General features: G+C 39.8%; 1 protein-coding gene and 1 pseudogene across 10 annotated transcripts; one reads left to right on the top strand and one right to left on the bottom strand.

The window, feature by feature from the left end:
* The first annotated feature begins 35,350 nt into the window (after positions 1-35,350).
* On the top strand, positions 35,351-35,605 carry LOC135276464 (small nucleolar RNA U3; annotated as a pseudogene).
* A 3,967-nt stretch (positions 35,606-39,572) lies between these two features.
* On the bottom strand, positions 39,573-116,192 carry MAP3K7CL (MAP3K7 C-terminal like). 10 transcript variants are annotated; one of them, XM_064380086.1, is made up of 8 exons: positions 116,013-116,192; positions 114,890-115,029; positions 113,419-113,511; positions 78,945-79,073; positions 76,475-76,583; positions 60,321-60,382; positions 49,464-49,579; positions 39,573-40,736 (listed from the first exon to the last, which is right to left on the bottom strand). In XM_064380086.1, exons 1-8 carry the CDS (start codon positions 116,107-116,109, stop codon positions 40,556-40,558), a joined length of 927 nt encoding a protein of 308 aa, XP_064236156.1. In that variant the 5' UTR covers positions 116,110-116,192; the 3' UTR covers positions 39,573-40,555. The 10 variants fall into 10 exon arrangements, with proteins under 10 accessions (XP_064236156.1, XP_064236157.1, XP_012302134.1 ...); XM_064380087.1 differs by lacking the exon at positions 78,945-79,073; XM_012446711.2 differs by lacking the exons at positions 113,419-113,511; positions 114,890-115,029; positions 116,013-116,192 and adding an exon at positions 92,343-92,404.
* Positions 116,193-119,933: the final 3,741 nt, after the last annotated feature.

Below are 119,933 nucleotides of genomic sequence, written 5' to 3'. Positions count from 1 at the left end.
TAGGTTATCTAATCTTATGGTTAAAAATACAGTCTCCAGAGCCAGACTACCTGAGCTCAAATCCTAGCTCTGCCATTTTTTAGTTTGGTCAAGCAGTGACTCAATTCCCCCGTGTGTAAAAAGAATATTGATAGTACCTATGTCAAAAGGTCATTGTAAAAAGTAGATGTGTGAATTTAATGTGTCTGGCACATGGGGGGCACTAGATGTGATTACTGCTAGTTTCAGTAAACATCTTTCATTTCACTTCTTATCAGGATAAGATAATTTGCTTAAATCTGACTTTCTTAATTTCTTTATAGATGTGGCCTAGAAACACGGCATAAAGACACAGAGAGAGGAACTTCTCCCTCTCTCTTTTTTTTGAGTGTGGGGACTTACTCGGTTGTCAGGCTGGAGTGCAGTGGTATAATCATATCTTACTCTAGCCTGGCACTCCTGGGCTCACATGATCCTCCTGCCTCAGCCTCAGGACTACAGGTGCACACCACCATGCCTGACCCAGGGGAACTATAAAATTCTATTATTCCTACTATTCTGTTATTTCTTATTATCCACCCGTTTTATGTATTCACTCATTCATTCATTATTTGGCTTGTATTAAACACCTGTTAGGGACCCTGTAAAGTGCAGGACCCTATAATCCACCCTATACTTGTGGATTATAAAATATAATTGTCAAGAAGGAAAAAGGACTCATGAACACACTGTAAGCACACCAGTGTTACAGGTCCTGTGGTTTAAAACTGAGCAGTGTATGGTGGGAGTACCAGTGAGGGAGAGACTAATTCTAATCTGGAGAAAGGTTTTAAAAAGCTCAGTTGAGAAGGGGATGCTCAGCTGAGTATGGAAGATGAGCAAGGTTTGCCTGAAGTCTGGGTTGGTTTGATGACAGAGTGTTCCAGGTAACTCAGAGGCCCTCCAACAACCTCTTGGACTACACTGACACCAGTTCTCCACGTGCTAGATAAAACAGCGTAAGGAAAAATGGTCAAGCTTGAAAAAAGAAAAACGAAACAAACCCACAGATTGAAGCAGGGAAGACGTAAATTAAATACAGGCTAGTAAATGGAGCTGATGCCGCAGCCTCTCAGGGGATTGTCAGGCCTCCTTAGCAATACACCTGAGTCTTAATGTCCAGGCAGGAAGAGGATAAGGGCACTGACCCATATGAGATGTGAAGTGGAGCGCCAGAGCTGAGACCTCTACATTTAGCCAGGCCCATCTGTGAAAAGGGAACTAGAAACACTCCCCCCAAAGGCCTAGAGAAGTATCAAGGAAGCTTGCCATCTGCCTGCGACTCAGTGGGGAAAAAATGAGCCTAAAGCACACAGGCCTGAGGAACACAAGCATGTATGGGTCCAATTTATATTGTCCCCATGCTATCAAAATCCCAAGCTGGGACATTAACATAGAGCTGGTCTAGGACCCATAAAGCCACTAGGAAACTGGCAAAACTGGTACTTCTGCTACCCAGGAGTGGGAAGAGAATCAACCCCTGCTGAAACTGATCTCACAATAAAATAAGCTATAAAACAAAACTCACCCACACACAGGCACACTAGGAAAAAATCCACCAGCATCACCATGAGAGTCAGTAAATGAAACAAGTGGGGAATTCACCTGACTATAAAATATGGTTTAAATAATCAGGGGGATAAAAGAAGAAATAGAAACAACAATGAAAGAACAGGACGATGATGAAAAATGGCTACAGAAGTTCCTGCAGTGTGGTCCATTTAGATAATTACTCATCATTCAGCTTCTATAAAGTGGGCAGTGGGGTGGAAGGTGCAGGAGTGTGGGGTAGTTGTGTGTATTGATGGGGGACTGAGGGGAGAATGGAGAAGACGCATCAAAAGATAAGTCATGGAGGGTAGAGGATCGAGTTATGTAAGGTCTTGGATGCCATCCTAAAAAAAATGTATCCCTTAGCAAGGGGAAGACTTTCGAAAGTTTTAATTAAGAAAGTAATAAACAGATTTGTTTTGGAATATTCTCTTTGGCAGGAATCGGAGAATGATAGAAAGGAAATATGAACAGAGGAATAGAGACCATTAAGAACATTTTTATAGTAAACCAGATATCTTTAGTTCCAAGTCGCATTTAGAGGCCTGAGAAATATTCAAATACACTTATTAGAGTTCCAAACTTGGGTTTCACTGAGAACATCAGCAAAACCCCAAAGCGGAAGGACTCCTCTCAACTTTACAGTTAGGAAATATTGAATACACATGGAGCATTTATGCTGTCAGCTGGCGTACACATTGGGCATACAGATATGAATAAAACATGGGCTATGTGTTTTCTCTTCCCCGAGTGCTCACAAACTAGCAGGATAATCAGACATGTAAATAAGCAATCATTACACAATGTGATGTGGATAAGAGAATTATGGGCAGAACCCTGGGGAAACTGGAGGAAGTGGGATGTTGACAAAGGCATTTGAACTGAATCGTGAAGAAAGAATAACAACATTCAATGTAGAAGGAATTCTGTAATTGCAAAGACACATAACTGTGACATCAACATGATGTAATTTCAGGAAACTCTCATAAACCATATCTTGATGATATGCTGTCATCTGAGTCATTATGTGAGATGAGAGAAAGATAAAACTTGATCCTCACGGAGCTTTTAACAATTCTTTATTTTGGAATATCATAATTTTAGAAGCATTCCATGCATGCTCTTTTTTTTTTTTTTTTTTTTTTTTTTTGAGACAGAGTCTTACTCTGTCACCCAGACTGGAGTGCAGTGGCTCAATCTTGGCTTATTGTAGCCTCTAACTCCTAGGTAAGTGATTCCCCTGCCTTAGCCTCCCGAATAGCTGGGATTACTGGCGTGTACCACCACGCCCAGCTAATTTTTGTATTTTTAGTAGAGACGAGGTTTCACCATGTTGGCCAGGCTGGTCTCGAACACCTGACCTCGAGTGATCCGCCTGCTTCAGCCTCCCAAAGTTTTGGGATTACAGGCATGAGCCACTGCACCCAGCCCACACATCTTCTTTTATCCCCACAATAACTCTGTGAGGTTGATCTTATTCTATCCACCTTGAGAGGAATAAATTTATTCATAAAATAGTAACTAAAAACAAGCCTAACACATGAGAAATACAACCATTAGAGGCAAAGCAGTGTGTGCAACAGTGGTGGTAGGCACAGAGTTTTCCATCTCACAGGGAAATTCCCAGCTGTTTCGATCAGTTGCATCTAGGCCAGGACACCATGTTTTCCTTTCATGCTTTCTGCCCTGACAAGGTAACCAAGAAGTCCACCTTCTGTTCAGAAGACAAACAAGGGCCCAACACTTTTAGATGGTGTGTTGTCCGTGGGTATTGGGTCACTGAGGGCAAGTTGATCTCAAGCACAGTGTGGCACGGGGACTCCTTCCACTTCCTGGCCCTCCTTCTACTTGCTGGTCCTCCTTCTACTTCCTGGTTATACTTGGAAAAATCTGTTGCCTTCACACTTTTCCCTCATATCCCAATAACGCCTTTTCCATCTTCTCCTCATGGTCTCAGCCCCAGGTTCAGCTAGTCTTTCCAAGCAAGCATCTGAAATGCTTAGATCAATGTGTGATTAGAGTCTACGTGTGCCCCTGGGTTCACTGAAGGTAAGACACAGAAGGAAAGGGAATTACACAGAGATCAGATTGATAGCAAAGATAATCCTACCATATGCGCTGTAGCAACTTGAGGTCAGAGAAGAAACAGCTAATTTAAACTCAGAAAATGTTCCAAGCCAGAGGGGGCTTGCATGGAAAAGATGCATTTGAAAAGAGATAAAAGCTAATAAATTTGACGACTGCTGGGACCTTAGAGATCTTGGAATCTATGTTCTAACACCCCCACATCCTGATGGGAAGAGCCATAAACGCAAAGATCCAGCCCAGACCACATGGAGCCCTGTGAGAAGACAGACCTACGAGAGGAAGTAGTTAATGCCAAGAAATAGTGGGGAAACAGACATCAACTCAGGAGGACGCTGATAAGTATTTATCCGTGAATAATGAACACTTCCTTTGACAGGCAGAGCAAGTATTACCATTTTATTGAGTACATAATTCTTATCCATTAAAGAGTCCATTCTCTTGATGACCTAGGAGAGCACAGGGGAACAGACTGTCCTTAAGCATGTACTATTTTGTTGAACAGCTGATATTCATTGTATCTTCCCACTCACAAGTACATTAGAATTAGTGAGGCTTAACTTGCTTTCTCTTAGTCATAAGTTACACATCTTTGATTGAACATCAGATCTTTAGACCACTAGCAAACTACTGAGAAAATTACTATTCCACCACAATTTACTATCATTCAAATATGTAAATAGACTTTGAGTTCTGCCATACACAAATATACTCTAGATATGGAACTAAGTCAGTAAACCAGTCTTAGTTTAGTACGGGAGAAGCTGCAAACTAGAGCCCTAGAAGAAATCTGTGTGCCATCTGTTTGTGTAAATAAAGTTTCACTGGAACACAGCCACACCCAGTCATTTACAGATTGTCTGTGGTTGCTGTCCTGATACAACAGCAGAGTAAAGTACTTGTGAAAGAGATCAGATAGCCAACAAAGCATCAAATATTTACTCTATGGCCCTTTACTGAAACACTTCACCCATTCCTGGATAGTGTTCATTTTCTCACCTGTAAAATGTGATCAGAAATAGATCCTAATCTTACCTATTTCTCTCTATGCAATAAAACATTTATTGAGCACCTACTATGTGAGAGGCACTTTGGAAGGGGGTTATAAAGATGAATAAGACATGGCTCCTTCCAAGAACATTGTAAGGATTGAGAAAGAGGTAACACAGATAATGTCAAGGTGCATATGAAGTACTGAGATAAGGGTATGCATTGATACTATCAAGTCAAAATAGGAGAAGAACTTTCCAGAAACTGGCAAAGGCATTATGAAGAGATGAGACCAGAGCCAAGTGATAAAGAATGAGTAGTACATTTTATGTTGCATAACCTAACAATATTGTATTGTATACTTACACACCTGCTAGGTGTAGATTTCATATTAAGGATTCTTATCTCCAAAAATATAAGAATAATAAATGAAGAGAGTACATGGAAACTTTTGGAGGTGATGGATAGGTTTGTGCCATAGATTGTGGTGATGATTTCATGGGTGTATATTAATCTCCAAACTCATTAAGTTGTGCACATAAATTATGTATGGCTTTTTGTATAGCAATCTTACCTCAATTAAGTAATTTTTTTTTAATGAATAGAAGTTAACCGATGAAAGTGCTGAATGAAAATTGGGAGGATTCGAGGGCCTTTTTTTGCAGCCAAAAGCCAAAACTTGATTGACTCTTTCTTTTTGCATTTCTGCTGTAACAATCTTTACTTAAAGTTCATGGATGCCTCCAGCTGCAAAGGGGTGGGAGGAGTGTCTTATATATTACATGCTTTGCATAGTTTAGTTTATTATGAGAACTTGCTGCTTAAAGACTAATGAAGATAAAGGAAATAATGAAAAGCTTTCAAATTAAACTTTTGTGAAAGCTTTAGTCTCCATGAAACTCTAGTCATTTTTAAAAAGCAACTCAGGACTTACTGATAAATAGTTCTATTTGCAAAGAATAGAAACATCATATATTAAATCTGGACAATATCTACTAAGTAATAGGGTATGAAATAAAATTTTTCCATTATCTCGTTTTCGGCTGAGCCCCGAGAACAAATTCAATAGATGTCAAATAACCTCCTAGAAGGAATTCTTTGTAAGCTTGTAAGTTCATACATGGTATAAACTGAAGAGAGCAAAGAAGGTCCTGGTATTCCCTAAGTACCTCGTCTCTGGTCATCAGAGGCAATCTTGTGGATTCACACAGTAAATTTCCAAAGGCCATTTGCCTGTCAGGTGTATATTTGGTGCCTGAGAGATATCACATATGAAGGTCTTTTTTTTCTCCCACCAAGTACACTATTGGGAATTACTCTTTCTTGGCAGTGAGTAGAAAGTAAAGTTCAAAGGCTTGGGACAAAAGACACACAAATTTTGTCAGAATTTACAAGACAGGGAAGATCCAGAATATGATAAACTGTACTGGAAGATTGAAATGGAGTATACGGTATAGAAGAAGAGTCAGGGGACAAATAGGAAGAGGAAACAGAAAGTTGTTTTTTTTTTTTTTGGAGACAGTATCTCACTCTGTTGCCCAGGCCAGAGTGCAGCAGTGTAATCCTGTCTCACTGCAACCTCTGCCTCTGGAGTTCAAGCAATTCACCTGCTTCAGCCTCCTGAGTAGTTGGAACTACAGACATGCACCACCAAACCCAGCTAATTTTTATATTTTTAGTAGAGACACGGTTACACCATGTTGGCCAGGCTGGTCTTGAACTCCTGACCTCAGGTGATCCACCCACCTCGGCCTCCCAAAGTGCTGGGATTACAGGCATGAGCCACCGCACCAGGCCTATTACAGACAGTTGTTTTGGACAACACTGTTCTAGAGTTTCAGAGCCAATCACTTTGGAAAGTGAGAACAACAACTTGTATTTTCTGTGTGTGATTAGGTTCTTAATACCTTAATGCTCAGTGAATTTGAGCTTTTTTAAAGGAAGAAGATACATGATGTCACAGGCTTGTAAAGGCAGCATATTATTCCTCAATTTAGAGACAGGCCAAGTTTCCTTGATACTTTATTTTTAAATTGCTTTATTAAAGCCAAGAGACAGGCAAAAATTTAAAGTTGCAAAACTTCTTCCTCGAAGCCTGAGTGCCCTTCAGATTACTTGCAAACCATGAAAATTCAGCACTGAGGGATTTAAAATGTTGAGTTAGTGACCTCATACACTTAGATTTTTCACAGAACTTTTCATAGTTTCTCCACTAAACATATAATGCACTTCTTTGCATCACATTTTTTCCCATATTGGTCATTTTCACTTCCCTTTTACATGATTCATATTTTAATGTATTAAGGCTACATTTTACTGGCACGCATAGATATTTTGTGAGAGTATTGAAAAAGAGAAAACTTACGGGAACTTTTTTGAATTGTGTTATCTAGAAACGCATTATTTACTTGGAACAAGGAAAATTATGAGTTTTGAATTGTTGAAATTTTACCATTCAGCTCCCCTTCCCCACCAAAGAACAAGATAAATAAATCTTTGTCAGAATTTAAATTTGTCTTTAACCACTTCCTCCGGAAACTTGCAGAGTATTAGATCATCAAAAATCATATTCATTTGTCTAATGAAAACATGTTCAAATCTCAGAAGCTTTATCTAATGTCTAACCAGAATATGTGATTTCATCTGCCTACAGTGGAAGAATCTATATGTAACCTAAAAATTCTCATTACGATAGTCTTAAAACCTTATCACAGGGAGACTGGAAGGAGCAAGTCAAGTCTCCTTACAAGCAATGAGGCTACCAATTCCCAGCAGCACCTCAACCCCATTCTGGAGCAGTGGCACCGTTAAGGAAGCAGCCTTGCTAGAGAAATCTATACATGGACTTTTTGGTGCTTATTGTGGCTATCACTATATGGTTCTGACATATAGTCTGATTTCTGAAACTATTGTGTGTCTACAGCCACACCACTCTGCACATGCCTGATCTCATCTGAAATTAAACTGTTGTGAAAACGAATGTTAGTTTTTGTATAGGCAGGACTTACAAATTTTTAACTCTTAGCAACCTTTATTAAATGGAAAGGGATCATCAACACACCCAGCCCCATACTCTGTCTCTTCCTATAATGAAAGAAAGACTTAGAGAGACTGACTTTGAAAAACAAATTGACAGTTGCTATGTTTTGAATGTCCCCACAAAAACTCATGTTGAAATTTAATTGCCATTGTAAGAGTATTGGAAGGTGGAGCCTTTATTTAAGAAGTTAACACCATCCTGGTCAACAAGGTGAAACTCCGTCTCCACTAAAAATATAAAAAATTAGCTGGGCATGGTGGTGCGCACCTGTAGTCCCAGCTACTGGGGAGGCTGAGGCAGGAGAATTGCTTGAACCTGGGAGGCGGAGGTTGCGGTGAGCCAAGATCGTGCCATTGCACTCCAGCCTGGGTAACAACAGCGAAACTCCGTCTCAAAAAAAATAAAAATAATAAAAAAGAAGTTAACACCATAAAGAAAATATAAGGGCTCTGCCCTCATCAATGGATTAATGCCATTATATTGGAAGTGGGTTAGTTATCACAAGAGTAGGATTCGATAAAAGCATAAGTTCAGCCCCTATTTCTGTCTCTGTCTCATGGGCTCAATCCCACCTTCCACTTTTCCACCATGGAATGCCACTCGCCAGATGCCAGTGCCATGCTCTTGGACCGACTTCCTAACCTCCAGAACCATGATCTAAATACACTTTCCTTTAGAAATTGTCCAGTCTGTGATACTCTGTTATAGCAGCAGAAAATAACAGTGTTGAACAATTTACAGAATTTTTAAAATTTTCTAAAGTTTACTGTGGTCTTCTGAGAATTTTCCCAGGGCCAGGCATAATATTGCCATAAAATAAACCACATATTAGAATTCAGAGAAGGAAAAGAGGAACAACATTTCAATGGAAGTGAATGGTAAAGATTATGAATTTCCAGGAAGAGAAGTATTGCAAAGAACTTCAGATGGGGTACCAGCAAGAGAAATGAGGTAGAAGAAATGAAACTAAAATACGTCAGGAAGAGAAAGAATGCAAAAGGCTATAATCAATGCTTTTCAGACCTTATCATGCATTTTGGTATAATGCAGCTTTAGATAAAATAAGTCTCGATTAGAGCCTGAGACTCTGCTTTTCTAACAGGCTCCCAGGTAATCCCAGTGCTGTGCTTTCACGGGCCACATTTTGAGTAACAAAGCTGCAGTCAACTCAATTACCATCATCACTGAGTAACTCACATTTATGTTGATGTTTTGTTGCATAGGACTGTCCCTCACATAATTTAGCTGTGTTGATCACTAGATGAATAAAACAGGATTCTGTGAAATATCTAGTCTTATTTTATCTATGTTATGGAAATGCAGGGAGGCTTTGAGGACTCAGCATCACACCACACTCCTGGAATTTTAAGAAACGCTCCTTTTAACAAATTCTAAAGATCATTTCAAATCTTCTACACTTACCTTTCCCAAATTGGATGTGATTAGATATGCCAGTGATAAAAATGTTTCATGCTCAAATAAGTTTGAAAATGTGAGTTAAACACAGTTAGATGTTTCTCTACTATAAGACTCTCAGAGTTTTTGATACGAATGTACATTAGAAATCTTTGAGAGATTTGACCACAGACATAACGCTTTCTTTGTAGTAAACCTATTAACACCTGCTGGAGAAGCTTCCCTACATGGTGAACGGTGAGGTTTTGACCACTAGTGTTAAGGTCTGATTGTTCTTAATTTCATAGATACTACTTTGACCAATATAATCAGTGACCTATGCTTAAATGTAAGTCATTGCTAAGAGAGTTGTCAAAGCTGGCCAGGGCATCTAGTTAGAAACAATGATCACCTTTGCCCCAGCCAATTAGATGGCATTGGGCAGACAACTCAATGCCATCTAATGTAGAAAATGCTGGAGAGAGCATCATGCTGAGAATGTACAAAGGACATATAATACAATTAGGATATTGAAAACCATCATTTCAAATGGTGCACCACAGCTGTAAACTGCAAGGAAATGATAGTGGCAAACAGGACCAGTCTTCTGTGTACCAAACAAACAGAATAGCTCATCGTAAGTAAGCAGAGAAGTGCCCAACCCAAGGACTGAGGTTTATACAGAAGTTTTCCAAGCACAACTGATGGTGTCTTGTAATCACTGCCTTTGTGAGTGAAGAGAAAGAAAGACCACAAACTTTCCAGCACAAGACTTTGGAAGTCTGACCTCACTCTTGCCCACTATGATGACTAGGAGAGGAGTTTCTAACTGTATAAAATATATAAAACTCAAAGCTACAAAAATAAAAACCTCTCTGACCTTTCTTTGGACTGGTTATGTTAAAATAAATTGTGAATTGAGGTTTTGCCTACGACAAATGGACATAGAACAGTGGTAGGCTACTCTCTATAATGAATTCTGAGTAAGCAGAAAATGAACTCCATTTTTATATAAAAAGCAAAAAGAGCTTTAACCAAACTGCCTTTCTCCTTTACACACAGAAATAATTGATGCTTTCAAAGTTTAGAAGAAAATTCTAAATATGCTGTGACGATAGCTAATGAGTTTCCTTGATATCTGTATTTTTTCTCACGATGCTAATAAACAAGTGCATGACAGTGGGTAATTTATAAAGGAAAGAGGTTTAATTAACTCACAGTTCCACTTGGCTAGGTAGGCCTCACAATGATGGTGAGGAGCAGTCACATCTTACATGGCAGCAGGCAAGAGAGCTTGTCCAGGGGAACTCCCGTTTATAAAACCATCAGATTGAAGCCAGGCATGGTAGCTGACACCTGTAATCCCAGCACTTTGGGAGGCTGAGGCAGGTGGATCACGAGGTCAGGAGATGGAGACCATCCTGGCTAACACAGTGAAACCCCGTCTGTACTAAAAACACAAAAAATTAGCTGGGCGTGGTGGCACACACCTGTAGTCCCAGCTACGTGGGAGGCTGAGGCAGGAGAATCACTTGAACCTGAGAGGCAGAGATTGCAGTGAGCCAAGATCACACCACTGCACTCCAGCCTGGGTAACAGAGCAAGACTTTGTCGTGGAAAAAAAAAACAACCCCATCAGATCATGAGTACAGTTAGGGGGAAACCAGCCCTATTATTCAATTATTTCCACCTGGGCCCACCCTTGACACATAGGGATTATTACAATTCAAAGTGAGATTTGGGTGGGGACACAGCCGACTCTATCAATATCAAAGTTCAATCTCATCGAAAATTGACATGCAATGGTTCTCAAAATTTAACTGCGTCGAAATCACCTAGAGAGCTTCCTTGGCTCTACCCTGGAGTTTCTGATTCAGTAAAACTGGGATGGGGCCTAAGGCTCTCTAGTTCCAATAAGTTCTCAGGTGATACTGATGCTGCAGGTCTGGGGGCCACATTTGAATACAGCTGGAATGGAATGAGCCTTAGCCATCAGATGATCCATATTATTTACCTTACAGATGAGGAAGCCAGGGCACAGAGAAGAATTTATCACTGAAGGTGAGGCCAGCAACAGCTACCTCAGATACCCCTGCACTCTGCTCTGTCCTTTTCCACTGTTTCAGTCACATGTCCACTGTCTCAAAATGTTATACTGCTTCTCCCTACACTCTCCTCTCCATTCCCTTATCAGGAAAAGCTGTGAAAACTTTGCTGTGGGAAAAATGATTAGCAGGATCCTGTCTCTCTATCCTTCTAGTGTATCTTGGCCTTTTACTCACTTTCAGCTACTTCACAACTGTCTGCATTGTCAAAAACTGATAATAACACAAACGATGCTTGCCTGAAGAAATGAAAGATAATTGGGCCCTGTGAAATACAGTTGATTATTGAAATGTAGGTATTTACCCAATGTGCTTGTAAAATGATTTCAGAATTCTCAATTCCCTCTGTGTGTATGTGTATTTAATTATCTTTTAAATGTATAATATCTTAATATGCTCCACAATAAATAAAGATGTAACGTCTTTGGCATGTGTTCATTTAATATTTATATAATTTTTGTTTCATGATTTATGTTTTTTGAAAAAACTTATCTTTTAATATCCTAAAAAAGAGAGTACTTATTGAATGGTAGAATAAGGACCATCAAAAATGTGCTCATCCATAAAAGCAGTGAGAGCAGTGGCAAAAATAGTCAAAATCAACTTTTTCAGAATTCTGGAAATTAGCTAAAAGATTGCAAAATGTCAAGGAGTGTTTAGTCAGAAAAAAAAAAGCTGATTCTTGGTAAGACCAGTGGGCTATTTTGTGGCATTTTAACTTGACCTACTCCCACTCCCCTACCCCAGTGCCATGGTAACATTGAAAACCAACAGCCTTGCAACCACGGTAGCTATGAAAACCAGCAGCCTGGCAGTCACTGTAGAGGGTCGAATGGATATAAAACTTCCCCCAAATCTCATAATTGTTAAGACTTGGCCTGTGTGGCAGTTTACTGAAAATATCCATTCTAGGGGCTTTCCTTTCTTTGACCTATCCCACAATTTGCTCTGTGCCAACAGCCCTATCCCTAGGGCATTTGTTTTTTTGTTTTGTTTTTTCTTGTTGTTGTTTTTGTCAAGATGGCAATTATTTCACATTGCAGCTGTCTGAGACAATGTGACTGGTTGGAGCTAACAGGAGGCGGACCAAAACACAACCACCAAGGAATAAGATGTCCATAAGCAACCTTGGAAAGAAAACACACATTCCTGCAAATACAGAAGGCCACTCACGTGTGTAGGGCTTTGTACATGCACAGAAAAGACCTGAGAAGATCCTAATTCCTCACCTCTGGCTTACTTTAAGATTCCACACAAGCAAAAGGAAAGGTTAAGGCAAAGGCAAAGTTGTAAATTGCCTGTAGGAACATTAAAGATATACCCCAACCCAGCATCACCAAAAATGGGGAAACTTACTGGTTCAAGGAATTTAAGGAAATATCTGTCTAATCATTAGCTGACCAAGCAGAGACTTCAATGGCTGCATGTAAAAGAATTTACAGAATTAGTGCAGGAAAGTCACTAAGCAAATGAATAAACAATAATAGTAGTAAGAAAAAATAGCAAAAATAACAACAAACTTTGGGGAGAAGAGAGCATCTTCCAGAGTAGACGTGTTATTTAAAATGTCCAGTTTTCAACAAAAACAGAGAGATGCACACACAAAAAAAGAATGTCCCATGCAAAAGAAAACCAGGAGTAAATTCTCCTTGACAAAGTCCAGACTTTGGATTTACCAAACAAAGACTTTATTTTGCTTTTTGTTTAATAATTTGATGCTTTATTTTAGATTCAAGGGGTACATGTGCACGTTTGTTGCATGGGTATGATACTGAGGATTGGGGTATGAATGATCCTGTGACCCAGGTAGTGAGCATGGCACCCAATAGCTGTTTATTTAACCCTTGTTCCCCTCCCTCCCTTCCCTCTCTAATAGTCCCCAGTATTTATTATTGCCATATTTATGTCCATAAGTACTCAATAAACAAAGACTTTTAATCATCTAATGAACACATCTAAAAAAGGAAAGTGTGAGAATAATGTCTCATCAAACAAAAATATCTATTAAAAGTTAGAAGTTATTGTTTTAAAAGAATAGAAATTCTGAAGTTGAAAAGTATAACTGAAATTAAAATTCACTAGATGGGATTAACAACAAATTTGAACTCATAGAAGAAAGAATCAGTGAACTTGAAGATAGCCCAATTGTGATTATCCAGGACCAAAAAGAAAAAATATTAAAAGTAAATAAATAAATAACGAGCTTCAGAAACCTGTGGGACACTATCAAGCATACCGACATATCGGAGTCCAAGAGGAGAAAAGATTGATAAAAACACAGAAATAACATTTGAAAAACTAGTGGCCAAAAATTTTCCAGATTTGGTCAAACACATTATACAGTCAAGAATCTAAATAAATTCAAGTAGAATAAACTCAAAAAGGTCGACAGTGAGTTACACTGTAATCTGACTGTCAAAATACAAAGACAAAGACAAAATCTTAAAAGCGGCAAGAGAAAAATGGCTTACCATATACAAAGGATTCTTAGTAAGATTAACTGTTGGCTTTTCATCAGAAACCACTGAGATTAGAAGGAAACAGGAATTAATATATTCAAAGTGCTGAAAGAAAAAGATTGTTGCCAGGTATGGTGGCTCACACCTGTAATCCCAGCACTTTGGGAGGCTGAGGCAGTGGATCGCAAGGTCAGGAGTTCTAGACTAGCCTGGCCGATATGGTGAAACCCTGTCTCTACTAAAAACACACACAAAAAAAAAAGCTGGGCGTGGTGGCATGCGCCCTGTAATCCCAGCTACTCGGGAGGCTGAGGCTGAAGAATTGCTTGAAGCCAGGAGGTGGAGGTTGCAGTGAGCCAAGATTGCACCACAGCACTCCAGCCTGAGCGACAGAGTGAGACTTGCCAAAAAAAAAAAAAAAAAATTGTTAACCAAGAATATTAAGCAAAAGTTGTCTTTCAAAAATGAAGGAGAAAGTAGGATATTCCCAGATAAATAAAACCTAAAATAATTCCTCACTAACAGACATGCCATATAAGAAACACAAATCACTCCAATTACTAAAATCAGAAATGATAAAGGACATCATTAGGATGTTTAAAGAAATAAAAAGATTATAAGAAAATACTACAAACAATTATGTACTAACAAATTAAATATCCTAGGTGAGGTAGCCAAATTCCTAGAAAGATACAAACTACCAAAACTGACTCAAGAAGAAACTGAATATCCAAATAAAGCTGTAACAAGTAAAGAGATTGAATTAGTAATCCAAAAACTTCTCACAAAATGCTCAAGTGACTTCAATGATGAATTCTACTGAATATTTTAGAAAGACTTAAGATCACTCATAAACTTTTCTGAAAAAGTAGAAGAGAAAGGAACATTTCCCAACTAATTCTATGGAGGCCATATCACCATAATACCATAATCAGATATAGACATCAAAAGAGAAAAAATACACAGACTAATATATCTTATGAATATAGATACAAAAATTCTCAACAAAAGTATAGCAAGCCAAATTGAGCAACATATAAAATGGATTATACACCATGACTAAGTGAGATTATCCTAGGAATGCAAGGTTGGCTCAACATAAGAAATTTATCAATGTAATATACTATATTAGTAGAATTAAAGATAAACCCACATAATCATCTCAATAGATTTTCTTAAAGCAATTGATGAAATCACCTTCAGCCCCACAACAAACTAAGCATAGAAGAGAATTTTCTTGACCCAGTAAAGGTCATCTATAAAAAACCTCTAGCTAACATCATGCTTAATGGTGAAAGAAATTTCAGGAACAAGACAAGGATGTCTACTCTCACCACTTCTAATTAACATTGTATTGAAGGTTCTAGCCAGAGCAGCTAGGCAGAAAGAAAGAAATAAAAGGTACATATACATATATCCCATCAGCAAAGACTGGGAAGCTTAGTGGTTCAAAGCATTTAAGAAAATCTCTGTCTAATATTAAGTGACTGCTAATCAGACCAGGCAGAGACTTCAATGGCTGCACATAAAAAAGAATACAGATTTGACAGATTACAAAGGAAGAAGTAAAATTATTTCCATTTGCAGATGACATAATCTCACATATATATAATCCCAAGGAAAATCTATAAAAAACTATAAGAATCTAATAAACAAGCATAGTAAAGTTGCAGAATACAAGATCAATATATGAAAATTAATTTTATTTCTATAAAAAAGCAATTAATCAAAAATACAATCCAGAAAACAATTGTTTGCAAAAGCATAAAAGAAAACCTCAGAAATAAAATTTTTTAAAGTAGAAGACTTGTACACTGAAAATCTATAAAAGATCATTGAAAGAAATTAAGTAAGACCTAAATAAATGGGAAGACATCTCATGTTCATGAATCAGACGACTTACTTGTGTTAAGATGGCAATATTTCACAAATTAAAACACATGTTCAACTCAATCCTTCTCAGAATCTCAGCTACATTTTTCAGAAGTTGACAAGCGAATCCTAAAATTTATATGAGAACTCAAAGGAACCATAATAGCCAAAACAACCTTGAAAAAGATGAACAAAAGCGTAGGACTTAGGCTTATCAGTTTCAAAACTTGTTACAAAACTGCAATGATTAAGACTGTGTAGTACTGGCATAAGCATAGACATAGAGATCAACAAAACAGAACTGGATTCAGAAATAAACTCTTACATTTATAGGTCAAATGATTTTTCAGCAAAGATGTCAAGAAAATTTAATGAAGCAACAGTAGTTTTTTCAACAAACGGTGCTGGGACAACTAAATATCCATATGCAAAAGAATAAATTTGAGGCCCTACTTCACATCATATACAAAAATTCATAGACCTAAATATAAGGAGTAAAACAATAAAGGTCAACCATAGACCTAAATATAAGGGATAAAACTATAGAAGTCCTAGAAGAAAGCATAAGAGTAAATCTTCATGACATTGAGTTAGGTAATGGTTTCTTAGATTTGTGAACCCAAAAGTATCTGAGACAAGTCTTAATCAATTTAGAAAGTGTATTTTGCGAAGGTTAAGGATGTACCCATAACACAGCCTCAGGAGGTCCTGATGGCATGTGCTCAAGGTGGTCAGGTACAGGTTGCTTTTTACATTTTAGGGAGACATACTACATCAATCAATATATGTAAGATATACATTGTTTTGATCTAGAAAGGTGAGACAACTTGAAGCGTGGCTTCCAGGTCATAGGTAGATTTAAAGATTTTCTGATTGGCAATTGGTTGAAAGGGTTAAGTAATTATCTAAAGACCTGAAATCAATAGAATGGAATGTCTGGGTTAAGATAAGAGGTTGTGGAGACCAAAGTTTCATCATGTAGACAAAACCTCCAGGTAGAAGACTTCAGAGAGAATAGATTATAAATGTTTCTTATAAGACTTAAGATCTCTGTTGATGTTAATGCTGAAATGCTTTTTCTGAATTCCAAAAGGGAAGAGAATCTAATGAGGCATGTCTGACTCTCCCTTCCCATCATGGCCTGAACCAGTTTTTCAGGTTAACTTTGGAATGCCCTTGGTCAAGAGGAGGGGTTTGTTTGGATGGTTGAAGGGCTTAAAACTTTATTTTTGGTTTAGAGATTGATATGGTTTGGCTGTGTCCCCAGTCAAATCTCATCTTGAATTGTAGCTCCCATAATTCTGTTGTGTTGTGAGAAGGACAACATGGGAGATAATTCAAGTGGGAGATAATTGAATCATGGGGGTAATTTCCCTCATACTGTTCTCATGGTAGTGAGTAAGTCTCACAAGATCTGACGGTTCTATAAGGGAAAACCCCTTTCATTTGGTTCTCACTCCTCTTGTCTGCTGCCAGGTGAGATGTTACTTTCACCTTTTGCCATGATTGTAAGGCCTCTCTAGCCACATGGAACTGTGAGTCCCATAAACCTCTTCCTATTGTAAATTGTCCAGTCTCAGGTATCTCTCCCTCTCTCTTTATTTTTTTAATACAGAGTCTAGCTCTGTTACCCAGGCTGGAGTGCAGTGCCGTGATCTTGGCTCACTGCAACCTTTTCCTCCTGGGTTCAAGCTATTCTCCTGCCTTAGCCTCTCAAGTAATTGGGATTACAGGCATGTGCCACCATACTCAGTTAATTTGTGTGTGTGTGTGTGTGTGTGTGTGTGTGTGTGTGTATTTTTAGTAGAGACAGGGTTTCACCATGTAGGCCAGGCTGGTCTTGAAATCCTGACCTCAAGTAATTCACCCACCTTGGCCCCTCAAAGTGCTGGGATTACAGGTGCAAGCCACCATGCCAGGCTATGGGTATGTCTTTATCAGTGGCATGAAAAAGGACTAATACACATATATAACACCAAATGTACAAGCAACAAAAGAAAAAGTAGATAAATTGGATTTCACAGAAATTAAAAACCCCATTTCTAAGGACACAACCAATAAAACAAAAAGACAACCCATGGAATGGGGAAAATATATTCGCAAATCATATATGTGATAAAAGACTGAATATACAATGCAGAATATATAAAGAACTCTTAGAGATCAACAATAAAAAGACAACTCAATTAAGAAATAAACAATTGATAGATTTTTCTTCAAATATTTCCAAATGGCCAATGAGTACATTAAAAAATGCTCATCATTAGTCATTAGGGAAATACAAATAAAAATCACAATGTGATGCCACTTGACACCCACAAGGGAGAACAGCAAGCCAGTCCTCATTCTCCTAAAAGGTATGACTTTTCACTCAATTCCTCACCAAGGCCATCACTTCCCACTGCCCCTCATTTTCCCCTGCCTCTCTATTTTCCCATCCCTAATGATAGAAATGACCCAGGCAGTTGACCCAAATTGAAACGGGAGAGTTTCCTGATCCCCTCATAGGACATGCAACAGGGATGTGGCTCACCTGTTCAGTTCCCACCACTGCTCAAACCCCTGATGGGAAGGGGAACACACAGACCAGCAGGTGCAGGAGCCAGGGCAAGTGCTTTGGGCTCCAGCCCCATGGTAGTGTCTAAGGGTGGGTGACTGCAGCCCCAGTGTTACAATGCTCTTTTAGCCTTGTCATCCACAGATGGCATAAGTGTTAACCAGCTCAATGGACCCTTTGCCTTTTTGCAAGGGCAGAAGGCCAGTGTGACAGCTTTCTGTACCCCAAGCTATTGCCCAGCATCCCAGAAGAATCAGGTCACACATGGGCCTGAAGGATGAATGCAGGGTTTTATTGAGTGATGGAGGTGGCTCTCAGCAGGATGGATGGGGAGTTGGGAGGGGGATAGAGTGGGAAGATGATCTTCCCTTGGAGTTTGGTCATCCAGCAGCCAAACTACCTCCAGCCAAGCTCCTCTTGGCATTCAGATGTTCCCTTCTCTTCTCTCTTTCTCTGCTATGCTGTATATCTGCTTGTCTCCTATCTGCTCATCTGCTTCTGAAGGCTGGGGTTCAGGGTTTATATGGGTATAGGATGGGGAGACGCATGGTGAGCCAAAAGGCAACTTTTGGGGCATGAAAACAGAAATGCCTGTTCCCACTTAGGGCCATGAGTCTCCAGGCTTGAGGGTGGGAACTTTGCCGGGGAACCACCTCTTCTACCCACTATTTCCCTGTCTTCTGTCAATATCAAAATCTCTCTCTTCCACAACAGAAATCAGGGTTTTCTCCTCCTCCTTTCCAGACTGATCTCTGCAGCAAGTATTTTTGTCTCCAGAAGTCCTATTCTCATTGCCTGGCCAAATAGCTAAAGGAACATCACCCACCAGCTGTTAGAACCGTGGAGAAGGATGGGAAAACATGTCCCTGGTCACCAAACAGGAAAGCCAATGAACCTTCCCCCCGAAACAATATTATACACACCTCAGCCATTTAGGTGTAGGATATGCTTGAGTGGGTAGTCGAGCAGTCCTAACAACCGTCAAGGATATATACATAAAAAATGAAAACTACATTCCCACTTTCAAACAACCAGCTCATAAATGAATGTTTGGATCCGGCCCATTCTTCTGTTTTTCACTCAAAGTTTTTTATTTTTATTTTTTTGGTATCTAACCTTGTATTCTTGTTGTCAATCAAATCGTGCTGCATTCCTCCAGAAACCCATGAATATGTTTTGAAAACTTTGCTCCTGTGACCCGGGACTTTGGCTAGAAAGAGTCACTATAGCACAAGAGGAAGATGGAGCAGGGGTTTTCCTGAGGGTGTGGCAATAGCAATGACTCACGCTACTTCCTTGTTCTAACCATTTCCATTAGTGGGGCGGGGGAAAGTCACAGTCAGACCTGGGGAAAGCCGTCTTTATTTAGAGGGTGCTCCTAGCGTAGTGATGGCTTTTTGTTTTCTTTTTGCCACAATGCAAAGCAGGGAAATAAAAATACACAGCAAGATCGCAAGAGTTTAGAACTCTAACTATAGGACAGCCAAAAAAAAGTCATCTATAAAAGAATGCAACATACACTAAAATTAGTTCCCTAGAATATGCAAAAAGGAAAGTCAAACTCAGCACATTTCTTTTTGTGTAGTCAGGTACTAAACGACTCTTGCAGCATATGAAGTGGATAAAGAAAACAGAGACAAAGAAGAAGAAAGGAGAGAGAGGGGTGCAAAGAGGAAAATAAGTGTGAACATAAATTAGCATTTTGGTGTGGGCAGTCTAGATACTATCTCAGTTCCCCAAACAATGTTTGCTTTGTGATTTCATTGCATGACTCTTTCAGATGTTTTCTCTCTGAATGGCTAGAAGTCAAAAGTTCTAGACCCTAACTCTGTAAAAGCAAAGCACTCAAGTCCTCTTCAAGTCTTTCCACTTATAAAAAGGGGAATAAATGAGAGTTTTATACCTTGAGAGCCTTTTAAAGCATTTCACAGGAATTAAACATCAGTGATTATCTAAAGTTATATATAACTTTTCAAAGTGAGGGGAAAGAAGCCAAGTTATTGAGGAAATCGTAGCCAAAGAAGGACTGCTGTTTAGTTCCCTGAATCATGCTTTTGAAATACTATAATTGGAATCATTCAATGAAACTTGTTTGCTTAAATTTTTTTTCTTTATTGAAAAGAGGGGCTGAGAGTGAGGAAGGCATGAACTGCTATTTCGCAAACTAGCATAATTATATCCACTGTATATGGTATTATGAAAATTAAATTTAAGAAATTATAGAAAAAACACCTAGCACAGTGCCTGGCACCTGTTAAGGGATCGATGAGACTCAGGTGTCACAGTTTTTATTATTATTGCTGTTATTATTATTGTGATTATTATAGAGAGGATCTGTGAGTTATAAGGAGATTGCTGGTAGTTGGACAATTGATCCAAATCATTCCAAATGCTTATACTGTATTTCATGGAGTATGTACAGAAAATAGAATGACGGTTCCATTTTCATGTCAAATTAGTTGACACCATGCCCTCAAAAGAAGCTTCATTTTTATGTTATTATCCACAATGAATTTCATTCCCAAACTCCTGAATGTGAATGTCTGTGACCTGTAGGAGATGAAAATATGCCACCCCAAAATATGCCTGTTTGGCATAAGGATTATTTTGAGCTGATTGTTTTGAGAAACTGCAGACACAGGAGAAGCTCTGAAAACAGAGTAAAAGTTACCCTTTTGTAAGGAAAATTTATATCTGTAAAGGAAATCTCCATTTGTAAGTGTCCTCTCTGTACCAGGATGAGAAGGATGACTATCATCAGAGACTCAGTAGAGAAGGCACCAACTTAGATCTGCGTAACAAACTTTACCTTTGCTTACTGTGTTTTCCTGGGCATAACTGGCCTTCCCTCACCCTTCTTTCTTTGTTTCAGTGGAAGATAGGATTTAAGCCTGAATTCAAACCCATGTCTTTGAGATTAGTTTATTTCTCCAAGTTTCTTGCAGGTATATAGAAGAGATACATGTTATGAAACGTCTGTTTTTCCCTCGTTAATCTGTCTTTTGTTACAGGGGTCTGCCCCAGCTAAAAGATATGCAGAGTAAAGAGAAATATTTTCCCCCTACAGCCCCCAATACATAATTTTATTCACTAATTTCTGGATCTTGATTCATTTATTATTAAAAAGGTGTCAGATGAACCAAAATCACCCTATTAAAGAAAGAATACGTAGAGAAAAAAGGTGAAAGACCATCTACCTCGTCCATCTGGGTTATCTGTGCCTTTGTTTACCTCCGACTGGGCTATTTCACAACTCTTTAGACACAGAAGTTACCTTGGAGAAAATTGATTGGAATGCAAATAATCTTTGTCCATGAAAATGCAAATTGGGTTTACTTGGATATTGACCAGTTTTGTCAGTTTTGCATTATTTGTAAATTTCACATTCCTTATTCGACTATAAATGTGTGGTTCTCTTTTGAACTCCTTGCAACATCTAGTCATCACTTCACTTCATTAATTCTGAGTTAAATAAAATCTTTGACATGTTTACTTTATATTGTATAAAAGTTGTAATTTTATCCTCATTTAAAATGTATTCTTTAATGAATATAAACAGCAAACTTACGTGATTCATTGAGGAACACATCTGATAGTCATTGTCAAAAAATCAGTCAATCAAAGATGGCTGTGTAAGCTTGCTGAGTAAAGAACAGAGTCCTAGGCATATTTGAATCGCTTTTTCCAACTTGCAAGGATAGGCGCGATGGTTCACGTCTGTAATCTCAGAATTCGGGAGGCTGAGGTAGGCGGATTGCTTCAGCTCAGGAGTTCAAGACCAGCTGGGGAACACGGTGAAACCCCACCTCTACCAAAAATACAAAATAAAAATAAAAATTAGCTGGGTGTGGTTTTCACGCCTGTAGTCCCAGGTACTCAGGAGGCTGAGGTGGAAGGATCACTTGAACGCGGGAGGCAGAGGTTGCAGTGAGCTGAGAATGCACCACTGTACTCCAGCCTGGGCAACAAAATGAGACCTCGTCCCAAACAAACAAACAAAAAACAAAAACAACCTGCAAAGCTTCTAAAGCAACCTATCGTTCCCAGTAGCTACTCCAATTTACTGGTGGTGAATCCACAGGCGTCTTCAGCAACTCGATTCTTGCCTCCTCACAAGAAAGAATTCGACTGAGGGGCATAAAGCAGAAAGAAAGACCCAGGCAAGTTTCAGCACCAGAGTGGAAATTTATTTCAACTTTAAAACAGGAAAGAAAGTTCGCTTGGAAGAAAACCAAGAGGGTGCCTGAAGGTCAAAAAGAGAGTGTTTAACCTTGATCCTGGGACTTTGCAGGCTGGCCTCTTTCCCGTAATTCTTCTCTTAGGGTGGGCTTCCCGCATGCGCAGTGCCCTCCCTACGTCTGGGAATTGAGCTCACAGTGAGTTTAAGAAGTTATACAGATGCCCCTCTGATCCTTCCTTCCCTTTTTTTCTGGTGGATTGTCCCCTCAAGATCATACTCTGCCAACGTGTCTCTTAGTACGCATGGCTAGGAGCTGCTTCCCCTTGCCATCTGCATTCAATTAACACTTTAATGTTAACAGCTGTGCATCATCAAGCGATTGTCTCTCCCTGGCACTGGCTGCTAAATTATCATCGCTAGAGAGGCAGTGTGATAATTGTCAAACCATCACTGGACATTCCTAGTGGGTGGGGGGCAGAGCCTTCTCCTGCCCAGCTCATGCCTCTCTACCTGTAACAATAGAAATAAGTTGCTCACAGATCATAGGTAAGCATTAACCAAAAGGAAAGTAAGATTTGTCTAGAGGGCTTCTTGGAGAGATTTGTGAAGCAAGATTTCATTTAAAAGAGGATGGTAATATTAGTTCACGTCATCAGAGTGTATGCAAGACAAACTCTTCAATGTTTTTATTAAAATTTGGCTAAAGTCTTGGGAAAGCAAAATATTGAAAAATGTTTTATTTTTAGTTTTATAATTGTATTTTAAAAATCATAGGAACACAACCATTCAGCAACTTTTCTCTAGAGAGTATGTTGTTAAAATTTTAGGCCTTTCTTTTTACTGAATTTAATCTTATGTAATTACAGACTTGAGTATTTTATAGCTATAATACATTTCTAGTTATGTAACATTTTATGTAATTGAAATAATTATGTGGGAGGAATTTAGTCAACTCAACTGTATAACCATTCATGTAGTTTATAGAATTATAAAAAAGTTTTAAACGCCTTTCTATGTGAATGTGTAGTGTTTTTGCAAAAACAGCACCAAACTGTAATCATGTAAGTAGCTGAAGGTTTTAATTATTTAATGGAGACTTAATTATTTAATTTAACTTCATAAATAATGACCATCTAATGAATATGACTAATGATGTTAGTGGTACCAAGTTTAAGAATTTGTGTTCATTGGTCAGGTGTGGTAACTCACACCTGTAATTCCAGCACTTTAGGAGGCTGAGGTGGGCAGATCACCAAGTTTTGGGAGCTTGAAACCAGCCCGACAAACATGGAGAAACCCCGTCTCTACTAAAAATACAAAATTAGCGGGGCATGGTGGCTCAAACCTGTAATCCCAGCTACTCGGGAGGTTGAGGCAGGAGAATCACTTGAACATGGGAGGCAGAGGTTGCGGTGAGTCGAGATCACACCATTGCCCTCTAGTCTGGGCAACAAGAGTGAAACTCCATCTCAAAAAAAAAAAAAAGAATTTGTGTTTGTCATTAATGTGCTCAATGTGGAACATTTAATAAAAGATTACAGAAACCTAATGAGAGCTTATTAGGATGAAATACATGTGTTTTTAAAACTATTAATATTTCTTTTACTTGTGAATCTGTTTCATGCATTACCTGTTATGAACCTTATTAGAAAATGAGATCATTTTCATCAATCATCACTCAAGCGTCATCTCCTTCCAAAGCCACCCTTGATATCCACAAGACAGAATTAGTTGTTCCCTCCTGTCTGTTCCCACAGTGTACCTGCCATAAGTGCACCATAATTGTTGTTTATCTGTGAGTACCTATCTACAGGTGTGGTAAATGGAAACAATATAGATGTTGAAGTCAAACCAGATTTGAATTTCAAAATAACCAATTGCTAGTTGAGTGATCATAGATGAGCAAATAAACATTGTGAAATTCAGCAAGGTGCACATTAAAATCATCATAGTATATACCATAGTATTATAGTATTGTTATGAAGATTAAGAGAAATAACATGTTGCCACCTGGCACACAGTAGGTGCCCAACTTTATTATATAAATATGTCCCCCTCTTCTTAGATTACAAATAAGCTATTTGTATCTGTTTTATTCTATATTTACTATATAATGCTAAATGTATGTTATAACAGAAGAGAAAGACAAAAATCACAAATGCCATAGACGTTAATAATATTTCCCATACCATCACATCTTGTTTTGATTAGTCATCATTAGTTTTCACTTTTCCCTCAACTTTGCTAGACACGCTGTTTTGACACCAGTGTTTGAAAAAATGCAAACATTGAGCAATGTATGACCCTTGCAAAATGCTCCTGGTGTTTCTTCTTCACTATTTCCAGAGAGAGACTAATGTTCAAACCTAATTAACTAGGTAAGGATGAAACATTTGCTCAGACAGAAAGATCTAGTTCGGCTTGTTCACAAAGCGTGGCCAAGGTGAAGGGGGCAGCGTGCCCAGGAGACTGAGGCTTTGGAACATATGGAGTCACCAGGCCTTGCCCAACCCTCTAGTTGAGTTTCTCACCACCCTTTCACACTCTGGCCAAACCGGATGCCAGCCAGTCTCTGATCCTGTCACAATCTCACCTTTTCATTTGAGGTTTCTCCTACCAGAACTGCATCCCTTCACGTTTTGTCTGGGGATCTTTGCAAATCAACTCAGTTCCTGTCTTTTCCGGAAAATATTTCCCAAATCATTTACCTTTCTCCAATAGCTCCATTCCGTCCCTGAAAGAAAATAAATAAATAAATAAAAATAAACAGAAGCAATCTCTTACAGCCCCAGTTCTTCTCATTTAGGGTTAATATAATATAGGATGTATAATCAAATTTGAATTTTAATAAGCAATGTATAATTTTTACTATTAGTATCTCCCAAATATTCCATGAGATATATACGTACTATTTGTTGTTTATCTGAAATTCGAATTTCACTGGGCATCCTGTATTTTTATGTACTAAATCTGGCAATCCTATTCTCTTGTCTCGTGTGATAGTGCTGTATTATGTCACGCGTCTTGTATTACACCATTATTTACAAGTGTTACTAGACTACAGGTTCTCCGAGGCCAGGAACAGTGTTCAATTTTTTGGTTTCACCACACCTCTACCTCACCCTTCCTACTGCCCCCTTACCGAATACTCAGCACAGTGCCTTAAATGTTGAGAGTACAGGCATCAAGTCCTCATTCATTCTTTCATTCCTTCTTTCATGTAGCAAATATCTACCAAGTTTGTCGTTTCTGGGCTATGACTTCAAACAAGACACAGCTATTGTTATCAAGGAGCTCCCAGCTTATTCAGGAAAACAGTCATGTTGGAAAGCAATTTCAATCAGTGTCATGAGTTCTAGAGTAGGGCGACAGGAGAACACAGGGGGAAAGCACCAAGCCCAGTCTTTAGGGATTAAAGGAGACTTCTGGGGAGGAAGTAACAGCAAGCTGAGACCTAAGAGTTAACAGGAGTTATTAACAATAAGGCGATGGTAGAGAGTGAAGACATTTCACACAGAAGAATAGTTGGAAAAAAAACACTTGAAATAAGAGAAAATGTGGCATTAATATTTGATTCATTAATCAAATCTTCTTTTTAGTTCAAGCTTGTTCTGACTCATGTATGCAATGCCCTTGAGGCCTCAAGCCTCTTCACAATTTTTTCTCAAGGAATTCAGCAATGACAGTTCTTATTTCCCTTTTGCCACACCCACCTTCTCTGAGCTCTAGGCTGGTTTCCCCCCTCTTCCTTGGTGTAGTCTAAACTACTTCAAGAATTTAGAGCTGAATGTGACCAGCTGTCTTGGCGCACCTCACCCTTCTCCCTTTCAGTCTCACTCTGTCTATTTCATCCAGTATTCTTCTGATTTTTTTTCCCCTCAGTTTACTCCTTCCAACTCCTGTTGCCCCACTGAGGCTGATGTCTATGACCATAGCTGCTTTCTGATTACTTTTGGGTAATTCCACTCACTCAGCCTTCTGCATTTTCTACATAACCAAACCATATTCCACATTGTAGTGCTGATGGCATTCGTAGGGTTCCAACTTTAAAAGTGCAATCACATGAGAAAATAAATCACATCTCTGACAAGAGGGACTTAAAGTATAGGAAGAAATTATCAGGGAAAATCCACTTAATAAAGCTGCTTCTAAACCAATGTCCTGCCAGGTGAGGTGGCTCATTCCTGTAATCTCAGCACTTTGGGAGGCCGGGGTGGGTGGACCACCCGAGGTCAGGAGTTCGAGACCAGCCTGACCAAAATGGGGAAACCCCGTCTCTACCAAAAATACAAAATAATAGCTGGGCATGGTGGCAGGCGCCTGGAATCCCAGCTACTCGGGAAGCTGAGGCAGAAGAATCACTTAAACCTGGGAGGCGAAGGTTACAGTGAGCCAAGATCACACCATTGCACTCCAGCTGGGACAACAAGAGTGAAACTCCGTCTCAAAAAATAAAAAGTAAAACTAAAATTACTACAACATCCTTTGTAGTAATCAGCCATTTGTAGTCATCTTTGCAGTCCTAACCTATGCCTAGCACAAAGCACTCAGTGAACTGTTGATGCTAAGAATTTATATCTAATTAAATCTTTCTAATTAAATTTTGTTCTAATTAATCTTAAGTTATGGCCAGGTGTAGAATCAAACAAATGATGACCAGTAGCTGACTTTCTGTACCAAGTGTGAAACCAGAAATTGTAAGTGCTATACAGAGTTTGTGACAACAGGATATCTGTGATACCTAAATTTCATGTGTCAACTTGACAGGGCTATGGGGGTCCCCAGGTATTCGGTCAAACATTATTCTGGGTTTTTCTTTGGGGTGTTGTTGAGTGAGATCGGCATTTAAACGGATAGACTGAATAAAGCAGATTGTCCTTTCCAGTGCAGGCAGGCCTCATCCAATCATTTGAAGGCCTGAATAAAACAAAAAATGACTGTCCCCTAAGTATCCTTGCTCTCTGGCTACTTTCACACTGGGACATCAGCTCCTCCTAGGTCTTGAGCCTGCCAGTCTGGGTCTCTAGCCAAGCTTGCTGACTCACCTGCAGATCTTTGAACTTGCCTACTTTCATAATCATGGAAGGCAGTTTCACTCACTCATCCTTCTGCATTTCCTACATAACCAAACCATATTTCATATAGGAAATACACACATACACACATATATACTCTATTGATTTTGTTTCTCTGGAGAACCCTGACACTGATAATAGAGTATTTCAGGAAATAAAGCAATCAGAAAGTACTTTGATTGGAATGCATGCCTTTCATTTGCCTTATAAGTCTTTTATGATCCAGATACATGCCATCTCCCTTGGTAATTAGTTCATCTGTGCTACATGTGGATGACTTAATTCTTACAGATCATTTTTTCATATTCAATGTCAAGGACCTTTGAAGAATACTCTCAATTTATTGATATTAATCCATCGCCTGCAAATAGCCACACAAGTGTTCACCACATGCATATACAGGACTAGGAAGCTTTGTAAGATACAGAGTTGTATTAGGGTAAGTCAGAAAACAGGGAAAAGGGCTATGAGCACTGATATTCAGATATAAAAATGAAAAAAAACCCTAGGTTAAAGCCAATTAATACTTTCTCATCAGACCCTGTTATGTTTCATAGTATTGTACACAAGTGAAGTTGTGCAGAAAAAGAAAAAACAGAAGAGTTGGGAACCTGGGTGAGAGGAGAGGAGGTAAGAGTTTTGTACGGATTTCAAAGACATTAAAATACTAAATGTATAATGTTGAGCAGCGTCTGCATCCTAGCTATGCTATCTGTGCAGTTACACAGAGTCCTGCACTCAGGAGGACCCTGAATTGGCCTTAAAGGTCTGTCACTATTTTGAGAGTCTTAATATTTTTGAAACAAGGGACCCAAATTTTCCACATTGCACAGGGCCCTGTAAATTATGTAGTTGGTCTTGCTGCTGAGTAAAGCTCTCTTAAGTTTAGTAACCAATTAAAAGTCAAAAGTAAATGTTTATTCAACTTTCCTCCTAATGATTAGTTTGATGTCCCAACAATAGCAAACCAAACTGAGGTTCCAAACTCCCATGCTCTCACTGCACATGGAAAGAAGAGCAGGCAAGAAACAGCTGAGCGATAACCAGCAAGAGCTATGGACAAGTGGTTCTTGTGCAGAACTTGAGAAGAGATGCAAGTTCCTATCATCAGTTCTTATAAGAGCTTGGATAGCTGTTTCTGAATTCAAGGACTAGACGGCTGATATTATAGCAACATCTACTCCTAGTCAGTGAAAGGCTTGAAAATTCCAATCTAGGAACTGAGGAAGGTAATTGGGCACTATGGTCAAAACTTTTCTTTATTATCCTTCACCCTCGACTCTGTCTAGTGTAAGAAAAAGGAAATGCCAATAATTTGGGAGTTTATTACTTGCTGTATGAAAGTGATCACCATTACTTTCATCCCAGGGATTAAGGTAGACCAAATATCCTATTTCCATGTTTTGCACGCACACGCGCGCACACACACATGCACACACACAAAAATCATATAAACACAAACATATATTAATGGACAAGTGCTATTTATAGAGATACTGTATTTAAAATAATCTGGGTAAATAGTAAAAATGAAGGAATTTGGAAATGATTAGTATCTTTCATAAACTTTCATCTGGTCGGACAGAGGAAGACACTATATTCAATGTGATAAAGGAAGGACCCAAACTGCTAAAATGACAATACTCTTGATCAGCTCCTGAAATAAAATGCTGCATCAACATCATTGCCAACTCAAACTGCCCTCAATGACTTCAACTCCTCTCCTGCAGCAAAGTCTTTTAGCTGCACTCCTATACTTTTGACCCCATATACTTTCCCTCTTCCATACTAAGTTCCAGACAATAGTATTAGTCAGTATTTTCCAGAGAAACAAAACCCATAGATAAAGAAGTGATCAATGATTGATAGATAGATATTGATATATAATAAGAAATTGACTCATGAGATTATGAAGGCTGACAAGTACCAAAATCATCAGCCAGCAAGCAGGAGACCCAGAAGAGCCATGGTGTAGTTCCAATCCAAAGACTGGCAGGCTCAAGACCCAGGAAAAGACCAGTATTTTAGTTTGAGACTGAAGGCAAGAAAGAGCCCATGTCCCATGGTCAAGGCAGTCAGGCAGGAAGAGTTCTCTCTTACTCGTAGGATACTTTGAAGAATACATAGGAGGGTCAACCTTTTGTTCTCTTCAGGTGTTCAGTAGATTGGATGAGGCCCACCCACATTAGGACGGAAAATATGCTTTACTCAGTCTGCCAATTCAATGGTTAATCTCATCCAACAATACTCTCACAGACACATGCAGAATACTGTTTGACCAAATATCTGGGCATCCTGTGGCCCAGTCAAGTTGATACATAAAATTAATCATTTCAAGCATGTAACTGAAAGCATCTTATGTCAGTTTCCAGGACAGCCAGCCAACCAACTGTCTCAGCCCCTTCTTTGTTCCTTCCTCCTCTGGCTGCCTGGAACATGTAAGCTGCCATCTTGAACCATGAGATTGAGGAACATTGCTTGATAATGGCAGAGAAGTTTGAGGCCCTGGAGATTTTATGGAGAAGAGCCTTGAGAAAAGGAAACTTCCACCTTGTTTAAGCCACTGTTATTTGGCAGTTTTCTGTCCTTCACAAGTAATTCTAATCCTAACTGATGTACCTTCCTTTCCCTCCCACTGCGCACAACAGGATGGAATTACAGACTGGTCAATAAATTCGATAAAATATAACCGGAAAGGGAGAAAATTGTGGAAAGCCCACCAACTCTACAGAGAGGGTAATTTGTATCCTCACAGTAATTATAATCTTAAGAAGCAGAGAGGACTGATGTTTTCATTCTCATTTTTCTCTCTGAATAATCTATGATTGCCCCTGCTTAGATGGTGATTTGGTTTTAAATGATTCTTTATTTAAGCTAAGCAAAACTAGTATCAAGCAAATAATTTAATAGCTTATTAAATACAATGCTATCACTTTGCAGACATTTATAGAGAGCTTTAAAACATCTTTATAAATATAAATTTAGCTTTAAATCAAGATTATGAGATAATAGTAAAATTCTGATTTAACATGGTAGACACCAAAACGACTTTTTAATATTTAAACCACATTTCAATGGAAACCTATGGTCACAACAGAACAGAAGAATATTGGGCCTGTTCTTTGTTGTAATGGTTTTTAAATAAAGCATGGAAACACTATTACTGTTGTCATGATGCATGTTAGTATTAAGTCCCAGGAGAAATCCTAAAGCTGTGAGAACTGTTTAACTTTTTTTTAGTCCAGTGTTTTTCTAACTTCTTTGACTATGAAACAGTGTCCTTCACAAGTAATTCTAATCCTAACTGATGTAGTTAGTTAGTTACTTAGTTACTTAGTTAGTTTGGGAATACTTAACTTTTCAAACATTGGTGTTGAAAGAATAAGGTTTCAGAAATATTATACAATATTCAAATTCTAATTCTAGTATGTTTAGTGAGAAGGAAGTGCCCTTAGAAACACCTGAATTTATAAAAATACAGGATGCCCAGTTAAAATTGAATTTCAAATGAACAACAACTCTTTAAGTATATCCCCTGCAATATTTGGGATATACTTACACTAAAATAAAAAAGTATTGTTTATCTAATTTCTGAAATTCGATTTTAACTGGGTGCCTGTATTTTCCCTAGCAACCCTACTGTCTTAGTACATTTTGTCTTGCTATAACAGAATACATGAGACTGGGTAATTTACAAAGGAAAGAAGTGTATTTAGTCTATGGTTCTGCAGGCTGGGAAGTTCAAAACTATGGCCATGGCTTCTGGTGAGGACTCTCTTCTGTGTCATAATGCGGCAGGGCAGAGAAGGTCAAAGGGGAAGTAGACAAATGAGAAAAGAAAAGACCAAACAGGAACAGAAATCCTACTTTATAATAACTCACACTCAAGGGAACTAATGCATTCCAACAAGAACTAATGCAGTCTCACAAGAGCAAGAACTCACTACATAAAAAACTGCACTATTCATAAGGCCATGTCTCTGGCCCAGACACCGCCCACTAGGCCCCACCTCTTACCACCACCATATTAGTGATCAAATTTCAACATGAGTTTTGGTGGGGACAAACAAACCATATCCATCGGACCTACCTTTGATCCATTCCTAGGGAAGAACTGGTACTACTGCTGGTCCTTCTGATTCGGATTTCCAGACATTGAATGAGGCTTTACCACTAGGCAAGGTCCCATGATTAAAATCACAGGCCTGAGTGTCCTGCTTTCTTTTCTGAAGCATGTCCATCTCTTTAGTTTGTCAGCTGTCTGTGCCCGACACTGTCCATGTTCCCTTGCAGTTTCACTCGCTAGCCTTTCATCTTGCTCTGTATCCTGGGAGACTGGCTGTATGGACCTCAGCAACCAGGCTCCCTTTTCCTCTGGTTTCTAGTTGGGCTTGGCCAGTGGGAGCCAGCAGGAGAGGATGGAAGGACAGAAGGAGAAAGAGATTTTCTGTTAAGCCCTAGGTTGACTGTGGCCTGGCTCCTACACCAAAATGCAACTTTGTGAGGAATGTCAATGGTCCTTGGCTTGCTCTTGAAAGCCTAGGGAAGACTTCCCTGAAGTCACCACCCCAATAGCCTCATCGACCCTTCTTATTTCCCTTAACTCTTCCTCTAACTTTATAAATAATCCCTTCATTAAGTTTTCTTTTTTTCACCCTTTCTTTTTTTAATTTTTTTTTTAGTTCTTATTAAAATATTATTATTATTATACTTTAAGTTCTGGGGTACATGTGCAGATCTTGCAGGATTGTTACACAGGTATACACATGTCATGGTGGTTTGCTGCCTCCATCTCCTGTCACCTACATTAGGTATTTCTCCTAATATTATCCCTTCCCAATCTCCCCACCCCCTGCTACCCCTCCCCTAGCCTCCCACCCCTCAACAGACCCCAGTGTGTGACATTCCCCTCCCTGTGTCCATGTGTTCTCATTGTTCAACATCCACTTATGAGTGAGAACATGCTGTGTTTGATTTTCTGTTCTTGTGTCAGTTTGCTGAGAATGATGGTTTCCAGATTCATCTATGTTCCTGCAAAGACATGAACTCATCCTTTTTTATGGCTGCATAGTAGTCCATGGTGTATATGTGCCACATTTTCTTTATCCAGTCTATCCTTGATGGGCATTTAGGTTGGTTCCAAGTCTTTGCTATTGTAAACAGTGCTGCAATGAACATACATGTGCATGTGTTGTTATAACAGAATGATTTATAATCCTTTGGGTATATACCCAGTAATGGGATTGCTAGGCCAAATGGTATTTCTATTTCTAGATCTTTGAGGAATTGCCACACTGTCTTCCACAATGGTTGCATTAATTTACACTCCCACCAACAGTGTAAAAGTGTTCCTATTTCTCCACATCCTTTCCAGCATCTGTTGTCTCCAGATGTTTTAATGATCACCATTCTAACTGGCATGAGATGGTATCTCAATGTGGTTTTGATTTGCATTTCTCTAATGACCAGTGATGATGAGCATTTTTTCATGTTTCTTGGCCACACAGATGTCTTCTTTTGAAAAGTGCCTGTTCATATCCTTCACCCACTTTTTGATGAGGTTATTTTTTTCTTGTAAATTTGTTTTAGTTCTTTGTAGATTTTCATCCCTTCTTAAGTGTTCTCCTCTTTCCTCCCAAGCCCCTGACTGATACAGTGTAAGACTGAGATGCAGGGTAAATGGAGATTTCCTACTTGAACCTTAATCCTGAATCTCAAACTCACACCTAGTTTTGCTGAATACTACTACTAGGGGAGTTTTAGCAGTTGGCTGATTACAAAGAGGTCATTTGTTTCCCATTTCTAGTTAGGTTAAAGATCAACAAAAGCCATTCAGTAGGCTTAATAGAAATTACTGTTATTACCAACACTCGTGTTATTTGGAGGTGGGGGTCAGTGTATTTAAGTGCTGTCAACACTCATCTCTCTGAGCTTTATAGAAAAGGAGATCATATAACAAAATCCATATTTGCCTGCAAATCACAGTGACTCCATGGTGAGCCTTGTGTCTTGTTGGGTTTTTTTGTCGGGGAGAGGGGAGGGCCTGGAATCTAAGATCTGACCAGCATATTCATATTGTTAGTTTCCAGAACTCATAAATTCTTAAGATTTGTCTGGCAAACTGGAGGTTGTCAGAATACTTAGGGTGAGATACAATAACAATTTAAATGATAAACAAAAACAAAAAAGAATCCATCCTAACTTACCCAGGACCAATTTCTTGCTGTTTTATTCCCCAGCTATTTTTAAATAATCACATCACTGTAGTATCTACGGCATTTTAGAGATTGCAAGGTCTGTGAGTCATATCCTTATTTACAGGAATGATGGGAAAAAGTCAGCTTGTTCAGCATTTACTCCATTTAGGAGAAGTATGGAGACAATGAAGAAGCTGGGGGGAATGCTGTTTTGTGTATCATTTTACCTTGTCCTAAATCTCTTTCTCTTTCCCTTTTCAGGACTCAGACTTGACAGAACAGCCACTGCCCAGACATGTTCAGTGACAGATAAAACAAGAGTGTAACATTTTGCAAATGCAAATTCCTCCTCTTTTGCTGTAGAAAAACTTTGTTTCTCCTTCATACACCCTGAATCCTCCTGCCCATAATGCTGGTCCTAAATGACTTATTCCAAAAACAGCCAATACAAAGTTTTCAAAAGTCCAACTCCTTAGGGAAAAACTTTGTTTTCCAGCTTGTGTGACTCAGGCCATCAGCTCATGGTCATTGTCACAGCCCCAATCACCTACATTTGTGAGCACCGCCTCTTTTATCTCTCTCCCTTCAGCACTGCTAGAGAAGTACACACAAACAACTGAATAGGGACATTTTCAAAGAGTTTCAGAGAAAAATGAACGGATATGATTTTAACACTGTAACTGAATACTCTCTTAAGCATAAATTTTTCTTTCAGGGAGCATTTGTTTGTAATTATGAGAAATTAAAGAATATATTCCTAGGGAATTAAAACATAGGCTATTAGAACTGGAAGGGTATTCAGGGAATCTAGAAGTTCATGCTATCAGCCTTGTGAGTGATTTCATCTCTTACTTTGTGCATTTCTCTTTTTATGTTTATGTTTGATGTGAGCTGCATTCCCAGCTCACATTATTCTCATTCTTTAAAAATAACAGGCCAGGTGTGGTGGTTCATGCCTATAATTCCAGCACTTTGGAAGGCTAAGGCGGGAGGATTTCTTGAGCCAAGGAGTTTGAGACCATCCCAGCCCAACAAAGTGAGACCTTCATCTCTACAAAATATTTTTTAAAATAGCTGGGCCTGGTGAGACACGCCTGTAATCTGAGCTACGTGGGAGGATAGCTAGAGCCCAGGAGGTCAAGGCTGCAGAGAACCATGATCACACCACTGCACTCCAGCCTGGGTGACAGAGCAAGACCCTGTCTCAGTCAACCAATTAATCAATCAATCAATAGATAAATAAATAAATAGAAGAGGTGAAAAATACGGTTTTAAGAGTTCTGTTTCAGAATACTCTGTTCCTGGCCAGGCGCGGTGGCTAATGCCTGTAATAACAACACTTTGGGGGGCTGAGGCGGGCGGATCATGAGGTCAGGAGATCAAGACCATCCTGGCCAACATGGTGAAACCCCGTCTCTACTAAAAATACAAAAATTAGCTGGGCATAGTGGCACGCACCTGTAGTCCTGGCTGCTCAAGAGGCTGAGGCAGGAGAATCACTTGAACCAGGAGGCAGAGGTTGCAGTGAGCCGAGATCGTGCTACTGTACTCCAGCCTGGGGACAGAGCAAGATTCCATCTCAAAAAAAAAAAAAAGAAGAATACTCTGTTCCCATGTGGAGTTTGTCAACTCTAAAGTGGTAAAAAACAAGATGGATTGTAGACATTTTCATAAAAGGCAGGATTGTTTGGTGTCACCAAATTAAATATGTTAATGGTCACAGCAAAGGCTGACTCAATCTGCCTTTTATTCTGCCAGGCTATTTGATACTGCTGAGGGCTTACCTATTTCCTGAGGAGAAAAATAGTCATTAAAATGACCTTACAAAGACTGTGCTTTCAGGGATCACTTCTATAGCTCGCTGCTAGAGAAGTTTCTCTTGTGTCTTGCTGGTTTTTTTGTGGTTTTTGTTTGTTTGGTTTGGTTTGTTTTTTTGCCTGGGATCTGGGAAATCACAGGCGCAGCGTTCTGTCTGGAGCCTGACACTGGCTCTGGGTGTTGCTTCACTGCAACTTCCATTTGCCATTGGGAACTGTTCAGCTTTTCCTCTGGGAAAGTAAGAGAGAGAGGATGCAGTCTGAGGATCTTCCCTTCTTGTAATACAAAATAATGACAACCATAGGGACATGGCAAGTAAAATGTGTACAACAACCCCATCTAAATAACCCTATCATCTTTCTACTATCTATTGATCTAAATATGTATAGTATAAACAACCCTATATAGCACTCTAAGCAACTTAAATTGGGTAACTTAGAAAACTTTTTTTTTTTGATAGTCTCACTCTGTCTTCCCCAGGCTGGAGTGCAGTGGCGTGATCTCGGCTCACTGCAACCTCTGCCTCCTGGGTTCAAGTGGTTCTCTTGACTCAGTCTCCCAAGTAGCTGAGATTACAGGCACGTGCCACCGTGCCCGGCTAATTTTTTTTTTTTTTTTTTTGTAGAGATGAGGTTTCACTGTATTGGCCAGGCTTGTTTTGAACTCCTGACCTCAAGTGATCCACTCACCGACCCCACCCCCTCAACCTCCCTTACACCCAGCCAGAAAACTCTTAAAATATGCCTTCCTAGCAAAAAACATGTTATGCCTGTAATATGCTTTAAATTCTCCAATGGCTTCGCTTTGCTTTTAGGCTAACATTCTTAATGTGATCTTCACGTTCTTGCCCTTTTCTACAACCTTACCTTATACTATGCTAACTTACACTATATTCTCCCGACCCCTTCATGCTCAGTCATCCTAGCCTTCCTTCAGGTCTTTGAGCATGCCACAGGCCCTTTGCACGTGTTTTCTCTCAGTTTAGGTTGTCTTCCTCCATCTGCCTTCTTTGCCTCTTAGCTCATCCCAAACTCCCTCATCTCAGTAAGATTCCGTTTTTAAGGTGCAGTCATCAACTATATTTTGTCACTTATCTTATTTAAGTGGTTATCTTCATTACCTATTACCACATAACAAATCACCCCAAACTTAGCAGCTTAAAACCAGTATTACTGCCTCAAAGTTCCTGAGAATCGGGAACCAGGGGCAGTTTAGCGGGGTGGTTCTGACTCAGAGACTTTCCTGAGGCAGCACTCCAGATACCAGCCAGACCGCAGCCATTTGAAGTCTTGCCTGGGCTGGCAGATCTGCTTCCAAGGTCACTTAGGTGGCTGTTGGCCGAAAGTGTCAGTTCCTTACCCTGTGGGCTTCTCTGGCAGCTGGCTCACCCCAGGGCCAGTGATCCAAGAGAGCAGGTGAGAAGGAAGCTCCAATGTCTTTCATGACGTAGACTTAGAAGTCACTCACATGTTGTCACTTCTGCTTGACTCTGTTAAAAACAAGTCTTTAAGTCCAACTCACACTAAAGGATAGAGAAATTAGGCTCTACCTCTTACGGAAATGTTTTGATATGTTTTAAAACTATCCCACTTGTGTATTAAGATAAATGTCTACCTCCCTTACTAGACTAAGGGAACCCAATAGATCTCCTGTTTCTATTGTTCACTTTGGTGTCCCTGGTATCTTCCAGGATGCCTGGCAGAGCATGGACATTCAATAAATATTGACTACATGAATGAACTCTGTGCACTTGAATCCCAGCTCTGAGAACTTTCTACAAATTATACAACATTAGTTTCTGGTTTTGGAGAAAGGCGATAATCACAGCTGCCTCTCAGGTTGTTAAAATAATACAGCCTATACAAAGCACCAAGTATACTCTGGCACAAAAGGAGGTCATTGAATGTTCTTTCTGTTCACCTTCCTTTCCTCAGTCACACATGCAATCCATGCAAAGCCCGGTGGAGTCTACTTCTCATTATGTCTTTCCCATCCCTCTTAGTCTGTTACTCCCTTTCAGTTGCTGCCACTCTTAGACTTGCACACACTTTTCTATTAGCGTTCTAACAATTCCCTGTGCCTCTATTCTCTGTCTAGTGCAATCCATCCCTAAATGTGCTAGGACCACATTATCTTTGTTATTTTTGCATCTTCTATTGCTGTTGTTCTACCCTGCACTAGCTAAATGTATAATACATTTTTGTTGACTTGAATTTCAGTTCCAGATCTCTTTTAGTTCCTTACTTGTACTGAGTTAATCATACACTCAAACCCAGGTACCATGATGAGCTAGAGAAACATGCCCTGCCCATACCAATGATTATAAATTTTCTAGCTATGTGTAACCACATTCTTTTCATGTCTACACAAGATAAATTGTCCATAAATAGCAAATTCTTTAGTAGAGCAATTACTGACTATAATGTTACATTTTCTTTTAATTCTATCTCTAAAGCAAGCACGTTCACCCTAACACTACTGTTCTAATAACACCATTATACTTCTGTGTCATTTTTATGCTCTAATGCTCTATAATATTGTCATTATTACTAATAGCAAGAATATTGCAAACATAATTGAAGATAGAAAATTCTTAAATGGTCTGTATTATGTAGATAATATGCAGTGGTAAAAAAAGATGGGTGGAAATTTGTCAAATTAATGAAAAAAATGATACAGATAATATAAGAAATTCCATCTTCTGACATGAGATTTCTCTGACATGCTACAAAACAAGATGATATTTTCATGTTCTAATGAATAAGAATCTGCTTAAAACATATACACCTATGGAAATGCTTGCTTTTGAGTGACAATTATATATCTTTGGGAAACAGTAAAAATTCAAGCCAACACCAGCAAAGATAAGAAAACCAACAGTGACTCCTTAATGTAATAATAGTTGTGTTCAAATATTTTTACTTGGTTAAATTATTTTTATTCTGGTAAAGCAAAGAGATTTCGGAACTGTATTTCCCGCCTTCCCATTTTCCGGAAGGGACTATGACTGCTTGAATTCTGTAAATATATGCAACTGTCTTCAGATGAGCAGCGTCCAAAAACTAATCTTTACATTTAAAGATGAGTAACTTACCTTTCTTCCTCCCATTCTGCCGACTTTGGATTTGTATTAACTTAGTGAACAATTCCTCCCTTATATTTGTGTCTACTAGGCTTATACTAAAAAGAGCAGGCGGGTTACTGAAACAGAAGTTTCTTCCAGAACAGTAGACACTTTCACCTTTGGTCAAATGTTAAAGCAGCTTAAGGGTGAATAGGCTCATATAACATGAAAACTTTGAGGTCTATTAAAAAGCTCCATTTCACAAATGAGGAAATTGAAGATTGATATGCATAAGGGCCTCCCAGCTCTGCACCATGTGACAAAACAACCTGTGGCCCTGCACCGTGCCTCCTGTAACATTTGCCCAAACTGTCCAGAGACTTGTCTATCCCAGGGCATATCAATCTCAGCACTGTTGTCACACTGAGGCGGACAATTCTCTGTTGCAGGCGCTGTTCTGCAGGATGTTTAGCAGTATCCTGGACTCAGTCCTCTAGGTACCTTCATGCAGCTGTGCCAACAAAAACTATCTCCAGACATTGTCAAATGTCCCCTGGGGGCAAAATCACCCATTTCAAAACCACTGGTTTATCTGAGGTCATTTTGTTTTAATGAACTATTTCTTTTTTCTGTTTTTTGGACAAATACCTGAAGATACAAATGAATCACATTCAGTATTGAAGCTCTGAGTTGTTTATATGAGAAATCACAGTCTTTCTAAGAAATGGGACTTTAGGCCAGGTGCAGTGGCTCACACCTGTAGTCCCAGCACTTGGGGAGGTCAAGGTGGGCAGATCACCGGAGATCAAGAGTTCGAGACCAGCTTGGCCAACATGATGAAAGCCCATCTCTACTAAAACTACAAAAATTAGCTGGGCGTGGTGGCAGGTGCCTGTAATCCCAGCTAATTGGGAGGCTGAGGCAGGAGAACTGCTTGAACCTGGGAGGTAGAGGTTGCAGTGAGCTGAGATCTCACCACTGCACTCCAGTCTGGGCAACAGAGACAAAGTCTCAAAAAAAAAAAAAAAAAAAGAAAAGAAAAGAAATGGAACTTCACTTCTTTTGTTGGCACATGCAAATACAGCTAAGAACCAGTTTTGGACCAGGGCTAGGTCATCCCAACTTCTAGTACAAAGGAGATTAAGAAAGGAGCAAAATAGAAACCATCAGTTTTGATCCATGTTTAATGAAAAAGAAGTTACATGAATAGAAATGGACATATAACAAAGAGATCAATTTGAGAAAATATGGTGATAGGTGGAACAAGGAGAAATTGTTTTAATTCTGAATTTACTCACATATTCCTATTAGCTGTTATTGATCTACAATATCTCCTTAAATCCAAAACAAAACAATAGTTTTAAGTTCACTGATGTTTTCATGGGCACTCACCCAAGTAATGTCCAAACAACATTGTTCCATGTCCCCCTCTTCCCCCAGAACACACACAGGCAAAGGCAGAGATGTTTACTGTGAGGTCACGTCCCATGAAGCAAATGCAGCCTTATCTGTTTATTATTACAACAGCAAGTTAGCATTGGCAAACGTGCTTTGGTTACAAACGTGATTTCTGCTAATAATTTCACGAAGAAGCTTTTAGGATATGTGACCATTTATTCTTAGTACAATCAATCACTGAAGGATAAAAATCAGAGTATTACACTCTGGGGAATATAAATACATGCAGAGAAGTTTCTGTCAGTTTAAATTTGAGCATATTTGAAATATTAAAGGCATGAAACTTAAAAATACGCGTATGTGAAACTACAGTGAACATGTTACAGGTTTGCTGTGTGGCTTAACTCTGCTCAGCCATGATTCTTAGTGGGGTCAGTCAATAGCCTATTTTTATCATTTTCTACCCTGTTGTACGGCATGATCATATCTTCCTAAAAAAGAAAAATATACATATTTTTGGAAAATAATTCTGATCGCCAAAAACATGTAATAGTTTCACGTTAGTGATCTCATTTCAAATATCCCTTCTCTCAAGCTAGAAGCTGGCAAGCAGTAAACTCATTATAGACAGTTGCCATGGGGTTAATACAGAGAAGCAATAGATCTGACTCACTATTCTTTTAAAATAAAAATCTTATGGCCAGCACAGAGCAGCCATCAACCTCATATGCTCACAGTGAGAAAACGACAGTTAGGATGAGCCCTGCCTCTTCTGATACTGTATTCTAAGTTTCTCCAGTTGTTCCACACATTGAGACTGGGCCAACTTCAACGTCCGATTCTCCTCTGTCAGAGCCTCAAACTCCCGAACCAGCTCAGCAGCATCCACCTTCTCCTTTTCTGCCTGATCCAACTTGGCAATGAGCTCTTTCCTGAAGGTTCGGGGTACAGGGCAGGAAGAAGCACAGAATTCAATGCAAACAAATTAAATTATTAGCATGATGGAAGTAGAAAGATTCATTCTGCGCTTCTGAATGTTTACCCATCTCTACTTGCCTCCAATGACTTTTATTTGTCCAGTTTTACAAGTTTTATATCTCTTTATTCTAGCATCTCTACTAGACACATCTAAAATACTAACCATACACAAAAAGTCACATAGGTTCTTTAACAGTCAAAAACATGATCATTTTAAGAATACAAAAAATTGTAAAAATAATAATTTAGAAAAAATCTGTATATAATTTTTCATAATTTAAGATGCTACCTATTGTCTTGTAGGGAGGACAACTATCGTTTTCTCTTGGCTGAGACTTTGTCCCCCAAATTCAGTTGTTACCTTCCTTTGTTTCCTATACCTGAGTTGAACAAATTTCAATAGACTTCTTTCAACTACAGAATCCCAACTCTGTCCTTGTAGAATTACCTCCTATGCCTTTCCCTAATCCTTACATATACATTGCAGCCCAAATTAACAAAACAATGTGTCCACATTTGATGCTGGCCTGACTCTAGAATTGAGAATGCAGGCTGAAGGAACTGTAGGAAAACTATAATGACAACACTTTAAAGAAACTCAGTGTTATCTTGCTGTGGAATCCTTTTTCAAAGAAAATCATACCCTGAAGGGACGCAAATAAAACAGACAAAATTGGACCTGCTCTGGTTGATCTTGGTACATCCCCTGCCTCACACTCTCTCCCTCCCCAATCTGTGAGAGACTCCTCTGTACACAGTTTAAAAGCCTCTGCCTTTGGGAAAATCCTAAACAAATAAATTCTTCTGGTTAAACATAAAAATTATTAAAATCTCCCCTTATTAGAAATCTCAGAATATCATGACTAAAAACAAATCAAAATTGCACTAATTTTAGCTTATGCCTTCGCAAATTACATAGGCACCCTTTTGCCCCATCCTGATACATTCCCCTAGATGAGCTGTTGCTTCCCCAATCATCTTTTTTTTTTTTTTTGAGACAGAGTCTTGCTCTGTTGCCCAGGCTGGAGTGCAGTGGCATGATCTCGACTCACTGCAACCTCCGCCTTCCGGGTTCAAGCAATTCTTCTGCCTCAGCCTCCTGAGTAGCTGAGATTACAGGTACATGCCACCATACCTGGCTAATTTTTTATATTTTTGGCAGAGACAGGCTTTCATCATGTTGGCCAGGCTGGTCTCGAATGCCTAACCTCATGATCTGCCCACCTCAGCCTCCCAAAGTGCTGTTATTACAGGTGTGAACCACTGTGCCCAGCCCCCAATCATCACTTTATATATTTTTAAAAGACATGAGAATACAGGTCACATTGATTTTGATAGCCTCATATGAAAACCCCTTTTTAATGTTTTGCCTGAACACATTAAAATTATATAATATTTTTCACCTCAGAAACAAAAAGACAACCAAACTAAAAATGGGCAAAAGATCTTTAGAGATATTTCTTCAAGAAGACATAGAAATGGCCAATAAAGCACACGAGAACCCCTGCAACATCATTAGCCATCAGACAACTGTAAATCGAAACCACAAAGACACATTGCTTCACACCCAGGAGGGATGGCTAAAATCTAAAAGACACAGGAAGTGTTGGCAAAGGTGTGGAAAATTTGGAACCTTGATACACTGCTGGCAAGAATATAAAATGTCAACTCCTTTGGAAACAGTCTGGCAGCTCCTCAAAAGGTTACACATTGAGTTGTCATATGAGCCAACAATTCTACTGCTAGGAACCTACTCAAGATAACTGAAAACATACGTCTACCCCAAAACTTTTATACAAATGTTTATAGCAGCATTATCCACAACAGCCAAGAAGTGCAAACAACCCATTAAATGTTCATTAACCTATGAAAGGATTAAATATTGCATATTCATACAATGAAATATTACTCAGCAATAAAAAGTACTGATGCATGATACAAAGTGAGTGAACATTAAAATCATTATACTAAGTGAAAAAAGCCAATCACAAAATATTACATATTATATGATTCCATTTCTACAAAATGTCCAGAATAGGCAAATTCATAAAGGCAGAAAGTAGATTGCTGGTTGCCAAAGTCCAGAAGTCAGGGGTCAATGGGGAGTAACTACCAAAGATTTCGTTCTGGAGTGAAGGAAACATTGTAAAGTTAGTGATGGTTGTACAACTCTGTGAATATACTGAAAACCACTGAACTGTAAAAGCCAGGATATAGGATAAACCTAAGTGTCCAGTATCCATCAACAAAAGAATAGGTTTTTTTCATGTGGTGTATCTATACAATGGAATATGATTCAGCCATTTTAAAAAACGAAATCGTGGGCCGGGCTTGGTGATGCACGCCTGTAATCTCAGCACTTTGGGAGGCCAAAGCAGGTGGATCACGAGGTCAAGAGATCGAGACCATCTTGGCCAACATGATGAAACCCCATTTCTACTAAAAATACAAAAAAAAGTTAGCTGGGCGTGGTGGCAGGCATCTGTCCAGCTACTTGGGAGGCTGAGGCAGAAGAATTGCTTGAACCCAGGAGGTGGAGGTTGCAGTGAGCCGAGATCACGCCCCTGCACTCCAGCCTGGCTACAGAGCGAGACTCCATCTCAAAAAAAATGAAATCCTGTCATTTGTAACAACATGGATGAACCTGGAGGACATTATGTTAAACGAAATAAGCCAGGCACAGAAGGACAAATACCACATCATCTCGCTCATATGTGGAATCTAAAACAGCTGCTCTCATTGATGTAGACAGTAGAATAGTGATTACCAGAGGCTGGGGAGGGCGGTAGGGAGAGAGGTACGGGAGAGGCTGTTCAGTGGGTACATAGCTAGTTAGACAGGAGGAAGAATCTCTCATATTTTCCTGCACAATAGGGTGACTATAGTTAACAATAATGTACACTTCAAAATAGTTAAAAGAGAGGATTTTGAACTTTCTCACCACAAAGAAATGACAAATGTTTGAGGTGATGATATGCTAATTACACCGATTTGATTATTACACAATGTGTCCATGTATGAAAGCATTACACTAGACCCCATAATTAAGTACAATTACTACATGTCAATTAAAAACACAACAAAACTGACCAGGCTCACGCCTGTAATCCCAGCACTTTAGGAGGCCAATCACTTGAGGCCAGGAGTTTGAGACCAGCCCGGCATGGTGAAACCCTGTCTCTACTGAAAATATAAAAATTAGTTCAGAGTGGTGGCACACACCTGTAATGCCAGCTACCTGGGGAGCTGAGGTGAAAGGATCGCTTGAACCCAGGAGGCAGAGGTTGCAGTGAGCCAAGAGTGCACCACTGCACTCCAGCCTGGGCGACTGAGCAAGACTCTGTCTCAGAAAAATTAAATAAAACTGTTTATAAAAAATATATAACATGAGGATGCAAAGACATAAGAATGATACAATGGACTTTGGGGACTCAGGGGAAATGACAGGAGGGGGTGAGGGATAATAGACTATACATTGGGTACAGTGTACACTGCTCAGGTGATGGGTGCACCAAAATCTCAGAAATTACCACTAAAGTATTTATTCATGTAACCAAACAACACCTGTGCCCCCAAAACCTATTGAAATAAAAAAAGAATAAATAAATAAAACATTCAATCTGACTTTTCTGAGACTGTCTCTTTCTGACATTTAAGTTAATCTTCTAAACATCAAAGTACCCAACACAATCTTTCATACCACAAAAATAAATAAGTGGCTTCTCTACTGGACAAGACAAAATGCTCTGTCTGGAACAAAGCAAACTTTACCGTTGATTGTAGTTTAATAATACACTTTTTAAAATTTCTGTCAAGCAATTTGATAATAGATTTCATTTTTTATTTTTTCTAAATTTGGTGATAGATTTCAAAAGCCACAAAGTGTCTATATCTCACTTCAACGAGTTTCATATCACATACACAAAAAGCTATATATGTTGAAAAAAGTGCTTATAATATTTATGGAAAAAAATCATATTATACATGCCATGTTACTATATTCACAATTATATTAAAATGTCTATTCACATGCAAAAGACCTAGAAAGAATTAGATAAAAATGATAGCAGGAGTTATTTAAAGATATCAGAATTCTTGGTAATTTTTTAAAACTTTCAAGAACGTCTTCCCCACCTTTTTTACACTGAGAAGGAAAAAAAGTTCAGTAAAAATATAACAAGCTTCTGTATATCATTGGTCATAAGCCAGAAGCGATTTTTTTAAATTGGATTCAGCCAGTGCTGAGTTTATAATCCTAGAAAATGTCTGACTCTCTTTCTCCAGCCAACAGATATGATTTAAAATTATAGTTTCTGCAACTCTTATCACTCCTCTTCAAATTCTCCCAAACTTGATCCAGGGAGACCTCCTCTGGAGATGAGAGTGAAGTTCAGTTTGAAGTTCAAACCTTAAGCTATGCCTGAATGACTCCAATAAAGAAAAGTGCTCTTTTAAAATAGCTGAGTTAGTGCCTCTCTTTGCTTGCATCTAGCTCATGCCAGCCAAACATCAGAGGCAACATAATCAGCCACACTTTTTGAAATTATGGGAAAGAAGTTCTCAGCAGAATCATCAAAAAATGGAGAGCTAACTACTTGGGTCAGGTTCATTTGGCCCAATATATCTAGCGTGAAAATAAAAACTGTTCAGGAAAAGATCTGTTGCAAAATGAATTTCTGCTTCAGTAAAGTCTTAATAAAAATAATGATCATTAATAACCTTTGGAAAACCAAGCTCGTGTATTTATAAATATAAGACATTACCATATTTCCCATTTTAACAATTCATCCTAGCAGTCCCTTATTGCTGATATTGACTCTGTAATATCAGCACTTTGGGCAGCTGAGGCGGAAGGACTGCTGTAGGTCAGGAGTTTGAGACCAGGCTGGGCAACATAACAAGACCCCATCTCTAAATAAATTTTTCTTAATTAACTGGGCATGCTGGCACATGCCTGTGGTCCCTGCTTTTCAGGAGGCTGAGGTGGGAGAGTTGCTTGAGCTCAGGAGGTTGAGGCGGCAGTGAGCTAGCTATGATTACACCACTGGACTCCAGCTTGGGTAACAGATCAAGACCTTGTCTCAAAAAAAAAAGGAAAAAAGGCGCCTGTTAGACCAAGAGCTTGGTGTAAACAGGGAATGACTAGAGGGCCCACCTCCTGTGAGGAGGCCAATGTAGCTGAAGTTGAGGGATGAGATTGGAAGTTCTACAGAGGTACCAAGGCATCCCCGGCCGGTATTAAAATCTATGCCAAGGACTGGCTGTCATTTTCTAGCAACAAGAAACCCATAGGCAGGGAAACTAGTTACAATATTGCATCAACCCAGATCTCAAGTAATAAGTCACAAGCCCAAATGGTAGAAGTGAGAATGAAGAAAAAGGAACTTGAGACTTCATTAAAAAGAAAAAAAAATTATAATGAAAGAATTTGGCCTTGACCCTACATCTAGCCATTTATTTAGGGAGAAATCAAGTATTTTGGGAAAGGAAACAAGATGAGTTCTGCAGAAACACACACAGGCATATGAGTAATTAAGGAGAAGGTCTGGCCTACTTGTGTGTGATCTGGATGGTTGTATAAAATACCTCCACTAGCCTGCTAGCCATGTTATTTCTAGAAGTTGACTTTTATTTTTTTATTTTTTATTTGTATTTTTTTGAGACAGGGTCCCACTGTATCACCCAGGCTGGAGTGCAGTGGCATGATCTTGGCTCAATGCAACCTCCACCTACTGGGTTCAAGTGATTCTCGTGACTCAGCCTTCTGCGTAGCTGCGATTGCAGGCGTGTGCTACCTACCACTCCCAACTAATTTTTTTTTTTTTGTATTTTTAGTAGAGACAGAGTTTAGTCATATTGGCCAGGCTAGTCTCAAACTCCTGACCTCAGGTGACCTGCCTGCCTTGGCCTCCCAAAATGCTGGGATTACAGGCATGAGCTTCTGCACCTGGCCCCTTTTTAAAGTTTAATATTGTTGTGGTGGTACCCAGAATAATCATTGCTCTCAATGCAAACAGCAAGGATATGTTTCAAACATCAGATAGGAGTTACTCTCGCATCATTATCCTACCATATATATATATATATATATATATTTTTTTTTTTTTTTTTTTTTTTTTTGAAATGGAGTTTTGCTCTTGTTGCCCAGGCTGGAGTGCAACAGCATGATCTCAGCTCACTACAACTTCAGCCTCCCAGGCTCAAGTGATTCTCCTTCCTCAGCCTCCTAAGTAGCTGGTATTATAGGCACCCACCACCATGCCTGGCTAATTTTTGTATTTTTAGTAGAAATGGGGTTTCATCATGTTGGCCAGGCTGGTCTCGAACTCCTGACCTCAGGTGATCTGCCCACTTCAGCCTCCCAAAGTGCTGGGATTACAGGCGTGAGCCACCATGCCTGGCCTCTACCATATTTCTTCAAATGCAACATTAAAAAAAATTACAAAACATGTAATTTAGGGGATGAGTATTGCATTTCCAAAAAAAGAAAAAAAGGCTACACATAAAGTTAACTTAAATAACAAAGTCCTCCAGTATCTTCAGTCTGAAGAGTTTACAAATAGAGACATAATTACTGGGGATTTTTCTATCATATCACCACACTTCACACACACATACACACCAGAAGATACATTTACAGGCTATCGTATATATCATATAAATCTCCCTTGACTTCAGTACTGGTCACATCATTAATAACCTTCAATTCCTTCATGAAATTTTTCTGTAGGACTCAACTGTGTGTAACCATGCAATCTGAGTATTCCAAGCAACGTTATCAAAACTCTTAGAACGAAAAGAAGAGTCAGACGTAGGAGGGAAAAGTCATATTTGTGACTTCCTAATAAACATCTTTTAATCCCCTGTAGCCAAAAGTCTGGATACGATTTTATGTTTGAAGCACGGCAAAGCAAGGAAGGAAGAAAGAGTTTACAAAGCACTAACTGAGGTCTTACAGAAGTCTGGCCCCAAAATCCATACTGTCCACCATCATGTTACACTGTCAACCACCATTCTGGGAGTCTCAAAAAAATTCTAAGGATTTCACAAATTTCTCAAAACAAAATGTATTTTATTTGCTTTCATGTAAAAATTAAATTGTGTGTATGTGTGTGTGTGTGTGTGTGTATATATATATATATTTTTTAATACCACCACACTTCACACGCACACACCAGAAGATACATTTATTTACAGGCTATTGATCATATAAATCTTCCTTTGACTTCAATACTTGTCACATTATTAACAATCTTCAATTCCTTTCTGAAACTTTATATATATATATATAAATGAAAATAATAATCACTGATAACCCTTGGAAAGCCAAGCTCAGGTATTTATAAATATAAGATATAACCATATTTCCCAATTTAACAATTCATCTTAGTAGTCCTTTATTGCTGATACTGACTCTGTAAAATCAGCACTTTGAGAGGCCAAGGTGGGAGGATAACTTGAGGCCAGAAGTTTGATATAAGCCTGGGCAAGATAACAAGATCCTATCTCTACAAAAAAAATTTTTTTTTTTGCCTCAGCCTCCCAAGTAGATGGGATTACAGGTACTCGCCACCACACCCAGCTAATTTTTGTATTTTTAATAGAGATAGTATTTCACTGTATTGGCCAGGCTGGTCTCGCCTTCCTGACCTGGTCTCGATCTGCCTTAGCCTCCCAAAGTGCTGGGAATACAGGTGTGAGCCACCGCAGCAGGCCCCCACAAAATATTTTTTAATTAGCTGAGCATGGTAGCATGTTTATTTCTTCTCTCCTTCCTTTTATTGTAGTGACACGTGATATATAAGACATAAAGAATCACAATATGTTTGTGTTCTGTTTCACACATTCAACAATTTACTCAGACTCTAGGTGCCACCTACCATACCAGGCTCCAGGAATCTGATGGTGACAACACCTGACTATCTGTGATTTTCTGGCACTTACCACCTCGTAGGAGATGTAATCAAAAGGAGATGTAATCAAAAGATCATATTAATCAAAATATCTCTTTAATAAACAGGAAATCCAAATTGGCCATACTGTGAAGGAAAGGTGTCTGCTCTGATGCTTTGCAAGTTTAAAAGAATGGGGATTCACTGGGGTAGGCATTGGCAGAATCAAGTGCAATTAAAAAGAAGGATTCTGAAACAAAGTTATGAGTGAGTAAAATTAAGAGTGCTTTAATTAATAGAACTGTATAATTCCCTACAGCAGAACTGTAATGGCAATAGAAGCTATCAAGATAAAAACTTACCCAGACTATAAAATGTAGTCGGTCAACTAATCCATTTATGCTATTGCAAAGAGCTATCCCAGTGGCTTCTTCATGTGATGTGGGAACGCCGTCATTTAAGCAGTAATTAAAATTCACACCGAACCACAGTGCTCTGTGGCTTCTGGGCATATTTACAGAAAACATAGTGTGGTTTTGGGTGGTATTTCAGCATTTTTAATTTCCTGAACTAAAATTTCTAATTTAAAAAATTAAGTTTTAACTGGGAATATTCCTTTTGCTACTCCATAAAGTAAAGCACTTAATCTCCAATAGCACCACTGAGTCATTGCTATAACCCCCTTGCCTCCCTCTCACCCTCACACTCAGCCTGTCCCCTGCCCACTGCCCCTGGTCCTTGCCCAGTAGGCAGTGCTCAAATGTAGAGCGCTGGAGGGTAGGTACTTACTTCCTTTGCTCAAGCAGGGCGATTTCCTTTTTGACCTCATGGTATTCTTCTGCTATTTGGCAGTGCTGTTTGAACACTTCCATGGATTCTACGGAGTCATGACAAGGTGGCAGGGGCTTCACAAACAACAAAAAGAAATTAGTTCATTTCTTTGCGTCAGGTTAAATTACCAATCATTTTGCTCTGCTGATGTTCTTTAAAGGAAGGCTTTCTCTCTCTCTCTTTGGTTCACGTGAGAACAACATTGTCAGTCAACGTTCAACAGAGTTCAGCTGATTCTATTTGACTGAAATAGGTGGACAGATATTCTCCACATTCATCTCCCAGTGTCATTCATGGGCATCTCAGGTCTGAGTCATAGCCCTGAAATCCATTACATGTCAGTTACCTGCCATGTGATGGAGTAAAAATAAGTCTCCCAAGGATTCTGCAACACTCCCCAGAAATCTTAGACTCTGCTTTGGAGAAGAGCAGTGGTAGGAAAATGGTTCAGTTGTCTGTTTCAATTACCCTTTGCTTTCTGTTTCTGTAGCCAGGAGGCAAAATCTCATCTTGCAGAGTAGAGAAAGGCTCTCTTCTGAGAAATGCATCTGACCTAAAGAAAGATGCTGAGCCAGAGAGAATGCTTGCAAGGATTAACAAACCTGTAAGAAAGTCCAGATCTCCCTCCCCTAAAAAAAAAAAAAATCCTTGTAAGATTCATGTCTCTCTTTTTCTCCCATCCATGAAAGAAACAAAGGTCAGCAGGGCAAACTGTTCTGAAAACCCTACTTCTAGGAATTATTTTTAAAGAACTAGTTTTCCCCAAGTTTATTACTCTAATTTCTTGTTTAGTAATGTGTGATTAAAAGTACTACTTTTAGGCCAGGTGGATCACTTGAGGCCAGGTGTTGGAGATCAGCCTGGCCAACATGATGAAACCCTGTCTCTACTAAAGATACAAAAATTAGCTGGGCATGGCGGCACGCACCTGTAGTCCCAGCTACTTGGGAGGCTGAGGCAGGAGAAGCACTTGAACCCAGAAGGTGGAGGTTGCAGTAAGCCAAGATCATGCCACTGCACTCCAGCCTAGGTGACAGAGCGAGAGTCCATCTCAAAAAAATATATATATACACTACTTTTAGCAATACTAGTTGAGTTTTTTTAAATCACTCTTTTTATTTATAGAAAAAAGTATATAAAATCTGAAAAATATTAGTTTATTAATAGGCTCTTCAATCTTATCCTTTCTTAACAATGATATATCTATATCTATATATATATAGATATATATATATATAAACTATGTGTCTGTCAAGGTCATAGTGTCACTAATTTTATATAAGGAAATTGAGAACTAATGAATGTTTTACTATTTGTTCCTCTCATTATATTCTTCAAGGACATAGATTTCTGTGGGTGTCATATTTAGTGATGCCTCCCAGGATGCAATAGAAATTCAATAAAGTTTACTGTCTGATTGATAGATAAGATGACCCTTCCTATTTATCATGAGGCCTCTGAGTAGAGATGCTTAAAGGAAATAAAATTCTAAATAGATTTTGATCAAATTTGCCTTCATGTGGAACATCTGTTATGTCCCAGTTCATGGAAAATCTAATAATAATCATATTAGGTAGCATCTTTCTCTACTGCCCTGTGAACACATTCACAGCATAAACTCAGCCTGTTGGAACCATTATCCCTTTCTATACAGGATTAAATTGAAGCACAGTAGTACTACAATATAATTCACCCCATGAGATAAAGCTGTTGCCAAAGGAATTCAGAGTTCCTGGCTCCTCCAGTCTGTGCCCCAGAAATTGCTACCCACTCATCAATTTTCACCTGTTACACTGGCAACCTACCAGTGTATAACAGCAAGGAGAATGAAAGCAATTTATTCTGGGCACCATAGCCAAGCTGTTAAATCATCTGTGCCCTGTTAAAGGATTTGTCTCCTGGAAGGCCCTAAGACTCTACACATCATATCCTGTTCTTACAAACACCAGACGGACCATACTCAGTTGAAACAAGAACTCAGTACGTGTAGGTACCTGAACCATGAATTCAGCATAGTTAACTACATGACAGCCAAAAAGTTCCAGAACTCTGAAGAAAGGATTCACAGCTTTAAGAGAACACAGAGAGTAGCCATGTAAAGGGAGATATGTCTTTTGCTGCTAGAATTTAAAAGCAAAACTGTAAAGGGAGATATGTTTTTTGCTGCTAGAATTTAAAAGCAAAAGTACACTAATAACATTCTTGAGAAGAGAGAGGCCTTCCCTGGCTCACCCCCAGCTTGCCACCTGTAATGCTTTTTACTAAGTGGGAAATGCTGTCATTTGTTCTTTTTTTATTATTGGCATCTCTTAATTGTGGGAAATTCAAAGATGTTATTTTCTACAGGCAGTGTGATTGTGCCATTAAGAGTACATGATGATAGGTAGTACATATTTCAAGACATCCACATATTCTTTCAGCAGCATGATCACGCTATCTATATATAATAATATTTTCAATACTTCCCATCATAAGGAAGGAACAATCAGAAAAGAATAAGCCCTAAATACTTCATATCCAGTTTTCAAGGAGTACAAAGATTCCAGGTGCCATTTCACTCTTTAGATCCTGAAAACTGAGCCTTTGACTTGACATATAACTCAGTACCACATCAAATTCTCCCAGTTTGTATGGAACCATTAAAGAGCAATACATATTTCTCTTTTTTAAGCAAAGAGGAAGGTTATATTGCATAACCCACCGAAACACTGTAAAATTCTCTCATTAGTTGCCAGAGGAAGAGGGAAATAAGGAGTTGTTGTTTCATGGGTTGAGTTTCTATTTTGTAAGATGAAAAAGTTCTGGAGATTGGTTGCACAACAATGTAAATATACTTAACACTACCAAACCATACACTTAGAAACGGTTAAGATGGTAAATTTTATTAGATGCATTTTTTTTACCTTTCCTGTCTCTAGCCCATTTTCTAAGCAGTGCTACCAGGGTTCCCTAGGAGAGGCTCTCTCCTTTTGAAACCAATCTTTCTCTCTTTCCCAAATAATTTCTGCCAGAGAACTTCAAGTTTCTCACTCCTTTATAATCTCGAGCCCTTCACTGGTAACCCCAAACATTGTTGGGCAAATCAAAGTGCCTTTGGGTCCGCAGAATCCACTGTTCTTAGAAGGCAGTTGACATCATTGGCCATTTCCACCAGCCCACGAAACTGATCAAAGAATTTGTTTAAATATATGTGGTTCTCATCCCAGCAGGAATTCTGGTGAGTACAAGTACTAAGATATTCACGTTTTATACCTAATATAAAAAGCAGCACTGTAGAATAATGTGATGTGTTGTTCTTTGTGGGACAGAATAACTCTCATTGCTTTGTGATATAATGTGTGTACATGTGTTGTATCATCAGGTCCTGACTGAAGTTGATCCTCTCTTACCTTACCTTTTGAAGGGTAATCCCTCAAAATAAGAGACAATATATGGCCAACAGTTTAATCAAACATAAGCTTGTGCCTGAAGAAATCAATTCCTAGAATTCAAGAATCAGGCTTCCAGTTTAAAAATGGAGTACCAGTACACTTAAGTAACATGACACATACCACACTGGCACTCATGAATTAACTGGCTGTATATGGGTTTATGTAACATGTGCTCAAATTAAAAACTGAAAAATAACTTAAAAGAATACCTGTGGGTAACTAGATTTTTAAAAATCTGTTAGCTTCTTGGAATAAAAGTAACACTATTTCAATTCTCATTGCTTGATTTTAACTATTCTTGTCAGAGAGATTTTCATAGTTATAAGCCCATGCTGGGAATGGATGTACGATAAATAAACTCTTAATGTTGAGAGTCAATTTTTTTCACATCAGGAGGAAAAAAAATCCTTTATTTTCTCCATAATGATGCTACATCCTCCCACACTTTGGATACACTTATCCCACCTTCCTGCTTAAAGAATGAAATATTGCATTCCAAAGAAAAGGAATCCAACGATAGTTGAGTTGAAAAACTGAAGATAAAGATACTGCTAATGTACTAGAGCACAGATTCTGCGTGGTCACAGCAGCCACTTTTCAGATGCACCCAATGCCATCGTATCTGGTCTACTATTCAACACAGCCAGTTCTAAGGAGGTGAAATTAAGACATTCTCCCAACAGTGCCTCAAGCCAACTTTGAAACACATGTCTCCAAGGCACAGATGGGGCTTGGATGAGGTCACAGCCCAGGAGATAGACACTTCCCCCTCACCTCCTTTTCCTCCGTCTCCGCCTCCTCCCGCTGCCACCTGAGGATGGAGCTTGTGAGGGCTTTATATTTCATGGCAGTGCAGAGTGAAGGAGCTGCTACTATCTCTGGTATCCGCCCCAATTATCAGGACCGATTTAACAAGATGAAATAAGAGAGAAACCGCAGGGTCCCGTTCCAAGAATGCCGGCTTCAGCCACACGGTGCTATTCTGCTCTCTGCCTGAGCTGTCGGGTCATAGCAAGCTCCTCCCCAAGTGGATTCCACTCCCTGGAAAAGGCCCCATGGGGAAGGACCCAGCCAAGCAACCCTCGGCTAGGAGCAAAGCCAGCTTAGGCGTTTCCGTTTTCTACTTGGCTTCTGCGTGTACTACTGGCCCCATCCTCTTCAAAAATGTAAGAATTTAATTTTCCTATCCAAGCTTCCCACACAGGAGATATATTTAGGAAGCTAAACATTCTACACTCCCCGAGCAGTCTTTGTATTTATTCCTTGATTCTCAGGGTTACCTACTTTGGAGAAAGATGGGGGTGTCTGACTTAAATTTACATTACATTTCAATGTCTTAAAATTAGCAAGTATCGTTTGTTAAAACTGAGAGGAAAACACAGTCCATGCTGATTTCGATATTTAAAAACTCTATTATCTTAGAATTTTAAATATTTTAAGAACTGACATTTATATAGTATCTACATTATAGTACAAGTTAAGCACTAGCAATTATACTACAGAACTTATACATCATATTACATTGGAGTAAAGGATATTTAAGTCATCTCTGTTGACATAAGCAATATCAAAAGGAGAAAGAATACAAAAATAGCAAACTTTTTGAAGGAGCCATACCCAAATGATGACTGAGCTTCTCAAAAACAAACAAACAAACAAAAAATTCAAGGCATTACTGAAAGGCTCCAAAGTATCTATATATGCTTTCTGTGTGGACATAGCAGTCAAGGAAAAACTACAGTATAAGATACTTTGCAATGTGTGTATAAGAGAAAATGTCAGCTATGTCTGGTGCTCTCTAGGAGAATATATCTTAACCACATTTCCAGATGGATGTTAAAGACAAGGTAGCAGAATCCTGGAATGCTAGACTTCTTCATTTTCTAACATTTTCATTTCTCAGATGTCAAGCGATATATTGATGCAAAACCTAAAAGAAGTTTCTGGAGAGGCTGCTTGGATAACGAGATATTATGGTACAAACTGTAGCTACGAAATTGTTTATTTGTGGAGGTGACATCAGTTTCTGGACTTATCAAACTCTTTAGTTCAGTGTGTACCACAGAGACACCTGTCACTGTCATCTAAGATGAGATGGGAGGACTTTAGGAGGGATTGAAGCTATTGCTCAATTTTGTTTAAAAAAAAAAAAGTCATATTGTTTTCGAAGCATCTTGGCTTAATGAAAAGAAGAGGGCATCAGAACTTCTATCCCTAACTTAAAAATCCAAGGAGATGCTTTTATTTCATTTTACATGAATAAAAATAAATTACCTACTTTTAAGTATTTCATTCAATAAATAATTTCACCAGAGAAGGAAATTTACATTAATTGAGCAATTATTTCGTCAAGGACTGTGCTAGATCTACTCATTACCATATTTAATTCCCACAACAACAATGTGAGATTGATATTGTCTCCACTTTGCAGTTGAGAAAAGTGAGCTTTTGAGAGAGTAAATAACATGCTAGAAATCACAAATTTAGCTGAGATCCAAATCCAGCCAACCCAATGCTAATGTCCATGCTTTGGTCACTGTCATTCTCATTAGGATGTTTATTACAATCCTAGTTACCATGCCCTCTACCTGACAATGAAACATATTTCTCATCCCAGTGCAGTTAAGATCACATTATAGCATAGTTTTGGATCATGTGTAAGTCAAAACATGCTTAAGCAGTAAGACAGGCTTGGTCTTAACCCAAACCCTGGGACTATGAAAGGATTCCACTATCTTTTAGAACGGAGAGAGACAGATCAACCAGAAAGAAGCTGAGAGCTGAAGAAAAGTAATGGCTGGGCACGGTGGCTCACACCTGTAATCTCAGCACTTTGGTAGCCTGAGGAGGGCAGATCCTTTGAGGCCAGGAGTTTGAGATCAATCTGGGCAACATGGCAAAACCCCATCGCTGTAAAATATACAAAAATTAGCCCGGTGTGGTGGCATGCACCTGTGGTCCCAGCTACTCAAGCGGCTGGGGTGAGAGTATCACCTTAACGCAGGGAGTTCAAGGCTGCAGTAAGCCATGGTCATGCCACTGCACTCCTGCCTGAGTGACAGAGCACAAGACTTTGTCTAAAAAAATCAAAAAGAAAGAGAGTAGTGATTTTTCATTCATTCTTAGAAATGGACATAGAATTGGACCTCCTTTCTTCTAACTATATCATCTGTACTAGCTCTGCTCAAATAGTGTCCCTGATGGACATGGGAAATTTAGAAACCTAGTCCCAAGAAAGGAATATGCACAAATAGAATTGACCTTCCACCTACCCCTGGATGGAGGCTCAAGCCCCACAAATGGACATTATAAAGAGATGTTCATTTTAATACCTACCTTCCCCTGAGGTCTCTTGCTTAATATTTTGCATTAATAGAGACATCAACAGAAATGTTTGCCACTGCTATTCTTGCACAAGGCTTTTTTTGGCTTCTGTGAAAATAGAAGCACCATGAATTACATGCTCAAACATGTCCACATTCTTGGCAAAACAACAGAAAAATCCTGGGGGTCAAGTTGGTGATAGAGTATCTACCAAATAGCTATTTTATAGCAGCATTTTATAAACTACCAAAGCATGTGTAATGGATGTCAGAAGGTCAGAACAGATTTTACAAGGTTATTCTATAACTACATTATGGCAACCGTGCAAACCAGAAACAAATAAAAAATTTCCACTTATTAAAGTAATTTAAGCAGCCCGTATATTCTTTAAAAAGCATAAGGGAAAGAGAGGGATACTAAATGTATTTTGACCAAAATTTGGCCTCAAGTTTCTCATCTGTAAAATGGAGACATAATAGCTTATTAATTATTGCAAGGATCAAATGAGATCATATGTAGGGAAACAGCTCTTGCCTAATAGGTACTCAATGTGTTTCGGTGAGATTTAAATCCGAGGTTTTGCAGAGAATGGGGCTGGCAATACCTGGCATCATTTATTTTTCACCAATAAAATGTTTAAGATTCTGATAAAGGTAATCAAGACTCAGTTCAAGCAAATAGTTGCAACCACAAGGCACTTCACATGCTTTTGAACTAAACTTTTACTCTTCCACAGTGGATTATGATAGTTGATAAAATTCCAAGAGCCATTACTATGTGATGAAAGCACACGGGACTGACTATAAAGATGGCCTGCTCCGTGTAATAGATTGTTCCTTTTATACATAAAGCATTTTCATTGCTTTCAATACAGAGACTTCCTGCTACAGAAGGCTTAAATGTATATACTTATGCTAAGCATAGAAATAAAAATCTGCTTTTAGATGTCATTTTCTGTTAGATTTCTCCTCCCAACCATCACTGTCGTACTCTTTAGTCACTCATGCACTGGAGTACAGAATAAAGATAACAGGCAACAGCTCTAGACAGAGGCAACCCTACCCAAATGCTTTGACAACTGGTAAATGTTTGCAACACTCACTCCTATGCTTCACTCAACAAACAAGCACTTACTGAAATGTGTTCAGTTGTATTGCTGGTAACATTCTCTCCATTCACAAAGAGATAAAGCAATACCATACTTTAAGAGGGAAAAAAAATTCAAAACCCCAAGCCAGAAAGCACCCTCTCAACCACCTAATTCATTAAAGATCAGTGAAGATGAAATAGTTTCATTGGAGTAAAATAATTAAATAGACTTAATTTCTAATATATGTCAAGTGGAATTAAAGCTATAAAATTCAAATGGACCTGGCAATGCTTTAACAGAAAGATTATCTGGATAATTGCCAGAGCTACTGTGAGTCTTGTGGAGAATGATCCACCAGCCAGAGAAGACCATTAAAGTTCCCAAAGGAAAAAATTTTGTTCCAATATGAAAAAGTAGAATTAATGATCCATAATTTGAGGAGTGAACAAGAATCTGAATATGCTTTTACTGTTTTATTTTCAAAACATGTTTACTCCTTATTTTCACCTGATTTCCATAATAGCTTTAATATGACCATAGAATAAAGAGGAAAAAAATGTGACTAGGGTAAAAAATAGCTATTGGGTTGGTGTAAAAGAAGTGAGTTTTAGCCATTACTTTCATTTATTTATTTATTTATTGAGGCAGTTTTGCTCTGTTGCCCAGGCTGGAGTGCAGTGGTGTGATCTCTGCTCACTGCAACCTCTGCCTTCTGGATTCAAGTGATTCTCCTGCCTCAGCCTCCTGAGTAGCTGGGGCTGCAGCCATGTGCCAAGACACCTGGCTAATTTTTGCATTTTTAGTAGACACAGGGTTTCACTATATTGACAAGGCTGGTCTTACCTGTCCGCCTCAGCCTCCCAAAGTGCTGGTATTATAGCACAAAGTGCTGTGAGCCACAGCACTTGGCCAATGGCATTACCTTCAATGGTAATCCCAATTACACCACCAGCAGCACATAGCCTTTCTGTGAGAACAGAACCTAAGCAAGAACCATCATTTGCAGTGTGAGCAGACCAGAAGGAAATGCAGGCTGGGCACAGTGGCTCAGACCTGCAATCCTAGCATTTTGGGAGGCCAAGGCAGGTGGATCACTTGAGTTCAGGAGTTTGAAACCAGTCTGGCCAACATGGCAAAACCCTGTCTCTACTAAAAGTACAAAAATTAGCCAGGTGTGGCGGCACACACCTGTAATTCCAGCTACTTGGGAGGCTGAGACAAGAGAATCACTTGAACCTGGGAGGTGGAGTTTGCAGTGAGCCAAGATCACACCATAGTATTCCAGACTGGGTGACAGAGGGAGACTCTGTCGAAAGAAAAGAAAGAAAAGGAAGGAAGGAAGGAGGGAAGGAAGGAAAGGAGGGAAGGAGGGAGGGAAGAAAGGAAGGAGGGAAGGAAGGAAGAAGGGAAGGAAAGAGAGAGAAAGGAAAGGAAGGAAAAGAAGGACAGGAAGGAAGGAAGGAAGAGAGAGACAGAGAAAGGCAGGCAGAGGGAGAGCTGAATTGTACTTCATGCTTTCATGCTGAAAAGAAGAGATATTGGTGAGGGTAGGGGAGGGAGAGACTGGTTAGATATCAGAAACCAGGAGAGTTGGGTTGAGGACCCTGCATGGAGGATAGAAAAAGGAGATACGATGGCTGATAGCTAGAGAGGAATGTTTAGGGGATGACAGAGCTCTTTTGACAGCTGTATGGTGATTAGGGTAACCCTCCAACCCCCTATACAACTTTCAGTAATACCTACATAATTGATAGTGCTCTGTTGAGCAGCTTTCTGTTGGAAAGCTAAGACAATGCTCTGGACTGCTACAAAGGTGAGAATGAGGACTCCTCCAAGCAGCCAGGTCACACCTAAGTCGCTCTCAGTTGGTTTTTAGAGACAATCCTGGCAGTAGAACATCAGCTCTTCAAAGCTGACGTGGTTGCTCCCAGGTTTTTAACACAGTGCACTGTGCACTGAGGTAAGAACAGAAGTAAACAAAAGGGAACACTATCTTGGCTTGTAGAAGGGCTCATTCTTGGTTCTTCTTCCACCTCTGTTGAGGGCTGTCCAGGAATAAGAATCCCAAACTCAAATGACCTTAGGACACAAGGCACACCCACAAATGGGAAAAGCTGCTGTGTATATGACCAAGGCCTGTTGGGAACTGGAGGTTACAAACCCCTCCTAAAGACTTTCAAAATCAATATATCAGAGAAAAAAAGTGGTGGCCAAGCAAAATGTCTGTGTAAAGGATTCAAGACCCCTAATTAGACTTGTCTAAATGTGACTATAAAGTTAAGTATTCAAGTGAATGGCTGGCCCAAGGTCAGTATCCAGGTGTGTTACACAGAACCTCTTCTGAAAGCCATTTTTGCCTGGAATCACCGTGGATAATCTAAAGAAAATTAAAATGTCATAAGTGAGCTCCTTTCAAATAATTCTGGTGCATTAAAATATCTTTAGACAGATCATTCAGAAACTATGTTTATAAAATATTTTTTCATGGGTCCAACAAGACAGTTTTCAGAAGATTTAATTTAATTATATTCCATTAAAAGTTGTCAGAGAACTGGGGAAAGGGCAGGGAATACAGAAAGGAAGGTTATTCCAAAGTCTTGGCAAACATGGTTAAGTTTTCTTTGCAGAGTTTATCACTAAATCACTAACTCCAAACACAGCCAAAATTGCAATGGTCTGGTGACAGACATACCAAAGTAGAGCAGGGATCCGTCCTTTGCCCAGGCTCCAGAACTCCTTAAAAATAGGAGCCAGTTTACACTATAAGCACTTGATGTCCTCGTGCCATAGCCAAATATTCCATGAAGGCTTCAGCCTGACTTTGGAGCTCTAGAAATGGAATCCTTGATGACTTCAAAGCCCCACATTCTGTGTCCAAGTCAGTCCCCCCAGTCAAGCCACTCTCCACCCAGCTTGCTACACTTTATGAAACCGAGGAGGAAAGAAGAGAGACTTTAGAAAAATCCTTACCTGTAGCTGCTGGTCTAATTCTGGAAAGACCAAAGGAATGGCATCTTCAGGGGATGTGTCATCTAAAACATGAAAATAAAATGATTCTTCACTATAGAGCTCTTCCTTGTATGAGAGGTGCCCTGCTCAAACCGTCCTTGGACTCCCCCATAGTTAGACTATCAGTATCAACTGTGTCAGTCATTTTCATCACTTCAGTTGGGGACAGACAGAATGTAAAGGACAATTTTGCTCGTTTTCTGTACACAGATGCATGGAGAGCTTAGTTGGCCTGAACAAAATTTTACCACCAAATAGAATCCTCAAATGTCCAGGCTGGTAGCTTTCCAATTAAGAAGGACTGCTTGTCTTTCAGTACTCCTACATTGGCCAAAACCAAAAAATATGATATGCAAGAAGATGCTTTAACAAGGTGCTAATGAGGTGACCAGAAGGACCTCAATGGGACAGAAGAACATGTTCGTGAAAAGTAGAGGCATTCATTCTGCTCTGAATGACTCCAAGTGCTGCAAGCTGTGATGGTAAGGCTGTCTGCTCCTGCCACAAACCACACTAACAGGCAGTTAACCAGAAACTCATTCTGGGTTACAGAGAGAAACAGGCAGCAACCCAAATGGGGCGTTTCTTTCCAATACACCAGGCAGCACTCCTACCCTGCAGCAGAATTCACAGCTTTGTCAGGGAGCACCAGAGCCCAGAGTCCAGAAAGACCTCCTAACATGTGCTTACATTGACTGGTTGGCAATAGGCAGCTGTTGCTGGATCGAAAGATTCAGTTCTAAGAAGCATTTGAGGAAACCTGGCCAAAATATGGGTCAAAATATCCAAGTCACCCCCAAATCTCTTCAAGAACATAGTGCTGACCCAGCCTTGGTGCTAGAAAGCAGAACCTTCATTATCTCCAGGTATTCTCCAACTCTAAGGATCCACTGGCCACTCATTTCTAATCTCTACCCCAGCACATATACAGTACCCATATACATACAGTACATATACAGTACACATACATATATAGTACATATAAATATACAACATACATACATATATAATAGAGATACAGTACAGATACATATACAGTATATAAATATATACGCAGTACCCATAAACATGCATATATAATAGATATAGTAGAGACACATATACAGTACACATATACATACATATACAGTACACAATACAACATACACATATACAATACACATATGCATATATAGTACAGATACAGTACAGATATACAGTACACTTACAGTTCATATATAATACATATACAGTACACATGCACATATATACAGTATAGTACATACACATATGTAGTACATATATACATACAGTACATATACAGTACACATACATATAGTACATATAAATATACAACATATATACATATATAATAGAGATACAGTACAGATACATATACAGTATACATACACATATATATACAGTACCCATAAACATGCATATATAATAGATATAGTAGAGATACATATACAGTACACATATACATACATATACAGTACACAATACAACATACACATATACAATACACATATACATATATAGTACAGATACAGTACAGATATATATACAGTACATATACAGTTACAGTTCATATATAAAATACATATACAGTACACGTGCACATATATACAGTATAGTACATACACATATGCAGTACATATATACATACAGTACATATATAGAGTGCACATATATATACAGTACAAATACAGTGCATATACTACATATATAGTATACTTATACTATAGCACTCATACCTATACAGTACATAGTACATATACATTGACATATATACATATGCAGTGCACATACATATATACAGTATACATACATATATATAGTACATATATATACAGTATGTATGTAAAATATAAGGTAAAACATAATTTAAAAATCAAAGCTATTACAAAGTATATTAAAGCAAAAAAATATAGTTTCTATGTTTTCATAGTCATCACCAAATTTCTTGATAAAAACAGGTTGATGTTCTTTTTGAACTAGAGGAAGTGACATGTAGAAATAAGTATCCTCTCCCAATGCACTGATGTACAGTCCGGAATAAAATGCAGCACACAAGGCGTTTCTGGCATCTAAGGCATTGAAGGCACTGAAGATAATCACCAGAAAGATAATTTAAACCAGCATGGTATTCACTTTAACCAAACCCCTCAGGGGTCATATCACTTAATAGTCTCTGGTATATTTTAATCAAGTGTAGTGTAACAGTACTTCCATTTAAAAGTGGTTAAAATAATGACAATGCATCATCAAATTTGAATCTGTTTTGTACCGCACCTATGCTAGACAATGGCTGTCCACAGATTCACTGCTACCACTTAACTTTGGCTCACAGAAAAAGTAGAAACTGAGAAATTTCCCAATCCTCTTACTGCAGGTTAGAGGACAGCTCTCAGAGGAACTGAGATTCAATACTCAGGCCCTTTGACTGCTCTCTTCCTACTTAGACTAGAAGTAACAAATTCTGTCAATTACTGTGCCTTAAATCCACCCCAACATTTGCAAAGAATTGGACAAAAGGCAGAAATAATGCCCTTGTCACCACTGACCCTTTAGAGGTAGGCTTCATTATAAAACCTTTGCTTTGTGAAACTGATTTTGGTCCTAAGTCCATTTACGTTCACTGCAGTACAAGTTTAATAACCTAGATATCACAATCATTTTAGCTCATTGGATCCAAGAACGAAATAATTTGGCAAAAGTAAATGGGAACATATTATACTAGTGCATCCCAACCCTAATAATCATAGACAAGCAGGCACTTGTTGGAAGGAGACACCACTTCTGTAAAGTACAAGAGCGGCTAAGACATTCTAGAATTCTAGAAGACACTCAGGAATGAACCTCAAGGCTTCCTGAGACTTAATCCGCCTTGCACCCTATGAAGTCACACTCCTTCCTGCTTAATTAAAAAGAAGAAAAAAAAGTTATCCATTTACTTTACTACAGTAATGTAAATAGCAAACACCTGGTATCAACAGACTTAATGAGGCTCGTTGTGGAAATCTACATCCTTATTTATAATCACACCATGTCCAGTCACACATATGTGACCATACTGATAATTTTACAGATAAATAAAGTAGCTTCAGATTGGACTCTTTGAGTTGAAATAAAAGTCTAATTGATTAACATAGAAATCAACATACAATGGATGTTTTAGAGAGTCAAACAAAATAATATGTCAGATTTTTGTTGAAGAATGGATCAAGTTGGATTAACCCAAGCAGGAAATAGCAGCGGAAACAAGAAAACCAAAGACAGATGTATGAAGCCTACCAAGTCTGAAAGCCAGGCCTGTATTTCACTGCTTGATGCCATCTGGTTTAGCTGGCATCCCTACCAGCCAGAAATTTCAGGGCTTGCGAAGCTGCTTACAAAGCTGCCCCAAGTTGATGTGTGGTGTGTTTACTTTTAAGCAGTGGCTGCCTTCTTTGACTGGTTTTAAAAATAGGCAAATATTCTAAAAGCAGGATGATGAATCACTGGATTGGGCCAAAAGGAAAGAAGGAAAATGACTCAGGCAGACTAGTAGCACAGCTGTTCCAAAAACATTTGGCTGAATCGTTGTAAAACATTTTGACAGTGATACTGGATCAGAGTTCCTGACAGCAGTTAAGTTTGTTTTGACAATTCCAGAAGCTCAAAGTAGACTGTACAGTAGCTGTACAAGAGACCCTCTAGCAAACTTAGCTTTTTCCGGAAAAAAAAGAAAAGTTGCTAGATATGTTTATAATGGGACAAAATCACAGTGCAAGTATATTTTTATTAAAAATCTATTTACCAAATATTTATTGGATGCTAGTATGTACAAGGCTGGGACTGAGACTCATGCAAATTGGCAAATCACTTTATCATATTTTTCAATGCATTAAGGAAGTAATTTGAAGGCTTCCTCTTCAAAATGGCACTGTAGACTTACCAGACCAAGCAAAATGTATCCTAAGAAAATTTTTAAATGATGAAATATAAAGGAAAGAAGAGGAAAATTTTTTATATAAACAGATGTTCACTGCCTGTTTGGCAAATACAACGTGACTAAGCCAATGTCCTTAAGATAGAACCTTCTTATTGGTATCCCAGCCATTGTGATGTACCACAGTACATTTGATGATGGGCTCTTTTCAACATCTATTGAGGAGCTTTGGGTTGGTTTCATGATTATTTTGTTTGTAGATTCTCTTCAATTGTCTTCTCTGTGTTTCTCCATAACTTGAATAAATAGGAGACATTGGGTCTGTAATCCAAACCCTCCCTGTTATTTAGCAATGAGAGCCAGCAATCAGTTAGCTGAGAATATTGAAGCTGGAAAGGACTAGGCAACCATCTGGTCCAACTCCCTCAGAGTAGAGCTAAAGATGAGGACCCCAAAAAGGGAAAGAAGCCACCGTGGCCATGTAAGACTAAAGTGTGTCCCCCAGCCCTGGGCTCTTTCCACCATACCACTCTGCTCTTCTTCACTTACTAGTAAATAGGTTCTCAGACTCATATTGCATGAACCAGTAAAATTTTTCCTAAAATATTCTGACCGGGTGCAGTGGCTCATATTTGTAATCCTAACACTTTGGGAGACCAAGGCAAGAGAATCATTTGAAGTCAGGAGTTTGAGACCAGCCTGGCCAACATGGTGAAACTGCATCTTTACTAAAAATACAAAAATTAGCTGGGCATGGTGGTGCACGCCTATAGTCCCAACTACTCAGGAGGCTGAGACAGGAGAATCGCTTGAACCTAGGAGGCTGCAGTGAGAACTGGAGGTTGCAGTGAGCCAAGATCAAGCCCCTGCACTCCAGCCTAGGTGACAGAGCTAGATTCTGTCTCAAAAAAAGAATTCCCTAAAATATTGGGAATTATGTCTTAAGAGCACCCAGGTTTTTATTTAGCTAGTGAAGATGATTCAAAAACAGCCACCGAATAGCATAAGTATCCCTTTATGATAAAGAGAACATTTCAACACCAAAATCATAAGGCAATCATAGGGTAAAGGAGTAGCCATTATATTAGATAAATTTAACTTTACAGACAAAAACAAAAACACCTCACTGTCGTACCCTCTTTCTTTCTTTATATCAGAGGGGTGAAAACTTCATCAAAGCCAGAACAGTGTTCTAAGCCAGCACCACTGTTCATCAAAGCCAGAACCACTGTTCTAAGCAACATCTTCACTGGGTTTTGGAATCAATCATCTCCCCCTCTCACTGTTCTCATCATCATAGACATTAACTGGGGTGTAGGTTTAGAAGCCCTAAATCCTAGTTAAAAAGTGTTTAGAAGTCCTCAGGAGAGGGAAAAGCCATACCCAGAGGACATTCCCAAGCCCACTCCACTCCCCAAGCAGAACACAAGAGGCAGCCTTGCCCAGGATCCACTACATTTGTTTACATTTCCTGCAGTTACAGCTGGCTTCTTGGGCATTCAACCTATGTCATCACACAGAGTGCTTCTTCCAGATGGGCCCCACGCTTAATTTAATGCTCTGCTATAGTGTCTTGAATTTCTTTTCATTTTTCTTTTTTTGAAACAGAGTTTCGCTCTTGTTGCCCAGGCTGGAGTGCAATGGTGCAATCTCAGCTCACTGCAATTTCTGCCTCCCGGGTTCAAGTGATTCTTCTGCCTCAGCCTCTCGAGTAGCTGTGATTACAGGTGTGCACCACCACGCCCAGCTAATTTTGTATTTTCAGTAGAAACAGGGTTTCTCTATGTTTGTCAGGCTGCTCTTGAACTCCTGACCTTAGGTGATCCGCCCCACTCAGCCTCCCAAAGTGCTGAGATTACAGGCATGAGCCACCATGCCCAGCCCTTGAATTTTTAAATAATTTTTGAATAAGGAACCCTGCATTTTCATTTTGCACCATACCCTGCAAATTGTGTAATTGATTTTATCTGTAGTATGACCTCTGAGTGCTGGTGTCCTGTAAATTGTCCTGCAGGTCAGCAGGGACAGACTAACACTTACAAGGCAAGTGAATCTGGGCAGTGGCTTCAGTGCTGGGGCTTATACAAAAACTTTCCTGGCAACTGTTAGCCTATGAAGGCTCCTAACCACTCAGAACATGGCAGATCAGTACAACGTTCAGTAGGACACAGACTTGCATTTGAATCTCAGGTTGGCCACTTTTTAATTGGTGGCATAATCTTCTTGAGACTCAGTTTTCTCCTCTGCAAAATGAGAAGGGTATTAGCTGCCTCAGACACTTCCTATTGATAAAGGAATGTATATATAAATTACTAGCCTAAACCCCAGCACCTAGGAAATAACCAGTAATAATAATGAATGTTTAATATAATTAAGTTTACTTTTCATTCCTTTTCACCATAAACCCGACCAAATGGGCAATGTGGAGACAAGGTAACTGTGTGTGTATATATATCAGTAGTGGCAGGAGGTGGAGAATTATTCTTCATCATCTGAAGAATACAAAGGCAACACACAGGGTTAAGTCCACTGACTAATTACTGAGTTCTCCCTCTGCTACTTAAGGGAGATTTCTCTGATGCAGCCATAAACTCAGGTCTTGTGGATTTAGTCTCTTCATTTAAATCTGAATTTAAGAATCTTCTGTCTAGGCGCAGTGGCTCACACCTGTAATTCCAGCACTTTAGGAGGATGAGGTGAGAGGATTGCTTTAATTCAGTTTGAGGTCAGCCTGGATAACATGGCAAAACCCCATCTCTACAAAAAAATTAGCCAGGCGTGGTGGTGCACACCTGAAGTCCCAGCTACTTGCAAGGATGAGGCAGAAGGATTGCTTGAGAATGGGAGGTCAAGGATGTAGTGAGCAGAGATCACGCTACTACAATCAAGCCTGAGTGACAGTGGGACCTTGTCTCAAAAAGAATTTACTTCCAAACACTTTTCATATGAAATATTGTGAAAAAACAAAATTAACTTATGCATGAAAGGTTTTAAGTACTTCTGTTTTAAATCTAAATTGAAATTAACATTTTATTTTTAGGAATAAAATATGTGATAAAAGTTTGCCAATGCACATTCCTAATATATCAAAAAAATTTAATTTCTAGATACCTAAGTCCTTGTTAGAGTATCACATAGTTTTAAGACACAGCAAACGCTTTTTAAAACTTTGATTCCTACTTATTAAACATTAGAGATGTGAATTCTTTAATATACACTGAATTTTTAGGGCCCATAACAAGTATAGTTATAGAGATGGATGTGAATATTAATACAGATATGGAAAAAGGTGTATCTTTTTCCATGAAAGATAGATTCCATGAATCTATCCATAGATTTTATCCATAGATCTAATTTCCATAGATTCCATGAATCTATGATACCACATTTTCAATTCTTTATAAATTAATAAACATGATGTTATCTTAATCAGTATCTAAAATTATCAGGCTAACAAGATCATGTCTCAATAGATTGGTTTTGCTCTGCAAAAAGAAACTTGATTTAGTTAAGGACAATTTTTTTTTTTTTTTTTTTTTTAAGAGTCTTGCTCTGTCGCCCAGGCTGGAGTGCAGTAGTATGATTTTGGCTCACTGCAAACTCTGCCTCCCAGGTTCAAGCAATTCTCCTGCCTCAGCCTCCCGAGTAGCTGGGACTACAGGTGCCTGCCACCACACTCGGCTAAATTTTTTGTATTTTTAGTAGAGATAAGGCTACACCGAATTAGCCAGGATGGTCTTGATCTCCTGACCTCATGATCTGTTCGCCTCGGCCTCCCAAAGTACTGGGATTAAAGGCACGAGCCACTGTGCCTGGTCAAGGACAAATTTTATGTTTCTTGAAAACACTAACCTATTCACTATTATTGTAGCTATCATTTTGTGAATGTCATCAATTTATCCTGTTGTTAGAATATTTTGACTGACTTAGGTTGTAACATACTCACTGTCCAAAAAACACCTGCCTGAAGAAGAGCTTACTGGGGCGAGGTACAGTGGCTTATGCCTATAATCTCAGCACTTTGGGAGGCTGATGTGAGTAGACTGCTTGAACCCAGGAGTCCGAGCCCAGCCTGAGCAACGTAGTGAGATGCTGTCTCAACAAAAAATAAACAAGGCTGGGCACAGTGGCTCACGTCTGTAATCTGAGCGCTTTGGGAGGCCAAAGTGGGTAGATCATGAGATCAAGATATCGAGACCAACCTGGCCAACATGGTAAAACCCCATCTCTACTAAAAATACAAAAATTAGCTGGGTGTGGTGGTTCACACCTGTAGTCCTAGCTACTCGGGAGGCTGAGGCAGGAGAATCACTTGAACCCAGGAGGTGGAGTATGCTGTGGTGAGCCAAGATCGTGCCATAGCACTCCAACCTGCTGACAGAGTGAGACTCTGTCTCAAAAAAAAATAAATAAAATAAAATAAACAAGAAGCTGGGCATAGTGGTACATGCCTTTAGTCCTAGCTACTCAGGAGGCTGAGGTGGGAGGACTGTTTGAGCCCAGGAGGTTGAGGCTGCAGTGAGCCAAGATTGCACTACTGCACTTCAGCCTGGACGGCAGAGTGAGACCTTGTCTAAATAAAGAAATTAAAAAAAAAAAAGACCCTATTGGATGTATATTTATCCTTTGGCACACCACCAAATAAAATTTACCCTTTTTTTCTTCTTTCCTACCACAACATGCCAAAAGTAACCTTCCTCCATCAACCCCATGGCCCTTGGGAAGATATTTGTCTTCAGGAAGCTTTGAGCTTTCACTTATAACATGGACTTTGCCTCCAAATGGGTAATGAAGTGACAACAGTCCTAAGGACCTGGCTTTGAAATCCTCCTTCTGTTTATTAATTGCATGATTGGAAGCAAGTCACTTCACCTCACTTAGCAAACATTTATTTCCACTTCTGTGAAAATGAGTGGAATAACACCTTTCTGTGGGGTGGCAACCAATATTAAATTGATGAGAAGATGGGAGTAAAAGCACTAGTAGGCCAAGCGAGGTGGCTCACGCCTGTAATCTCAGCACTTTGGGAGGCGGGTGGATCACAAGGTCAGGAGTTCAAGACCAGCCTGACCAACATGGTGAAACCCCATCTCTACTAAAAATACAATAATTAGCCAGCTGTGGTGGCATGGGCCTGTAATCTCAGCTGCTTGGGAGGCTGAGGCAGAGAATTGCTTAATCCCAGGAGGAGGAGGTTGCAGTGAGTCAAGGTCACACCACTGCACTCCAGCCTGGGCAACAGAACAAGACTCCATCTAAAAAAATCAAAACAAAACAAAAAACAAAGCACTACTCCTAAGTACTCAATAAACACCTCCTTTCTAGCCTTTCTTCACAACTTTAATACATTCCAACCAATAAATCCTATGGTATCTCAGACTCTTCATTTGACACCAGGATAATAAACCCCAAGTGGTTACAGATAGTGCCTTGCTGATTTTATAAGTATTTGATAATTCAGTTTCTACTATAGTTCTCAACTCGGTGCTCCATCAGAAATGTAAATATAGGAGATACTCACCTTCCACTCTGCCCTTAAGGCACTTTTGACTGAATGTTGCCACTGCATGCCGAGGAAGCTTTAAATGTAAGCTCATGATGGGACAGAAGGTGATTCAAGAGAGTTCATAATGACTGTCTGAGCCTTGGTTTCTCCCAAATGTGTTGTTCCTGGTGTCTAAAACCCCAGTGGGAACTTTATCCCTTGGCTTCCTACAGAGTTCCCTGTGAATATGCCCTCCCCTCAAAAAAGAAAAAGCCAGAGACGGGGACTGGGCGCAGTGGCTCAAGCCTGTAATCCCAGCACTTTGGGAGGCCGACGCGGGCAGCTCATCTGAGGTCAGGAGTTTGAGATCAGACTGGTCAACATGGGGAAACCCCGTCTCTACTAAAAATACAAAAAGTAGCCGGGCGTGGTGGCGCATGCCTATAATTCCAGCTACTTGGGAGGCTGAGGCAGGAGAATCGCTTGAACCCAGGAGGTGGAGATTGCAGTGAGCCGAGATCGCACCACTGCACTCTGCACTCCAGCCTGGGTGACAGAGTGAGACTCCATCTCAAAAAAAAAAAAAAAAAGAAGAGAGGTAAAAAAGGTAAACTCAATATTCAGCTTAGTGTGAATGAGGCTTTACAGAGTCATTCCAGAGAACAAGGATTAAAAGTGTGGAAAGAATAGATTACTAGAAACCCTTCAGATCCTCAGGAGGATGGGGGGAATAATACTGAAGGCAGAAAAAGTTGAAGGAAGAGGACAGTGACAAACACACTTCATGGCTGGTCCAAGTGGAATGGTGTTTACAACTAACTGATCACAACCAGTTACAGAGTCCTTTGTTCCTTCTCTACTCCAGTGCTTCACTTAACTAACTTTTAAAAAATAAATAAATAAAAAGTCACTTTACCTGCAGCACAATTTTGCTGAGAGCCAGTTTTACAAATGAACACAAAAAGACTTCACATAATACCCAACTTGTTGCATTAGATTAGAAGGTAGCTATTGCAACTATTCCATGTAATTCTCCCTACAATATAAAACATCCTGATATTTGAGGAGAAAATAGTATAATTTAAAAGAGTCACCAATGGTATAGGTTCTGAATTAACAAAAAAACTTGTGTCATACAATTAATTAATGTCCGGATATGAAAAATTTCTAATAGCTTGAAAGAATTTTTTTAAGATAGGGTCTTGTTCTGTTACCCAGGCTGGAGTGCAATGGTGTGATCATGGTTCATTGCAGCTTCAATACCTCAGACTCATTCAAGTTCCCCAGCAGCTGGGACTGCAAACATGCACCACCACGCCCAGCTAATTGTTTTATTTTATTTTATTTTTTTTTGAGAAGGAGTTTCGCTATTGTTAGCCAGGCTGGAGTGCAATGGCGGATCTCGGTTGACCACAACCTCCGCCTCCTGGGTTCAGGCAATTCTCCTGCCTCAGCCTCCTGAGTAGCTGGGATTACAGGCACGCACCACCATGCCCAGCTAATTTTTTTTGTATTTTTAGTAGAGACGGGGTTTCACCATGTTGACCAGGATAGTCTCGATCTCTTGACCCCGTGATCCACCCACCTCGGTAATTGTTTTATTTTTTATAGCAATAGGTCTCATTATGTTGCCCAGGCTGGTCTTGCCTGGCCTCAAGTGATCCTCCTGGCTCAGCTTCCCAAAGTGCTGGGGTTATAGGTATGAGCCACCATGCCTGGCCTGAAAGAATTTTTAAAATGTTAAAAGCTACCAGCTTGAGCTGATACCAGTATTCTTGACTCTTTCTAAATAAAACAAAAAACTGTGCTAAAAAATGCAAAAGACAGAATTCCAAAGCCAAGGTCTAAATTTACAAGGAGTGTGCCAGATTTTAGCTTAGCTGAAGATGAAGAAAAGTCTCAAATAATTAATATGAAATCCTAATGTCTGTCCAACTTTAAATTCCCTCTAACCAGAGAAGGGCCCATGATTCTTGAATAACCCAAGAGGTGGGGTTCATATTTTTCTTCTGTACTTTTTCTATTAAGAAAACTCATTCGATGAAGTTTCCAATTTAGGAAGTTTGAACTCTTTGAAATTCCCAGTTTAGAAATAATACTGATTATATCATTAGCTTATTAAAGATAGGCATTACTGCCTCTAGGAATTACCATTAGCTAAGTATTATCTTACAAAGCACTCTGATGATAGGCTAGAAATAGTGATTGCATTTTAGAGGAATAAATATATGTATGTGTGTGTGTACACACACACACACACACACACACACACACATATATATATATTTGTGTTCTCCAAAACCTCGCTTCCTTTATTTAAGGACCCCTCGAGGTCCCTGTTCTATTCAAGGTCTTATGGCTCATTCTGCTATCACTGAACAATGACCAACTCCTCATCTCCCAGGGCCAGTCTGTCACCAAGTCCTTTCAACCCTTCTTTCAAAATAGACTCTGAATTCAGTCATCCCATTATCTAATACAGGCTCTCATCACTTTGTAACATTATAAAAAGCCTCTTCTATTCTCTCATCTCTCCACATTCCAGACTGTTCTACCACATTTCGACCATTTTCATCATATTATTCCCTTTGCTAAGGACTTTTGACTCTTTATTGCTTTTGATCAAGTCTGAACCCTTTTGCTGAACTTTGAAAACTGACTTGGCAACCCTGGTCTATTGCTGTCTAAACAGGTGCCCTATGTAAGCGTCCAAAACAATGGCTGGCTCAAGTAGGGCTCGGTAGACCACATGTTACTCTTCCTCAGTTCAGACCTTTGCTGCAATCGACTAGTTTTAGTCTTTTCTGAAGAGACCATGTTCTTCCTGACTCTTAAGTTTTGCTCCTGCTTTCTGTTTAGAGTGAAAAGAAAGAAAACTGGTTACAAGGTATGTAACCCCCTTTTTTGTGTCTCGTACCCAGGAATGACACCTTTCATGTACTGCCCCTCTATACTCTACCTGCATTCAAGCTCACTTTTGACTATCACCTCTTCCAAGAAGCTATTACTAATGGCTCTGGGTGACATAGACTTTTCTCCAAACATCTTTGCTTTATAAAGCCCATAGGAGGTCATGCTGTTCTCTTCCGCACATCCCACCCACCTTTGGCAGAGTGCTGGAAACACTGAAACCAAATAAATTCAGCTAATTGATGAGAAGAGAAATAGATATGAACAGTCTACTAACTGCATAACTATCCCTAAATAACTGCAGGTCAGTTATGCTATAAAATCTACCTTGACATCAAGTAGAATGTGAGATGTAGGTGAGACACACAACTGCTTAGTGGTTTTCATTTCCCTTGATACTCCACAATCAATTATCATCATTTCAGGGATAAGTTGAATGCTTACTTTGTATCAAGCACTCTGCTAAATACTTTACCTATAAGGTGTCATTGCCTTCTTATCACAACCCTGTGAATTACTACTATATGCATCTGATAGGAAACGGAATTTCAGCAAGGTGGAATGATCATACAAATAGTGTTGGAGGTAGGTCTAGAAATCATGCCTCTCTGGCTCTAAAGCCTATGTCCTTAACCTCTACACTAAATTATCTCAGGAATATATAGTCCTGAAATGACTGGATGAAATGAGCACTAGATTAGGCTTATTACAAATGAACATGGAAGGCCAGGCACGGTGGCCTGTAATCCCAGCACTTTGAGAGGCCGAGGCAGGCAGATCACCTGAGGTTAGTACTTCGAGACCAGCCTGGTCAACATGGTAAAACCCCATCTCTACTAAAAATAAAAAAATTAGCCAGGCATGGTGGCATATGACTGTAATCCTAGCAACTCAGGAGGTTGAGGCAGGAGAATCGCCTCAGGAGGTGGAGGTTGCAGTGAGCCAATATAGCACAACTGCACTCCAGCCTGGGTGACAGAGAGAGACTCTGTTTCAAAAAAGAAAAAGAAAGAAAGAAAGAAATGAACATGTCAATGTTCACAAGCAAAGATGCCTCCTTTTCTCATGGACTCTGCTTATTCATCAACAATAAATTCAACAACATAAAATTACTCCCAAAAAGACAAGCTTAGTGCCTTCCTTTACTATGTAAGTCTAGGGTGTTTTCTCTTGTTTCCCCCTAAATGTGTGGTCTGCAGGCCACATGCACTGGAATTCAAAAGGCATGCACAGCTTGTTTGATGGCAAGTGTTTTCCTGTGTGACACTCCACATGTTCTTTACTCAAGAATTCAAAGGGCGTGTCCCAAATATCTGCAAAGCAGCTTTTTGTTCACTCACAGCCACATGTATGTGCAAAAATACAGAGTCCTGGGCCCTGGCTATTCTTTGAAATCTTGCATTTGTGATATGCATAAAACACAGGAGGGACGTTTCTTTTTCTTCTTACAACAGTAATGGGTCTCCTGAATCAGAATATATAGGAGTGGGCCCTTACAACACACGTTTTTGATGAGTGCTCTCAGGTGATTATTTTAATCAGGAAAGGTTGACAAACACTGAACCTCAGCTCCTGCCTTATGTTCTCCAGGTAGGTGCCCTTTCTAGAGATATGGGGACACATTGACCATAAGATTAAAATAATTACTTTTGGGAGATTTTTTTTCATAATTATCTTTTGGTAGGTCTAGAGGGTAGGAATTATTTAAAATAAATTATAATCCCTTTTTAAGGCTACCTATTAAAAACCATGAATTTTGAAAGTGGGCATTCTAGAGTCATTCAAAAGAGAAGAGAAAGAGACTGGAACAAACCAATCTAAATTGATAGATGAAAAACATCTGTGAACTCCTAGTCAGGGACCAAGAAAGTTCAAAGAATGGTGAGAAATTAATTGGAAGTTGTAAATCTTGTACTTCAGGGAAGAGGCTATTCATGCAAACCAAAGATGGAGATTCACCTCTCCATGGCTCTTTTCTGTACGTAAATTAAATTCTGTTAAACTGTTGACAGGGGAACAGTACATTTATTTGGACCAAAAGTATAATGTGATAATATTGCTTGAGATAAATAAGCTTTCTGTACTGAAATTTCCTTTGTAAGGCTGTTGATTGTAACAGAGCTTGTTCTGCTCACATGCAGCATGAGCAAAAAAAAAAAGGAAATTATACATTTTCTTTCCCTCTGGATTTTGGGTTTGCACATGTGTGTCTTGAGAGCTAGCCACTCCAGATGCCATGAAAAGCATTATCTCTTGAAATCTTGCATTTACGAAATGCATAAAAATGGAAGGGGCCTTCATTTTTCCTTTTAGAGAAACAGCATTGTAAAATGGAGAAAGTCCTGATATCAAGCCCAGGACCCTGATTTCAGAACATAACTCTGTTACTTACAAATGGTGTGGTCGCTGGGTGGCAATCTCTGTCCCTGTGCATAAGGAATACTAATGCCTATGTTGCATGGTTGTTTTAAGGATCAGAGATAATACAGGTCAATACTTAATATGATAGAGAAGTACAGTTAATGGCAGTTGCCATTTCTATGTGGGGTGGATTGATTTGCCTGTTGGGAGGATTTCTTCTCACCACTATCTTGCAGAGTGACCCTGAGTGAGGACATAGTGCAACAGCAAGTCATGGGAAGAGGTTTGGAAAAATAGATTATGAAGAGTCGAGCCTTCACCTCTTCCTACTATGGAATACATCCTCCATTGGAGGCTACACAGTCTAGGAAACTCCAGGATAAATGTGTTGCCTGGCATAGTAACCCCAAGCCTGCAATGGTTGTATGACATCAGATTTCACAGAGTTCCTTACTTTGCATTATTTTGGAATTATCCTGTCCCTTTTCAATTTTTACTTTTTTAAAAAATAGAGATGATGTCTCCCTATGTTGCCTGGGTTGGTCTCAAAACTCCTGGGCTCAAGGGATCCTCCCGTCTTTGCCTCCCAAAGTGCTAGAATTACAGGCATGAGCCACCGCGCCCAGCCAATCATTACTTTTTAAAGCAGTATCCCTACATGGGCATTGTAGGGACAGACAGAGAGTCCTCAAAAGACCCAAGGTTTAAATGGTAATGTTGTTTAAGCATGTGATTTTAACAGATGATATTAAACTAAGAGAAATGGCAGATGCCAGTGAAAGAGAGCCAAGCCTTCCTTTCCTCTGCACTGTGACCTCTGGCCACACAAGGTCCCTTGTTCAAAAGTGGTGCAATTCAATATGTGTGTTAAGAGGTCATTGAGGGGAGCCATGACGAAGGGCTCTAAGTATGGCAGCTTCACCTTAGACCTTACTATTTCAAGAGGCTCCTCCTCACCTGTCCCATTCATCGTTCCTGCTGAAGTCTGTTGATTAAGCCAGAAGGGTGGGAGCACCAGTGAGAAGCCAGCATTTCAAACTTAGGCTTCAGCAAATATTGCTGGAACTGGAACAGTGATATTTTTGTATTACCTAACCAACTGTCAGCTCCTGATAAATGTTTCCTCATGCAGTTTTAACAATAACACACTTTGCTATTGTTAGGCATTGTTATAGCTCAATGAATTTTATTCTAAAAGAAAGGTAGAATGGAGAGGGAGGAGAAAAAAATGAGTTAAAATGGCCCAAGGATTCAAGGTGGAGGAAAGCATCATTAGACGCATTTCTGGAAGCCACCATCTAACAACGCATGATGAAATATCACATTTCTCATCATCAGGTCATGCAAACATGCAACTTTAGATTTTCCACAGCGATGTGGCATTAGAAAAGATGCTAGAAAGATGGGACATGAGGGAGACAACTCTTCTTCCAGAGCAGACTATACCTGAGGCGTCATTGAGGCTAAAGGCGATGCGTACAGGCTTGTCGGCAGGTACCCTGGCTGTGCTGATCATGTGGGCACCTGAGCCTCCGCCTTCTCCTGGGTCTTCCAGCTGTGAGAGCAAGACAGAGCCATTGTCACTCTACCCAGTGTCATCCCCCTGAATACTCAGAGGCCCTTGGAAATTAGGAATAAAGTTATTAAGTTTAGTAAGCATTACCTGCTTAAAGATACTCCTAGTTTTGACCTTTCTTTTTCTGTGTCTGAAATATTCATCTGCCTCATTTAAATCTTTTTTTCTTTGCTCAAGAAAAAATTGCTTTTGCAATATACATCTAGAATTAATGAAATATGGGAAATATCTCTACCTGCCTTACTTACTCAGTATCCTTTCACACTGACCAGTTCAATCCTGGCCCTTTAAGGTTATATAAAGTATTTTATTTTCAATTCAGGAGAATAAAAAGAGATAGTCTTAATAAGGTATCAGATGGCTTGAGATTAGACTAGCATTTCATGCTTAAAAGTCTAAATTAAATCTGAATTATTAATCTGAGAGTGGTAAAGAATGAGTTTCATGGAATCATTCGAAGAATACCAAAAATTGCTGGGTGTGGTGGCTCACGCTGATAATCCCAACACTCTGGGAGGCTGAGGGGGATGGATCAACTGAGGTCAGGAGTTTGAGACCAGCATGGCCAACATGAGGAAACCCTGTCACTACTAAAAATATAAAAATTAGTGGGGCATGGTGGCAGGCACCTGTAATCCCAGCTACTTGGGAGGCTGAGCCAAGAGAATTGCTTGAACCCAGGAGGCAGAGGTTGCAGTGAACCGAGATCATGCCACTGCACTTCAGCCTGGATGATAAAGTGAGACTCCATCTAAAAAACTAAGCAAGTAAATAAAGAATACCAAAAATCACTTTAAAATATCTCAGTTATATTATGAATATCATGTGCTTAAATATCTGATTAACTACCTGTAAATCTATCAAACATTTCTAAGGTTGCACATCTTAACAATCTATGATAAAAGCAAAAGACAAAACTCAAAAACATCCTATATATATTCAACTCCATCTATTAAATCATCATTTAATTAATTAATTAATGGAAAAAAAATCCTGCAGATAAAATGGAATGGGCAAAAACACATGAATATTTCTGTGTTATAATCAGAGAATTTAGCCCTAATATATTTTAACCAAGATATTTGATAATTTGATGTCTACAGGGAACTAGGAAAAGATAGAAATAAATACATAATATCTTTGTTATTTACAAACATATATTTAACTTTTCTATTTTTAGTCCTTCCTCCCCTAAACCCTCTACTTTCCTTCTCATGTAGACAGTAAACCAAAAAACCTGAATGATATTTTAAGAGAAATGTCTCTAAAAATGGCAAAGTATAAATAATCTCTTTAGCCATCCTTAAAGAGACTCTGGGAAATGCTTTAGCAGGACATTTTCTCACAGCATGGTTTCTGACTTTTTCCCATAACTTTTCTCTATCTAAAAATAGTGTCCAGAACACTGAATTTTGTTTTTAAAAGTATTTATAGAGCCAAAGCCAATGCATATATATACATGTATATTTAGACATACATACATATGGAATCATCTTACTCAGCACATGAAAAAAGATCAGGCTTATATTAAAACCCTACTATAGCTCTGGAGAAAAACCAGCAACTGTGTATTACCCAGTTAGAATCATAATTTGGCCCATTTATTTAGCACAACAAGTAGCAATGCACCAAAAAGCTCTCCACTGTCCATATCATGTAATTCTAAGTTAGAAAGAAATAGTAGCATGAAACATTTAATTTTAAAAAAGAATAATATAAAATATCTGTTATTTGATTCAGGATTTATTTTATCTTAACTCGATCACTCTTTTGTCCAGTCTTATCTGCTTAGAATCAAGCATTTTATTAGCATCTGTTCCTAGAGAATGGCACGGATTGTCTCAAATTCAACAGAACCAACCATTGAAATTTCCTAAAAGTTCTACTGTTATATACTGTACAATCACCAAACCACTTTAGTATAACATCTAAGGATGGAAAGCTGCACTCCTCTTTTGCTAAATCTCCCAACACTTGCCACACCAAGAAAGCCAGCACAAGAGGTAGAAATTTGCCTCATGGATCTTGTAAATAAATAATCCTCTGGTATAGTTTCCAGATACAGGAAATGGAATTAATAAACACAGTTAATTAGAGTCCCTCCCCTCCACTCAATGGAGAACATCTGTCTGCCTGTGAAAGGATGGTGGCGAGACTGAGTGGACTTTGAGTTCCACACAACATTGACCACAAGAGCCCCTAGACCAACTTGCCTTTTCATCACACCGTCTGGGGAAACGAACCACAGGTTCCTTCTCTCGGCTACAAGCTGTAACAGAGCTTTGGTTAAGTTGCTGGTGATCCGAGCATTTAGTTCAGTTTTCACACCTGTTGGCTTACCTCACTTAGTTGAGTGTCTGCACTTGTGTAACCCAGAGCCAGCCACTGCCTTGGCCAGTCGTTGCCTTTGTGGAGTAGAGACTCAGTGAGAGACCAGGCTGCACCTGCTGCATAGCAGCCACTGACAATCTGAGGAGTGGAGACAGCTGTCAGGGCAGCACGCTGCTACCTGCTCTGCCCGAGACCCCAGCGTCCCACGGGACCTCCCTTCCCTTCCCTTCCCTTCCGCTTCCCTCCACAACCCCTCTCTCCTTTCCTTGCCTCTCTAACAGCCAGGATGTTGTCATGTTTCTAGAAAAAGCAAGAGCAAAAGAAAACCCTCCTCCTGTCAGAGGCATTGATAAACAGCAAATTGTGGAGAGTCCAAATGTTTTAATTCATTAGTCTTGGCAAACCTAAAATACAAACAGACTTGCTTCACAAGACAGGAATGTCTTCAGCGTGACCCAATCAGTGTCTGTGTCTATTCCAGCAAACTGGCAAAGATAGCATGACTCCAGTCAGCAAAAATGTCGGTTGCTCCAATCAGCTCAGCCAGACCCAGCCAACTTGGACAGGCCACAGGCTGACTCTCAGATGATAGTGCGATGATCCTGGTTAAGAATGTGAGGTTTGAGGTTGAGCCCGTGTTGGGCTTGATGACTTGATTCATTCTTCAAAGGCAACCAACCACAAAAGGAATCAATGGTAAATAGAAATGGAGCATTAGGATTAGTCAACCTTCTTAAAAACTGTAAACTTGGATGTCATTGGTACTTAAAAATAATTGGATTGTGATTTTGAGGTTAAATAAGTAAAATAAATATTAGGAGAAGGCAAAGATAAGCCACAGACTGGAAGAAAATCTTTGCAAAACATATATCAGATGAAGAACTGGCATCCAAAATATACAATGAACTCTTAAAACTCAACAACAGAAAAACAAAGAACCCAATCAAAAAGTGGGCTGGGCAGGGCCGGGCACAGTGGCTCACGCCTATAATCCCAGCACTTTGGGAGGCTGAGGCAGGTGGATCACGAGGTCAAGAGATCGAGACCATCCTGGTCAACAAGGTGAAACCCCGTCTCTACTAAAAAATACAAAAATTAGCTGGGCACGGTGGCACACGCCTGTAGTCCCAGCTACTCGGGAGGCTGAGGCAGGAGAATTGCTTGAACCCAGGAGGTGGAGGTTGTGGTGAGCCGAGATCGCGCCATTGCACTCCAGCCTGGGTAACAAGAGCGAAACTCCGTCTCAAAAAAAAAAAAGAAATAAAATGGGCTGGGCAAAAGATCTGAACAGATATCTCACTATAGAAAATATACAGATGGCAAGTAAGCGTATGAAAAGATGATCAACATATGTCATTAGGGAATTGCAAACTAAGACAACAATGAAATACCACTATACACCTATTAGAATAACCAAAATTCAAAATACTGACAACTTCAAATGTTGGTGAGGCTGTGGAGTAACAGGAAATTTCATTCTGTGCTGGTGGGAATGAAAACATAATAGTACTTTAGGATATGGTTGGGCAGTTTCTTACAAAAGCAAACATACCTTTGCCACATGACCCAGAAATCACACTCCTTGTTATTTCCACAAAAGCCCACACACAGATGTTTATACCAGGTTTATCCATAATTGCCAAAACTTAGAAGCAACCAAATTGTCCTTCAACAGGTAAATAAATCGCGGTATATCCTGACAATGGAGTATCATTCAGGGATAAAAAGAAAAACTATCAAGCCACAAAAAGATATGGAAGTATCTTAAATGCGTATTATTAAATGAAAGAAGCTAATCGTAAAGGCTACCTGCTGTACAATTCCAACAACATGACATTCTGGAAAAGGCAAAACTATGGATATACTGTAAAAAGATCAGTGGTTGCCAGGGATTCAGGAAGAGAAAAAGAAAGGACTAATAGGTGGAGCTCAAAGGATTTTTAAGGCAGTGAAACTATTCTGTATGAGACTACAATGGCAGATACATGTTGTTACACAATTGTCAAAACCCATAGAATCTACAACAGAGTGAACCCTAATGTAAACTTTGAACTAATAATGAATAATAATGTATCAATATTGGTTCATTAACTGTAACAAAGATGTTAATTAGGAGTTGAAGGGATGAAGAAATATAAGGGAATTCTGTACATTTCACTCCATTTTTTTTCTGTAAATCTAAAACTCCTTAAAAAATATTAAATATAGAGAAGGGGAGATCCAAGATGGCTGATGATTAGCAGCTCGGGCACATACCTCCCAGTGAAAGCACAAAGAACGAGAGGACGCCACACTTTCAGACGAATATTAGTTGGTCACGGACCAGGAGATTCCCAGTGGAGGAGCTCCACGGGTCGCCAGGGCAACTCTTGTGGCCGGCGTGGCGGTTTTGCTGGTGCCTTAGCACACCAGTTCTTGGTGCAGAGTCCGGAGATTCCCGGGCAGGAAAGCACCATCAATCTTAACACCGCTGTTTTGGCCGGCTCAGTGGATTGCTCAGATTTCGGCGCAGGGAATCAACAAGTTGGACGTCAGAGACCCAGTTAGAAAGTCGGTAATTATAAAGACGACAGACGGACAAATATATAATGAAGGGAAGAAACCAGCGTAAAAAGGTAGAGAATACTCAAAATCAGAATGCCTCTCCCTCTACAGGGGATTGCAATTCCTCATCAGTAACGGAACAAGGCTTAATAGATTACACGTGTGTTCCAATAACAGAAGCAGGTTTCAAAACGTGGGTGATAAGAAACTTCTGTGAATTAAAAGAACTTGTTCCAATTCAAAGAAACTAAGAACCTTGAAAAAAGGTTTGACGAAATGTTAACGAGAATGGACAATTTAGAGAAGAATATAAGTGAATTGATGGAGCTGAAAAACACAACACGAGAACTTCGCGAAGCATGCACAAGTTTAAACAGTCGTATTGATCAAGCAGAAGGAAGGATATCAGAAGTCGAGGACCAGCTCAGTGAAATGAAACGAGATGACAAGAATGCAGAAAAAAGGATGAAAAGGAATGAGCAAAGTCTCCAGGAAATATGGGACTATGTGAAAAGACCTAATTTACGTTTGATAGGTGTCCCTGAATGTGATGAAGAGAATGAATCCAAGTTGGAAAATACTCTTCAGGATATCATTCAGGAAAATTTTCCCAACCTGGCAAGGCAGGGTAATATTCAACTCCAGGTAATACAGAGAACACCACAAAGATATTCTTCAAGAAGACCAACCCCAAGGCACATAATCGCCAGATTTATTAGGGTTGAAATGAAGGAGAAAATACTAAGGGCAGCCAGAGAGAAAGGTCAGGTTACCCATAAAGGGAAACCTATCAGACTTACAGCAGATCTCTCAGCAGAAACCCTACAAGCCAGAAAAGAGTGGGGACCAATATTTAACATCCTTAAAGAAAAGAACTTTCAACCCAGAATTTCCTATCCAGCCAAACTAAACTTTATGAGCGAAGGAAAAATTAAATCTTTTGCGAACAAACAAGTACTTAGAGAGTTCACCACCACCAGGCCTGCTTTACAAGAGCTTCTGAAAGAAGCACTCTACATATAAAGGAACAACCAATATCAGCCTTTCCAAAAATATATCAAAAAGCAAAGAACTTTAACACAATAAAAAATTTACATCAACTAATGGGCAAAACAGCCAGCTAGCATCAAACGCCGGTATTAAACTTATATATATTTTAATTGGATAAAAAGCCAAAACCCATCGGTATGCTGCATCTGGGCCCATCTTACATGCAACAATACACAAAGACTCAGAGAGAAGGAGGAAGATTTACCAATCAAACAGAGAGTAAAAATAAACTAATAAACAAAAAGCAGGAGATGCAATTCTCGCCTCTGATAAAGTAGACTTTAAAGCAACAAAGATCAAAAGAGGCCAGGAATGACATTACATAATGGCAAAAGGATCAATGCAACAAGAAGAGCTAATGATTCTATAGATCAACGAGATAGAAAATTAACAAGGATATTCAGAACTTGAACTCAGACCCGGAACAAGTAAACTTAATAAACATTTATAGAACTCTCCACTTCAAATACACAAAACATACATTACCACCTCCCACCTATTCCAAAGGTGACTATATAATTGGAAGTAAATCACTCCTCAGTAATCGCATAGCATTTTATAGGTTTAAATTAAATATTGGTTGGCTGTTTGTTTGTTATCTTCTTCCCTTATTCCTTCCTGACTACATCATTAAGTATAATTATCAGTATAAAAGAGGTTTTCAATACCCATTACTAAATTGCATTCTAGCCTGGGCAAGAAAGCAATACTCCCATTCTCTCTCCCTCTTTCTTTTCCTTCTCCCTCCTCCCCATTCTCTCTCTCTCTTTCTCTTCCTTTTTCCTCCTTCCTATTCTCTCTCTCTCTTTCTCTAAAAAAAAAATATATATATATATATTAAATATATAAGCAAAAGGACTCAGCATAGATTTTCTTAATCTAATTAACAGAAGGCTAATTTGTTATGATATACACAACAATAAAGCTGTACAGATTCAGACAATTAAAACATTCACATGTAAGCTTATTCTTTTCAGGAATTAATATTACTGTTTTAATAGTATTTTATAGTTATAATATAACTTACTAATGCATTATAACTTATCAAAGTGAATTTCTTATTCACAATCTCAATTTAACCTTCCAGAAGATCCTATACAATAGTTATGGTCAGTATTGCCATCTTGATTTGACAGATGAGCAAACTGAGGCACAGACAATTCAAATAACAGGCTTTAGAATGAATGACCATAATAGAATTAAGAACCCAGATAGGATCCAGGTTTTCTAATTATTAGTTCATGCTACTTCCACTACACCAGGATGCACCCTGTATCAACGACTTAATTGAAAGTTTAAGTTAAGAGTAAGTCTGACTCTCAGCTTTTGTTGGGAGGAGACAAAAGTGTCACTTTCTTCAGTGGTCCAGCATCCAGGTTCCTCTGACGATAGCCATCTTTATCATGACACCCAAGTTCAAGCCCAAGAAAATCAAAGTCTGCATCTTATGTGTGCTAGTGGGAAAGCAGATACCACATCTGTGCTCTCTCTCAAACTGGCCCCCTGGGTCTGCCTTCAGAAAAGCTGGTAGTGACATTGACATTGCCAAGGCAATCGGTGACTGGAAGTGGCTGAATTCTAGTGAAATTGACAGTTCAGAATGGACAGAACTAGGATGAAGTAGCACCTTCCTTTTCTGCACTGACCATCAGGCTCTCAAGGAACCATACAGAGACAGAACGAGACAGTTACATATTAAACATAATGGAAATATTGCCTTCTATGATACTGTCAGCAGCTCCTGAGCAACATAGCATAGATCATTATCCATATAATTCTTTGGAATCATTAAAGTAAACCTGGGACTGACCACTGTGTGGGCTGCAGCGTTGATAGCTACATTCTCGTGACATCGAAAATGACATCAAGAGAGGTGTGGTGGATGCCCAGTTGGTAAAGGGCGACAAAGGAAAAGATTTCATTAAAAGATAATTTGACAACAATGAGAAAGGAACAAACAATATGTCTAAATTGTCTAAATGTTTTCTTTCTGAATCTGATAACATAAATTCAAGTTTTTCACAGTCACAATTAGTATTTACCAGCTCTTCTGTTCACATACGAGCAATGATGTATTTCTTGGCTCTTTATCCAAACACTTTCAAGAGAGTAACAAATCTGAAATCCAAGTGAAATCCCTTCCCACAACTGAAACCCAAAATAACTACATGGTATTTTAAGAATTTAATAGAATTATATAAATTCAATCCAGGAAGGATGTGTTTGTGAATGAAGATATACACAGATTAACAGTATGTTTCTTGGTGGTGGCAATAATGTATAATTTTTACTTTATTCTTTTCAGCAACAAATGTGTTTTACTGTTACTTGGAAAGTTATTTTCAATAATATTCAAGGAGCTTTTCCTCTTAATTTAAATACTCTATTTCCCATGACACAGCCTCAGGAGGTCCTGACAACATGTGCCCAAGGTGGCTGTTCGGGACACAGCTGGTTTTACAGATTTTAGGGAGACATGAGACATCAATCAATACGTATAACTAGTACATTGGTTCAGTTTGGAAAGGTGGGGCAGCTCTAGGTGAAGGTGGGGCAGCTTAAAGTGAGGAGGGGGCTTCCAGGTCTTAGGTAGATAAGAGACAAACAGTTGCATTCTTTTGAGTTTCTGCCTCTCCTAATGAGGCAATCAGATATACATTTATCTCCATGAGCAGAGGGGTGACTTTGAATAGAATGGGAGGCAGGTTTGGCCTAAGCAGTTTCCAGCTTGACTTTTCCCTTTAGCTTAGTGATTTTGGGGCCCCAAGATTTATTTCCCTTTCACAAAGCATAGGTTCAACAAAGTATGGACAGCCATGTAGAAATATGATTGGACAAAAAGGGTGTGATCTAACACTAACAGACTAAATGGGGAAACCCAGCAAGGTATATCTCTCTAAATTCTTCCTGGCCTCTTTGAGCATGCGTTTCTTCCTTCAAGGTGTGAGGCAAGGATCTCTTTGGAATGGGGGTTTTATGACCTACAGTCAAACAAGGTAGGTCGGATTTTTTTATGGCCAGTTTTTACACAGAAAGGAGAAGAGAAAGTTAGGGTAATATTTTTAGGTGTTATGGCTAGCTTTGTGGGAAAAGGCTCCTGGTTTCTACTTGCCTTGGGGAAGAGAGATTCTAGTTTCCAATGGCTAGCCTCATGGGAGAATGGGACTGAGAGACAGAAGGACAGGAGAAAGGCAGAGAAAAACTTTTGCATCTGAGGCCTTCATCGTGGGCATTGTTCTGAGCCTCCACAACATCAAGGCGCAGCATTAAAAATTCCTCAAACTGGAAACAAAAGATCAAGCTTCCAAGGAGGAAAAAAATAAGATCTCATAAAAATAATCAGTAACCAGAAATGTTTTCACAGTTCTCAAAAACAATGCTGGAAACCAGTAGGAAATGAAACTAACCTTCAATATTCTAAAGGAAAAAAATGATTTCCAACCTAGAGTTCTATATCTGACCAAACTATCAATCGAGTTTTAGGATTAAAGGCCAGGCATGGTGGCTCATGCCGGTAATCCCAGCCCTCTAGGAGGCTGAGGCAAGTGGATCACTTAAGGTCAGAAGTTCAAGACCAGCCTGGCCAACATGATGAAACCCCATCTCTACTAAAAATACAAAAAAATTAGCCAGGCATGGTGGCAGGTGCCTGTAATCCCAGCTACTTAGGAGGCTGAGGCAGGAGAATCCCTTGAACCTGGGAGGCGGAGGATGCAGTGAGCCAAGATCACAACACTGCACTCCAGCCTGGGCAACAAGAGCAAAATCCATCTCAAAAAAAAAAAAAAGTTTTAGGATTAAGATCTTCAACAAAATTTTTGTATCTCATGCCCTTTTGTCAAAAAGCTACTGGAAAAAGCTTCCTCTTTCCAGGAAAGAGGAAGCCTGGAACACAGGAAACAGAAAGGCCCAACACCACACAGAGTAAAATGGTCCTTCAGGATGATAATAAAAAGAAGTCACAAAGTGACCCTGTGTGCCAGACCCCACAGAAACAGGTCTGAAAGCCATAGGAATGGCTCCATTTGGAATGGTTAGACTATTTGATTGATACCATATTGAGAAGACATTTAGACAATCAGCAGAAGGGCAAAGACCGTTAGGGTTGAATTAGTGATGAGTACATGGAATAAAAAAGCAAGCAAACACAAAAAATTTAGCCTGCCCTCCAGGGACAGGGCTGAAACTCTACTGTAAAGTAAAAATAACCATAGTTGACTATTTGCCTCAGCTGTGAATTCATTTACATGAGACTAATATTGTAAATACTGAATGTTGATCTAACAAAAATTACACTGTGTAAAGGAGGTGGCAGAGAAAGAGTGTTTGTGTGTGGGACCGTGTGGGGATGCAGGGAGAGAGCCAAATCCTCATCCTCCAGCGAGGGAAGCCAATAGATAACAGCCCAGACTGGTAAAAGCAAGAAATAGACATGCAACTCACAGAAGTGGGAGGTAAAGACCAGCGCCATTATCTAGACAGTGGTTACCTCTGGAATGGGGAAAATGGGAAAGAGGAGGGCTGAGCCCTCTTGGGCTTTTTGTAATAAATCTTTCAGAACTATTTGACTATTTAACATATGTGCATGCAAAACTTAAACAAAAATTAAAATGTTTAAAGATCCATTAACTCACTCTTGTTGGCTCACTCTTGCCTAAAGGATCATGTCTTTAGTTTGGCATCCAAAGCCCTCATAATTTGTTCTCCTTTCCTCCATACCCATCTCAGGCCCCCCGACCTCTGCAATGGGGTCACACTGAACTTCTCTCAATGTTTTCAGATACTATGGCCTTGTTAGATCAAGGCCCTCACTCTTGTCACCTCCTCTGTGTCACCATTTCAATCCCTGTCCTCCCAAAACCCTTTGTTTATTCTCCTGGTAATGCACTAAGCAGCACATTGTGTTGCTGTTAGATATAATAAACTCTAAGTTTCTCTTCAAAGAATCAGTATGTCAGTATGTTAGATCTCTTATTCTTTAACTCTCCATTTTAAAGTTTAACTTCCTTATAGTTTCAGTAAACAACCTTTTCCACCAATTCTAATCAGTAGTTTACATCTGTTCCCCAAGTCCCCTGCTCTGTCCTGACTCATCCTAGTCACCTGCTCTGGTCACCTGCTTTGACCTGAGTCACCCCTGGTTACCTGCTCTGACCTATCCTATAACTGTCCTTCTCACCAAACTACCCACCCTGCCACTCCGGCTTGTACCTCTGCTCTCTTTAAAATAGCCAATTGAAATTAGCTTAGACTATGTGGTCTAACCCTGGCCAGTAGGGGAATGACACAGCAGTAGGGGTGACCTCCGTCAGGAATAAGAATCCCTTCCCCTCCCTTGTCCATGTGTGTGCTCGCCATTGTTCCATCTGTGAGCCACACCCTTCTATAGAAGTAAACTGCCTTGCTGAGGAAATTTAAATTCCAGTGCTACTTCTTTTGCAGCACTGAAAATTTACACACCACATTGCTTCCATTTTTTGCAGGTTTACCACCCCACTGTCACCCTCAATTCAACCAAAGACATATACATGGTCAGTGCCTTGCCCTTAGCAGGGGCTCAACAAATATTTCTGGAACTCAATTGAACCTAGGATGCAAGTGCCTAATAAGAAAGGGACCCATAAAAGTCAGAAACACATGAAGAAAAGTTAAGACACATGGAGAAGTTAAGACACTTTGGGAGGCTGAGATGGGTAGATTACCTGAGGTCAGGAGTTTGAGACCAGTCTAGCCAAAATGGTGAAACCCCATCTCTACTAAAAATACAAAAGATTAGCCAGGTGTGGTGGTACAAACTTGTAATCCCAGCTACTCAGGAGAATGAGGCAGGAAAAGCACTTGAATCTGGGAGGCGGAGGTTGCAGTGAGCTGAGATTACACCACTACACTCCAGCCTGGGCAACAGAGCAAGACTCCATCTCAAATAAAAGTTAAAAAGATCTTGGTTTCCTTTGCCAATATCTCTAGTTTTGTCTACTGCCAGACTCAGGTCCAAGTTAACCTTTTAACTTTAGATCTGTTTTTGTGAAAAATCAATATCCCAACACCCACAGGTATGGCCAAGTGAACTGAAGCATCCCTGCCCCCCAAAAGGCATGTAAGAAGAACATATATGTTGATAGTTTACCACAGGCTGTTGTTTAGCTGGTGAGAGGTGAGAGGACATATATACTTCAGGCCAGAGGCGAGTGACTACAGAAAATAAAGGGGATTTTAAAAGCAGTGTGAGGAAAAGGAAGGAGAGAAAAGGGACAGGGATGGAAGAGTAGAAAAACATTAATTGTCACAGGGAGAGGTCCAAAAAAAAAAAATCTAAGCTTTCCTGTGATGAAATCATCCTTTCTATAGTTCTATGAAACATCCAGTAAAATCCACATTATTCCCCAATGCTTCTGGAGTTCTGTATTCTGGAGATGTAAAGAGGCAGTGAGGCTGAACTTAAAGTTGGTTACGGGGTGACAACATAGGCTATCCAAAGGGTGCAGTCGATTTGGGGTATGACTATTCTTGCACAGTGTCACAAAGATGTCTCTCCAACCTTACTGCGGTCATGCTCACCTTGAATAAGGCTTTTTGTTGTTTAATAATGCATACTCTTTTTTCAAACACAAAGCTCCAAAGACATGGGGAGTTGCAGCAATCATCAAAATGAGAGGCTGCTGCTATGGAAACATCTGCTGTTCACGGTGGCAGTATTTTTTTTTTTTTTTTTGAGACGGCGTTTCGCTCTTGCTGCCCAGGCTTGAGTGAAATGATGCGGTCTCGGCTCACCACAACCTCCACCTCCCAGGTTCAAGCAATTCTCCTGCCTCAGCCTCCCCAGTAGCTGGGATTACAGGCATGTGCCACTACGCCCGAATAATTTTGTATTTTTAGTAGAGACAGGGTTTCTCCATGTTGGTCAGGCTGGTCTCGAACTCCTCACCTCAGGTGATCTGCCCACCTCAGCCTCCCAAAGTGCTGGAATTATAGGCGTGAGCCACTGCGCCCAGCTGGCAGTATTTTCTTAATAAAGTCACCAAGTAAAACTTTTCCTTTTGATTATCTATTTAGATATATCAATGTTTTCAGAGGTTGGGTCAAAAGTAAAATGACATAGAGGTGGGGTGAGGGTGGGGAACACTTAAGCAGTTTGCGTTGTAGTGGAAAAAGTCATTAAGACATAGACATAAGAAAGAGGACTCTAGCTTCATAAATGACATCAAACATTAATTGTCACAGGGACAGATCCAAAAAAACAATCTAAGTTTTCAAATCCTTTCATCTTGTTTTGTCTCAACTCCTCTGGCCAAAATGAGATTGTCACATAATGTCTCTGAGCATTAATTTCCTCATCTGGAAGAAAGAGATTTCAAGACCTGCTGACCAATGTGAAAGGAAAGTAATTCTTAGGTTCCCTAAATCACTGAGCTAAAGGGAAAAGTCAAGCTGGGAACTGCTTAGGGCAAACCTGCTTCCCATTCTATTCAAAGTCACCCCTCTGCTCACTCAGATAGATGCATATCTGACTGCCTCCTTGGAAAGGCTAATCAGAAACTCAAAGGAATACAAGCCTTGTCTCTCACTTATCTGTGACATGGAAGCCTCCTCCCTGCTTCTAGTTTTCCTGCCTTTGCTTCAAGTTGTCCTGCCTTTCCAGACCAAACCAACGTACTTCTTCCATATATTGACTGATGTCTCATGTCTCCCTAAAATGTATAAAACTAAGCTGTGCCCCAACCACCTTGGGCACATGTTATCAGGACTTCCTGAGGCTGTGTCACCGGCCCATCCTCAACCTTCGCAAAATAAACTTTCTAAATTAACTGAGACCTGTCTCAAATTTGAGGGATTCACAAAAATATGGAAAAACTCTGTCTCTACTAAAATTACAAAATTAGCCAGGCATGGTGGCACACGCCTGTCGTCCCAGCTACTCAGGAGGCTGAGGAAGGAGAATCGCTTGAACCAGGAGGTGGAGGTTGCAGTGAGCTGAGATCACACCACTGCACTCCAGCCTGGGCAACAGAGCAAGACTACGTCTCAAAAGAAAAAATTTTAATTTAAAATTAAATTAATATCCTCTAAAGTTTCTTACAATTCTAAATTCCTTAATTTTAGGACACAGAACCAGCCCCTGAATAAAAGAATAATTATCCACAGAATTTCTTCTCTGGTCTTGATTCTGAAAGGTACAACTGGTTTGTAACAAGCCAAAAATACATTTTACAGCAGTCGTCAAGAAAAGAACAGAATAAAGATAATCTTTGCTTCCTGCAGAAGGTGGTTACCAACACAACCCTCAATTTTACTGCCAAACCCATTTAGTCATCAGATATTTGGTACCCAAGTAAAATCCATTCAGTCCCTGATTACACTGTGAAACCTGAGGACATTCAGAAAAGTGACAAGAAAGAGATCATGTTTTGTTCATAAAAACATTTTTCAAATTAAGCCATCACATCCTAAAATAGTAGATTAGAATCACCCAGCAGGACTTCTTCCTGAAAGCATGCAAATGCACAATCCTTGTTTAGAAGTAAGTGTCAATTACTTGTGCAGATACAAAAATGACTAATTGCTGACACCTAATAAGACACCTGTCAATTTTCCTTTTTTTAGCTTGGCTACTTTCAATTCATAGGAGTTGCCCAATACAAACAGCATTTTGCTGACAGTTTTGTGTGTGCTTCAGCAGTGATAGCATTCAAACTAAAATGGAGCATCAGATATTTCTGCCCATTTCTTAAAAATACATTTTAAGAATTACAGTATTAACCACGAATGAATGGCTGCCCAGCCTCACAAATGAGATACAGAAATAGCATTGTTAAGTCCATCAGAGAAGGAATAGCTTTCCATCACCACTCCAGCTAAATGGGAATGAAGATTTCCTAGAAGAGTCCACAAATAGAAAATGACATTTTCCTGGAACAGAAAAATTCTAGTGAAGAACAGGAGATTATCTTCTTTTGGGATTTTAGGATCTTACAATTTATATTAATTATATTAAATTAAATTATGTCAAATAGAAGAAATATATTGATAGTTAAGACAGATTTCAAAGATGCTTTTGTGTTTGAAATTAAAGGATGCATTATTAAACCATAAAACGCCTTACTCAGGCTGGCTATGACAATAATTAGAATCAAAGTGAGGTTACACAGGTTGCCGAATTAATCTAAACAATTCAAATTAGACAAGTGTGTTCTGCAGGGCCCTTTATGGCCTGAGTACCATGAAAATGGAAGTTATTTATATATCAGGAAATCATTCCTGAACATGAAAAAGTCTATTGCTTTAAAAAGCCTTTTGGACTAACTATAGCTGATTCACACCCTGAATGATAAAATTATTTATGTATTCAAATTTTTAAAGAATTCTTTGAAGAGCCTCATTAGCATGCTTTTAGAATTCTTTTTCCAAATTTAGATTCTGAAATTCACAATGAACAAGAATGACATTCCTTGTTTACCAAGAAACAGTAAATGAAGGTGAATCAGAATACAGACAGAATACTATTTTGTACTCCCTTTGGTTTTTTTAAAGGAAGACTTTAGGGAAATTTTATCTGCCATTGACCTCAGATATTTTTGATAATTTTCTTTAAGGACACGTTAGGAACAACAACAAAAAAAGTACTCATTTTAACAAGATCTTTCCATTTGTGGCTACATGGGCAGTAGGAAAGAATTGAGGCCCATGTGATTCTGTTACTAATGTTAGAGCTGGAAGATTTCTTTCAGATCATCTAAATCATCCTCTGATTTTATGCATGAGTTCCCGATCCATCATTTATATTTACATTTATATTTTTTAAACATTTGTACTTACAAGTTTTCTTCATGTGTTGATACCAAGATCCCGGATGTCATTTACTCCACTCTTCTAAATTCATGTGACTTAATAAGGTAAGAATCTCATGGCTTGTTTAGTGACAGAGTTAGTATAGCTTAAGATTTATTCTAGCCTGCTATAGCACTGGAAATAGAAAGAAAGAAAGAAAAACAAAACTCATGAACTACATGTTACCACTTGTTTACTGCTGCACACAGGATATAGAAAAGCATTCAAAAATGCTGATTGAATGAAAGAGCTTCACTGAAGAAACCACTACTGTATATATAAATAAACCATGCAGAAAGCCACAGAACAGATAGAATCCAAGGCTCGCTTTATCACCAATTCACGGTGTTACTCTGAGCTAGTTACAATCTCTCTGGTTCCCAGACTACTCCTCTGTCATTTTTTAGATTTAATTAATGTTTACATAGATTGCATATGTGCCAGGCACTACATTAAGGGCTTTAAATACAATGATTAATTTCGTTCTCACAATGATCTGGTGAGCAGGGCCAGCTTCCTGGCAAGTGTCACAGGGCCCATACTCAGAGGGGTCCCACACTTGGTTTGATGTTATGCTGCTGCCAGCTGGAAAGGTGAACAAGGGGCCCAGCATTTTCATTTCATCAAAATTTGAACAAGAGGCTCTTGCAAGCTATGCAACCAGTCCTACCTAGGAGGTAAGAACTATTATCACCCTAGTTTTACAGATGGGGAAATGGAGGTAAAGGGAGGTCAAGTAACCTGCCTAAAGTCAAACAGCTAGCCTTTTTTTTTTTTTTTTTTTTGAGACAAAGCCTCACTCTGTCACCAGGTTGGAGTGCAGTGGTGCCATCTCAGCTGACTGCAACCTCTGCCTCCCAGGTTAAAGCAATTCTCCTACCTCAGCCTCTTGAGTAGCTGGGACTACAGGCACATGCCACCATCCCAGCTAAGTTTTGTTTTGTTTTGTTTTGAGATGGAGTCTCACTCTGTCGCCAGGCTGGAGTGCAGTGGTGCAATCTCGGCTCACTGCAACCTCAGTCTCCCAGTTCAAGCAATTCTCCTGCCTCAGCCTCCTGACTAGCTGTGACTACTGGCAAGTGCCACCAGACCCAGATAATTTATGTAATTTTTTTGGGTGGAGACAGGGTTTCACAATGTTGGCTAGGCTGGTCTTGAACTCCTGACCTTGTGATCCACCCACCTCGGCCTCCCAAAGTGCTGGGATTACAGGGGTGAGCCACTGTGCCAGCAGAAAGCTCATCATCTTTGAAGTCAAGTTTCACATCCAGGCCATGACTGTGACCACTCTGGCCCCCTGCACTCAGGGATAACACTGGAGGCCTTTATTGCTAAGTTCCCTGATATTTCTGCAATTCCAAGGCCCTCTACTAAAAAGCATGTTGATTTCACTCTTTCCTTCTTCCATCAATGCTTTTTATAGATGCAGAATTGCAGTGAATAAAGAAAAACACAAACAAGCCAAATTTGAAAAAAGAACTGCTTAGCTAAATGAAAGGTGAGATGGTTTTAAATGGTTGTGGCAGGGGTTTAGCTATTTAAATGACGAGCTAAACAGGATACCTTTTTGGCTATTTCAGACTCTGATCCTCAAATTAGAGTTTTTAGGAGTGGGATCCAGAGCCCTACATGGGGAAGACCAAGTTAGCCCGGCATGGTGAGGCCACAGCAGAGGCGGGACACATCAAAGGAAGCACTCTGCACTGCCTTTTATAGACGTGAAAACAGCCCAATCCCCCTGCTGTCCAATGGGCAAACATAAATAAATGGTTTGCATCAGCTGAGGATCAAATGCTAATGAAAACAGTCAAGATTTCCTCAGAGCTCTGTGTCAAAGGTCAAGTCTCCTGTGGAGAAAAGCAGCTGGCTTCCTGTGGCTCCTAAATTTTCCAGTCCAAGTCTTTCCACACCCACCTTCCATCGAAGGTAACCTTGGGCGATTCATTTTGACTAGAATATTTGAGCTCAAGGGGATGGAATGTAGACATTCCCATTAATCCAGGGCCTGGTTTATCCCATACAGTCTCTGAGAGTTTATTATTATTATTATTATTATTATTATTATTATTATTTGCTGTCATTTAAGTTTCCATCTACTCTCTGCTTTTGATTTTTAAAAATCATAGCTGAGTGCAGTGGCTCATGCCTGTAATCCCAGCATTTTGGGAAGCTAAGCCAAGGCAGGTGGCTCTTCTGAGCCCAGGAGTTTGAGACCAGCCTAGGCAACATAGCAAGAACCTGTCTCTACAAAAAATAAGAAGCTTAGCCAGCCAGGTGTGGTGGCTCACACCTGTAGACCCAGCTACCTGAGAGGCTAAGGTGGGAGGATCAATTGAGCTTGGGAGGTTGAGGTTGCAATGAGCTGTGATTGCACCACTGCCCTCCAGCCTGGGTGGCAGAGCAAGACCATGTCTCAAAAAAAAAATAAATAATAAATATAAAAACAAAATAAAGTCTGGTGCGGTGGCTCACACCTTTAAACCCAGCACTATGGGAGGTTGAGGTGGGCAGCTCAATTTTGACCAAGAGTTTGAGACCAGCCTGGCCAACATGGCAAAACCCCATCTCTATTAAAAATACAAAATTTAGCCAGGCATGATGGTGCATGCCTGTAGTCCCAGCTACTTGGGAGGCTGAGACGAGAATCTCTTGAACCCAGGAGGCAGAGGTTGCAGCAAGCTGAGGTTGCAGCGAGCTGAGATCGCGCACTGCACTCCAGCCTGGACGACAGAGCACAACTCTGTCTCAAAACTAAATAAATAAATTAAATTAATTAGAATAAAACTCTTATTTAACTACCAAATGTAGATCAATGAAAAGGCACTCCAGATTTGGGCAGAAATGATGCCTCTAAAAAGAACCACAGAAGCTGCTATTCTAAACCAAGCACACTCCTTCCTCATTGCCAAACACCCTTGCCCAGGGCAGACCAGAACCATGTGAGCAACACCGAACAGACCAGCAATGGATGCTTAAGTATGCATTATATGAAAATGAATGGATTTAAAGAATCTCAGAGTTATCTGATAAAACAATATAAATTTTCTGATTGTGTCACAGGCGTAGAGTAACTCTATCTTGAATAGGGGGCTGGGTAAAATGAGACTGAGACCTACTGGGCTGCATTCCCAAGAGGTGAGGCATTCTTAGTCACGGGATGAGACAGGAGGTCAGCAGCACAAGATACAGGTAGCGAGAACTCTGCTGACAAAAAAGGATGTGGTAAGGAAGCCGGCCAAAACCCACCAAAACCATCATGGCAATGAAAAGACCATGGATTGTTCTCACTGCTCATTATATGCTAAGTATAATGCGTTAGCATACTGAAAGACACTCCCTCCTGTGCCAAGAGAGTTAACAAATGCCATGGCAATGTCAGCAAGTTACCCTCTATAGTCTAAAAAGGGAAGGAACCCTTAGTTCTGGGAAATTCCTACCCCTTTCCCAGAAACTCATGAATAATCCACCCCTTCTTTAGCGTATAATCAAGAAATAACTATAAGTATACTCAGTCAAGCAGCCCATACCACTGCTTTGCCTATGGAGTAGCTATTCTTTTATTTCTTTACTTCTCTAGTAAACTTGTTTTCACTTTATTCTATGGACTTGCCCTGAATTCTTTCTTGCTCAAGGTCCAGGAACCCTCTCTTGGTGTCTGGATTGGGACCCTTTCCCGGTTACAACTGGATTAACTAAAACCAGTGGGATTCCATAGTTCTTTGACTGTTAACGATTTTCTGGTTGGATAACAAGGGCATCTATGCCTTTTAATGCTTAATCAGTTAGCCAGCCACCATCTCCTTAGAGGTCCTCCAACCTGTCTCTCTGCTCTGAACTACCAGGGACCAGGTGAGGACTCCCAGAAAGTCTTTCTTAACCCAAAATCCATTCTACATTTGTCTGTTATGGAACAACCTGTCCCTGCAATCTGGCCTGGTATTCCTTTCAATGACATCATTGCTTTGTGTGCAACTAAAAGTCAGACACACCCACCCTAAAAAATCAAAGCAGAAGGTTGAGTGCAGTGGCTCACGCCTGTAATCCCAGCACTTTGGGAGGCCAAGGTGGGTGGATCACGAGGTCAGACATTCGAGACCAGCCTGAGCAACACGGTGAAACCCTGTCTCTACTAAAAATACAAAAATTAGCTGGGCTTGATGGTAGGTGCCTGCAATCCCAGCTAATGGGGAGGCTGAAGCAGGAGAATTACTTGAAACCAGGAGGCAGAGGTTGCAGTGAGTTGAGATCGCACCACTGCACACCAGTCTGGGTGACAGAGCGAGACTCCGTCTCAAAAAAAAAAAAAAAATCAAAGGAGAAGATGCCCCATGAAGGCCATGGTTGGCCCCAGGGAGCATGGAAGGATTTGGTCTCACCTTGACTTCTGAACATTGAAACCATCTGAAACCACACAGCTCACTGTTTGTATTAGCATCATGTTACTATTCCAGGAAACTCTTGATCAGGGAGATGTCCTTGCAGGAAATTATTCCTACATATTTATCTATACAAACACTAGACAACTCTTTAGTCCTCAGAGTAAATACTCCCTTCTCAGGACAATAGATCCCTATCTAGGTTCATTCTATGATTGTTTATGCTTCAAGACTGGTTTTACAACTCTCACTATGCCCCCAATCCTGAACTACTATGTAACAGGCTTTGCCCAATTCCAATCAACATTGAAAGACCCTCCTTAAACCAGACACCATAAACATGCCACCTTTGCCCTGCTGCCCTCAAGAAGCTACCAAGATTGCTTTGCTTTAACAACGTTTTTGAAATTTGGGGGGTCTTTTCAGGGAATCAGCAATCAGTACTTCTTTCACTTCTATTAACTCTAGCCCATTTTTCTCCTTTGATCACAGAAATGCAAAGCAATAAGCAACTAGATGCAAAGAAAGCCTTGGGCTCTGTGAAAGTTGCGGAGAACTGGTGCAAGGCTTTCTCCTCACTGAGTTGAGAGAGGACCTAGGGAGCAGCACTGAAGAACTCAACTTGGCCTGCAGTGATGTATAAACCCCCAGGGAAATGGTTTCCCTGCCTGTTGGGAGAGGTGAACCAAGCCCTCCCTGACCTTGAGGCTGCGAAAGCATAAGAGAAAAGAACAGGAACTTTTTTCCAGATGTTTCAGCAATGCATTGGTAGCCTGCCTGTGTCTCTTCTGCCTTCCCATGAGATTTAGCTGCCACCATTTGGAGATCCCAACAATCAGAACTATGGCCAGGCGCAGTGGCTCACGCCTGTAATCCCAGCTACTCAGAAGGCTGAGGCAGGAGAATCGCCTGAACCCCGGGGGCAGAGGCTGCAGTGAGCTGAGATCTTGCCACTGCACTGCAGCCTAGGCAACAGAGTGAGACTTTGTCTCAAAATAAATAAATAAATAAATAACAATATGTATACTCTTTAAGCCTGTAGTTTCTCTCCTAAGAAATTTACTCAAGAAAATAATTAATCCCATTTATCAAAATATATGTAAATAAGTATGTTCCTTGAAATGTTGTTGGGCAAAATACATTTCTGAACTTCAGTTTACTCATATACAAAAAGAGAGATAACAGCAATATGTATTGCATAGAGTTGTTATATATGTTATGAAGTTGGAGCACAATGCCTAGCAAACAATAATTTCCATATCAGTTATTTTCACTAACCATTAATAGAATACCCAACAAAAATAGTTTAACCAATGGACATGTACCCGCTCACATAACAGGAAGTCCAGACACAGGACTGGTTAATTTAGCAGTTCAATAAAGTCAACACTCGATTTTAGTGTCCCCATTTTTTTCAAAACTTTATTTGCTCATGGTCTCAAGATGGCTGCTGCAGCTCAAGATACTGCATCCCCATGTGACAACTTCCCAAGGCAGGTGGGGGTGGCAAGGGAAGAAAATCTTTCCCAGAAGCTCTCATTAGACTTTGCCAGAACTAGGGCACAGGCCTACCCTAAATCACTGCATAAAGAAACGGGATTATCATGATTTACTTACACCACTTTTCCTAACGAAACAAAACAGGAACACAAAAGGGAAATCACTCTTGGGTGGGCTGCCAGCAGTCTCTACACTGTTACTTTCTGCTCCTGAAAGTTCATCTTCCATCTCAGACCAATTCTCTTTATAAGTCAGACTTTAATACACCCCAGACTTTGAATGCCAGCCGTCTTCCTTGTCTTAGCAGTCAGCTCTGAAGCCCTACACAGGCCTGCCCTCTTTCTTCCCCAACAAGTCGCAGCTTCGGCAGAATTGGACAAAGCTATCAGAAAGAGCACGATCCTGTGCTTAAAGGACTGTCAGAATAGACTAGTTTTCATGATTGGGCTCAGGGGCCAAGAGTAAGGCAGAGGCCTGCTCAACAGCTTGGCCACGTGAGGCTCTGCGCTCAGAACCACAACAAGGTGGGAACTAGTCTGGGACACAGAGACAAAGCCTACTGCTCAGAGCTGGGGCATCGGGCCAGAGATGGACAAATGGCAGCAGTTACTTGATTCTAAGCCTTACAATACTGAATTCATGTCTGATCCTTAAAACTGTCTGGCCAGAGGTCATGTTCCCGGGCTGCCACACGTGGTCATACAGATTGTGATCAGTGCAAGGGCCCCAGAATGAGAGAAGTGGGTGGGGATAAAACCCAGGTCAGCAATGCTCTCCAATCCATAACTCCATTACTGGATTCCATCTTCCTAAAGAAGTAGGTGCCTCTTTCTTCATTAGTAATGCATTTTTCAGGTGGATCACCTGAGGTCAGGAGTTCGAGACCAGCCCAGCCAACACGTGAAATCCCATCTCTACTAAGAATACAAAATTAGCTGGGTGTGGTTGTTGCACTTCTGTAGGCCCTTGGGAGGCTGAGGCAGGAGAATAGCTTGAACCCGGGAGGTGGACGTTGCGGTGAGCTGAAATCGTGCCATGGCACTCCAGCCTGGGCGACAGTGCAAAAGAAAAAATTAGTACACTCAAAAGAGCCTTATCCTTGCCACTCCCTGAACCACAGAGAAGAAGATGCCTTTTCCTGATTTGTGTGAAAATTCCATGTGGATTATCTATACCCCAGTCTGGCTTGATCTTAGGGGACTACCGTGAGCCTATAGATGAGAAGACAGGGAGGTTTATGGGAGTCTCAGTTTTGCAAAGACAAGGCCAGGAACCATGCAAGACCTGGCCAGGGCCTAATTTTGTAGAGCTACCTTCAGCAACATTTTAAGAAAAAGAATTCATAAGAAAATTTTTTTTTCTGTTTCCCTCTATGTAGCCGTCTTTCAGCAGTCAGAGTACAGAGCCATATGCATTTTTTTCTATCCAAGCAGCAATTCCAGACAAGACTCACCTTAGACCCATGTAATGTGGGGAGGTGATTTAAAACACTCTTGAATGTCACTGCCCCTCCTACCCCACTGGCCCTTCCACACAGAGCTTCTAGGATGAGATCTATGCAAAGACTATTTCTCTGAAGGAACTGCTTATAAGCTCTTCTCCATGTGGTTTCATTGCCCTGTGCCTCTATCTGGTATGTTTTTTCTCACTGCCTGGAATCTCCTGCCCCATTGCACTTCTCCAGATAAATAATTACACGCTCCTTCCTCAAGGATCCCATAGCTCTTGAATGTCCTTTAGATCATTAATCACATGGTACTGGGATTATTCATTTATAGATATAACTGGATAATCAAGCAGGAAGCTCCTCCCCAAGGTCAAAGACCTCATCCTTATTATCTCGGTTTTCAGCTCAGAGCTCGAGAGGCTCAGTGGAAGGAGCAACAGAAAGAAGGCAGGGCAGAATCAGATCTGTTGAAGGTTAATCATCAGCATGGCACAGGAGAGGGGAGGAAGAGAATGAATGATCACCTGTAAGAGGACTGAGAAAGATCAGAGAGCAAGGCCTTTCTTAAATATAAAATTCCCCAGGGCAAGCTCCACTTCCAGTGACAGGGTTATTGTAGATGGAAAGCAAAAGATGAGGAATTGCCCAGAGACTGATGGGTGATAGGTCCCACCACTGACCCAGAGCTGGATTCTTGGGTGGAAATCAGATAGCTCCTGCCATTTGAACTTTACAGGGCTTCCAATGAGACCTTCTCACCTTCTTAGAAATATGTGAGAAAGTCTTACCCATGGCTTATCTCCAGTCCCTTATGCATGGCTCTTCAATAGATAGAACCCTGAGTTTCTCCAGGAGAGCTGGTGATTCATGAAAAACTATCGAATTGATCTGGTAGTGGCAAAGCTAGGCCTGTGCTCAGAGTCTTAGGCCAAGGCACGAAAAGGCTGCAGGAAGGATACCATTTCGAAAAGAGGGTATATGTAGAAAGAGAATCTTCACCTCAGCTAATGAGGATTAGCCAGAGGGCATGCTGTGGTTCATAGCAAGCACACTTTTGGGGTGATGCTTCCTGGAGTGCTGTAATTGGAGACAACCACACACATTCTGCCATTCAGGCAGGACAACAAATACCCAGCCTTTCCTGTGTGTGATTCCAAATACTCCAGCTCAGGACAGTGTCAGGTTTCTATGGAGAACTTTTCTAATCCAGACAAGCTTTCCCGGCTTCGGCAAAGGAGGTTCTCAAATTCACGGCATGTGCGTAAGGCTGGTTAGCGCAGAATAGAAAAGCTTGCCTCCACGTGGAGGATTTGCCTATTGTTCTGTCCACCATGCAACTTATTGTTCTGATGCCACCAGGCATCACCAACACAGGCCATGCACAATGGGATGAGAAGTCAACTCATTTAAAGGTAGGGAAAGTGGCTTTCTTCTGCAGAGACAGCAGAAGTTTACATGTAAACCACAGCTCTTGCTGAGAGGAGAAATGGAGAATAGTTTTGAAATGAGAACAGAAAGAACCCCAAGAAAAAAAAGGCTGTTTTTTTTTTTTTTTCTGAAACAGTTTCTCTCTTGTGGCCCAGGGTGGAGTGCAGTGGCACAATCCCGGCTCACTGCAACCTCAGCCTCCTGGGTTCAAGTGATTCTCCTGCCTCAGCTTCCTGAGTAGATGGGATTACAGGTGCCCACCACTACGCCTGGCTAGTTTTTTTTTTTTAAATCAGTCTCCGTAGAGACTGTCAAAAATTGCCAGTGCCAACTGTATTGCAAATCGTCATTTTTAGTAGAGACAGGGTTTTGTCGTGTTGATCAGGCTGGTCTCGAACTCCTGACCTTGTGATCTGCCTGCCTCAGCACCCTAAAGTGCTGGGATTACAGGTGTGAACCACTGTGCCTGGCCATCTGTTGTTTTTAAAGGGTTGTCTGTGCTGGTGCTGGTGCTGTTGGGTCCAAGGACCACCCTTTGAGCAGCAGGGGCTCAGAGGACACAAGGCCTGAGACTATTTGGCAAAAAAATAAACAAACAAAAAACACACAACAACAACAAAACAAATATGTATCAAGAAAGGAAAAAATGTAAACAACATCCTGGCAAGAGTTTGTGTTGATGGGTGCTCTCAACACAAATTAAACTATTGTCAGGTTTCTCCATGAGATATCTACTGCTGTACAAGAAAAAAAAAATTACTCCAAAAGCTTAAAACAAGAATTGCCAAACTTTTATCTTAGTTTACTTCTGAGACAGAGTCTCACTCTGTCACTCAGGCTGGAGTGCAGTGGAGCAATCACAGCTTGGCTCACTGCAGCCTCAGCCAATCACTGGGCTCAAGTGATCTTTCCATCTCAGCCTCCCTGAGTAGCTGGGACTACAGGCACATATCTCCATCCCTGGCTAATTTTTATTTTTTATTTTTTTTGAGACAAAGTCTCACTCTGTTGCCCAGGCTGGAGTGCAGTGGCACGATCCCGGCTCACTGCAACCTCCACCTCCCAGGTTCAAGCAACTCTCCTGCTTCAGCCTCCCAACTAGCTGGGACTACAGGCGAATGCCACCATGCCCAGCTAAATTTTTTGTACTTTTAGTATAAATGAAGGGTTTCACCATGTTGGCCAGGCTGGTCTCAAACTCCTGACCTCAAGTGATCCACTCGCTTTGGCCTCCCAGAGTGCTGGGATTACAGGCATGAGCCGATGCACCTGACAGTAATTTTTAATTTTTTTGTAGAGACGGGTCTTATCATGTTACCCAGGCTGGTCTGGAACTTCTGGGCTCCAGTGATCCACCTGCCTCAGCCTCCCAAAGTGCTGGAATTACAGACATGAGCCACCATGCCTAGTCAAGAACTTTCCTTCTGCAACATATGGCCAAATGGTAAACATCTTCAGCTTTGTGGGTCATGTAGCTGCTATCACAATTACTCAACTGTGCTGTTGTAATGGGAAAGGAGCCATAGACAACATATAAACCAGCAGATACGGCTTTGTTCCAATAAAATGTTATTTACAAAGACAGTCTGCAGTCTGGGGCCTTGGAGCAGTACTTCGCCAACCCCTGCTTAAAATAACAGATACCTATTACCTCTCACAGTTTCTGTGGGTCAAGAATCTGGGAGCAGCTTAGCTAGGTGGTTCTGGTTCAGAGTCTGTGCTGCAGTTGCAATCAGTCTGTTAGCTGGGGCAGTAGTCATTTGAAGGCTTGATCAAGGCTGGAGGACCTGCTTCCAAGATGACTCACTTACATGGCTGCTAGCAAGAGACCTCAGTTCCTCATTATATGGACCCCTCCATAGGGCTGCTTGAGTGCCATCACCACATGGCAGCTTCCCCAAGAGTGCATAATCCAAGAGAGAATAAGAAAGAAGCCATGAGACATTTTATAACCTATTCATACATATTCTGCCATATTCTATTCTTTAGAATTGAGTCATTTATCCAGTCCATACTTTTAAAAAGGGGACTAGGTTTCCCCCCTTGGGGGGTAAAAAGATGAAAACAAGAAGGTAATAGAATCAAGTCAATTTCAGCAGGTGCGGTGGCTCATGCCTGTAATCCCAGTACTTTGAGAGGCTGAGGACAGGAGATCTCTTGAGCTAGGAGTTCCAGACCAGCCTGGGCAACATAGCAAAAACCTGTCTCTTAAAAAAAAAAAAGAGAGAGAGAGAATCAAGTCAACCTTGTTGTCTTGGCCAAATGTATATTTCTATTTCTTAAAAAACCAAGATTTAGCCTTATTTTTGAGGCTTGTTTTCACCATATATTAATTTTCTGCTTCTTGAGCTTCAGTTAAGTCAACTGACTTGAAATTCCAAAAACAGCCTCTTGTTAAAGGGAAGTCACAGGTCTGCCATGTATTGTACTTTTTGTGCCCTGTACAAGAAGCAGCACAGATGAGGAGAGAAGTGGCTGAAATTCAGCCTGCACTCAGTTCACCCCACACTTCGTTCCCAAAAGAAGGAGATAATCTTTGTCTTTCTTCTGCCCAGAGAGGGCACCTCTGCAAGGATCTCCACAATGTGATTCATGTGCCAGCAATGCCCCTGGGATGTTGATTGTTTACATGACTTAGCCCCAGTCTTGGTATATTCTTTAGATCCTGACTGTGACATCCACCACATTCTCCATCTCTCAGTCACCTTCTCTGTTGGTGGGTTTTGCACACCCAGAGAGTACATAATAATCCTTTAGTATTCAGATTAAAAAATAATGGAACTTCTATTTGTAACTGTTTAAATCTAAAGCATGAACGAAAGTAAGCCTCGCTATTAGTCAATAGATTAACACTGGCATATGTGTTAACTTATAAATATATATATATATTTGAAGTGAACACTTAGAAGTTTTTACTGACACATCATCAAGAACAATGAGAGACTATTGTTTTATATCATCATCTAAGTCACTGATAAAAATGTTAAATGAGACCAGGCTGAGAACAGAGCCTTCAAGTGAACATTGATCCAGTAATCTGTGTGGGTGACATTATCACTTGACTCAGCATCTAATACCAAATCAATCATTATGGAGCAGATACTCTGTGCTAGGCAGCCTGGAAAATGGTTCCCAGTAATTCTGCCTCCTGTTTTTCACACCATGTAAATAGCATTTTGCATGCAGCTTTGTAGTAGATCCTGAGCCTGAGGTATCCAGCTAAGCCACACCCAGATTCGTGACCCACAGAAATCGTGAGATAAAAAATGTTTGCTGTTTTAAGCTGCTAATTTTGGGGTTAGATGACTACTACACTCTTCTAGGTGATGCGTAATAGATTGCAATAACCAACAACTCTGTGGTCTAACTATGATTATCTTCATTTTACAGATAAAACGAAACTCAGAGTATTTAAATAACTTTCCCAAATTCAAAACAGCTAGTAAATGACAGCACTGGAAGTTAAATCCCTGTGGCTCTGAAGTCCACACTCTGAATAGCTGTATGACCTTGGGCAAGTTACTGTAACCTTTTAGCAGTCAGTTTCCTCATCAGTAAAATTAGGGACTGAAACAAAGTATTCATCTCTATTTTTCTAAAATTAGGGACTGAAACAAAGCATACATCTCTATTTTTCTAAAATTTCATACCCCTCCTTTGCTTTATCCACAGCTCAAGAAGCAAATTGAAATGATATTTATACTAAGAAATATGGAGGGGAAAACGAGGATTTGAAGATTACTCAATCGAGCTGAAGAAATGCAGCCATGCGGAAAATCATGGAGGCTTGTGACTCTCCAGTGCAAAGGTGGCTGATGCTGACAGCTTCCTATTCATCCTGGGGCTGCCACTCAGAGCATAAAGGTGGGAGGAGGACATCTATTTCTTTCTTTTTGTTTAATTAGTCTGTCACAGGAAGATGGATATTTGTTTCTTAAAAGAAAAGGAAGAAGAGGCTTCTAATCTACTCTGACCAACTGTTATGTTGCAATGTCTTCACAGAGATCCTTCCAGCTGCGATAAATGTAATGAAAGTAATAAAACTTACTTTGGCTACAACTCAGTACACAGACTCTGAAATACAGTGAGGCCAGGCAGATGGAACACTGGAGCAAAGCAGGGAAAGGGTGTAATAACAATCATGATAACTGTGGCTGTACTCATACATATTCAGAGGTTTTATTTTATTATAATTTGTTATTATTATTACTGGCTTTTTGTGTGCGAGCTGTTTTGACTCTTTAAACTCCTTTAAATGCCTTCAAAAGCTAGTATTTTAGCTGAGCACAGTGGCTCATGCCTGTAATCTCAGCCCTTTGGGAGACAAAGGTAGGAAAATGGCTTGCACCCAGAAGTTCAGGACTAACCTGGGCAACATGGCAAGATGACGAAGTTTTGCTCTTCTTGCCCAGGCTGGAGTGCAATGGTGTGATCTCGGCTCACCACAACCTCCGCCTCCTGGGTTTGAGCGATTCTCCTGCCTCAGCCTCCCCATTAACTGGGATTACAGGAATGTACCACCACGCCCAGCTAATTATGTATTTTTAGTAGAGATGGGGTTTTGTCATGTTGGTCAGGCTGGTCTCAAACTCCCGACCTCAGGTGATCTGCCTGCCTCGGCTTCCCAAAGTGCTGGGATTACAGGCATGAGCCACTGCACCAGACCAAAAAATTTTCTGTAAATGAGCTGGGTACAGTGGTGCACACATGTAGTTCCAGCTAGTTGGGAAGCTGAGGTAGGAGGACTGCTTGAGCCCAGAAAGTTGAGGCCACAAGTGAGCTGTGATTACACCACTGTACTTCAGCCTGGGCAAAAGAGTGAGACCCTGTCAAGAAAGAAAGAGAAAGAAAAAAGAGAAGAGAAGAGAAAGAAGAGAAGAGAAGAGAAAGAAAAGAAGGAAAGAAGAAAGAAAGAGAGAGAGAATAAGAGAAAAAAAGAAAAAGAGAGAGGGAGGGAGGGAAGGAGGGAGGGAGGAAAAAAGAAGAAAAGAAGCATTTTAAACTGTGCCTCAGACCTAAAAATAAGTGAATCACTGCCCTAAATTGCAGAATAGCAAGCTCAACTTGGTTAGGAGGAGACCCTTTCCATGTGAGCTCAAAACTCTACCTGCCACTTCGGCATCTTTGAGAACAGAGACCTTCAACTTCACCCTGAGGGGACTGCTATACTCATTAACTGAAGATGCGAATCCAGATAAATGAGCAGGTAAGGTAGAGAAAGATACAAAGAATTTCTCTCTTCCTCAAAAGAAAGACACCCAATAACAAATCTCCTTCAGTGCTTAATAATGTTTGGCGAGGTAGTCTAGTTGAAAGCTTAGGACTTGGCTGTTTAATCATTCATTTATTTCTTCAAAGGGTTTGCCACTTACTAAGCCAGGTGAACACAGCAAGTTATTTGCCCTCTCTGAGTCTTAATTTCCACCTTTGTATAAAGGAATTATAATACCTCCCTTTTCCTTATTATTGTAAAGATTAAAGAAGATCACTTCTTTGAAAGAATGGTGCACAGTGGTGCAAATAATGGAAATTCAGAAAATATTATGTCCTTCTTTCACATTCCTTTTTTTCCTCAAGAAATGTAAAACAAGTATATGTTTTTAAAAAATCATTCCAGCTGCTCCATGGAGCCATATATAAATTGAAAGAATGGAAATAGAGAGGTGAGTCAGGAGACTATTGAAGTTGTCCAGATGGGAGATAAAAATGGCTCAGGCTCAGAGAGTAACAGTAGCAAAAAAGAGAAGTGGGTAGATTTGGGATGTATCTTAAAGACAGAGTTGACAGTGCTTGCTGTGGCACACATGGAGAAAAAAAATCCCTCTTAAAAATTTTATTTAGCTTATTTCATTCCAAAGAAAGGGGACTGACTCATTGGTGCTGTGTAGATTGGTCTTCTCCAACAGAAATTTTTGTGATAATGGAAATGTCCTAGATAGCTGTTGTCCAGTTTGGTAGACATGAGCCTCATGTGTCTCTTGGCACTTGAAGTATGGCTAGTATGACCAAGAAACCAAATTCTTTATTTTATTTAATTGTAATTAATTCAAAATTATATAGCTATCATATTAGACAATGCAAATCTAGGTAATATACAACCTAGTTTTTTTTTCCCTGTAATTCCTTCAAATTTGACAGACACAACAATTTAGAGAATGTACAGTTTGCTCCCACATACATTTTTATGATGTTGTCCAACCTTAACTGTTCAACCAGTTTATGTTAATTGAGCTAAAATCTGGGGGGGGAGAAATCAACATTCTTTCTACTTCTATAAATCCCAATATGATAACATTAATCAGTAAGCCATTTGACCAATGAAAACATTACATAAATTATATCTCTGCATGTTTTAATTATGTTGCTCCTCGGCCTAATTTGTGTGAAATCAATTGCTATGGTAACTACATATTGTGCTATTTGACCATAATGTCTATAGGAGAAATGACTAATTAAAAAAAAAAAGTATAAGGAAGATTATGTAGTAAATCTGACTCTCTATCAGCCTAAGAACTGAAATAGTCATTACATCTTAGATATTTAGAAGGCATATCAAGGTTGACATAAGGGGAATTGCAGTGGCAATAATAAAATTTAAAATAAATTTTAATTATGTTCTACCACCTTATGTTTTATGCACATTAGTAATACTTTTAAATTATAAAAGCCCTTTTCCCTTTTTTTCCTCTCTCTTCTTATTTTCCTTTGGATAATAAGTTCTAATATCTATCTGCTACCATATAGTTTATTATACTTCAACAATGTCTTCAACACTAAACTTGCCCTCTGTGCTGCAGTTAGGAAAAAACCGTGCTTACCATAGTATGCATACTCCCTCCAAATTCCTACTAGATACTCTGAGTGAATATTTTTTTGGTTCTGTCTGCCCATGTGTCCCCCTTTTCCTCATAACTGCAATTCCTTTCCCCCTAAGGTAGTATCCCTTACCCCTAGTTGTGATTTTGGTGGGACAGCCAATCATAATACTCATCTCATCCCCCAGCCACAATCGTTAGCCTGGGATTAAACATGGTACTCTTCCAGTTCCCGTCAGAGTTCTTATCTGAGATTTTATACACATTCTGAAAGAAAGGTGACCTCCTTTATCCTTTCAGTTGCTAAACTGAGATGCTGTAAACCTTGAGCTATCTGTAATCATACTCTGTCATTTCCCAACCACGTGAAGGAAGCTCTCCTGAAATGGGGAAGAATCAGAGCAGCACATGGAGGGAAGTAGAAGAGAGGAAGAAAGTAAAGGGACAGATCTAGTGATTTCATTTCTCTGCCTGAGGCCAGCTCCACCCAATGGACTGCCCAGTTCAGTAAACCAACAATTTCCCTTTTATACATAAGCTTCTATGAGTTGGCTTCTGGCATCTGTAACTAAATGTGTCCTGTTGAATACAGTGCCTCTCCAAATTCACAGCCATGCTTCCCCTCACTCTCCATGCTCAGCCAACACTCTCTGGTCACTATGGTCTTTCATCACTGGGCCTTTGAATATATCATCCCTCTGCCTGGAGCCATTGCCTTAAGATCTCAGCTTAAACATCACTGTCTTAAGGAGGTCCTGCCTGACTCTTAGATGTAGGTCATTCACCTGCTATAAACTCTTTGTGCACTTTGTGCTTTCCCTATCATCAACCTCACCCTACTTATTAGTAGTAGTATTGCCTCTTCAATGTTTCTCTTCACCACTAGACTCTGAGCTTTGTGAGATCAGGGAACTGCATCTGTGTTATCACTGGTGTATTACCCAGCACCTAGAATAGTGCTTAGCCCAGAATATGCACCTAAGGAATATTTTGAATGAACAAATAAATGAGTGGTGTTTTCTGTTGTGCTTTGTCATTTGAAACTGACAACAGATCTATGTGTATTGTCAATATATTTTCAAAACTTAGTGTACATTTTCTTTTTTTTTTGAGACAGAGTTTCGCTCTTGTTACCCAGGCTGGAGTGTAATGGCGCAATCTTGGCTCACTGCAACCTCCACCTCCTGGGTTCAAGCAATTCTCCTGCCTCAGCCTCCCGAGTAGCTGGGACTACAGGCGTGCGCCATCATGCCCAGCTAATTTTTTGTATTTTTAGTAGAGACGGAGTTTCATCATGTTGACCAGGATGATCTTGATCTCTTGACCTTGTGATCCACCCGCCTCGGCCCCCCAAAGTGCTGGGATTATAGGCGTGAGCCACCGCGCCCGGCCTAACTTAGTGTACATTTTCAACCCTACTTCCTAGCAGAACTAAGCTGGTAGACACTAAATTTTCTAAGATCCCACAGCTCAGAAGGTCAGTTACCAGGCCAGAAATGTGCCTTTCAGCTCCTAATCCAGCCTATTTCTCACTATAAACACCTACTTCTAAAAATATTTTTTCATACAAAAAATAAATAATAAACTTCTCAGTTGCAGCCAGGGTTAAGATCCACTGTTCCAAAATCACCTTATTTTTCCTCTTAGAGAAAACTGATACTATCAAGTGGCATTGCCCTAATTGTTTTGTGTGTCTCTGTGTATTAATTCTAATTCTCTTAATGAAATTGTTAATTCCTTGAAACTTTAGTCTTGCTATTCAAAGTGTGGTCCCCGGACCAGCAAAATCAATATCCCTCCAGGAGTTTTTCCAGACATGCAGAATCTCAAGCCCCATCCCAGAACCCATAGAATTAGAAACATTTTAACAAGATCCCCAGATAATACCATGTACAGTTCTCAACCACTGCTCTGGAGTAGTCGGTCACAGCAGATGTTTTTGTGCCATAACATTTGTATTCACAGCACACAGGTTGGGAGACTGCAGGTGAAGGAAAATAGTTAATACCAGCTTTTAAGGAATCAGATGTTGAGGTGGTCAATTAATTCAACGTGCCAAACTGAGATTAACAATCAGACCATTATTCACTACTACAACAGTGCGAGCAAGAGGCAAAAGAGGGCGGCTCCAGCTCCCCCACGTTCCCCTTATCCCCATGGAACAGCTCTAGGTGAGGATCAGATGATGGGGAGCACAGACAAGAAAAATGAGACCCTGCCCCACACAAAAGCCTCCTGCCTTTTTATAGGCCCAAAGGCTGGGAAAGGGGGAGGGGCTAGGAGTAGAAAGGGGTGGAGTCAAAGTGGAAGAAAGTGCCTCAGTCAAGGCACCCAACAGACAGCCTCTGAATAGAGACATCTGGGCTAGGCATACAGCCATGCATATGTGCACGAACAGGTGCAGGGGTGTGGGGGTGGGGTGGTGCAACAGAATCCTTTTTCATTTAATGAATGAACCTAACCTTCCCATCTGTTCCCCTCCCCTCCTTTCCCCTCCCCTTCCCTTCCATTTCATTTTTGAGGCAGGATGTGGCTCTATCACCCAGGCTGGAGTGCAGTGGCATAATCTCAGCTCACTGCAACCTCCGCCTCCCAGGCTGAAACCATCCTCCCATGTCAGCCTCCCAGGTAGCTGGGACGACAGGCGAGTGCCACCATGCCCGGCTAATTTTTTTCTATTTTTGGTAGAGATGGGGTTTTCCCACGTTGTCCAGGCTGGTCTTGAACTCCTGGGCTCAAGCAGTGCTCCTGCCTCAGCCTTCCAAAGTGCTGGGATTACAGGTGTGAGAAGAAAGAGGTATCTTCACCTGAATCCTTGGATGCAACTCCCTTGAGGAAACTGTAAGGCACTGGCTGTGTACCGAGTCTGGTGTGGGAAGGGCAGCTTCTTCCTTCCAGGGAACTTGCCAGGCAAAGCCTTGTCATTATCTCAAATCACACATAGATCACACAAAAGATTTTGTCCTAGAGTCAAACTTCTCAACTAGTTGATACAAATATGCACCACTTAAGAAGATACTTCTTTTGCTCAGTTGGCTAAGCAAGTAGTCTATCAAAGTGACCAATGCATATTGAAGGATTTCTCTCCAGAAATGGTTCTCAAAGAGCAACGTCTGGACCAGCCGCATTAGCATCACCTGGGAACTTCCTAAAAATTCAAATTCTTGGGCCCCACCCTAGGCTTTCTGAATCAGAAAATATGGGGATGGAATCCAACCATCTGTGTTTCAATGTCCCCCGGGTGATTCCGACACATGCTAACATTTGAGAGCCCCCTACTCTGCAGCAGGTTTCTCAAATTCAGCACTATGGACATTTGGGGCCAGATAACTGTTGTTGAAGGGAGCTGTTCTATGGATTGTGGGATGTTAGACAAGCCCCTGGCCTCTAGCTACTTGATTCTAGTACCATATCCCTGGTTGTGACACTGTAAAATATCTCCAGCCATTGACAAATATTCCCTGGGGGACAAACTTGCCCCCAGTTGAGAACCACTGCCCCAAAGTAATAACTGTGGCCTAGATTGGTCCAAGTCTAAAGCATAACATATAAACACACAAAAATGATAACATATATGCACTTAAGTATTCACAGATACATGATAATGTGACATAAACTAACCGTTAAATAGTTTACAAAGCACTTTCACATATAGGTCATTTATTCCCCACAGTAATCCTAGAAGGAGGTTAATTATCATCATTCTCATCTTGGTGGTAAGGAAACTGAGATTCATACAAATTACTCGGTATGACCAAGGTCACTGCCTGCTAAATGGCAGAGATGGAACTTAAAGCTAGGTCTTCCTTTTTCATAAATAAAGAGAATTATCTTATTAAATGAGTTATGGAGGGGTTATTTCTAGCCTTTAACAATATTATGGCTGTTGGAAAAAATTCAGTATTAGCTGAGAAATAATAGTTGCAGGGATACTTTAACAGATTATTCAATATGAAAAAATGGATTGTGCATCCAAAATCAGGAAAGCCTATCTTTAGATATTCACACAAATGATTATATGAGCTATTATTTGGAAATAGAAGTCTTATGATAGTCAGCCAGGCATAGGGGCTCACACCTGTAATCCCAGCACTTTGGGAGGACGAGGTGGGTGGACCACTTGAAGTCAAGAGTTTGAGACCAGCCTGGCCAACATGGTGAAACCCTGCCTCTACTAAAAATACAAAAATTAGCTGGGTGTGGTGGTGCATGCCTGTAATCCCAGCTACTCAGGAGGCTGAGGCAGGAGAATCGCTTGAACCCAGGAGGTGGAGATTGCAGTGAGCTGAGATCATGCCACAGCACTCCAGCCTGGGTGACAGAGGGAGACTCCATCTCCAAAAAAGAAAAAAAGGCCAAGTCATAGTGAGCCTGAGTCAGAGATGTTGGGGAGATTTGTAATCAGATAAGAGGAGTAAAAAACAGCACAATTAAATAAATTCAGAAATAGTCTTTCTCCTGTAAACTTCAGCCTCTGCCTGGTGAGAAAGTGAAATGAGAATCCTAGGACATTGGCTAAAGGAGATAGAGGGAAAGCACCCAGTACACTGTAGAGCCATTGTTCTGCTGTGACCCAGATCCCTGCAGAATGAGGTGCTGCCTAACCAGCCTTAGGCTTCCATGGTGCAGTGCCTGAGACCTCTCAAAAGTGGACGAATACTCACTCAGAGGTGAGCTGGGGATTTCCAGGGCACAGTAATAGACTTTGGCTTCAGAGTGAGCATCCAATCACCAGTAGCCAACTTGGTGACCTTTGGATGGTCCTCCAACATGGCCAAACTTGTTGCAGAGCATAAAACTGAAATGCTAAATAAAGATGAAGGCCAAATCAAAGTCATGATGAGACGAATGACCCCACACAGACCTTTTGATGTTAGTTCTTTTTTTCCCTGAGAAGAACTTGAAACCTCTTGCCTCCTCTTTAGAGAGGGTTGTTAATGGTCCTATAAACTGGAGTTTAAATCTGGAAATATTTCTCATCAAGGGAAAGAGCACTGAGCTTGGACTCAGAATCCTGGGTTCTAGTCCTGGATGTTCAACAGAGAAACAACTCAGCCTCCTTCTGCCTCAGGTTTTTCTTATAAAAACAAAGAGAGTTGATTATAAGAACTCCAGGATTTCTGCCACTTCTAGAATTCTACCCTTTAGCAACATCTTAAATTTGCATTTAATATACTCCCCACCTGGGAGACACCATATATAAAGTTATAGAAGGCAGGATTTGGAGTCATTTAGGCCCAGCTCACAATCCCAGCTCTGCAGTATTCTAGCTGGATCGTGTTCGACAACCCCTCTAGGCCTCCCCATGCTCAGTTTCTTCATCTTTAAAACAGAGGTGATATTAACAGTATCCAACTCAAAAGGACTTTTGTGAATATTAAATGGAATTATATGTATAAACAATTAATACATAGCCCCTGGTACATAGGAAGCATTCAGTAGATGGGAATTACTATTAGGCATTTGAAAATGGACAGACCAGGTGCAGTGGCTCATACCTGTAATCCAAGCACTTCAGGAAGCCAAGGCAGGAGGGTTGCTTGAGGCCAAGTATTCAAGATCAACCTGGGCAAAATAGCAAGACTCCATCTCTATTTAAAAAAAAAAAAAAAACTTAGCTGGACATGGTGGTACATGTTTGTGATCCCAGCCACTTAAGAGCTGAGGTGGGACAATTGCCTGGGCCCAGGAGGTCAAGGCTGCAGTGAGCCATGATTGCACCACTGCACTCCAGTCTGGGTGACAGCGCAAGGGCTGTCTTGAAAAAATTTTAAAAAAGGCCGGGCACAATGGCTCACACTTGTAATCCCAGCATTTTGGAAGGCCAAGGTGGATGGATCATGAGTTCAGGAGATCGAGACCATCCTGGCCAACATGGTGTAAGCCTGTCTCTACCAAAAATATAAAAATTAGCTCGGCGTGGTGACGCATGCCTGTAATACCAGGTTTTTGGGAGGCTGAGGCAGGAGAATCGCTTGAACCAGGGAGTGGTAGTTTGCAGTGAGCTGAGATCACGCCACTGCACTCCAGCCTGGTGACAGAGTGAGACAAAGAAGGAAAGGGAAAGGGAAAGGGAAAGGGAAAGGGATAAAAGAAAATGTACACTCAGGAAAAGAAAATTGAAGGATTTTTATTAAAATCTATACCTCATTTTGTGATGAGGGAGCTAGAGTGACTTAAAAATCAACTGGTTAAAAACATTCTATTTTTTAAAATCTCAAAACTGGTAAACAGCCTCTTAGAAGGAACACAGGCCATTTCTCGTGTTTCCTGCATGATTCAAATTGGTGGATAATTAGTCATAAAGATTTCCTGAGTACACGGCACCATTTTGTAATGCACTTTTTTCTGCTAGTTTGGTTAGAGATGGGAAAATTGTGAATGAAAGAGGAAGGTATATAGATGTGTTGTCCAGTACAGTAGCCACTGGTGCCATGTGGCTACTCACAGCTTAAAATGTGGCCAGTTCAAGTTGAGATGTGGTATAAGTACAAAACTCACAGCAGATTTCAGATTTGGTACCAAAAATAGTAAAATATTCAATAATATGTTTATATTAAGTATATGTTGAAATGATAAAATTGGATACATTAAATAAAATATTCAAAAATAAATTTTACCTGCTTTTTAGTTTTTTAATGTGATTATTAAGCAATTTTAAATTACATATATGGCTTGCAGTATGTTTCTGTTGAACAATGCAGTATAGAGAGGAAAAATAAGAACACACATACACAAAGAGCAAGAAAAGAAAGGAAGTCCCAGGGATGTAGAAAGTTAAAAATAAAAAAAAGAGTTCATGAGGAAGACCACAGGCTTGATGATACTAGCTCCATGCAAAGAAAGTCACCAAAATTGATTTCCCTATTAACAAAGAAACTAGTAGAGATTGCATTCCCTATGTCTTTTACATATTTCATTTTGTAACATTTGGTAGAAGAAAGAAGAGAGAAGTTGTGCCTTCCTCACCTCTTTCATTGGATAATCTCTTTTAATCTTATAAAACATTGTGTTGTCTTCGGTCATAAGTGGGTGGAAAGACATAAAAATAAGGAAAGTGCACCCTCTGCAGGCTACTTGGTAATATAGAACTATTGAACAGTGAAGTTCTGTAAAAAAAAAAAAAATGCAGAAGAATAAATGAATGGATGAGTTACACTTCATATTACTGCATCTACTGCTGTCATCATTGATTCAATAATGATGAAAATAAAGGCAAGGAAATGGGTTGGATAGTATGAAAATTATTCTTAGGTTATCTTAACCCTTTCGTTTTTCCTTCCCTCCTGCCTTATTTCCCTCCTTCCTGCCTTTCTTTCTTCTCTTTTATTCTCCTTACTCCCCCCCTTTCTTTTTTCCCTTCCTCTCTCCTTCTTATCCTTTCCTCCTTTCTTCTTCCCTTCCTTCCTCCCTCCCTCTCTCCTTCCCTCCTTCCTTTCTTCTTCCCTCCCTTCCTCCCTCCCTCTCTCCTTCCCTCCTTCCTTCCTTCTTTCCTTCCATCCTTTCTTTCTCTTTTTTCCTGCTTTCACTGTTTGAACAGCTTAGACACTCCTATTTTGGAAATCCTATATAAAGAAGGAAGGCAAAAGGCCAAACTCAGCCTAGAGACTTATGCTGTTTATTTCTGTATAGTGTCTTTATGAGGTCAATACTTCATTCACGTTTCTAAATCCAATCTGGAAGACAAAGTAAAGAAACAACAAAGCCACAAGCATCACCAGCCACAAATTTAATGGTGTCAAATATGTGATTATAAGCAGCCCCTAACTTAGGAAAGGGTTACCATCCCAAAGTCAGTTTATATTTTGGTTGTTTGGAATGAGAAATCTTTTTCTCATTTTTCCTGGGCCAGTTCACAAGGGCACACATACATATTAACCTATAATGTACGAGACAGATAATAATAACAGCATTATTTTTACTTTATCAAACAGTAATCTTTTTCTCATTTTTCCTGGGCCAGTTCACAAGGGCACACATACATATTAACCTATAATATATGAGACAGATAATAATAACAGCATTATTTTTACTTTATCAAACAGTAATATATAACAGCATTTTTATGGAAAAAGACAAATGTAAGGCCCACCTTGGGCTCTCAGGAGATTATTCTTTCTCCAGGTGATATGAGCAATCTTCCGCCAGCTTCTTGATTTAGAGATGAGGATTACCTGTGGGAGATCCATGCCAGACACCCCCGACACCAGTATCTTGTTACCATTCTTCTGTGCAAAACAAGGAAGCTAACTCACTGGTACAGTTACACCCCAAGATTTCTGAACTGGAGAACAAAGAAAAATTCGTATCATCATGGGATCAGAGAAAGCAACACTCCAAAAGGTGAACTCTCTCTGCTTTCTTCAACACACACACACACACACACACACACACTTTCCTGTGTCACCAACACTCATTTCATAGATTAGTCATCTGTAGGTTAAGACTACCTATAATGATAATCAGGCTTCAGTAGCCTTAAGAAATGCAGCACTAGGGTTATGGAATATATTTCCTATTAGCATTTTTATTATTCACAGCATAATTTATTTTAAGACCAATTTAACTCCTTTTAACCTATTAAACAAGACTAGCATGGTTAAATTAAACTTTGCAGTGTGTGAAATAAGGAGAGCTTATGAAAGGGAATTTGGAATAACCCAGAAATTGTATTTATTGCTTACACATAATTCAAAACAGTACAAAAATGTAAAACAATCTGTAAACTTGTGTTTTTGTCAAATAAAGATTATGTATTTTAAAATAAACACTTTCAGGAAACTACAACAAAAGGTGATAGCATTTATTATTTGCTTTTTCTTATGCTTACTTTTAAATTTTTTAATTCAGAATATTTACAACAGCCTAAATTGTGTGCCTATTAAAGCTTCACTTCTCATAAAATTCTGAAAAAAATTAAAAGCATCTATCTTGATCAGAGTTATGAGAACACAAGTGAAATGTTTTTGCAGCCCTCCTCTCTCTTGAGTGCACAGACATAAAATTCAGAGCTTTTGAGAAATATGGTCCCTATCTAATGCACAGTGGTTCAATGAAGAAGCTCTTACTCACTTAATTTAGTGAGTAGATTAAAATACAATCAGAATTTCCTCTTTGGGAAGCTAAGTTTAGTTTTCAGCTATAATCTTTATGTGATTGCAGGTGTGATGTACAGAAATCTTAGTGTTGTATAGCATGATCATTTAAAAAAAAAATGAGCATTAGATTTAAACTTTGCAGTTAAATCTTGCATAAACCACTCAGGAGATGTATGACCTAAGACATACTTAACCTCTCTGTGCTTTAGCTTCTTCATACAAAAAATGGGGTTTACTCATTTATTGAATACCTACCATGTGCCAAGCACTGTTCTGAGAACTGGGAACATAATAATAAAGGACATACTTGGTCCAAATTCTTAGGAAGATTATATCTAAATTGGCAGAGATAGAGTTTTTAAAATTAATTAATGCGAAAATGTTTAGGGAGTATTAGCTTTTAGGATAAAAATAAAACAGGGTAATGTGAAAGGAATATTGAGGAAGTTCCTCGAACAGAGTTGTCAAGGAAACCCTCTCCGGGGAGATGAGATGTCATCAGGGACCTGAATGACAAGGAGGAGTCATCTACACTAAGGTTTGGGAGAAGAGAGGTCCAGGCAGAAGGAAAAGATGGTGAAAAAGTCCAACAGAGAATGAGTGTGGCATGTTACAAGAACAAAAGGAAGGTAGTGTGGCTGGGGCAGAGAGAGTGGGAAAACAGCAGGACACGAAGGAGTCAGGGGCTAGATCATGCATGCCTTAGAGGACATGTTACAGAGTTTGGGTTTTAAGTACAATTCAAAGGCATTAGAGGACTTTCATCAGGATGGTTGTGAAGACTGAGATAACATGCATAAGCCCTCAGCACAATGTGCAGAGTGAACACTCAGGAAAGGGGGACATCATCATAGTCATTGTTGATATATGATAAAAACCTAATACACAATATGTGAAGTTCAAAATATTTATTATTTTAAAACTCAGGGTCAAGTTATTGCAAGATTAATGAAGAAAGTGCAGTGCCTGAGCAGAGGATGGGAGTCAATTGCCAATCACCACCTGACCAAATTCTTGTTATTTACTATATTTCTCGTCATCATTATCATTTTCACTATCAGATTTATTATCAATGAAATTGAAGTAAAATCTCAAGTCAGCATTGTTCATCACTGAAGTGAAATGTTGACCAGCCTATGGCAAAATGAACCTGAAGGAGCAATACTCAATGCTGGGGTCACTGTGAAATGACACCAACATTCCTTAATTTCCCCCAGAGCATCATCAGGTAAGTGGACTTTCTGCTTTTCAGGTTGGGTGGGAATACTTCCACCCATTTTCCAGAGTGGGTGGGGAGCAAACATTTGCTGGGCTGTGAACCTCAAGAAGTTCATTTCAAGCTGGAACTCACATAGATGTGCCAAGGATTTTTTCCTGGCTACATTTTATCATCTGTGCCTGCTCTTTCTCTAAGAACACCATATAAAGCAGTCTTTACTCCATGGATCATTTAGTTTACTAAATCATGGTTTATTTTTTCCACAGGATATCACATGCTATTTTAGAGTCAGTTTGCAAAAGGTCTTAAATGACTTGGCTCAAAATTGGTTTTGTATTAAAGGAAAGAACTGATGTCCCAGAGTTTCAATCAGCACCTTAACAAATAGGCTGCTGACCTCCCACAGACTGCCCAGAGATTGCCAACAGCAATGGTTAGCTGAGATTTCCAAGGTTCATTTCTCTCTGCTTCTTTCCTATATTTTTTTCATCCTGTTTTCATAGTCGACAGTCTTACAGGAAGGGGTTGCGGGAAGGTGGATATACCATAAGATCGGCTGCCTTGTCCTACATAACTTCTAAAGGTGCAAGCAGCTGAACCATCTAGTCACTTTGCATGATAGTAATTTAACCACTCAAGTTGTCTCTCACATGGGGGTTATGATTCTGCATCAAAGCCATCACAACATTCCTTCAAACAACATACTAACCATGCCATTGACATTTGATTAATGTTAAATACAGTAACATTTCATTCACATATAATATTGGGGAGAATGAAGTTTTCTACATAAATGAATTTTGCAGAAAAGCAAAGGTCACCCCAACAAGAACCAAAAGATATTTGTAAATTTTGAATCATTTTTGATAGAATTTAAATGCATTTTTCGTGTCCAATGACCACTTAAGGTGCAGGGAATCTTTATTTTGTTTATTCACAGCCAATGATCACTTTAAGCATAATACACAGCTACATGCAATGCAATGGCTTTGCCTAAAAGCTTCAATTATGTTTCTTAAGTTGTGGTGAACAAGTGTCCTTGAAGCATGTCATGCCCCTGTTGGTCTAGCTGTCGCTTTTGCTACTATTAGCAGGTTTGACTGCTCTTGGCTTGAGCATTCCCACCCCATTCTCATTTACTCAGTGTGAGAAACAAGATTATAAAACTTATGCACTTGAGCAGTATTACTTTACACCAATTCTCAGTCCAGAAGGCCCTGGGTAAGATTCCATATCTCAAATAAGAGAAAATATGGGCTCAGAGACAGGCATTTTCTTTCCTTTGTGAATTTTTGGCAAAGTTTGAGAATCACCTTGAGCTAAGTCACTGTGCATTATTACATTTTCTAAACATATTCTCTTCTACTTCTCATTTCTCATTTCCATTTCCTAAATAAACTTTCTTACTCACTCAGAAAGTTAATTTCTAATTGCTGTTAGACTATATTTGCCTAAGTTGTCAAAAATCGCTGTGAGATGATGTCAGAGAATAAAAAGATCTTTTGGAAGGGATTTTTGGTAACCATTACCCTCCTTCTTCATTGAGATTCCTGATGTGATTTAACTTTCACCTCAGTGGTGCAATTTGGCATAGAGTCAGAAGCGTGAATATCTGGTAAGAAACAGAAAATAGCCTAATCAAATAGCAATGAGAAAATGTAATTGCTTTAGCAGACTGCTACATAAATAGACACAT

Source organism: Aotus nancymaae, unplaced genomic scaffold (assembly GCF_030222135.1).
Source record: "Aotus nancymaae isolate 86718 unplaced genomic scaffold, 86718_ANA_hifiasm-v0.15.2.pri h1tg000022l_1, whole genome shotgun sequence".
NCBI lineage: Eukaryota > Metazoa > Chordata > Mammalia > Primates > Aotidae > Aotus > Aotus nancymaae.
This window is presented reverse-complemented; position numbering and strand designations above follow the sequence as displayed.

Bases quoted from the DNA above. Each gene is read 5' to 3' on its own strand.
- MAP3K7CL (XM_064380086.1), bottom strand. From the start codon at position 116,109: ATGGATCTCCCACAGGTAATCCTCATCTCTAAATCAAGAAGCTGGCGG. The intron at 76,584-78,944 runs GTAAGCCAACAG...TTGCTCTCACAG, and splicing joins CAGACACTCAACTAAGTGAG to CTGGAAGACCCAGGAGAAGG. The intron at 49,580-60,320 runs GTAAGGATTTTT...TTGTTTGTGAAG, and splicing joins AATTAGACCAGCAGCTACAG to CCCCTGCCACCTTGTCATGA.